The following is a 120000-nucleotide window of genomic DNA, read 5'->3' on the forward strand; positions in this document are numbered from 1 at the left end:
GAGAGAGAGAGAGAGAGAGAGAGAGAGAGAGAGAGATAAAGTGGTGCGTGGGTGGGGTGCGGAGAAGGAAAGGGGTGAAGAGAGGGAGGAAGGGGTGATGGGAGTACATTTGGGTGTGGTGGCGGGATGTGGCAGGGTGTGGTGGAGGAGTAGAAGGAAGAAGGGGTGTGGGAAGTACAATTGGGTGTGGTGGGGAGTGGTGTGGTGGGGTGTGGTGTGGTGTGGTGTGGTGTGGTGTGGTAGCGGGGTGTGGTAGTACTGGCGGAGGAGGAGGAGGAGGAGGAGGAGGAGAAGGAAATATGCATACGTACACACACGTATAGACAATAGACAATAGATAGACCCAGATAAACAGACAGACAGACAGACAGACAGACAGACAGGAAGGCAGACAGGCAGACATAAATAAGATACATTGCTATAATAGTTGCAGACAGACGCACCCAGAGAGAGAGAGAGAGAGAGAGAGAGAGAGAGAGAGAGAGAGAGAGAGAGAGAGAGAGAGAGAGAGAATACAACGAATTGATAAAAAAAAAATTAAATAAAACGAAGATAGGAAGGGAAAATAAAGCCAGACATACATACATACATACAGACAGACAGACAGACACTCAGACAGACAGACAGTTTACAGCACCTCATAATGAAAACTGGAATATATATGTCTGTCTGTCTGTCTGTTTGTCTGTAATGCCCAACAGAACCTAGATGACACACACACACACACACACACACACACACACACACACACACACGATCATTCCACTCGCCATGCACAAACCTACACCAAGAAAGGGAGTGGATGGAGGGAGGAGGGAGGAGTGGAGGAGTGAGAGAAGACAGGTGGAAGCAACACTGAACAAAATCAATTCAAGCTGGCGCCGACTGACTGACTGCTTGTGACCAGGTAGCCTTCTCCTCCTCCTCCTCCTCCTCCTCCTCCTCCTATTGTCTGTTACTATATTCACTTTTCCTCCCACCCATAGACGTTTGACTCCTCCTCCACTTCCTCCTCCTCTTCTCCTCCTTCCTTCTTCTTCCTCCTTTTCCTCCTCCTCCTCCTCTTCCTCCATTTTTCCTATTGAAGTCTATATGCTCCTCCAATCACCTCCACACATCTTCTTCTCCTCCTCCTCCTCCTCCTCCTCCTCCTCCTCCGCCTCCTGCTCCACACCAGACATCACCACCACCACCACCACCAATACCACGCCCTGCCAACGACAACCACCTACTTTTTTTTCTTCCACTTCCTCCTCCTCCTCCTCCTCCTCCTCCTCCTCCTCCTCCTCCTCCTCCTCCTCCTCTCCACTACTAAACACGCACACGCACACCACCACTACCACCTCCTACATTCAACCACTTATTCCTCCACTACGCCTACACCTCCACCATCTCTACCTTTTCCTCTCACCACCACCACCACCACCACCACCACCCACAACGAATATTTTCCTTGCTTTCTTTCTTCACCACCATCACCACCACCACTACGCCCCCCTCTCTCCGCCCCCCTCCCCCAGCCATGCAGCGCTACGGACAAGGCCACTGCAGAACTTACTACTTAGCACATGCACCACCACCACCACCACCGCCGCCGCGTCCACCACCACCACCACCACAGTTACTGCCAATATTACTACTACACTACCGTTACCACCACTACAGTTACTACTGCAACCACCAATGCTGCCACCACTACTGCCACTACTACTGCATTATCTACCACCACCATCCTTCCTATTGATGCTACTGCGGATATATCACTGCTACTACTACTACTACTACTACTACTACATAACTCACCATCATTGTCCTTTAAATTAATACTACTGCAGCCACTTGTATACCACTGCTACTGCTGCTGCTACTACTACTACTACTACTACTACTACTACTACTACTACTACTACTACTACTACTACTACTACTACTATTACTACTACTACTACTACTACTACTACTACTACTACGTCAGTCAAAGAATATGGACCCTTGTCGGCGTTATAAGTTGAAGATAACAACAAGAACAACAACAACAGTAATAATAATAATAATAATAATAATAATAATAATAATAATAATAATAATAATAATAATAATAATAATAATGCATGGATTAACATTAACAAACTGCTTTCAATCATCACTATATCATAAAACACACTAATCTATTCTCGCTTGTCATTGTGTTTCTTTTGTCTCCCCGTCCATTTTCTAACATACAAAGCCACCTACTGTAACTAAGCCATCACTAACCTACCCTATATAGATTCATTTCTTCTCCTTTCCTTCAACACTCACTGCTAAGTTATCTGCCATCAATCTATTCTATTTCTCCTGCATTGTTTCTGTGTTCTCTCTATCATACAACATCACGTACTAAGCTGTCATTTTTTTCTATTCTTCTTTATTTTTTTTCCACCCGTTTCTTTCCACAACACTCACTGCTAAGCTGTCTGTTACTAATCTATTCTATTTTTTCGCTGTCCTCTTTTTTTTTTTTTCTCTCTCTACCATACAACACTACCTACTAAGCTGTCATTTTATCTATCCTACTTTATTTTTCCACTCGTTTCCTTCCTCAACACTCACTGCTAAGCTATCTGTCGCTAATCTATTCTATTTTTCGCTGTCTTTTTTCTCTCTCGCTCCCTCTCTATTTTTCTAAGGAAGTGCGTGACTCGTTGAAATGTCATCGCGGGAGGACTGACCCTCCCCTCCTACTATGCTGCCTGCTATCACTATTAGGCTATTAACTCTATATTCTTAAAAACATTCCATGACTCATACCCCTACAGACACTCTCTCTCTCTCTCTCTCTCTCTCTCTCTCTCTCTCTGACGGGTATATATATAGGTACATAACTTCATCTACAATAGCTTTAAAAGGAGAACCATAAAAGATAATAGCAAAAAAAGTTCAGAAAAAAACTAATAACTTCATAAAAAAAAACAACTTTTTAAAAACCCAAATAACTTCAGAACAAAATTAACAACTTCGAAAATACAAAAGAAAAATACCTCACAAAAACACAACTTTAAGAAGAAATACAAGTTCAATAACAAAAGAAACAAAGAAAGAAAGAAAGAAAAGAAATATTAGCGTAAAAAAAAAAAAACAGCTTAAAAAAAACTCAAATAACTTCAGAAAAAAATGAACTTCGAAAATGCAAAACTACAAAAGAAAAAATAACCTCACAAAAACACAACTTTAAGAAGAAATACAATACAACTTCACAAAATAGTCAAATAACTTTAGAACACGCAAAGTAATGTCAGGAAATTACAGACGACGCCAAGAATTATAAAAAAGGGATACATTTTGCAATTTCCATCCAGTTTAAAGATTGGAGAGTTGTACCAAAGTGTAATCAAAGAGTTAACGCGCTGCACGTCACCCTTCCCTTCCTTCACACACACATGATCCACGCCGCGCACACTCCATAGACTTAACATCACCACTCTTGGTAATACCTGCAAGCGAACAATATATATTAGTTTCCCTTATAAAATTTCGTTTTCTGTAACATACTACTTACTTTAAGGATAACAAAAATAGAATAAGTGACATGTATCTTAAGTATAAGTAAAATAGAACGAGTTATTTTTATGTAAGAGGGGAGAGCCGGCCAAGAGCAACAAAAAAAAAAAAAAAAAAAAAAAATAGGCCCACTTAGTTGCCAGCTCCCTTGCAGGTCTGATAGAGTTAGCCAAAAGACAGGGACAAAATTAATGTCTTGAAACCTCCCTCTTAAATGAAGTCAAGTTACAGGAAGTTGGAAATACAGAAACAGGCAAGGGGAGGCGGTGGCGTAGTGGATAAGGTGGTGAGCGTGGGATCGGGCAGACGTCCACGCGTAGGTTGGAATCCCACCACGTACAGCCTTAAACACTTTGCCATTTGTCGAGTGGTTTAAAGTTACCTTCATGTCACCATGATACCCAGGTTCTAGGTGGTTATACCCAAGATGAGCTTGGGTGGTGATATGGGCCCAAATATGGGTACCACCATAAATAAAATTGTCTGCGCCACTAATGGGCGGAAGCTGAACAGCGCTTCCCATACACTCTTCAAGTGTGCCTACAGGCGCTATAGGCCTTAACATAAAAAAAAAGAATTTTCTAAAATTACGTAAGTGTTTGCAAGAATATAAGAAAATGAGGGAAGCTGCAAGAATCTGTCATGCCTACACGTATCTTCAAAGCTACTTAATTCCACCTATCATTCCCATCAATTAATCTATCTAATCTTTTAACCCTTTCAGTGCTACGACGCATTTTCAAATTCATTTTGCTCACTATTTAGTGATTTTATACACCTTCAGAAACATTGGGATTAGAATAGTGAAGACTGTGGCCATTAATCTTTTGACCTCCATACATCCTTGCTGATGTCAATCAAAATGGTCTAATCACTCCCAAAACTCATAGTAAAAATGCGTCCCAGTACTTGAAGGGATTAAAGCTCCCTATTGACAGCATTAACAACAACATGATTACTGAGTCCATTCCATTCATCAACCAAGCTGTAAGAGAATCACTTCCTTCCCATTTCTTTCCCAAACCTGAATTTCCCAAGTTTGAACCCATTATTTCTGGTTCTATCCTGATCCTAAGAAGTTTGTACAAGTGAATAGGTATCCTCGTCGCAGTCTCGCCTGTCTCGCCTCGCCTTGCTATCTCCACCAGTCCACCACACTTAGCCATATTTATCCTTCTGCATCTAATGCATCCCTCCTCACAGCACCGTCCACAACCTTCACCACGCCCACCAGTCACCACACACCCATGCCTAGGCACAAAAACACAGCCAAACTAATCACTTTTCACATTAAGATTCATAATGTAAACACTTATTTCACTGCCCTGGCTGCCATATGTAATCTACAAACCACGCTTAAAATATATGCTCATCTTTCTATCTAAATCCTCGTGTATCTTCGCCATCTTTCCTCGTAGCACCGCCTACGCCCACCAGTACACGCGCCAGGCATCCCACGCCCACTTCAAGGCACCAGAAGACATCCAAATCACACTGTTTTCGCGATAAAGCACAAAATACATACACTTTTTCCGCATTCTCTCCATTATGTGCAGCCTCCGGGCTTGACCACCAGCCACTACTCCGTGACCGCGCTGGTGTTGCTTCACGGTTGTTAAGATGCCTTGGAGCTGATTGGCTGGTGATGATGTGATGCTAAAGGGCGCCTGTTTGAACTGGGAAAAGGTGTATTTGTTGTTTATTTTCACGTTTTTATTATCATCATTATCTCTACTCTTGATTGATTGATTCACTTATTTACTGATTTATTTTTTATCTGTTCGGTTATTTAGATATTTTGACGTTATTACACACACACACACATCACCACTTCTTACCTACATCCTTCTCTCTCTCTCTGCGTTACCAAAATTAGAGAGAGAGAGAGAGAGAGAGAGAGAGAGAGACTAGGTAAATGTTTCTTATTCATCACATGTATTATTAATATTACCATAACTGAAGGATCAATCATATTTCACGTCATTTTTTTATAGTTTTTAATAATTCAAAGAACTGTATAAAATAGTATGATCTGTAGAACATTGGTAACTTATCACATGTCCAGCACTGACTTGTTCTGGTGGACTGGTTGATATGGTTGACTCACTCACTCACTCACTCAAGCACCACCTGACTGACTGACTTCCCAACTAAACTGACTGATTCAACAAATAACCGTTCGGCTGACTGACTGACTGGCTGAGTGTGAAGCGTGTATTCGGAAACACTTTCTCTCACCACGACTGTTTTCAGAGGCCAAAGACATGGTTAACCGAGACCTCAAGACTGTTTCTCCTCTTAATAATGTAGAAGTCATGTTATTCTGATAATTATACTGAGAATTCTCGTCCGTCTGACCGCTTGGTACTCCAGTCGTTAACAAACCTACTGGGAGACACAATATGAGTGAGCGAATGCGGGGGGATGTGTTTCCTTATCGCTAGACATAAGAGGAGACACTCAGGGCCGCGGTGAGCACTAAAGCAATGGTCATGAATCTGGTGACTGGTGAGTTATGGCAATGTACTGACTAAGAACGTGTACTATATTGTATCATTAATTGAGCGTGTTCATCTGTGTAAATAGAGGATACTGTACAATATGAAAAATAAATGGTTTCTCTCATGAGTTTGAAGTTATTCTCATTTTTGCCTATTTTTCTATTCAAGGTTTGTGAGAATAAGTCCTTTGAGCATTACAGGGCGCGATATGATCCCATTGTTGTGATGCCTTCAGTCAGTCAGTCAGTCAATCAATCAATCATAAGTAATTACTCAAGTCTAAACACGCTTCTCTTCAACACACTGTCTATTGTATAAAAATTCATATCCCCTTGAGCTGAGATAGTTTACCACACATTTTCTCGCACCAAAACTACTCCCAAAGGCCACAGAGATGATTATTTGTGACACTTTTTTCTACTAAATCCTTAATAACAACTCACCAAAATAAATAGAAAAAGAAAGGCTGAAAAATAAAAATAATTTCCAATAGCACATACCACACAATCAATTAAGAAACACTCCTAGAATACCTTGATAGCTTCTACACTCAATCTGTTAATTTTGCTACTAGAATCATGAAAACAACCCTAAGAAACTGTACAAAACTGGAAAACTTTGCCTCTCATCTGTAGCTAAAACGTATATGAATCCAGGGCATTCTGAGTCGTCTCCCTCAAGTCTTTTCACACTCCCACTTGCTAACTCTGTATACTCGGGTCATATCCATCTGTGTAAAGAGTGCTTCACATAGGTAGAGAGGGGTTCTGCTCATACTACTTTGATGAATAGGATAAAAACAAGAGCATTTTATCAGCTTCTCTCCTCTGACTATCTTCAACAATCTCTCTCTATCTTATCTTGCCATTTTCTACCACTATTTTTGTGTCATGGTCCACCTTACTCTCTGCACGTCTTACTTTCCTTGCCACCTCTCCCTTCATTACCGTAGTTCAAGTTGGTTCTACTAGTCTACCTATCTTTAGTATTTCAGTTCTCTTTAAAAAAATAGATTCTTTACTTCTTTCAATCCATATCAGATTCATATAATGCATATAAAATTAGTCATTACTCCAGACAACCATCTTAATGTTTTTCAATTCCTTCTTTACGGAAAGCTCACCCTTATAGTTATCACGTACTCAAAAAAAGGTTAAATCACAAGACAATTATGAACACACATAATACAAAAACATGTGCACCATTATATCCAGCATCACTTCAATAGTCAATAAATCACACGAGGAAGAAGATATGATATGGTACAATATAGGTTTTGTCCATCATCAACTCTGTCACAAATAGAAGAAAAATCAATCAATAAATAAAATAAGGAAAACAACACACAGCCATATTGGAAAACCAAATCACCACTAAAACTCTTTGCTGAATTGAGGGATTAAATGAACTGCACAAGTGATGCAAAACCTTACTACCTAAAGTAATGTAATCTGATTTTATTTAACCCCTTCAGTACCATGACGCGTTTCCATATTCACTTTGCTTACTATTCAGTGATTTTATACAGCTTCAGAAACTTATGTGAGGATTAAAATAGTGAGGACTCTGGCCATTAACCTTTTGACCTCCACAGACAGTTCATAATGTAAATAATGTCTAATTGTACCCAAATTTATGATAAAAAAAGTGTCCCAGTACCAAAGGAATTAAATATAACCCAAAGAAGAAAAGTGTATGACTACCACAGCACAGATATAAAAAGTTACACCCACCATCACAACCACTTGCTTTGGCTACACTACCCACAAATATACAAATCCAAAGTGAAAAACACCTTAATAACAACTTGGCAATGTATATGTACTAATCAGGTTATCACAAGAAGACATATGACTCTCCTCCTCCTCCTCCTCTACCACCTCCTTCTCCACCTCCTTCTCCTTCTCCTCATTCTCCTGAAGTACTAATGACAAATTGTACAAAATATTCTACTATACTCTGCGATGCAACTTATTGAGGCACCGGTACTGATTCCCTCTCCCACTTTGACCCCCGGCAGGCCCCCAAGTGTCCCCTGGTCCCAAGAAGCAGCACCCGACATGCCCGTGCAGTGAAGCATCCCTTAAGCTCTTGTGGCACTGCAGTCATCACAGCTCTGCTGCGCCATGCTTGCCGGTCTGAGTGTGGAATGCATCAGTGAAAAGATAAAGACAGACAGACATAAAGGTAAGCAGGGATGGACAGACCGGACAGGCAGAAGACATGGAAGGACAGAGAAATGTATGAAAATATACAGAATTATTAGTAATGACCACACTGAAAATCTAATTGACTTTGCTGTGTGGTGGTGATTGCCAAACACACACACACACACACACACACACACACACACACACACACACACACACACACACACACACACACACAGGTGAAGGCTCTGCAACATCCCACCAAACAAGTCCTCAGACGACCCACAGCACGACCACTACAGGCCAAGGTCATGCAAAGGGTGGGCATCAGGCGTCCTGGAAGGGTGACGGTAGTAGTGGTGGCGGCGGCGGGACGAGGCAGCAAACTGAGGCTGAGGCATCACCCGGAGGTGTCCCTCAGCATCAGGCAAGTCCTAGGTGTCCTGAGGCGCAGGTGGCGGCTCGCGGCAGTAGCAGAACTTCCTGAGGTGGTCCAGGTCTTTCATAACGCAGTGTGCCTGGTCACCGTACTTGTTGGTGCGGCTCACATCGTCCATCTGAAACAGTACAGCATCTCCCTCAGGAATAGGCTACACCAACACGGGACACACAGCAACAAGAGGTGCTACACACAAATTGAACCCAAAAACAAAGACCACAGAAGTGTATCTCAGGCTTTGTACAGCTTGATAAATAAAGGTGAGAGCCAAACACACCTTGACAGAGAAGGTGTCCAGCTTGATGGAGTAAGTGAGGGAGGCCTCAAAGCGGGCCAGACCCGGGGAGGTGGTCACAGTCACCTGGTACACCACCTCACTCACCGACGTCTCATCTGTCAAGTCTGGCATGAACCCATCCACATCCCTGTTCTTCTTGAACTTTAGGAGGCCTGGTGGTGGGAGAGGAGGGCTCAGTGATGGGGGAGGAGCTGCTGACAAACTCCTTGCAAACTTCATAATTGATAGATTCAAGATTGTGGGAAGCTCTAAACAGAGTAACACAGAAGGTACATTATGTTACACAACTTGTGAACCAGACCACATAGCCAGGCTGACACACTAACCCTTGGTGGGAAGCAGCTTGCCGGCCCAAAGGAGTTGACTGAGGGTGAGCTGTTGGCAGATGGAGCGGTGTGGGGCAGTATAAGTGTTGATGTAATGGACCAGAGCCTGAGCTGCCCGCTGCACCATGTCCTCCTCCACACTGATGGGCTCCCACTTGAGGCAGGCACACCAGTGAGGCTCCACAAAGGCATCAGCACACGTCCTTGATGCAGGGATCTGTAGTGAAGGCCACCAGCTTAACACAAAGAGCTTGTCACCACCAGGCACCTCATGAGTCATTGCTCAACTCTCCTCTGTGTGTGTGTGTGTGTGTGTGTGTGTGTGTGTGTGTGTGTGTGTGTGTGTGTGTGTGTGTGTGTGTGTGTGTGTGTGTGTGTGTGTGTGTGTGTGTGTGTGTGTGTGTGTGTGTGTGTGTGTGTGATGGGCACCCACCTGACTAAAGAGGGAGATGCCACGGTCCCCAACTTGGCCCAGTCTTGCCCCGGGGAAGTGCAACAAGTCCTCCATGGTTGGGTGGATGTCAAACGGCGTTGTGAGACGGTGAATGTTCATCCTGACAGGTAGAGAAGAGCATCAGGAAGGAACTCAATAGTCACTAAAATTCTGTCTGTAACCTCTTATGCAACAGAGAGAGGAGGCAAAGGAGGCAGTACCTGACATTATCAGCAGCAGAGGGGTGAGCAGTCTTGAAGGAATCGGGCAGCACGAGGGACATGAACGGCAGACGCTCCTCCTGCTTCCCCTGAAGGGTGCTACGGATGCTGGTGAACCTGGGCAAAGAAAAATAGTAAAAAATTATCAAATAAACACATACAAGACTAGACAACGAAAAAGGAAAACAGTATGCAAAAGTGAGAGATGAAAGGCAACCAGTTCGTTCCCTTCCCTGCTCACCTGTGGCCATGGTCGCTCATCAGCACCAGCATAGTGTTGTTGAGGTGGCCTTCATCCCTGAGCGAGGTGAGCAGCGCCAGCAGGTCGTTGTCAGCCACAGAGACAAGGTTGATGTCGTCATGGCTCAGCTCAGAGTGGAAGGTGAAGGCAAACTTGGGACGGTCCTTGTGTACGTTCATGAAGTTGTGGATGTAGTCAAAGAGAACCTGAAACAGAAAGAGTGTGTGTGAAGAGTTAACTGGGTGTGTTTGTCACAGAAGACTTGAAAGGAAGAGTGCACAGAGAATCCGAAGGAGAAAGAGTGTGGGGTTAACTGTGTGTGTGTGTGTGTGTAATTCACCTCCTCCTCCTCCTCGGTCGCCTGCTGGTCACCCAGCCAGTCTTCCCCATTACGGAGCGAGTTCAGAGCTCATAGACCGATCTTCGGGTAGGACTGAGACCACATCAAGCGAGGCCACAACCCCTCGAGTTACATCCCGTACCTATTTACTGCTAGGTGAACAGGGGCTACACATTAAGAGGCTTGCCCATTTGCCTCGCTGCTTGTGTGTGTGTGTGTGTGTGTGTGTGTGTGTGTGTGTGTGTGTGTGTGTGTGTGTGTGTGTGTGTGTGTGTGTGTGTGTGTGTGTGTGTGTGTGTGTGTGTGTGTGGGTGCGCGCACGCGCGCGCGTGACAAAACGAACCTGAAAGAGAAAGGAAGACAGCGTGGATTTTAATGGGTGCATTTGTGCTAGGGGAGACCTGAGAAATAGAGGGAGGGAGATTATAGGAAGAAAAAGGGAAAAAGGAAAAAAAAGGAAAGAGAAATGAACTTAGAAAAACTAGAAGAGAGAGAGAGGAGAGAGAGAGAGAGAGAGAGAGAGAGAGAGAGAGAGAGAGAGAGAGAGAGAGAGAGAGAGAGAGAGAGAGAGAGAGAGAGAGAGAGAGAGAGAGAGAGAGAGAGAGAGAGAGAGAGAGAGAGAGAGAGAGAGAGAGAGAGAGAGAGCATCTACCTTATGGCGTGGAGTGTTCCTGAGACAGAGACGCGGGTGTTTCCTGTACAGTGGCTGGATGGATAGATAGAAGGGCCTCATGTAGTGGTGTGTGGGCGGCGCGTCGAACCCTTGCAGGCGGTACTGGAAGGTGCCAATGTTGGGGGCGTCCTCGCAGTACACTGAAACACATTGCCATCATCACCAGCAGCACTAAACACTGGGAAATTCACCTGAAGGGTTATAGAAGACATGAGAGGCTGCCATTCGAGTGTGAACCCCGTCAGTTGACTTGAAATACGTCCATGTAAGTCGGCTCCTCAACCTCTTCAGTACCAGGACGCGTTTTCATAGTCATTCTGGTTAGTATTTAATGTTATACAGCTTCAGAAACTTATGCTGGGATTCAAATAGTAAAGACTCTGGCCATTAATCTTTTGACCTCCACAGACCCTTCCTAATGCAAATAAATTCGTTTAATCATACCCAAAAAATCACGGTAAAATTGCTTCTCAGTATTGAAGGGTTAAGTAATCACCAAAAAGGTCTTATAGCTGGTTTTTGGTGAGTGTTGTGCCTTAATGATCTCTCTCTCTCTCTCTCTCTCTCTCTCTCTCACACACACACACACACACACACACACACACACACCGCGTAGTGTAGTGGTTAGCACGCTCGACTCACACTCGAGAGGGTCCGGGTTCGAGTCCCGGAGGCGGCGAGGCAAATGGGCAAGCCTCTTAATGTGTGGGGTGTGTTCACCTAGCAGTAAATAGGTAGGGGATGTAACTCGAGGGGTTGTGGCCTCGCTTTCCCGGTGTGTAGAGTGTGTTGTGGTCTCAGTCCTACCCGAAGATCGGTCTATGAGCTCTGAGCTCGCTCTGTAATGGGGAAGACTGGCTGGGCGACCAGCAGACGACCGAGGTGAATTACACACACACACACACACACACACACACACACACACACACACACACATACTCACTGGTCACATATCCATTCTTGCTGAACTCGTTCCACACAAAGGGGTAGACATTGACGAACTGCGCCTTGTTGCCCATCCTCTTGCGTGTCTCCGGTAACTCCAGCTCTGTCTTGCCTGCACAGAGAGAGAGAGAGAGAGAGAGAGAGAGAGAGAGAGAGAGAGAGAGAGAGAGTGTGTGAGAGAGAGAGAGAGAGAGAGAGAGAGAGAGAGAGAGAGAGAGAGAGAGAGAGAGAGAGAGAGAGAGAGAGAGAGAGAGAGAGAGAGAGAGAGAGAGAGAGAGAGAGAGAGAGAGAGAGAGAGAGAGAGAGAGAGAGAGAGAGAGAGAGAGAGAGAGAGAGAGAGAGAGAGAGAGAGAGAGAGAGAGAGAGAGAGAGAGAGAGAGAGAGAGAGAGAGAGAGAGAGAGAGAGAGAGAGAGAGAGAGAGAGAGAGAGAGAGAGAGAGAGAGAGAGAGAGAGAGAGAGAGAGAGAGAGAGAGAGAGAGAGAGAGAGAGAGAGAGAGAGAGAGAGAGAGAGAGAGAGAGAGAGAGAGAGAGAGAGAGAGAGAGAGAGAGAGAGAGAGAGAGAGAGAGAGAGAGAGAGAGAGAGAGAGAGAGAGAGAGAGAGAGAGAGAGAGAGAGAGAGAGAGAGAGAGAGAGAGAGAGAGAGAGAGAGAGAGAGAGAGAGAGAGAGAGAGAGAGAGAGAGAGAGAGAGAGAGAGAGAGAGAGAGAGAGAGAGAGAGAGAGAGAGAGAGAGAGAGAGAGAGAGAGAGAGAGAGAGAGAGAGAGAGAGAGAGAGAGAGAGAGAGAGAGAGAGAGAGAGAGAGAGAGAGAGAGAGAGAGAGAGAGAGAGAGAGAGAGAGAGAGAGAGAGAGAGAGAGAGAGAGAGAGAGAGAGAGAGAGAGAGAGAGAGAGAGAGAGAGAGAGAGAGAGAGAGAGAGAGAGAGAGAGAGAGAGAGAGAGAGAGAGAGAGAGAGAGAGAGAGAGAGAGAGAGAGAGAGAGAGAGAGAGAGAGAGAGAGAGAGAGAGAGAGAGAGAGAGAGAGAGAGAGAGAGAGAGAGAGAGAGAGAGAGAGAGAGAGAGAGAGAGAGAGAGAGAGAGAGAGAGAGAGAGAGAGAGAGAGAGAGAGAGAGAGAGAGAGAGAGAGAGAGAGAGAGAGAGAGAGAGAGAGAGAGAGAGAGAGAGAGAGAGAGAGAGAGAGAGAGAGAGAGAGAGAGAGAGAGAGAGAGAGAGAGAGAGAGTGTTAGTGACTATTTTACTGCCCACACTTAATTATAAATATTTTTTATGCAGGATGGGCAACTGGCCAAGGGCAATAAAATGGGGAAAAAAATAAAGGCCAACAGGTACACTAAACGTAATCTTACATCTGGAAAATGAAAATAAAAACAATCATGACCAGTAACTAGTACAAACATTACAAAAAAAATTAATGAAAATAAATCAATAATAAACAAATATGCGTCCTCTAACACAAGCCTTTATCATATCTCACGCAGTTTTTCCCTCACAGAATTACATACTGATATCTGTTTCACTTCTTCGCTTTCTCCTATCACAAACTCCCCTTGTTCAGAAACGCTTTGCTCTCTCACCACGACTATTTTCCAAGGCCACAGAGATGATTAGCGGGGTTTTCAAGAGTGTTTCTCCATGTAATAGTGTATAAATCTCGTTACTCTGCTTCTAGAACCGCAAAAACACCTTAAGAAACTCGTGTACATTTAAATAAAGCCTTTTGAAATAGTGGAGGTGAAGCACAGAAGCGTTTGAGAATACGAGCCTAAAGGAACAAGGAACAAGGATAAAGGAACCACTCTCTCCAACAGTCTCCTCACCAATGACTCACCCGTAAGAATGGGAAGAAGCTGCTGAGGCGTCCCATCCCCCACAATATTATACCCTTGCAACACATAGGCGCCGAGTTCCTTGGTCAAAAATGCGTAAGTCTTGGGCAGCGTTCTGATGAAGGTGTTGCGTGACAAGGAGTCGAATCCAATCATGAGATAATTAAGGCCAACCGAGTCTTTTGGCACCTTGTCCCATCCTGTGTTTGCCTTGATCTTCTCGTCCTGCCTGATGCCGGCCACTACGTTAGTCCACCTACAGGGAGACAAAAGAGGATAGTAGCTGTGGTGATGCATGAAAGGAGGACGCTGAACGGGGAAACGAGATTAAAATATATGGGGAAGAAAGGCCAACAGGAAGGCAACAGAAAGGAAAGAGTAGAGGTCATAAATACGAAAGATAGGAAGGAAGGTGTGAAATGTATAAAAGGAAGGAAAGAAATATGCGAAAAGAGAAAAGAAAGGAAAGAAAGCTGTGAAAAGAAAGAAAATGGAGGAATGAATGGAAAGGAGAATATAGGAGAAAGGACAGCAAATAAAAGAGGACATCAGAAAAGTGCAGAAAGAAAGAAAGAAAACATGAGAAAAAAGAAAATGGAGGGATAGAATAGAAAGTAAAGTATAGGTGAAGGCAGAAGGATAATAGGTAGAAGAGGACATCCAAAAGGCCAATAAATACAACAAAGGAATATGAAACAGAAGCGTATACTTAGTGACTCTGCCTGAAATAAACAAAACTATCAGTACTAAAGCCACAAACATTGCTAAGGAGACAGTGCAGCTTCCACACACTCAGTGAAGCAACAGGGCACTCACGTCTTGCCATCCTGGGCAGAGCAGAGGACGGTGTAGAAGTCAGTGTTGGTGAAGGTGTAGGTGTCGTGGGTGGTGGATGTGGCGCCTCGCTTCACCCTGTTGTCTCCATCTCGCAGCACCTCTGGAATCACAGACGTAACTTTCCTTAGCCCCTTTAGCACTAAGACGCGTTTTTACCTTGATTTTAGGTATGATTAGACGTTTTTATTTGCATTAGGAATGGCCAATGGAGGTCAAAAGGTTAGTGGCCAAAGTCAGTACTATTCTAATCCCAACATATGTTTCTGATGCTATATAAAATCACCAAATAGTAACCAAAATGAATATGGAAATGCGCCATGGCACTGAAAGGGTTGACTCCTTCAGTGCAATGACACGTTTTTATATATATTCTGGTTACTATTTGGTGATTCTATACAGCTTCAGAAACTTATGTGGGGATAAAAAAAAATAAATAATGAAGACTGTGGCCACTAATCTTCTGACCTCCATAGACCTTTCGTAATGTAAATAAAGTCGTCTAATCGTAGGCAACCCAAAACTCATGGTAAAAAATAAATACATAAATAAATAAATAAATAAATAAATAAATAAAGCGTGCCAGTACTGAAGGAGTTAATTAAGGTCTTACCACGCGGCCAGTGAGCAAATGTGATATAGTATCAATTTTCACCCTGTCCAATCTCCCACTTTTTCTCCCTGGATTAACACACGTCCCAGCGCTAATCTCTGACACATATTTGGAAACACTTCCGCGCCACACCCTCACTATTTTCAAAGGAGTGTAGTTGAAGTGATAAGGGTTAATAAGGGTGTTTCTGTAACTCTAGTGACATGTTAACAAGTTTTCTGTATTAGCAACAGGAATAATACTCTTTAGAATTCGGCTAATCGTCTCTGTATAGTCTTTCAAAATAGTCGCAGTGAAAGAGGGAAGCGTTTCTATGTCGTGAGGCTGATGTGCGTCGTGAGGCTCAGCGTGGGGCAAACGGACCAGAGGGCACAGGCGAGAATGAGGTCACAAGTACGGTGCCCGAGGTGCCCGGGCAATCATGAACCCAAACAACCCGTGACTAATGATCGAACGAACCCAAACATCAATGTGTATACTGGAAGGTCAAATGTGACTAATAGACTTAGATAAGAAGGCCAAAACACGGAGTCCACGGAGTTGCAGTGAGAACAAGGAAAGTACTGTGTAAACATAGAAACTCTAAGTGCTAGAAGGGAATAAAATGACTTTAATTACATGCTAGGTTAAGAGGTAACTGATGACGAACCAATATAGCCCCTAAGCAACAGGTCAATTGAGTGTAAACAAAGAAAGTAGTTCGACAGTAGGGGATAATGTAAGAAATGAGCAGTAGAGGACTTTGTTAACACCAACGTCATGTGATTCACGCCAGGATATAAGGCCAGGCAGCGGTAGGAGCCAGCAGATAACAAGCTTCCTGCAACTTTAGCAGAACTAAGAAATTTTGTGTGTAGACATCATGAAGCCCTGGGCCTTCCTCTGCCTCGCCTTATTCGTGAGTAGTAACTTTGAGAATTTATCCTAGAGATGTAGAGTCTCGTGTTTTGTATACTGTGAAGTTTTAAAACGATTGTGGTGACGCTTCGCATGTAGTGTTACACGGAAGAGTACACGGTAGAGAAATGACAATGTTCTGTGAAAGTATTTAAAGAGAATCTCAGAAAAAGTATAGATATTTTTTAATTGAATGATATGTTTCAGAAATGGGAATTTGTGTCGTTGATATGTGGCCGTGTTACTTGACTTTATTTTTATGCATGGTAGCTGGACTTGTTTACTTTTATGTTTTATTTGGTATGTAATAAGTATAAGTTATATAGAGCTGCGTTTTGTGAGTACCCCACAGTCTTGTCACTTGGTTAACCTGATTTAAGGAGTTTACAGAGATTCACACAAGGTAAGCAGCTCAATGTGGTAATCCGCAGAGGCGGTTACGACATCTACATAATGGCGCAATCTGTCAACACCTGCACTGCCATGTATGTATGTATCTCTCCTCCTTCCTGCCGTCTCGATTTCATGTTCCTTTATTTCGCCACAGTAAACATTGACATATGTCATCTTAAGGCTAGTTCCTATTGAGTAGTCTGTCTATTCTAAAATGGCTCGTGGATTCCAAACATATTGTAGCTTATTGATAACGTAATTGATTTGATGTGAATAATACTTGTTACGCACTTATTACATGGACAGCTCGCGGTTTTCCTCAAGATCTGACAACCACGCATTCCCTGGGACACCAATCAAACTGACACCCAGAAGCCACTTTAGAGTAGACAGACTATAGTTATTCCCTCTTGATCCAGATGAATTGTAAAGAGCATGACCTATAAGTACACTACATACCCTGCTCACTAGATCACTATTCACTATCCTCAGTCATTTTCGTCCGTTTTGTATCTTCTCTCCCTTTCTTATCTCTTATAACCACCCCTCGTCTCGTTTTTATGTGCTTTTCCTTAATAAATTGTTAAATTAGATCATTCAAAAAAATAATTCGGGGATCTTTCTTCTAAGAGAGCCGCTGTGGTACAGTGGAACCATGCGTGCTTTGGGGTCCGAGGGGTCTCCAAGCGCACGGATTCGAATCCTGTCCACGGTCCGAGTGTAGGTTGGGCTTCCTCACTCGGGGCAACGGTTTCCTAGAGGGTGGGTTTTCAGATAGGAGGTACCACAAAACGTATCCCCTTTAGCCCAGAAATTCCCGTGAAAAGTCCACATGGTATAAAAAAAAAAAAAAAAAAGAGGCAGGAGTGATGGAGCATCCTGTCTCAGCACTACCATCAAGCATCATAGAGGGAGTTCAGTCTAGTCTCTCTCTCTCTCTCTCTCTCTCTCTCTCTCTCTCTCTCTCTCTGCATCGTGACTGTATTCTGTAATCAAGTGTATTTTCTGTGTATCATCTCTTTCTACACCACTAAAAGAAGGTGAAATAAGTGCCTGTTGTGTTCCTAAACTTCCACATTAAAAACTAGAGCAAATAATCACCTACTCTCTTCCACGCTACCAATTTCATCATCATCATCGTCATCGTCATCGTCGTCGGAGAATCTTTCTTCACCATCTTCCTTCACCACGGTGCCTCAACCCAAGGAAACAAACGCAGAATATGCAACTGTACACAAGTGGTCTGCAGTGAACACATCCACAGCAGTCACTTCTACTCAAAATGTAGCAACAACTATCAGAATATGTGTGTGTGTGTGTGTGTGTGTGTGTGTGTGTGTGTGTGTGTGTGTGTGTTTGTTCATTAGGTTTATTGCGATCTGCTGAACAATGGCAACAACAATCAGAACAAATGTACATTGAAGGAGCTTTTTTGCGTGTGTGGGGGATGTGGGCGAGAGAGAGAGAGAGAGAGAGAGAGAGAGAGAGAGAGAGAGAGAGAGAGAGAGAGAAACGATTGGTAAATAGAATGAGACTGAGAATGAAAATACATGGAAGGAAACATAAGTACGAAGAAAATGGATGGAGGAAAAAATAACCAAGAAGAGGAGGGCTGGAAAAGATAATCTACTTATCTCTCATTACATCTTCTCTCCCTCTAATTCCTCCCTCACTCCTCATGTACTTGCTGCTTACTTTCATTCTTTCTCCTTTATCCCCATCCACTCATCCTCCTCCTCCACTCTTCCTGCATTTCCTTCCCCAGCGCTTTCCTTTCCTTCTTCCTCTTCTTCTTACTTTTCCCCCCTTCCTCTTTCGTCTCGTGTCAAACTTCCCTCCCTGTCACCTTCCCTCTCCCTTATCTATTAGAGATAAGGAACAAAAAAAAAAAGAGAGAGAGAGAGAGAGAGAGAGAAACAGCGTGGTAATAAGCTACGATACACAAAGTTACAGAAAGAGACAACGTGAACAGAAGACTAAACTCACCAGAGAAGGCACACTCAATATCACCATGCTTTTTCTTGGCCTCCTTGGTGATGCTGGCCACCGACCCCCGCACCACCACCCACTCCGCCTCCTCCTTGCACAGTATCGGGTCAACGTGGTGGAAGAATTTGTAGATCTCCGGGTTCTCCAGCTCCAGATTTGGGTGTTGACAGGCAAGGTGTGCTGGACTGTGGATGGAAAGAGGATAGGGTAACGGGATGCAATGGTGACACACGACAGAGCAGCAAAGAAATGTGGGTAAGAGAAGAACAGAAAGGAAAGGATCAAGGAGGACTGACGGATTAAAAGATCACTGACAAAACTCACATGACACTTGTATAAACATCAATGTGTAAATAGATAATACACTCATTGTCTTATCTACACTCCAAACAACACAAACATCTTGACCAAAAGCAACAAAACACATACTACTCTCTCTCTCTCTCTCTCTCTCTCTCTCTCTCTCTCTCTCAAACAGTTACCTAGGCATGTCATCTGATCCGGATAACACATTACGTTCCATCATTTTCCTGCGATCCACCGGGTAAGCCAAGCAGTGGTTATGCAGGTGGGCAGGAGGCAGGTGGACAAGTCAGGGTTGGAAGTAAACACAGGGAAGGTTATACAGGCGGCCATGCAGTGAGTGATGATGAGAATAGGTCACTGTAATTCTAAGCAACTAAAGGATACCATAGCATACAGAACAACTACAATCACACATGCATGCCATAAACAATTGCAAACTACACATACAGTTTGCACGTGTATATGGTGTTGTTGTGACATGATATCGAAAAGAAATTAAATACGTAAGGAAGAAGACAGCAAGAATGAAGAGATGAAGATGGCAGTAAGGAGAATAATAAATGAAGAAACACGAGGCACGAAAGCAGGTACCAAGATTACAAGACGCTATCACTAATCTGAGAGATAAGAAGTCCCGTGACCACCGAGGAGAACAAGAGGCGGTGAAACATGACAAGACAAACACAGCCGGAGACGAGCAGTACATTACAAGAAGCTTCTGGAACCTTCTCCCCATATCTGGTAGTAATAAGAGGTCGCTGGAAGCAAAATGATATGGACGAGAAGTCAAGTAACGCGTGTATATTAGGAGGTGAGAGAGAGAGAGAGAGAGAGAGAGAGAGAGAGAGAGAGAGAGAGAGAGAGAGAGAGAGAGAGAGAGAGAGAGAGAGAGAGAGACAGAGAGAGAACGCCGAGAGAGAGACGACAGCGAGAGAGAGCTGTCAGACCAGAGGGTCAAAATGGGCGCACCGCCTATCTCAAGACCAGTAAGTGTAGCCAGACAGTTGTAATGCAGTCACAGAAAATGTTGGTGTCATATTTTGATAAAGGAAAAATGGTTATGTGTAGGTTGTGTAGGGTGTTGTTTTTATTGGAAGGTAAATTGTAGGGTGTGTTAGGATGTATCTTATCTTTGAATTTAAATTGCGTGATTTGAGTTGGATAACGGAAATATTGTGAAGAAATCTGGAACATTAGAAGAAGTTTAAGTGAAGAGAGAAATGTTGTTATCAATGAAGTTATTGTGTGTGTAATGAATTTGAGTTCAAGATATAATGTGGCAGAATCTGAGGCATTTGAAGGTGGACCTTGCGTGAAGAGAGTGATTAAAATTTAGTGGTTTTCGTGGTTTTCTTTGTCGTCGTAAGGGTCGTAAAGTGTAAATGTTTGTAAATAACATAATTAAGTAAAGTTTATAAAAAAAACTCAGAGGCGTTCCCTTGAACCCACAAAGCAGTCTTTAAGATTAGGGACGCAACAAGATCGTGCAACTTGCAGACACGACAGTGTTATTTATGTTATACTCTACGATTCAAGTTAGGAGTGTTTTAAAATGTCTTAGTGACTCTGAAAGGCTCTAGAAGAAATGATCAGCAGGTTCTTCAAGGTTGTTTCAATGATTACGGTGAAGTTTTTTTTAACAAGCATTCAGTATTACCAATTGTCAAACACCCAGGATATCGTAACTAACAACCTGTATGTGCCCTGAAAATAGTCTTCTTGAGAGAGAGAGAGAGAGAGAGAGAGAGAGAGAGAGAGAGAGAGAGAGAGAGAGAGAGAGTGTGTGTGTGTGTGTGTGTGTGTGTGTGTGTGTGTGTGTGTGTGTGTGTGTGTGTGTGTGTGTGTGTGTGTGTGTGTGTGTGTGTGTGTGTGTTTACTGTGAGAATGCTGTCCACACATGCAGCCCGCCCGTGTCCCTGATTATCCACAGCTTTCAGTCTACACCTGGGGAACACACGTGGCCCAACACAGCACGGACAGATGTCACTGTAAACTGCCCTCACAGATGTGACTTTTAACGTAGCGGGAGCGAGATTTCCAGATATCGCTCCCGCTGCGGTAATCATCACACTTATGCGAGTGATTTACAATGACACCTGCAAGCACTGTTGTTGTTATTTTCGAAGTATACCATTTGTCATTACTTCTTCCCCACTCCTGCTGTGGTAGTGACAGTGATTTGCGACCTGCAGGCATTGCTGTTCTTTTCGAAGCGTATCAGTCATCATTACTTTTTCCTCTCCCGCTGTGTTAGTGACTGAATGATTAGTGACTTACAAGCACAATTCTTATTCTTTTTCGAAGCGTACCAGTCATCATCTCTTCTTCCTCACTCTTCCAGGCACTGTGTTATTCTTTTTGAAGTGTACCAGTCATCATTAATTCTTCCTCACTCTTCCAGGCACTGTTGTTATTCTTTTTGAAGTGTACCAGTCATCATTAATTCTTCCTCACTCTTCCAGGCACTGTTGTTATTCTTTTTGAAGTGTACCAGTCATCATTAATTCTTCCTCACTCCCGCTGTGGAACCGAGTAATTTACGAACTGCAGGGACTGTTGTTATTCTTTCCGAAGCCTCCTCCCTGCTGTAGCAATGACAGAGTGATTTACGACAACACCTGCAGGCATAATAGTTGAACCATCTTTTCCTGTTCTTGTTATCGAAGACTGCGTGGGTAGGTGACGTACTATAACACATGTACACAGAGTTCCAACACTTGTTCCCTTCATTGTCTCGCTTCCCACAGGTATGCAGCCATGAATCAACAAAGGCCAAGGCAGGGCGTAGTGCTATGTGTACTTAACGGTAAAGAAAACCTGGGTCATCTCTCTCTCTCTCTCTCTCTCTCTCTCTCTCTCTCTCTCTCTCTCTCTCTCTCTTAATTCAAACTGACCATATTTTTGCTTTGCCTCTTTACGAGAGAGAGAGAGAGAGAGAGAGAGAGAGAGAGAGAGAGAGAGAGAGAGAGAGAGAGAGAGAGAGAGAGAGAGAGAGAGAGAGAGAGAGAGAGAGACCCAGGTTTTCTTTACCGTTAAGTTGCCCATAAAGTTTTTACTTGCAAAGGGCTGTTTGTCTTATGAAATTCATTTGTTATCACAATCTGTACACAAATGGCAAAAATAATAAAGTGTTTAAATGTTTAAGTGTTTAATTGAGAGAGAGAGAGAGAGAGAGAGAGAGAGAGAGAGAGAGAGAGAGAGAGAGAGAGAGAGAGAGAGAGAGAGAAAGCACTTATGGATAGGCTGGGATTGGAACAGTTGTAAGGCAAAATTGTCGTCTCACAATACCTCAGCTCTGATTAATCCATTTCATTCTAACTCGTAATAAGCGTTGAAGAGAAGTGAAGGTATTAGAACAGCATCCATTAGTACAAGAAACCACATCCCCGCCCATCCCCGCACCACTATCACCGTGCTACAGTGACGAAGCTGAATAGATTATCACGTCAAGGGAACACAACTGACAAGCATATCAAGCATACATCATGTGAAGGAATGATCTAAATATATACCGAGCCAAGAGTTCAACAGCATATGCATCAAGTTTAGCCAAGTTACACTAATGAAAGTTTAGCCGCTTCAGTATCAGGACGCGTTTACATATTCATTTTGCTTACTATTTGGTGATTTTATACAGCTTCAGAAACTTATGTGGGGATTAGAATAGTGTAGATTCTGGCTATTAATCTTCTGGCCACCACAGACCCTTCCTAGTGTCAATAAGATCGTCTAATCACACACAAATCTCAAGGTAGAAATGTGTCCCACTACTGAAGGGATTAAAAGAGGTTAGCACGTCACGAGGTATATCACTGAACAATGCAAAGACATCCTGCATATGAAAGGAAAGAGTTGTTTAAATGAATAACGGGCTGAAAGAGGAATAGTATACACCGCAGGGATGGCTTTACAGGGCAGGGTTAAGACACATTTTCCCATCGGTCATTAACTCCCCTGACGCGATGACAGCCCATCAATCAAGTATCATAAAGGCATGGCTAGGGAAAAATACAATGCGACTGGGGAAAATACAAAATATATACCACCTTCATTACTCAACTGTCCATATAACTAACACAAGACACACAATTACAAGGAACAGCAAGACTCAGCAAAACGCAATATACGTGGCATTTCTTTTTCAAGGGTTATACATCAGAGGGTACACGAAAGAAAAAATAGTAAATAAACAGCATTTTTTTCATCCTTCATGCCGCCTGAAGTGATTAAGAGTCCTCGATTATGGTTCAGATAAGAGGGCCTGAGATAATGAGACTGACAAGAAAGGACACTAAATGAAGAGTAAGTATGTAAGTTTACACGACTTTCAATCACATATCCTAACCCTGAGACTGAGAAGAAAGAACACTAAAAGAAGAGTGAGTACGGAAAGTTACACTACGACGTTTAACCACATCACATAATCCTAAGACTGAGAAAATAGGAACACTAAAAGAAATGTAAATATGGATGTTTACTCGACAACTCTCAATCACACAACGTAACCCTGAGACTGAGAAGAAAGACACACTAAAAGAAAAGTAGGTATGGATGCTTACTCGACAATTTTCAATCACGCAACATAATCCTGAGACTGAGAAGAAAGAAACACTAAAAGAAGAGTAAGTATGGAACCTTACTCGGCAACACTCAACCACATAACATGCACTGAAACGTGCATAACAAGCAACAACCGGATCTCGTATCTTGAAACAGTTGCCTCATAAGAACTATTTCTAAAGACCACGGAGATATGCTAACACCTAGCCAGTAATGTACACAAGTCGTAAAGAAAACGAATAAAATAATTACCTTCATCGACAAACTATCTGACTATAGATTTAAAGATATGATCCTCACTCTGTATAACTCAATGGTGCGTCCTGTTTTGAAATATTGCGTTCAAACATGCTGCCTTTATTACCAGAAACACGTGAATAAATTAAAACCAATTCAGCGTAGAGTGCCAATTTATACCAGATTATACGAGCAGTGATCTAAGGAATTAAGATTATCCCTATAACTCAGAGAGAGAGAGAGAGAGAGAGAGAGAGAGAGAGAGAGAGAGAGAGACGGGACGTATTGCCTGAAAAGTTTACTAACCCACATACTAAAGCGGACGAGCCGAAGGTGGAACAGTCCCTTTAGAAAACATGCATTTAACGGAAACAATTTTGAAGACAGTCTGCGCTACCAAACAAGGACACGTTATAATAAAATAGTAGCAGTAGAAGAAGAAGAAGAAGAAGAAGAAGAAGAAGAAGAAAAGTAGTAGTAGTAGTAGTAGTAGTAGTAGTAGTAGTAGCAGTAGTAGTAGTAGTAGTAGTAGTAGTAGTAGTAGTAGTAGTAGTAGTAGTATCAGACGAATAAAAAATAAATGAAAATCAAATGTCAAACAGTTGCAAAGTATCAAAAGAAAAGAGCGAGGGAGAGAAAAAAAACACAAAAAGGAAACACAAAACTGATCAAAAACTAAAGAACAACAAATAAGTAAGCAAATATATTAAAAAAGTAAATAAAATCAACAAAGAGTCTATAAGTTCGAGAAGATAGCCGTTATCTCTCATCAACACACTGTACCTGTGCACCGATAACACCACCACCCTACCATAAGCACATCAACCTGAGAGCAGCGCCTATCAAACAATGCGTCCCGTTCACCAGACAATACAACTTCACCAAGCTGGCCCTCGACTGAAATCACCGCTGTCCTCGAGTACTTATTAGCAGAGAGGTAATTTAAGGACCAACAATGACAAAAATAACCAACAAACACCTACGAGGGCCTAATTAAATCTCCATGGTCCTAAAAAGCCTAAAGCATTGAAGAACACAGACTGAACTTTATAGTACACCGAAAATGTCACCTTTGCTGTGTTCCTGTGAGACGCAAGGCAAGAATTAACATCGTATGCAAAAGTTACAGCATCTTTAAAACAGTAATCGTGTGAAGTGCTGCAAGGGATCGGGAGGAGGTAGGGAAAGGGAAGAGGAGGTAGGGAAAAGGGAAGAGGAGGAGGAGGAGGAGGAGGAGGAGGAGGAGGAGGAGGAGGAGGAGGAGGAGGAGATGGAGGCGGCTTTAGTGTTCTATCCATCACCGGTCCAGGAGAGGTCCAGATGTTTTTTTGTTTGTTTTTTCCTCATTCCTCTCCTTTTTTTTCTTTTTCCTCTCTCCTTTCCTCCTTTCTTTCCTTCCTTTTTCTTCTCTGTTTTTTTCTTTTCTTTCATACAGCTTACAATCTTTTCTTTACCTTTATTTATTTCATTTTATTTTCCTCTCCTTTTCTTTCCTCTCCTCTCGTCTCCTCTCCTGATCGAGTACTTTTATTCACAATGCATCTACATAATACAAGGGTGTGAAAAGGACATCAGCCAAAGGCCAGTCTCACCACGTATACTACAAAAGGACAGGGCAAACACAAGGGAAATATAACAAGATGTGGAAACGTTAATTATTTACGAACAGGACAGACAAATGTGTTATTTTGGTGATGGAGAGGAGATTTACGTAAGTTAGCTCTTATCTTTAACATCCGTATTATTATCTCCTTTATAATGGTACCAAGTAGCCAATCTGTCAATCAGTCAATTGGTCACATTTCACCACAGAGCTAAATGAGAGAACGCTTTCACGACGGCAGGGTGACATACGGATCATTTTATTCTTTCCACATGCATTAATCTCCTCTACGTATACAATTTCTCTCAATCATACCATCCCATCCTCCTCCCTGACACAACGTGGATGAAATTACTATTTATTATCACTCTTGAGATGAGAGAGGAGTGGAGTAACTTGCACTAGAATAATACAAGGAGGAAATGAGATATAGTACTTTGTTCTTTCTTGATTAGACACGAGTGATCTCTCTCTCTCTCTCTCTCTCTCTCTCTCTCTGAAAAGTAAAAGCACTGTAATCTCGTTATTTGATTTAAAGAATATACATGGCGGACACCAATCATTCAATAAAATTTAGATTACTCAGAGAGAGAGAGAGAGAGAGAGAGAGAGAGAGAGAGAGAGAGAGAGAGAGAGAGAGAGAGTACAACAGTACTATTGCACTATACGGTGTTTGCTCTACAGGACGGTGTCGTGTGTGTAGTGTACGTCAGTGATGGACACATAGGGTGCATTGTGCATCCAAGCTGCGCATATAAATAAATAAATAAATAAATAAATAAATATATATATATATATATATATATATATATATATATATATATATATATATATATATATATTCTTTCTTTAAAGTGTACCTGGAAAAATGTGAAACATGGAGCATAGCCAGTGCGTTACGACCGCACGGTAAAAAGGAACATTTTTTTTTTTTATCATGAAACTAAATAAAGACATTATCGTCCTAAGCGTGAGACGAGGACACATGTATTCTTATAAGGCTCCGTGGAAGGGAACGTTGAACACTGCAACTGGTACGCCTCTTCTCAATCGTATCGAATATTTTAAATATGTTCTATTGGAAGTTGTGTGAGGTTTTCATGATTCAAGTTGTAGTTCAACGCGGATTTTCCACTATCAATGGGGTAAACACCCATGACTATCTGACCAAAGCGATTTTATCATCTAACATACCGTATACATCATGCCGAGCGCATTACTTCATCTAAAGCATTTCTTATTGCTTGTAATACCCACCAGTGAAAAAGGCTACAATGAATAGTACAATTTATCATTACATTTCTACATTGCATCAACATTTTTTTTTTCAGGGAAACACAAATAATGATTGATGACAACTAAGATAAAAAAAAAAAAATTTCCTTTCCTCGCCGGTGCACAACAGCCTATTCCGTCAGGAACATTGCCACTGTACCACTTTTCTGCCACGAGAGACTGGCGTGACTCACCTGAGGTACACCCTGTCATGTACGTCAACCTGGGTGTGAAGGGCTATCAGGTGGTACACGCCAAAGGTCGCCACTCCGAACAGCACAAAGCAGGCCGCTAGCCGCCGCCCCCTCAGCCGCACAGACATCTTCCTCGGGGCGCCGCACGCAACACTCAGCAACACTCTGAAACTCCCCTCACTTAGCACGCTTTCCCTTTCCTCTCACTCCCCATGATATAACAAGTCACGGCTTCTGTATGATGCGTCAACAAACTCCATTTATTATTCTTATACAAAACTTTTAACTCACCTATTCAAAATGGAAAGATCAACCTTCCCGCGGTTTTTAGGGGCAGACACACCACTGACCTAACCACTCTGCCTCACAACACATCAAGCATCCCCCTTCTGCTGTCTTTATACCACTCCTGACAGCCCGCGTGTTGCTTAGCGGAGACAATCTTCGTCACCGCCAGCAGGGGCTTCCTTTCAGAGTGTGAGGTGTTTAGATAACAGAGTGCAGGTTGCGTGGCATCCACCAAGAGTGTCTGATAAGAGGAACAACGCCGCCACTGAATCAAAGGAAGCGGGAGGAGCGGCGTCGCGTTAGCCCCGTGGTGATCAATACCAGACTGGCGCTGCGACTACGACTACGAGGCTCCCACATCCCACACTGCGTGAGGCTCCACTCAGCTCAGCCAGCGCTGCTTCGTATCCCGCTGAGATGATGCACCTTGCTTTTATTCACACACATACACACCAACATAAAAAATAAATAAATAAATAATAACAAGTGACATGAAGGACACAAACAAACACATGCACACACTTATACGGTGACAGATTTGAGAATAGCAGTGTAACTAGGTCAGTAAATTTACATAATTTTCATAGCATTTGAGATAACTAGAATTAACTGGGCCTGCAGATTCTTTTCCCTCATATTCTGACTTTAACATCAGAAAGTTCACTTATTCCTTCAGGATGTCACAGACACTTCATGCAGCAGCCAGGGCAAGTAATCTGATAAATTTATCAGAGTTTGGGGAGGAGAGCGAGGAACACTTGAACAGTGTTATAAAAAGGCAGTTTCCTCCCTTTATTCGAACAAGGAATCTTAAGTTTTTTTTAAGCTTCCTTGTTTCAAACCAACCTCTCTGTGTGGGTGAGTACATAACAGAATTCAAGACCACCTTCTTCACTACTCAGACAAATGAGAAATAACAGAAATAACAATCGAGTAATCTATCTTACGTACTGTGGATGTCATGGCCATGATTATCCAGATGGCATTGCAGTGCAGCTGGTTGATCAACGCGCTCCAAGGAACCAGGGGCTAGTGAACTACAGCAACCGCCGTCTGAACCACAGTACTCGAGTAGAATGTCTATAAGTTCTCGCAAGGCATTTGCCTTCTTGACGTTGTAGTGTCAAGTCGACAGCGAACAGGAATGTGGTAGGTGGCTGTCAGGTCGTCGCTATCCCTAGCGCGGAAACAAGTCACGGGACAAACTTCCTTGCGTCTGATCGAGTCTCCAGCATACTGGTAAAATAAACCTTTGATTCGATACTGTTCACAGCAAACTTCCAAGTTCAAAGTAGCAAATGATCATACGATTTTGCCTTGCGTGACATGTGACCCTCCCATCGACGTCTGTCCCTCCTGTAACATGCTACACTAGAAAGATACGAATATTAAATAATTAATTTATTCATATAACTAAAAATACAATTACATGTCCAAAAATTAATTGCAAGAATCTGTTTTTATTTCAATGTGACACAAGGAATTAAATTTCCAAAACCACTATCATGGGAATATCCTAATAAGAATAACAACTTGAGAGCAAAGTTTGGCTAAGAAGACACACAGGCCACAGTGACACCACCTTCTTTCCCATTCCACCTTATAAGATAATGCAAGAACAAATAATGAACACAAAAATCATGACAAAAAAAAATTATACAGATGTTCTTGTGACAGAGGATTCACAGCACTCATCTTACAGGACACTACCTGACATATTCAAGTGATGGTGGTGGTGGTGCCTCTGCTGCCATAAGCTAATATCACATTTTGGCCAACCTTCATCTCATGTACATCACCAAACAAAGTACAAGATTCTCATAAAATTCTCTCCATCTCTAGAAAAATGTTTGTATACATAAACACAATGAGTTTCTGTACAAAAATAAAATACACCGTTCCTAACACAAAATTAATTAGTATATGCAGATACTCAGAAATATGAATTATGGAACACATTACAAACAGCTTGTATATGAGCCTAATCATTATTTCAGGAGACACAAACATACATGTAATTATAATAGGGAAACAATACTTTAAAGTCTGAAGCACAAACCCATTGACAAAATTATCCACATGAACACAACAAAAGTAACATTTTGCTGTATCATTTTTCTGCTCCCAGGTAAAGGTGGCTACTTTTCATCTATCTGAATACTTAGTACTATTGTAAACCCTTCATGGTAGATTGGCTCCTACTAACCCTCCCCCCACCCAACTCTGCTCTCACTCACATTCCTAAGGCAAAAAGACAGTCCCTCAAACCTTGTCTTTGAAATATGTACACCACACTCACCGTAGGTATGCCACTCACCCACAAACACTCAAACAAAACACCTCAGATCACTATACAAGTTGAATCAACATAAAAAGTATGGAAAATTATTTCAGATATACAAGCACATATACATACACACCAAACTGACCTCCCTTTCAGGAGTGGAGGCCAATGCAAGACATCGTGCCTTGTTTCACTGTAGGAATAAAAACACAGAGTAAGGATCCCCAGTCCCCTCAGTATATATCCTATCCCTTTAGTCCCCTCTCATGACATACAGGGAATATGCTGTTAGTAATCTCCCTACACAACTACAAGAGTGTGCAACCAGATTGTCCTCCTTCCATAGCATATTTGACCTTAGGTTCACTCCATGCTTCCAGTCACAGTTCTCCTTGAGTTCACATAAAAAAATACAAAACCTCTACACAATACTTTTTTATACATTTCTTTTCTACAAGTTCCTAGCCAATTTCCATGACATGAACACTTTCCAAAACTATATAGTACTACTACTGTACTATAATACAAGACTCGAGCCATGGCAAGCGAGGCTACCGTACAACTGAGTGACACACACAAGGCTCCCATGCTGCAAGAGTACTTTCCATTCAGTATTCTCAAAGTCCTTCCTTACACTCAGCTCCAGTATTCTCCTCACTAAAGCAAGGTGGATGCAAATAATTAATCCCCCTCCTCATTTAATGCCATTATCATGACATGCCCACAAGCTATTCTTCCTCCCTTACAACAGAAACTAGGAGATAACTCAATTATTCACAATCTGAATATCACCTTCGTTTACAATACAAAAAAAATTTACAAAATATAATTCTAATACATTAAAAGTTGATCATAAATACAACTTAAATAAATCACAATGTGAAATCTTTCTAATATGACATCAGTTTTTTGCACAATGCATAGATTCAGTTAAAAATACTGCACAGAATCCCCGATCAAGGCTGATTACTCCAGCATGAACAGCTTTCCTTTCACGTCCACATCCTCCACTTCCAACAAGAGTAAATTACCATAAAAATAGATACCTTTAGTATTTCCTCTGAGATTAATACCATGCCCTCCTGCTGCTTCCTCTGACAGGTGTAAGAACAACACTGCTAAGATGGCCAGAACTCAACAATAAATGGTTTCCATGCCCCTACATCAGTGGTTCCCAACCTGTGGTACTGGTATGTGAAGACCTTGCAGGTGGTATATGAGGACTTTTAGGATCATATGCAATTTTTAGTTAAATTAAATTCATTCATTTCTCAGAAAAATTATTATTGCCTTACACAAGATAATCTGGTATTGGTCACTTGGTGAAAAAGAAACAGATGCATCCCTCACATTAAACAAGTATGTTCCTTGTTATTAGTTCATTGTTTTACTTGTGAATAAACTGATATTTACTGGAACTGAGTTTTCTGGAACCAGGTGGTATGCAGTGACTCTACAGGAAAAGGTTGGGAACCACTGACCTACATCCTACGGTGGCTGAAACCTTTAGAACAGCAGTCTGAAGCCAGCAGTACCTTCCCCACTGACACAAGCAAACAGGTCAGAAGACAGGTGTAGCACCATCAGTCGTTAACTATTAAAAGGGCAAACTATCATTGACTTGTATTTTAGAATATTGCAAGAAAGAAAATTCATATTCAGGATATGAAATGGTGCAGCAGCAGTATGTACATGACTGATCACATGAAGATCACACAAGACTTATAGGAGAAAATACATTTGCAACTTTTCATGGCAACATTCCTTATATAAAGATTTTAAGAAAGAAAAAGAAATAATTAGAGTTGGTGTACGCAATGAAATAAAAATTACAAAGCAGCACCTACGTCAAAACAAAATCATTACTCCCAGGACGGACTATCTCCGATCTTACGCTAAAGGTTGCAAGGTTACAAGAAATTAAGAAAAATTAATCTGTACTATGTAATGCAAGATGAGTGTGTTTAACAGGAGTGGTATATCAATAAAGGTGAAGAAATCAAATGTGACTTGAGATGGTCAAGTAGATGGTTCAAAGATGTTTTGGCCAAAGATATTGTAGAAAATTGTATGACTGATGACTATGAGAATATACATGAGCATTGTAGATACTGCAGATGCAAAACAATGACATCACTCAAAGAGAAATGGGATGGCAGAAGGTGAGAGTTAGGGTGGTGTGAAGTGAATGAGAGGGTACACAGGGACAACAATGAGTGGAGCCTCTCCAGCCATGGTCATCTACTTGGAGAAGTCTTAGGAACAGGTGGTCCTAATAACAAATGGATTGAGAGACAGACTGACAGAGATAGATTGACAAAAGATTCATAGTGAGATGGTAGATATGAAGGGACTGAGAGAGAGAGAGAGACTGACAGAAAGACAAACGGACAGACTACAAAACTGTTCCTAAGCACATTAACCACACAGCTACAAAGACTGCATGATGCACACACCCTCAGTGAGCCTGCACTCTCTGCCTTCAGTGCCACTCCTTTACTCAACTTATACATTACTTGGGGTTTGAAATAACTAACTTCCAAAGTAAATATAATTCCTACATATATCAACAACTTAAAATTAACCTGCAAAATCAAAGAAACAACTTCACAAGCCATATCATGTGCCACTTTCACACAAAACTATTGACAGCAACATATTGAAATTTCAATAAAATGAATAAATAACCAATGATTGAGTTTAGTTATTAGAATTTTTCTATGGCAGAATTAGGGTTCATAATATGTATATGTACACAGTAAAATGCATCATATTTACATTTTTGTTTATAACATGTGCAGCAGCACACAACACAGGCACACACATACACACAAGAATTCTGTCATTTCTTCAGCTCTCACACACACACACACACACACACACACACACACATGAACATACACACACAGCACCAAACAAGATAGCTAATATCATCTTATATTTGTATATGGTGAAGAAATACTTATGTACATTGTTCTGCTTCATCCCTGTCTATGTATACCCTCACCAATCTTGCAAGTCACCTCCCTATGAGGTGACCAAGTGGTTCACAGCCATCAGCAGCATTTTGACCTTTTTGTTGTTGGGGTGAGTCATGAGGTACATGTTCATATTGCGCTGGAAGCCTTGCAACACAGAGCGCATGTGTTCCCGTGTCACTGGGTGGGAGGAGTCCAGGTTCATGATGGCCTCCTCCAGATACCTAAAGGCAAGGATGAGGTGACAGGTAAGTGGTAAAGCAACACTTAGGGTGCAGGATAGAAGCTGTGTCTAGATTAACTTACTGCATTATGATTTAGAAGACATTAATTATTTTTGCCAGTGTATGCCTTCCCTCATTAAAGGAATAAGCATACGTAGGAAGGAATTCAGTCTGTTCTTAATCCTTTTCAGTCACTTCTGACAACACAGAGGCATAACAGACATACACTCTATGTCATGTGTCTAAGGGATGGCTACCTACATGACTTCAAGCCAGGCTAATAACATAAAAGTAATGCAAACCACACCTGTAGTGACAGAATCATGACAAACCTACTTGCAAAACTTAATTAATAACCAATGATAATGGAAGTTATAGTAAGAATCAATATTGTAATCCTAGAGGAGACTTACTTGAGTTTGAGGTCAGTGAAGACAGTGAGGTCATAAGAGAGTTGGTTGACAAGAGAGAGGAGCACATCCTGACTCAGAGGACATGGCGTCATGTTGAATACCTGCTGCGGGTTGACACGTTCACAGACAAACATGACAAGACTCAGATCCGAGGCAGAGAGGGCCTGAAATAGAGAAAACAAGGCTCTGGTTGCTACTGTCCACACATTTCACTTCTGAATGCCCCAGTCCTTTTCTTAACTTCAAATATATTCCCTTTTTTTACATTTCTCTTTTCTGATCCTACATTTACCATCCTTAACTCTCCTACCTCATACCATTCTCCTTTCTCTACTCTACACCATTCTGTTCCTGTGTGTTCCTCCTCCTTACCTGCTTGAAGGCAGTGTTGAACTGTCCCTGGGAGATAAGTCCCTGCACCTGCTGCTGAGCCACCTTTGGGTTGTGGGCGTGAGGCGTGGGGGCTGGAGTGTGGGCACGGCTACAGGCATCCAGGCTGGCCTGGTGTTCTTGCAGGATGTGGGTCACTTCCTCTCGTACCAGCCCTCGTATCCTCTCAGTTAGGGTGTCAGACAACCTAGGGGATTGGACAGCAGCTATTGATTTCTATGGGGAAAATAGTTTTGGTTTTAAAGCATTTCAGATTTTGAATGGCATTCATTCAAGAACCAAGGTTTCACTGTGTAATTACATACATCAGCAATACCATTGATTTAATTTCAAGAAGCATCTCAATAAACATCTGGTTACAAGGTTCAAAGAACAAAAGAGGATGAGAGGGACTGACGTGTTTTGCTGAGACACAAGCTTGTTGACATTGTCTTGTAGAGACTTGGAGTGGGAGGAAAGAGTGCTGCACGCTGAAGTCAGGGACTGTGACACCTTCCCCATGTTCTCCTGTACTGCTGTCCGGCCGCCCTGCACCTCATTCTCTAGGTTCTGTAGATCTGTGGCAAAATATTTTTCAATATAATAAATTTTCAAGGAAAACTCACTTCTTTTGAAGATTTTGAATGATCTTTCCACATAAGTATGTAAGAGCTTCACAAATATGGTAAATCTAAGACCGATAGTTATAAATACAGCACTGAATCTTATGTACATATATTCTTGTAAGCATTTTCTCAAACTCACACTCTCTAGTGCCTCGGCTGAAGTTTTCATTGACTTGTGCAAAGATCTGCTGTGTGAGAGCATTAAGGCCAGGCAGTAGCAGCTTGTTGTAAGCATCACGGCAGGAGCTCTGCACAGTCGATGCCACAGCCGTCCCCACAGAGCCCACGATGCCATCAATGAAAGACTAGAGGGAGACAGATTGAGGCTCAGATCACTCAAAATAAAAAAAATTAAACTTGAAAATGCAAAAGTACAATAAAGAATGAAACTATTCGTCACTACAATACAAATCAGAAGATGAGAGAACTTTTAGCTAAGAACCAATATTCAAGAGTTTTTAATGAATTTCTGTACTTACACAAAGTTCACCAGTAGTATTTTGAATCACTCATACTTAAACTAATCTATATATCAATACTTTTCATCATACTCATTTTCAGTTAAATCAGAAGAGAACAGACCTACCCTTGAGTGAATGACTTTAGTGAGGCTATCCAGAACCTGCCCTTCACTGTTCTTGGTGAGTGAATGCACCTCCTGTGTGAGATGAGAGCTGAGGGGCTCCAAGCTCTTCACCACACCTGGGGAAGAGGAAAGTAATTAGTGAGTCAGGGAGAGCAGAAAAGAAGGGGATATTGTGCTTCAGTTATCTGTGAATCAAATGAAGTAAGAGATGCTTGTAAGATCACGCAAAAAATGATTACATAAAAGCAGTAATGACAATGTGCACATGAAGATAGTAATGATGCAATATTGGTCAGGGCAATAATGAATAACAAAAATGCTATTGTAATGCTAATAATGACAGAGGGATGACAAAATAAACATCATCACCAGCCATCAGTCACCTGCTCCTCTCCACCCTCAGTATCTCACCTGGAAGCACCACTGTCCTCAGCTCATTCCTCAGTGTGCCCTCCACCACAGGCCGCAGTGCAGCAGCCAGTGCCCGGGGAAGCTCCATCTGAATCTGTGACTGAGCTGACTTCACTTCCTCCACCCTGACCAAAGAGAGATCCAGTCTGCCAATTACCTTGCATTCATAATTGATGGAACACCATGCTGTGATGTACTAATCCTGTGTGTCAATCACCTGTCTCTGATCCAACAGAATACAATGTGTGAAGGGAATTCTCTTAAACTGGGAGAAATCTTTGCAAGTACCTTTGTCTACCAGCCAAAAAAATTCACACCTAACCATCACTATATTACTGAGACAACAAATGACATCCTATCAAGAAATCATATTGAGAAACTTGAGATTTGAGAAAACAGACATTGCAATGAAGACAATTCCTGACTTACTGCTTGGTCAGTTGCGTCAGGTGATGGAGTGTCTTATCCATCTTGGAGGCGAGGGAGCGCACCTGGGAGACAGCTACCTGGCCCTGCTCTCGGCTAATGCTCACACAGCCCATCATTAGAGTGCGAAGTTGAGCCACATCATCAGGCGTCACACTGCAAACACATTGTGAAATCAAATTCAAAGACAAAAAATAATGGCACTCTACTCCAATACTTCACATCACACTCTGATACAATGTAACTCTACTACAATATTACAAAAAACATACTACAAACAGGAAAGTATGGTGTAAAGTATATAGTCTAATTTTTCTTTCTAAAACAACTGCAGATCAAATACAGAAACACAAAACAGAGAAGTATAAAAGTTTGAGTGCATGACAAATGGACAGCTTTTCTCTGGCAGCCTGTACAGGGTTTAAGACTCACGATGGTGTCACAGGACCATTGAGTTGGTCAGCAGCTGGGGAGCCTGATGGGTGGCCTACAGAATTGAAGCCTTTTTCATTCTTGATCTGCGCTGAGTTGCTGTAGAAGGGAACGTTACTTGCAAGAGAACAAAGCTTACAACTCAAATCAACTGGCTCATACTGTTTACTGAAGAACTCAATGTAATGCACCACACAAAGGCAGGGTGGGAAAGGCTTACCTCTGGTGTGTCATGGCAGCAGGGGAAGTTGAAGTTTCTGGGCTGACAGTTCCAGCTTTGATCTCCGCTTCTAGCTGGGCACACGTCAGCTGTGTGGGGAGACCACGCACTGACGCAAACCTGCCAGGATGATCAAGGCTTGGTGAGCTTAATGTAGTAGTAATATCACTACTCTGATGCATGTAATCCCAACTCCTATTCTTCTATTCAACATATCTTTTCATAACAATTCCATAATATGAGTCATTTGAAATTTGCCCAGTGTACTCACAGATCCAGTGGCTGTGTAGGGGCTTTGGGGAGATCCACCTCATGACTATGCATTCCTGCCTGCTTCTGAGTCAGCTGAGCCAGGGTGTTGAGAGGTTGTGGCACCGAGGAGCCTGTCTGAGGGAGAGATGAGGGCAGGCTCTGTGGCAGGGATGAGGGAGGCACCTGTGGTAAGGATGATGGTGGTGGCCGTGGCAGCGAGGAAGGAGAGGACTGCTGCCCGGATGTTGGTGTCTTTGAGGGTAAGGGAGGAGACTGCTCTGGTAAGGGCAGTGGAGGTTGGGGAAGGGAGGATGGGGGCTGTGTTGGTGGCTGTGGGAGGGATGTAGGAGGTTTTGGTTTGACTATGACTGATGCAGGTGGCTGAGGCAAGGATGTCGGGGGCTTGACAATGGAGGAGGAAAGAGGCTGAGGCAAGGCTTGGTGGTCTGGTGGTGGTGGTGGTGGTGGATGGCTATGGGAGGAGGGAGGTTGCCGGTGTGCTTCAGGCTCATCTTCCTCCTCTTCTCCTTCTTCCTCCTCCTCCTCCTCCTCTTCATCATCATCATCTCCTTCCTCTTCGTCTTCTGCCATACCAGCCTCATCCCTGGCTCTTGGGTCCTCGTCATCCTCATCTGCAAACTCCTCACTCTTCCCTGAGCGACATAATTCAACTTTAATAATCATAGTTTAAAAAGAAACCTCATACACTTGACAAAATATATCATGTCCCTGAATACTGAGATATGACAAGACTATGACATCACCACTTACACAGAACAGTTTTCCATGATAGCAGAAGAATATTAGATACTGTTTTTTAATGTGTGAAGTCAGCTGGGTAAGGAAACACAATCTAAACTCTCTCAAACTACAAATTAAAACCAGGAAGTGAAAAAGGATCCAATGGGGAAGCCTAACCATTCTGGGAGTGCAGGATCTGTTGTACTTCCAGGGATGGGGAGGAGGTGGTGCTGGCACCTGTGCGACCCACACCCCCACTACTTGGCACCACTACCTCAGCAGTGGCAATGGGGACTTCATGATCCTGGTGAGTCACACTTGATTAGACACTTGAATACTGATAACAGGTTCAGACTATCAAATCAACAGGTTCACATAGCTTTTCTTAATTTAATTCTCATCTGGCTACAACTGTTCAATAGTCCTGAGGAACAGAGGGATTGATTAAATTTTTAAAAAGAGGCAGGACACCACAACACCAGTCATATGGGGCATGAACAAAGGGAAGACAGCAATTGAATAAGTCAGGAGATTATGACAAGTACAATTAATACTACCTGCAGAGGGACAGGATGAGGGGTAGTGGAGGGAGGGGGGAGAGCAGTTGCTGGAGGGGTAGTGGAGGAGCCGGCCACCACAGAACCAAGGATCTTGAGGCTGCTGCTGCTCTCTGAGTCGCTGCTCTGCATGAGGGTTCCTGATCCACACCGCAGCAGCAGAGACAGAGCGGCATTCTCAAAGTCTGGTGCGTACGGCACATCAAACTTGTTGGGTGTGACCTGGTACATAGGGGACATTGAGATAAGATAAAGAAAGATAGTGTCTATGATGGGAAGAAAAGTAACCATCTATACTTAGGTATCAGGTCTGCATCCCACATAAAGGACAAGGAGTAGACAGAATAGGAAAAATACATGACAGATAAGAAAAGGATTAAAATGGATAGTGTATGATCTTAACTTGAGAAGAAAATTAAAACTATGACATAATAACAAACCAACAAACAAGACAGGACAAAAAAGCTCACCTTGCTAGACACAGAGCCTTCCTCATTGTCCTCCTCAGGAAGGTCTGAATCCTCCGGCCGTCTAGGAGAGCTGAAGGAGTCTGGTGTGAGCAGGTTCATGGGAGGCTGTGGGCAATAGGGGGGACACATTTACGTATGAATAAGCAACATGCCCTTCCCCACATACATGGCAGCCACAAGTCAAGCAGGAACCATTGAAATAACAAAGTAGTGGGCAAATAAACTAATAAACTCCTCACACATTCAAACTCATGCAGTTCAGGGCAATACAGCATTCATATTCATGTTGTAATTAGATCACTGAATATCTTTTCATTTAACTAAACACACATAAGAAACACAAGTAACTGACATGCCATGACTGCAAGATAACAACATAATTAAGCTGATAAAAACAGGAGGTATACTTTCATCTCACACAAAAGACCCAAAAAAAACAAAGCAACACAAAACTAAACAAATCCTTCTCAAATGCACAGAAACACATGAAATCCTAAAAGCTCAGAAGACAAACCTGGGTGGATGCCGGAGTGTTGTGCTGAGAGGAGAGACTGGAGCTCTGAGGGGAGGTGAGGGCATCTGGAGGAGGTGGAGGGGGAGGTGGCTGCTCTTCCTCCCTGTCCTCCCTCTCCCTACTTACATTTGTGTCCACCTCAGATGTGCTCAGGCTTAAGTCTGTCAAGCCATCACGCACGTCTGGAAACACAACACAAAAATAACACTACCATCACCAACACCAAAACTTCCTTCAAATTTGTACATATATTTAAGATGCAAGTAATCAGATTTGAAGGACAAATGATAGAAATACCTATCTTGCACCTCTCTCTCTTCTTTTCTTGTCCTATCATAGGAAGGATATGACATTAGATATAAATGGAAATATATCAGGAGACAAAATTTTATCTGAGCATCCTTTCAGTGGTGTCCAAGGGAAAGAACAGCAATCAATATCACAAGTTCTTAGAGTATCAAGGTATGACTCAAACTAATTATGAGCCAAGACTAAGCTACTCAAACCTAGCAATGAAAAAAAAAAAAAAAAAAAAAAAAAAAAAATCTCAAGCAAGGAATATCACTGGACTTGGAGGGAAAGACTAAGTAAATAACAACAGAAGGCTGATAATTTCCCTCTGCTGCCTACCACTCACTTATAGAGTCCCGGGACACACTAAGGTCATGGTGGTGTGTGGGAGGCCCAGTGAGGGGGATGTCTGGCTTGAATCTGAGGGTAGCTTCCTGCAGGGACACAGTGTTGATGAGGACACACCGCAGCACCACGCCATCCACCATGTCCAGGCTCTCCATGTCCTCCTCATCTGCAGAAAAGGAGCTTTTTTATCTTATTTGTGATTTTAGGTATGATGTTTAATGATTAAATTACTTGCTGAGGCTCAGAGCAAGTGTAAATTAGCAATGGTGTAGTGGATAAGGTGGTGAGCGTGGGATCAGGCGGACATCTACGCATAGGTTCGAATCCCACCACATACCACTTTGAAGCTTTGCCATTTGTCAAGTGGTTTAAAGTTACCTACATGTCACCATGATACCCAGGTTCTAGGTGCTTATACCAAAGATGCACTTGAGTGGTGATATGGGCCTTAATATGGGTACCACTATAAATAAAATTGCCTGTGCCACTAATGGGCAGAAGCTGAACAGCGCTTCCCACACATACTCTTAAAGTAAACCTATAGGCGATATAGGCCACAACATAAATAAATAAATAAATAAATAAATAAAAATAATATATACCCAATAATATGCAGTAAGGAAGCAACATAAGTGAAAGACCAGAGGACTTGAAAAACTGATAGTTTCTGAAATGTGTACATCAAGAATAAAACAGCTAATCAGAGGATGAATAGTTTACAAAAGGCTGCCATGTTGTGCCTACTCACCATGAGCATTTTGAGCAGCATCATGCATGTGGTCGTGCTTCCACAGCTTGTAAGGCTTCCAGGCAGCATCCGTGATGGAGAGGAACAGTGCTGGGTACTGCACTGGCAGCTCCGACACCGACACCAGCTGTGCACTGCCCCCCACCCCTCCACCACCACTGCTCTTCCCTACACAGCAATTCCCTCCACCAATACCTCCACTAATACTATTTCCCCCTCCTCCCCCTCCCCCTCCTCCACCACTGTTTTCATCCTGGTACACCACCACTACATACATCACCTGAAATGGGAGATGTCACTTTCAGTCATTTCAAAAAGATAACATCAGAAATTTCCCTTGCAAAAACAATAAGTCTATCTACATACTACACCTGCAATAAATACTATGTAAATATGTAAAAAATATACAAAGTAAGATATTGAACGACCACAAGCAGGTGAACATATTACACCTCGCCACCTACCCTGCGGTGAATGTCCGAGAGCAGCAGGAAGTTGGCTGAGGGATCCATGGTGGCTTTGAATATCAGGGGCGTCTGTGGCGGGTCCTGCAGTGCCGGCACAAAGCGCAGCGTCTGGTGGCACTGCCATGACTCACAGGACCACACGCGCAGCTCTGAATTGTTGCAGGCGCCCGTGACAGCATACTTCCAGAACTGTACACTGCAGCAGCCAAGAAAGAGATTGTGTATATAGTAAAATCTATATCATTTTTCTATCATTTGATAGATAAAATAAGACTTTTCCTACTATGAGCATTAATCCCCTCACTGTAATCATGACCAAGCATCTAATATTCTTTTAGGACACTGCATTGCAACATTACAAGCAAAAAAAAAAAAAAAAACAAAGGAGTGCTTGCAGTAGCCACAGTGATCCTCAAGACCCATAAAAGCTCTGGAATATTGGATAAAAATAAATGAGAATAAGGCACATTTCCATTAAGATGACAATGAGGTCAGATCTTGAGGGTAAATAGCAGGCATGAAGGCAAACCTACTCAGGACTGTGATGCTTGTGATCATCCAGGAAGAACAGTGCTGAGAGGGGCTTCCCATCATGAGGATTCCACTGGTGCAGGCAGCGCGGTGATTTCTCTTCATCAGCCATGTACACCTGTACCAGAAAAAAAATGCTTCTCACTACTCATACCTAATCTAAAGTGTCATGTACTACTTTTAATCAAAAGATGAAAAAATCACTAACACTTCCTCTTCTGTCCTGCACTGTAGTTTGGAAGTCCACACTGTATTATAGCTGCCCCCACTTGTCACATTATGAAATAGTGGGAGGGGAAAAAACAATAAAAAGTTTGAATTCATCAGCTTTTTCTTCTCTTTGTGCTTTTCTAAGTTGCCACCACACATTAATCTCACCTGGAAGAACTTGACATAGCCGTCAAGAGCAGCAGTGGCCAATGCTGTGCCATCTGGACTGAAGGCAGCATCAGTGATTGGGGCCGAGTGCTGCTCCATCAGCTGGTAACCTGAGGCGACTTGCTCACGCCGCAGCTGCCCCCCCCCGTGCTCCCGCAGCACCACGCTGATGTTCCAGATCTCAGCCTGTGGGGACGTGAGAACATATCAGTGATGCCAGTCTTCAGAGGATGTCTGACAACCAAATACATTTTAATCATTACCAGACACACTAATGCATCCATGCCTTTCATTCTCTGCTAGTCAAGTATATCAAACACCACAGCAAACATTATCACCGGACCTGTTACAGTAATTGACTTCTGACACAAAGGCTACGTCTCTCCTTTCCGTGTCCCCTGAATGGCTTCATGGGTGCCTCCTAAACAACAATCTAACCAAACAAGCCACATTCCTACTCTTCCATTAGAAGAATTCCAGACAAATGCAACAAAATAGGACATCTCTGGAATAAGTAACAGAGCAAAGAAGAGTGACCTACACAAGGGCCATGAGTCAGCACTAAGAGGTGAGCTGGCTCATCCCCCTCCTCTCCCCCAGCCTGTTCATCAGGGATGTATGGGCACCAGATCACACGGTGGTGGTCACTGGCCTCATTGCTGTTGCTGGCCACCTCCACCAGGATCTCAGTGCTGAGGGAAACACACAAGGAAAGGTCAAGTTTTAAAAACCAACAAAAAATAATATCCAATATTTTCTTCTGATACTGCAAATTGGATATATTGAAATCCCATTACTAGCAGGGATGTAATATTCTACTGCTGAAGTAAGTTTTTAAAGATTCCACAATCAGATAAACTACCTTACAAACTTACTTGAGTGAAGTGCCACTGGAAGTGTCTGTGACCTCACATACATAAAGTGTCCCAAACTGGTCAGTAAAGGCCAGGATGATGCGGTTGGTAATGTGGGCAAAGGCAAGGTCTCGCACCATCCCTCTGATGTTCCTGACGAGGCCACGGTCCCCGGTCTTGTTGTTGATGATGCGCACCATGCCGCTGGTCTTCTGGGGAGCTGCAGGCCAGGAGAAGGTGGGTGTGTTAATGACTACTCATGAAGCACTGGGGGACTTAGGGTGGAGATGAATGGGAAATACAGTCCTATGTGCAGAGAATATGACCATCAACAAAAGCCTTACCACAAACACAATTCATATAAAATAGTTTACCTGCTACTCTTGAAGAAACTTTACTCATCAGGAATTGCAATATCAAGAAGCGCAATGCCACAACAACCTGTTTCAGATGCAAATTAATCATAGTTCATAGTGTAGACAATAAATTCTACTGCTTCATTTCCAATAAATAGAAATCATAAAGAATAAGAATAAGAAGATGAAGAGAAAAAGAAAAGATAAAGAAAATACATGTAAATAATCAAAAAGAAAGGTAAAAGGGAGTATGAGGCAGCCCTGCTGCTTTCACTCACCCCTGATGGCATAGGCCACATAGTTGCCTGAGGAATGCTGGGCCACCAGGCTGCCAGACAGGTAGTGGTGGTCCCAGGAGTAATTGCTGATGTTGCGGGTGGTGATTGCCGAGGAACCGGAGGTGTGGTTTGTGGCGCCCACTTCCACCTGCACCTCAGACCCCACCACCACACTGCTCCACCTCTCCTCACTGGCACCGAATGAACTGCATGACACACAGACATACAGACAGGCAGTAAGTCATCATAACCATTACTGCTGTTGTCGTTTGTCATCATTAAAACCCTCCCATCATCTAGTCCCTGTTTTTAAAGTACTATGGTCTACCCTTTGAAATCCAGTCCTCAGATCTTACAAAATTGGACATTCAATAGATTATAACCAGTTCTCAGGACTTCTGAATGAAAACAACATAAGTACAGTAAGAGTGAAAGTGAAATGTTATTTGATTAATGATCACCACCAACTAATAAAATGTTGAGCAGGCTTCAGTTTGTGTGTGTAGCATCTGGTGGTGGTGTACTCACATGGTCTGGGTGGTTTGGTTGTTGCTCAGGATAGCCTGGCGGCATCCAACACTTTCCTCATATCCAGCTGACTCCATCTGGCCACCAAGAATGACACTGCAGAAAATGGTGAAGGTAAAATTACAGTGTGTGTGTGTGTGTGTGTGTGTGTGTGTGTGTGTGTGTGTGTGTGTGTGTGTGTGTGTGTGTGTGTGTGTGTGTGTGAAATACATTGCAAGTGGAGGTGAGGTAGTGGGATAGTTGGGCAGGACTAGGCAATCCAGGCAGGACCAGCTAAAGTTCTCACACTCTTCCCTTCCCCTCCCCCCACTGTAGTACCTATACTCAGTACTAACAGTAATAAACTGTTTTCATTAGCCTGGCAATACGGAAAAAAAAAAAAAAATGACCCGCCTTCCCATAGACACACACTGGCACACACCACGTAGTGTAGTGGTTAACAGGCTCGACTCACAATCAAGAGGAGCCGGGTTCGAGTCCCAGGAAGCAGTGAGGGAAATGGGCAAGCCTCTTAATGTGTAGCCCCTGTTCACCTAGCAGTAAATAGGTACGGGATGTAACTCGAGGGGATTGTGGTCTCGCTTTCCCAGTGTGTTGTGTGTGATGTGGTCTCAAGTCCTACCCGAAGATTAGTCACTACAAGCTCTGAGCTCTTTCCGTAGGGGAAAGGCTGGCTGGGTAACCAGCAGACGACTGTGGTGAATAACACACACCACGCCCACTTGCACTACATGAGGTAAAAACTGAGGATGTAACAGTACTGGGAATGATGTAAGTGAATTTCAGTTGATAAGGCAGAAAAAGGTAAATATAATTGCTACTGAAAACAAATGGTAAAAAATGCTAACTCTTACAATACCACAACATGAATTTGAATTGATTCTGGATGCTGACCATTACAAGACTACCTGTTGTATTTACATATTTGTAGTTTTGCAGGGCCAGGGCATTACGCGTGTGGCCCCGTCTCCATATCTGCATTTGTCCAGCTTTTCTTTAAAGCTATGCAAACTGCTGACACTACATCTCTATTCAGGCTATTCCATGCCGCTATTACAAGATTGCCTGTTGTGACTAATAGGCCATGAGTGAAGTCTAATTACTCATCTGCCAATACTTCTATCTACTTCCTCCTTTCTGATTAACAGTTTGAGACATTATTAACTAGGAATATTTCCTCCTAGACCTAAAAATCATCAGCCGTGTGGAAACCAAGAGTATTTTCAGTAAGACAACTAAGTGGAGGTGAAGTTTGTGAGAAGTTGGAATATTGTGTCTGTGAATGGTACAGAAGAACATTTACTGAAAAGCAAGTATCATATGAGCACCAATACCAAATCCTGAAGGTCAAAGAGGCAAAAATAACAATAACAGGATGGAAGTAACATAGATCACACTAATAACAATTGCACGAGTGAGGCACAGGGGTGAGGGGGGGGGCCATATAAGGGAGGTACAAATTAGTATACACATGGCCACTCTGCTCAGCTGACCACTCTCTCCTCACCACACACACCACACTCCACCCAACGCAATCCCTACACTGCCTTCACTACAAGCTTCAGGAAAGTACTTGCCACATAACCTGACGAAACGCAAACCTTACCCCGACATGCCCTCCTTACACCTCTCATTTGCCGCTATTCCACTGTACCAGTCCCCGTAATGACCCTTGCTATGTGTTCCCTGCGCCGTGTAGTGTTTGGTGGTACCTTGGTTATGACGGAAAATGGCGAGGGAGACGAGGAAATGCCAGTGTTCAGGGTGTGTTTTCAAACGGTAGACAAGTTGTCACCGCGAGCCGCTATCGTGCGAAATACTAGAGCTGCGAAAACACTGACCACTTCCTCTTCTGCGCATGTGCATCCAAAACCCCGAGTTATTTCGTATTTCGTAGACTGAATGAACAAAATAAACAAAATGGACAATATGTGTAAATGATAGAGCGTAGATGTGATAACCTACAAGCGATATATAGCGGAACAGGTTAAAAGAAGAGAAGTATGTAGAACAGACGAATATATTGAACTTGTGAAATTATTAACTGCAAATATTATCATTATCATTATTAGTATCATTATTGTCTCTCCCAATCTTCTATTCTTAAGTTTTTGCCTCCTATAATTTCTTGTGAGGGTATCATCTTACATCTCAAAGTATCCTAACTTGCCTCATAATTCAACTAAATTTAATCCAAAAATCATAGAGGTAACATCACTATGGAAGTATGAACAGTTAAACACACATATTCTCAATCCAACCCAATAATATTTTTAATGAAGATTACTCTCCGTAACAACAGCAGGGACCGTCTTCACCTCCGAAGCTCCGTCACTCTCGTGCTCTGAGTGATGTCTAGTTTTTATCTAGCATTATTTTGCTTAGATTGCTTGGATATACATTTTTTTTTTTTCATTCCATCATCTCTCTGGTCTGTTTGTCATTTTTATCTCACTTAATCCCATATTTTTACCTAGATCTTTGTAGAGTTATTCTAGTTTTATTTCTTATATCTACTTCATATGAATCAAAACCACCATCAGGCACTGTACTAGTAGGTCATTGTTGTGGAGCTCTCAGTATACATGACCCTTAACTACCTATCTAACAGTTGAAGACTACGGAGACAAAAATTTTGCCGATTATTTGATATTCCGCGCGAGTCCAAATCGGGAATCTACCTTCCGGGCACCGGCACGCTTTAATAGTGCCATTGACCCTTGCCAAGTGTTGATGTATGCTGTAGCCTACATATACGTGCTCTATGAAGCCACCTCGCCCCTTATAGGTTAGGTTATAGCTAGGCAAATTATGCAGTGGAAATGACCTTTAATTGTAAAACAGTCCCCATCTCCGTTATATATATATATATATATATATATATATATATATATATATATATATATATATATATATATATATATATATATATATAAAATGCAACCTATTCTGTAGGGTAATTGCCCCAACCTTCTTTTTTTTTCTCCCTCTCTAAGATCAATTTGTGGAGACAACCTATATTCTGGCTCACAGCTATGTTCATGTGTTCAAAATTGCCCACAGCTGTGTTTGTGACACCACCATCACTGTCTAATCCTAACTCCCCCAAATGTTCATTGCTGCATGTGTAATAAAATTATTAGTAGTCTTTCCTACTCACTTTATACATAAATTGCATTACAAATACTGTACTTACAATGTGGAAAATTATAACACACACACACACACACACACACACACAATAAAAGCTCTTAACTCAGTAGACTATACATGTTTGTTTTTTCTCCTTCAAAATTGCATCCTTGTGTAACACTCAATGCTTTTCAGCCAAACAATCTTCAGGTTCAGAACTCCAGCCTCTTATCTGAAAGTAAAACAACATACAATGTACCAACAATATCCTACATATATTCATTGAATTAAGTACAAGTCACACTCAAACCAATAACACTTTCATTAATTTGTCAATAAATTCTGCTATACAATGCAACCTGATGTATTAACAGTTTTTCTTCTATTTTTTTCACAGATGGGACACACACACACACACACACACACACACACACACACACACACACACACACACACACACACAGTTTAGAGAAATCAAAGAAAACGTAACTCAAATCAATTCTGCCTTTTGTGAAAATATAAAAAGAAATTTAAAAAAAAATGTCAAATGAAAGATACAAGTGACATTCATTCATACTCTCTTCAACATTTCCACACACACAGCAGGAGAGAAGAGAGAAACAGAGGTAAGCACTCATGACTAACACAAGACTTGAGCCACTACACCACTCACCATTTTCCTCTGCTTTCTGGACGTTGTTTTCCCTGGCCAGGCTGGCAAGGAAGGAGTCAAACAGCACCATACACTCCTTCATTGATGTCTTCTTGTACTCCTCCATGTTTTCACTCTTCTCTCCATCATAAGCATTTATCTCATCCAATAATTGACTGAAAAACACCAAAGATTAATGACTGGTTATTTACAGTGTTACTCTTACTCAATTCAATTTCCTGTTTTCAATGATAAAAGATTACAGACCACATTCTCAAACATTCAGTGGTTTCATTGCCATCAAATTCCAACAACCCCTAGTTTCAGGAGTGTTTTTATCATTCAAGTGATAGTTTAACAAAAATTCACACTAGTAAAAAAAAAAAAAAAAAAAAAAAAAAAAAAAATGCCTGACTAAATCTCTCTGGCCTTAGAAAACAGTCCTATTGAGAGCACAATACATCTAAAACTGAGAGGAAAGCAATAGCAGTGACCTTGAGTGCAGCATGTTACTTGATTTCTAGCACTGGAGAAGAAAGAAGCAACTGTGAGGAGCAGCGGCTTACCTGACAAGAGGCACATTCATGGGATTAAACTCATCAGCTTTCTGGGGGTTGAAGCAGACACACACCCGGCCTGTCTTGGGGTGGATGGAGAAGGGTGACTTGAGCAGATGGTTGAGGCCTTTAGTCACATTGATGTCCAGACGAGGGTAAGTGTATTGCAGGATGATCTCTGTCAGTAGGTTCTTCTTCAGGCTCTTCTTGTCACCCTGAGAAAGGAGGGAAGGTGAGGGGTGAGAGATGAAAGGTGAGAGGAAGAGAGATGAAAGAGAGAAGGGGGGAACTACTTGTGCATGGGAAGTGAATAAATGTTAGCTCTTCCCGTGGTTATACTCTTCCTTACCTTGTTGATGGCCTTGGTGACTTCACTCTGAATGATGTTCCACCGCTGGGAGGAGTTGCTACACTGCGGCATGAGTTTGTCCAGTGTGTCCTGAAGCCCCTGGTCTGGGATATGTTTGAGGAACTTCTTCCACCTCTCTGGGGTGCCCAACATGTCCTGGTCCTCCAGCACCACCTCAGTGAAGTATTTCTTGGCAATGGTCTCTGCTCGCCTAGAAGTTTGAGGGTCAACTCTGAACTAGGTTTCTTCTCATTTTACCTCATGTTTACTACATTTCCAGTGTCAGTAACAAAAAAGTGATCTTGATTAAATATGATGCAGACTATGCAATTGATATTTCTTAGATGACTTGGTAATACTCAATGGAAAGGTGTAATGTGACAAGAGGTTTCCAAGTTTCACTATTGAGCTCAGAAGATAACAGGATTTTCCCACGTCAACAGAACTGGAGGAACAAAACTGAAGGAACTTGGTTCTTCATAAGTGATCCAGAGGAAATACAGAAATAAGCCCCTAACCCTCTCTAATTACAATATAAATAAAACTAAGAGAAACTTTCTCAACATCAGCAAAAGGAAGACACTTATTTCTTTAACCAATCAACAAAAATAATAAACACAGGACTCACTTAATAGAGGGATGCAGCTTAAAAGGGAGAGTGACTTTCTTGTTAGTGTCGTCCCCACCCTTCACCACCTGCAGGTACTCGGCCACTGCTGAACGTGCCGCCTGGGACAACATCCGGGCACTGGCATCACACACCCAGCAGTGGATCCCTCGCCGTCCAGAGTACACCCACAGGATGTGCTTGAACCCATAGTCCTCTACAGGAAGTTTAGGATGTAATGGATTAAAAAGGATGGCAGAACAGCTGGCAGTGTTGGTTGTGCTGTGTGTAATCTACAGCTTTGTTTTTTGCTCCAATTATGTGTGAATGACAGTCTTTAAACCTGACAGTTCTCTGCTCCTGTGAAGGCACAGCAGAACACTTACGTCTCAAGGCCAAGTCCAGCACTTTGACTGCAATGGTCATGTACTTCCAACACTTGTTGCAGATTTCTGCTCCAGAACAACATATGCGAATCTGTGTGTGAAGTAATGAGACACATAATAACATTAATTTGTGGAAGACCTTATCTAGATAACAAAGCAACAAAAATTTTGTATGATAACTTATGTTTACAAGAATGACATGGAGTTGAACAAAGTTAACTATGTCACCTCATCATAGTCCGTCATGTCAATATCAAACACCAACTCCTTGGATCTCGGACTGAAGACTGTCACCGTCTTGTGATCCTTTGGCCTGTGAGGAAGACAAAAGCCAAACTTGTAAACCCTTCCCTTCCTTAAATAAACAATACAAAATGTGCAGCAGCATATTGTGTTGGGATGAATGAGAGATGACTTTACATCACTGACTGATTTCTGCTGAGATGAGATCAATATCTTTAAGTCGCAGCAAGGAAGACCTGGGAAGCCTTGACACAGGGCCAGCCACTGAGATGGTGAGTTCCTGCACTGAGCAACAAGGAGCCATGAGGAACACACCTGAAGTTGTAGATGGCACCAATGTCAATCTTGTGTGGACATCTCTTCTTGATTTCAGCCTCCATGTCTTCCTGGTCCTTGAAGGAGAGGAACCGCACGTACACATCGTCAGCCAGCGTGAAGCAGAACTCCCGTTTCTGGAAACACTGCTTCAGGTCTGTGAGCAAGTGGTAAATGGCTGTATTGGTATTCCTTCACTCCAAAATCTAAAATTTGAATTAGGGAGGGTTTGAGGAGGCAGTGTTGACTCGTACATCAAAGAATAGCTCGGACAAATCATCTCAGTGTGCTGACATCCACGTCCTGAATCCCACATACACACCTTTCGTCTACTTCCAGGCATTTACGGCGAGTGCCACGCGTGTGCATGTGTTCATGAATCAACACAACACAAGTAAACAACACAAGTCTTGCCTTCCGACACACAAACACACACTCACCCTGCCCATATGACAGCCACCTGAAGTACTGGTTGTATGGGAATATCCTCTTATAGTACATGGCCACATAGTCTGGGAACATGTCACATTCATATCCCTCGGAAGGCGGCATGTTTGCGTCTCAAAACTGCTGTGGCCAGCCACCCGCCACCTTAAGTTGGTCTGCAATTTGGCGCGAAACTGTTGACATTTCACCACAATGAAAAATGAAATTCTAAATAACTGTTAATCAAAAACATAAAAACAAAATCTTGATAATCTTATATGTTATAATTATTGGTAACTAAAGAAAAAAGTCATTTCTTTATACTAGCCTATTACGATAAGAAGCAGCTAAATGAGCACTTACTTCCTTCATTAGCATAAAAAATATGTGAAATATTTATTATCGAGGAAAAAATGTATCCGTGATTGAAATGCAGATAAAATATGAATAGTTTTAAAAACGAACCATCGAGAGTGGTCAATGTTTTGGTGCGGCGTGAGGAGAGACATTCGGCTCGGTGTCAACAAACAAACCCTTGTAACTCTGCCAGACAGGGAAGGAAAGCCAAACAAACACCGACTGTGAACAGTGGGCGTCCCGTGCTGACCCCCGCGGGCCGCCAGGATGCCGGTGTCCCTTGATGACCTGATGAAGCTGCGGGTGGTGGACCTGAAGGCAAAGCTCGCCACCTTCAACCTGCCTACCCACGGTAAGTGCCGCCACTGCTGCTGTTGCTGCCGCCGCTGAACTTAGTCTGAATAGTTGATGATCAGGGGCGCTAGACTACACACAATACGAGGTACGCCGCTCTGTTTACTGTTATCGGCTTTTAACCCTAACAAACTTAGGGAGGGTGTAGGCAGTATTTCTGAAGCACTTAAGTTAATCTTTGAAAGATCACTTAGGTTTGCTGGGATACCACAGGACTGGAAGTTAGCTAATGTTACTCCAATATTTAAAAAAGGTAGGAAGGATGATGCGAATAATTATAGACCGATCAGTTTAACTAGTATAGTATGTAAGATCCTAGAGAAAATCATTAAGGGTAGTATTTGGGAGCATTTAAATGAAAATAGATTAATTAGAGATACCCAACATGGCTTTAGATCAGGGAGGTCCTGTCTTACAAATTTGCTCGATATCTTAGAATATATTACCAAGGAGTTAGATGATGGAAATAGCATAGATGTTATATATCTAGATTTTAGCAAGGCGTTTGATAAGGTACCGCATAGGAGGCTAGTGTACAAATTGAGACTACATGGGATAGGGGTAGGTTAGTTGATTGGATTAGTGAATGGCTTTCTGATAGGAAACAGAGAGTAGTATTAAATGGGGCAATGTCTGAGTGGAAGGAAGTGGTTAGTGGGGTACCCCAAGGATCAGTGCTAGGACCTCTTCTTTTCTTGGTGTACATTAACGATTTAGATATAGGAATTAGTAGCAAAGTATCAAAGTTTGCAGATGATACTAAGATAGCATGTGCAGTACAGGGTGAAAAGGACAATTACAGAATACAACGAGACCTGGACAGGCTGATAGCATGGGCAGACAGGTGGCAGATGGAGTTTAATTCTAAAAGTGTCAGGTTATGCATTTAGGTAAAGACAACACAAACTTTAACTATGAGATGGAGGGATGTTGGCTAGAGGCAGTAGAGGAAGGAAAGGATTTAGGAGTAGTGATAGACAGGACTATGAAATTTTCAAAGCAATGTTTAGAAGCAAGAAATAGGGCAAATAGGATCCTGGGTTTTATAAATAGAAATGTTAGTTATAAAAGTAAGGAAGTGGTGCGTAGCTTATATAATTCCTATGTTAGGCCCCATTTAGAGTATTGCATACAGGCCTGGTCACCCCACTATAGGCAGGATATCAACATGTTAGAAGCAGTTCAGAGAAGAGCAACTAGGATGATACCAGCATTAAAGCGCCTGGAGTATAGAGATAGATTAAAGGAATTAAACATGTTTTCATTTGAGAGGAGATGTATAAGAGGGATATGATAGAGTTATTTAAAATGTTCTCAGATACAAACTACATAGATGTGAGATCTTTCTTTACCTTAGAGGAGGGAAGTAGGACTAGAAATCATGGCAGGAAGATTAGAAAGCAAGGCTGCAGGTTAGATATAAGAAAATATTTCTTTAGTCATAGGGTGGTAGACTTCTGGAATGCATTGCCAGAGACGGTTGTAAATAGCACTAGTTTGACAATGTTTAAAAACAGATTAGATAAGCACTTAAATTTATTAGATTTATAATTATGTATAGCGCTGCATGATAGTTTTTATAAGAAATTTACTATAGTTAAACAAGACATGATCCCATGTATGGGGATCACAGATTGTAGAGGAATTCGCTGCAGGACTTAGCCCTGTTAATGGGCCAAATATTTAGAATTAGTATATAATGTATTGTGTACTTGTAAGTGTATTTTTAAGTACTGATGACGAGGTCGCTGTGCGACTGATACAGGATAACCTAGATGGGCCCTGGTGGCCCTTTGTTATCCTATTATTTATGTTATGTTATGTTATGTTAAACTTGAGTAGCTGGTGGTGAGGCAGGGTTTTTTGGGAAGGGTACTATTTAATTGTCCGGGGGTTGCATTCTTAAACAACAGAATCTATCACCATGACTTATTTTGTTTACCGGTATATTACTATAATTTTTTAAAGTTTACTTCAACCACCACTGCCACCATGGCATTGTTTGGAGAACTTACTAATGATCTGTAAGTGTGGGGCGGAATGTCAGTGTGTCAGTTCTGATGTTCATCCTTCCCCCGCAGGCCTGAAGAGTGAGCTGGTGGACCGCCTCTTCCAGCACCTCGCCTCACTTGGGGAAACCACCGGGCCGGCACGACTAGAGGAGCCCGCTGACAGCTCAGGTGAGGGGGACAATTCTCTCTGAGGAGTTTGCTATATAAATTTACACACATTAACCAGAAAATACACGCTAAGTGCACAATTCACAATGCTATACCATGACAACAACAAGTAACAAGGTACTTATGATCTTCTTACAGACCTTCTTGACGATGGCCCACCTGGTGTGGACCCTGAAGGGCCAGACACAGGGAGTGGGGAGCAGGACCAGGGCAAGCCTGAGGACATGGGATCACAGGAGGGCGAGGACCCAAGCCAGCCAGGTGGACCAGAAGGAATCATGCGACAGAGGGAACAGGAAGAGGTGAGGTCAATGCTGTAATCTATCAGCCAGTCCTGTCCTGTTGTTGTGGATGTGAGGATTACCTTGTTATTGCCTCCTGCCTCGTTATGTCCTTTGTGTATCTTGTTCTTGCTTCTTTTGATATATTTTAGATGAAATGTTTCCTGTGTTAGGGATGAGTTAATCCTCAGCCTCATATTATCAGTCACAATTAGAGTTTTTAGAAATGATTCATACATGTGAATTAGTCACAGCTCACCCTTTGCTTGAAGAGTTAATCAGCCAGTGTAGGGGTGGTGGGATGCTGGCAGTGGTAACAACAGCCATGCTTTGCCCCACAGCAGATGATGAACCGTCAGCGGCAGATGGAGGAGGACCAGTTAATGCAGCACAAGGTACGGGAACAGCAGCGTCTCCTGGAGCAACAGCAGCAACAGAAACAGCAGGAGGATCTGTACCGACTGCAGCAGGCGGCATTTATGGAACGGCAGCGGGAGGAGCAGGAGAAACAGGTGCACCTCATGAGGATGCAGCAGGAGGCCCTCATGCAGGATGATGAGCAGATGGCTGTGAGTGTTGAGTTATCTTCACTGTTGCCAATGTTATGTACTTATATTACATTCTTTTTAGTAAGATATTTTGTTGAAAGTTCATCCAAGGTCATTTGCTCATTTTCTTTGCTTTGTGTAAATGTTCAGTAGTTGTCCTTTACTCTGGGACAGTATCTTATGATCAGATTTATGATACAGGAATTGGTTGGTTAACTTTGCTGTAATATCATGCCACTTATTCACTTACTTCTCAATGTGGCATCTAGAACTACTTCACGAGTCTTGTGATTCATTCTTGTAACAGATACCTGGGCAGGGAGGGCCTCCACCTCCTCCCCCACCACCAGGAGTCTCAACACCTACACCACACACCACAGGGCCATCATCAGGGCCTGGCAGTGTAGGCACAGTGCCAGTCTTGGGACCACCAGGAGTCAAGGCTTCTGTTGTGGTGCCACCCTCACCCACCTTCACCCCACAGCCACAGGGTCCCATGGCTGTTGGGGGTCCACCAGCAGGTTTCTCGGGCCCTAGCCCTGTGGGAAGTGCTGGGCTGCTAGGGCCAGGGCCAGGGTCTTCCCCAAAGCCTAACCCACCCCAGCAGCAGCCTCCACTACGCCCCCCACTCCTGCAGCCTGGCAGCACCCGTCCACCCCCACCCATGACTGCCCAGCGACCTCCCACATCCCTGCAAAGCACACCTCCAAGGCCTCCAGTAAGTCTCCTTTATGGTATCACTTTATTCATGTTGCATTCTTCATTCCAAGTCAACTGTTACTAATCACTGTTCCCACAGGGGGCTGGCCTCTTGGGAGCAGCTCCCTCAGGCATGGGACCTCCTGGAGAGACCACAGAGAAGGCAGACAAGCCACCACCACTCATGTCACTGCAGGTGTCTGCCCCAAAGGAGGAGACACCCCGAGAAGTGAAGCTCCCCCAGGCATTGGAACAAGCCCTTGCATTCAAGACAGAGAGAGCCAAACAGGTGAGAGCACAAGTTGTCTTGATAGTGTATGACCATATAAAAACCTTTCAAGTGTAGGTTTTTGTATCTGTTAGTTACCAGTTTTTACTTTTCTTCTGCCGTGTATCACCTGTAGTGTTCATGTATGATATGTAATACATGTTTCTCCTGCACCTCCCTATATGCCATTACTTTCTCATAGGTTGGTGTGAATCCTGAGGATGTGGAGAAGGTGGAAAGGGAAGGTCTGGCCAGAATTGATGATGTTACCAAAGCAGCACCACCAGCACGCACCACCACCCCGCCAGCCAAGCCCCAGCCAGCCTATGTACCCCCTGCATATGAGGAAGAGGAAGAGGAGCCCTCAGAGGAGCCATCACAGAAAGCAAAGCAGGAGAAAAAGAAGAAGAAGAAGAAGAGGAGGAGAGGCCGCCACCGTTTTGAAGAGGAGCAAGATAAAACAAAGAAGGACAAGGAGTCACAGTCAGATAAGAGCGAGGGAGATGAGCCCATGGGAGGCGTGGAGATCGAGTACATCCAGGACACCATTGACCTGGACATCACCGACCCCAACTACCGCCACTTCACCAAAATCTTTGAGACGTTCCGCATTGCCGAGCCGGAGCCCAAGCTGGAGGAGGAGAAGGTGGTTCCCAAGACAGAAATACCACTCATGGACCTGAAGAAACTCGGCTCCAAGGTCCCCGGGATCCCGCTGGATGACGATGATGATGATGATGATCTTAAGAAGGATGATAGTGACAAGCCAAAGTTATCCAAGAGAAAACTGAAGCTACTGAAGCGAATGAGCATAGCCGAGTTGAAGCAAACAGTGAGCCGGCCAGATGTGGTGGAGATGCACGATGTGACGGCCAAGGACCCCAAGCTGCTGGTGCACCTCAAGGCCACACGCAACACTGTGCCTGTCCCCCGCCACTGGTGCTTCAAGAGAAAGTACCTCCAGGGCAAGAGGGGTATTGAAAAGCCACCCTTTGAGCTGCCAGACTTCATCAAGCGCACGGGAATCATGGAGATGCGTGCTGCCCTGCAGGAGAAGGAGGACCAGAAGACACTGAAGGCCAAAATGAGGGACAAGGTGAGGCCAAAGATGGGTAAGATTGACATTGATTACCAGAAGCTGCACGATGCATTCTTCAAGTGGCAGACCAAACCCAAGATGACCATCCATGGTGATCTCTACTATGAAGGAAAGGAGTTTGAGACCAAAATGAAGGACAAGAAGCCAGGAGAGATGAGTGACGACCTCAGGATTGCCCTGGGTATGCCCGTTGGTGCCAATGCCCACAAGGTTCCTCCTCCGTGGCTCATTGCTATGCAGCGTTATGGTCCACCACCATCCTACCCCAACCTCAAGATCCCAGGACTCAATGCTCCTATACCTGAGGGTTGTAGCTTTGGGTACCATGCAGGTGGCTGGGGCAAACCTCCCGTCGATAACATGGGCAAGCCAATCTATGGTGACGTGTTTGGCACCCAAGGGAAGGACTTTGACACACCCTTAACAGAGGAGGAAGTCGAGAGAACCCTGTGGGGAGAGCTTGAGAGCGAGAGTGAAGAGGAATCAGAGGAGGAGAGCGAGGCAGAGTCAGAAGAGGATGGCAGTGGCCTGGTGACTCCAGGGGAAACTGGTCTGGTCACTCCCTCAGGCATCAGTTCATTACCTGCTGGCTTGGAGACGCCAGACATGATTGAGCTCAGGAAGAAGCGCATGGAGACAGAGATGGAGGGAGGAGACACCCCTGCACTGTACACCATCTTGCCAGAGAAGCGAACCGAGACCATGGGACGTGCCATGATGGGATCAACACACACCTATGACATCAGTGCTGCGGCAGCAGCAGCCAGCACTGGAACCAGCAAGTCTGCTCCTCAGGGTGTAGAAGTGGCTCTGGACCCCTCTGAATTGGATCTGGTAGACACAGATGCCATGGCTGCCCGTTATGAGGCCACACTGAGGGAGCAGCAGAAGGGAGAAGAGGAGGACTTCTCTGACATGGTGGCAGAGCATGCGGCAAAGCAGCGCAACAAGAGGCGGAAGCAACAACAAGACCAGAGCAAGCCAGCTAAAAAATATAAAGACTTTAAGTTCTAAGTGTGGCTGATCAAGGTTACCATTAGTGCGAGGATGTAATTCTGTTTGTGTGTCATTGAGGGACTTGAGTGCAACCAATAATTGTTGTCAACGTGTCATGCAGTGTGTAGCCTACCATCATCATTCATACATCAAGTAATACACTTAAAACAGTGTTTCAGAGTCTTTCACTTAAGCACTAGCATTTGTCCTCTTATACAAGCCACACACCACTCAAAATATCTATGAAAATCAGAATAACCAGAATCCATTAATGGTTCAAATATGGCAGGTAAAATAATTCACATCAGTTGATAGAGATTTTTTTATATATACAAAAATATAAATATATTCTGAGGTAATCAACAATCAATGTTATATGAGGCATCTCATATAAGCATAAAAAGAAGAAGAAAACAAAAAACTTGTATTTCACTAAGATTATAATAAAAAGTATTAATGTCAAATCACTATCCAGCCTTTTGAGGAAGGAGTTACTTACATAATTACAATTATTTAATACCTTCTTCCTTTAAAATATTGAACACGTCTGTATTTCCTACAAGTAAAAAAAACTGACAGAAGAAGGAAAAAAAGGATCTGAAACTCCCTCATCTATCAAACAAAAACAATGAAATGTTTACTTAAACATCATTTATCTTAAGTTATCTAATTTTCATTATTACTTATGATCCTTTTCATTATTACTTATGATCCTTTTATGTGTCCATTTATTTCCTTCTTTGTTTAATATTGCTTCACAGATAAGAAGTAAACTGCACCACATCCAAGAAAGCATCAACCATCTTGCAAAATGTAGTATATGTAGTATTGTACTGCTAGAGGCTGCCATTTGAACTGTGCTGTAATCATACTGTATAAACCAGGCAGCCAACAAAGTAAACACATTCAAATCAATCAATCAACAATGCAAAAAAAAAAAAAAATGCAAGTCTGGTTTGTAGCCCATGAACTACACAATACTGATGGGATAGTAACAATTGAGAGACAGTGGAGAGCAGAGGAATAGACTCATGAGACACTGAGAGCCAGGAAGCTAGTGGTTGATGGATATAAAGTCCCTAAAGTAAGGAAAGGTAAGGAAGAGGTACAAAATCATTAAAAATATAAGTGGAAAGGTGCAACACAATATTTCATCATTGTCAACAAGTGCTATGAGTTATATTTCTATGTCATAGTTATACTTCAAAATCTACTAAAACTTGAAATATATTAAAAGGTAAATAGTTAAAGTATAAAATCACATTGTCACTCATAAGCTTCAAAGACTACTATTCATTACAGAAAACACTTCATTAACACACCAGTCTAATAATCACCACTAACTGAAAAACAAAAACAATATAAATAAAAACCAGACAAGGAATATGGATTAAACTAAAGACTAGGCATGTGAATTAAAGAGTGTTTCATTAAAACTACAATTAACTCCCATATCACAGAAAATAATACCAGACTCATCAATAAAACTTACTGAAAACCAAACACACCGATTGCTATCACTGCCAAGGTGTAGAGTGACCCTCACCTTGCTTCCCTCAGCCAACAATACCCTCATAGGAGAACCCCTGCCTCCATGGCCTCCTTCACCTTCCTCAGGTTTGGTTTCTTGATCCTCTGCAGAGAGAGAGAGAGAATTTTATTTTCTTTCCAAACAATAAATATCAACAGTCAATAGCTTTAGAATGTCTCTCCCACACTATAACTAATCCTGCACCACTATACTATTGAGAAAACTCTAGCCTGGTCAAACACTGAGGCATGGAAAGGCAAAATTGTGTGTGTATAGAGTTCTTTCTATCATTTTACCTACGTAATCAAAATAATCACCAGTCTTCCAATTTCATGCATTTCTCATTACTGGTTAAAGTTTTTCACAAGAGCAGCTTTAGAATGGCACTCCTACACCACCACCAATCCTGCAGCACTACCTTGGGAGTGCGTGAGGCCAGGTGGGTCAGGTTCACTACGGGCACAACAGAGGGGCGGCCATGAGCACACTGGAAGGGCAGCCGGCAGGAGCACAGGGAGGCGAGCAGGTTCCGGCATTCTTTTGTGGTCAATGTATCTCCAAACTTGATGGCTCCTGAAACAAATCCCACAACAGTCTGTGAGCCTCATCTGCTTCACTATTGGCATCAGGAATCCTTAACTATCATAATCAAGATAAAGAAGCAAGAAATATAGAATAAATCTGATCTTTAGCCATTATCAGATTGATTTAGCTTTTACCAACTAAACAAAAGAGGTTCCAAGATAGGGGGGATAAAACTAAAATTGTTATCACTTAAAAAGCATGTAAAAAAAGGTACCAAAGACCCCAAGCTCTATTAGTACTAGCCAAGTATTACCAATAAACTGCAGGAATCACTCACTGGAAGCTACATTCACAGATACAAAAGAAGAAACCAGATAATAGATATAGAGAGGTGAGATGCTATGAGATCACTCTCCTCCCATAAACCACAACTAAGTACAGTAAACACACACACACACACACACGCTCATACGTAAGTTTCTTTAGTCCTTTCTTGCTGTCATAACCCAGAAAAGTACAGCAAGAAAGGACTAAAGAAACTTACGTATGAGCGGAATGTAATGTATTCCAACATAAATGGAGTGATATCGGGGATTTTAGAACTCAACGATTACTTGAGGGACAAGAACCCAGATATTGTGGGTCTTACTGAAACAAAACTGAGAGAGGGAGAAGACCTGATGATGGTTGGAGAAGGGAAATATAATGTTTGGAAAAGAAATAGAGTAGGTAAGATGGGAGGAGGAGTGATGTTGCTGGTTAAAAAGATATAAAGGTGGATCAAGTGAAAGAAGGTATGGGAAAGGCAGAAGTGCTAAAGATCAGAGCAGAAACTAATGAAGGAAAAAGAGGCACTACATAGTGGTGTACGTACCACCTAAGACAAATGCATGGTCAGTACAGGAATATGAAGAAATGATAAGTGATACAGGAACATGTCTGGAAGAAATGTTGGGTGGCTGTGAACGAACTATAATGATGGGAGATTTTAATTGTAAAGAGGTGTGTTGGGAGGACTGGTCAATGGAAGGATCAGAGACAACATGGGAAATACACTATTGACACTGGCAATGGAAAATGTGTTAACTCAGTGGGTCAAAGAAGATACTAGGTTTGGAGGAGAGGGAGCATCGTCAAGACTGGACTTGGTCTTTAGTACAGAGCCAATGGTCATTGAGGAGATGAGGGTGGAGTGCCCTTTAGCAAAGAGTGATCATGCAGTTTTGGAGTTCAAGGTGATAGATGAAGAGAAATCTAGAAGAAATGAAGAATATAAAGTGGGAAGATGGAATTATGCCAAGACAGATTTTGGAAACCTAAAGAAATTCTTTCAAGAGACAAATTGGATGAAATTCAAGAGTGCTAAGGAGCAAATGAAAAGTGGAAGGAATTTATAAAAATATACAAAGAAGGTGAGAAAAATTTGTACCAATAAGACAACATAGAGAAGTTGGAAAGCAGGACTGGTTTAACGATAGATGTGAAAAGGCTAGAACAAGAAAAGAGGATGCATGGAAGAGGTGGAGAAGGAAAAGACGGATTAAGCAGTGGGAAAGTTACAAAAGAGCAAGAAATGAATATGTGTTGATTAGAAGAGAAGAAAGAAAGAAACAAGAAAAGGATATAATTGATAAATGTAAAGACCAACCAAGGCTTTTTACAGACATGTGAACAACAACATCAAAAATAGAGAAAGTATTGAAAGTTTAGAAGTAAATGGAGTATGCAGTGAAGATCCCAGGAAATGGCAGAGGCTATGAATGGATGCTTTCGGAAGGTATTCACAAAGGAGACTGCTTTTGACAAACCACTGGTAATGGAACAGAAAGGGATTATGAAGGAGTTTCAAGTAACTGTGGAGGAGATCAAGAACATGATGGGGAGTTTAGAAGTGAGAAAAGCTGTGGGACCTGATGGGGTATCAGGATGGATTTTAAGAGAATGCAGGGAGCAACTGGCAGAAAAAGTTTGTGAAGTAATTGATGCCTCATTAAGGGAAGGTGTAGTGCCCCAAGACTGGAAAAGAGCTAACATTGTCCCAATCTATAAATCAGGTAACAAGAGAGACCCATTGAACTATAGACCAGTGTCACTTACAAGTGTGGTAGCTAAGATGTGTGAGAGGGTGGTGAAGAATAGATGGACAGACTTCTTGGAGAAAAATGACATACTTTGTGAGTGTCAATTTGGTTTTAGAAAAGGGCGTTCATGCACGACAAACCTGATATGTTACTATTCGAGGGTGATAGATGTAATACAGGAAAGAGATGGTTGGGCTGATGGAATATATCTGGATTTAAAAAAGGCCTTTGATAAGGTACCACACCGGAGACTGATCTGGAAACTTGAAATGGTAGGAGGAGTGCATGGCAGTTTACTAAAATGGATGGAAGACTTTTTGGTAGGAAGAGAAATGAGAACAATAATTAAGGACAGACCATCAGAATGGGGATTGGTGGAGAGTGGAGTTCCACAGGGATCAGTGTTGGCACCAGTAATGTTCGCGGTCTACATAAATGACATGGTGGATGGGGTGTCCAGTTATGTGAGCCTATTTGCAGACGATGCAAAATTGTTAAGAAAAGTGAGATGTGACAAAGATTGCGAACTACTCCAGGAAGACTTGGACAGAATATGGAAATGGAGCTGTACATGGCAAATGGAGTTCAACACGACAAAATGCAAGAAAATAGAGTTTGGCAAGAGTGAAAGAAGAATCAGGAGTATGTACAAGATAGGAAATGAAGACATAAAACCAGTCATGAAGAAAAAGACCTTGGGGTGACAATTACCAATGACCTATCGCCAGAGAGACATATAAACAAAATAATTGGAGAAGTATTGAACTTATTGAGGAACATAAGAGTGGCGTTCGATATTTAGATGAAGAAATGATGAAGAAAATAATTACTGCAATGATAAGACCGAGGCTTGAATATGCAACAATACAGTGGGCTCGAACTTAAAGAAACACATAAGGAAACTAGAGAAAGTACAGAGGGCTGCAACGAAAATGGTGCCTGACTTAAGAGATTTGACTTATGAAGACAGACTGAAAAGAATGCAACTTCCGACCCTGGAAAACAGAAGAGAAAGGGGAGACCTGATAGCAATATACAGAGTGATGATTGGCATGGAAAAAATGGATAGGGAAGATCTGTGTATGTGGAATGAAAGAATGTCGAGAGGGCATGGGAAAAAACTAAAAATGGCCACTTATAGGAGAGATGTGAAAAAATATAGCTTCCCTCATAGAAGGGTGGAAGCATGGAATAGTTTAGACGTGGAAGTGGTCAACGCAAGGAATATTCATGATTTTAAGAAAAAGCTGGACATTAATAGATATGGAGACGGGACAACACGAGCATAGCTCTTTTCCCGTATGTTACAATTAGGTAAATACAATTAGGTAGGTAAATACACACACACACACCGAGTAGTGTAGTGGTTGCACACTCGAGAGGGTCCGGGTTCGAGTCCCGGAGACGGCGAGGCAAATGGGCAAGCCTCTTAATGTGTGGCCCCTGTTCACCTAGCAGTAAATAGGTACGGGATGTAACTCGAGGGGTTGTAGCCTCGCTTTCCCGGTGTGTGGAGTGTGTTGTGGTCTCAGTCCTACCCGAAGATTGGTCTATGAGCTCTGAGCTCAATCTGTAATGGGGAAGACTGGCTGGGTGACCAGCAGGCGACCGAGGAGGTGAATTATACACAAACACACACACAAACACACACACACACACACACACACACACACACACACACACACACACACACACACACACCCCTGCAAGCATTGGTGTTAAAGACATGGCTGATGGGGCGAGGGATGAGACCCAGCACACCCCCCGTCTGGTGCATGGTGTGGCACAGGTCCCGCACCACACTCTCCACAATGGCACCGGCAGTCTGGCATCGCTTCTGCCGCACCTCGTTGGCCTCCTTCGGCACCAGGCAGCTTGGGATGAGTTGGAACAGGACCTTTGAGGGACTGGCCTGAGGAGAAATGAGAAACACATAGGAAGTCAATCATAAACTACACCTTTTCTACATATGGTGCTGTGACACTGTAATGCTTGGACTTTCAGCCTGAAGAGTAGTGAGGTGATAGATAGAAGGTATATTGGTTTTGCTTCAGAACATATACAGACCAATTTTCCGACAATCCTCCCTCTCACAAGTGAAGTGTAAACAAAACTTGTCCAGGAGCTCAATCTTCACAATATTTAATCAGCACATCAAACTTTCATTAATATTCAAATCATCCTTCACTCATCTCATTATATTTTCAACTGAACATGCATGAAAAGTAAGACAATGCTGAAAATGAGTCTCGAGGGAGTAAGCTGACAGCCGCAACCTGCAACCCGTCCTCACCCGTGTGAAGTAGAGTCCCCGCTGGTTGAACTTGTGTGCATAAGCTTGCATCAGCCGCACCTCATCCTCTGGCAGCTCCAGCTCCAGTGGGGGAATGACGGCAGTCTTGCTCAGCACGGTCTCCCCCGAGTCCAATTTCTCACAGTTCTCCTGGATGATTGTCTCCAGACGCACTCGCTCATGGACAGCATGTTGGTCAAACAAAACCACTATCTGGCTGGCCGGGCCGGGAGGTCCTTCAGGGTTTTGGTACGTCAGGCTGCAGGCAATGAACTTCTCATCCAGCTGTCCCAATACCTGTTTTAAAAGGAAAATACCTGAGCATTTAGTGGTAACTACAATTCTTGTTAAGTGGGAAGCCAGCAACAAATGAAAGTAAAACAACCTACACAATGAGGCATAAAACATCCTACCTTGCAGGAGTGAAGCATCTCCTGGGAGAACCTGTACGGGTGGATCATGTTGTACACCCTCACCCCTGAGCTGCCCCTTGGGCCCGTTCCCTCAGGCCCAGAGCTCAACACCTCTGCTTCCATGGCAAAGTCTGGTGGCTCCCACATCTGGCAGATCTGAGCCACTATGGAAGACTGTTCAGACTTCTCAGGGGAAGCTTCTGGTTTTTCTGTCCACTTCACAAAATCATTATCAGTTTCACAGTCCTCCATGAGAGACTCCAAGGCCTCCTGCACCCCCTGAGTCACACCTGAGGGAGTGGTCGTCATCTCTCCAGGCCCAGCACTGGTACAGCCCGGATTGGAGTTTGCACTCCCACCACTGCCTGCCTCACCTGCACTCTCCCTCTTCCTCATTTCTAATGTTTTTTTCCATGACATGAGCTCTGTGAAGCCATGGCTGAGGGTGAAGCTGTCCCTGTTCCTCTGAGCCCTGCCTCTAGGGATGAACCCAGGCTCATGAGTCATGGGCACCTTGGGAAGTTTGGCACCAAGTGGCTGGCTGCAGGTCCACACTGGGCCATCCTTTATTTCAGGAGGCTCGTAAGAGGAGTTACCAGTCTGAAGATCTACATATACTGTCCTCCCTTCCTTGTCCACAGCCTTCTGCCACCTGCTGGATGGAGGGAGCCTCTGTGTCTCACAAGGTGTTACCTCTGTCTGCTGTGATGTGCCTTCATGTGAGGATTTCAGGTCTTGGCAGGAGTTGAAGTCATTACTAAGCACTGGATATTCAGATTTGCTAAATTCTTCACAAGAGTCAGAATCCTTATGAACCTCTGGATTCTCAAAAGATTTAGCATCTTCACTCATCACACCCAATGACTGCACTGAAGATGATGAATCAATGGATATTTTTTGGATTGCATAGCTGGAGTTGTCTGATTCATGTATTTTTTCTAGCAAGGAATGTGTCATGTCTACATCACAATCTGCTTCCTTGGATACTTCTACTCTTCCTTCATGACTCTCTTTTCTGTTTCCCATCTGAATAACTTTGACTTGAAAAGTATTGTTACATGCAGACATCTCCTTCTGTGGCTCAGAATTTGACGAAGAGTGGTAAGTGAAGGGCGGGCCAAGAGAAAGTGATGAACTACCAAGCAGAATGTTTGTGCCAGAAGACACTTCACCACTTCCCTGTTCAGGCAAAGTCAGCTGTGAGAAGTGCAGGGATTCTGAGAAGGGATTTGGGGAGGTTTGAGAAGTTTGCCCACAGTCTTTGTCTACCTCAGAGACTTTTCCTTCCTGAGATGAAGGCAAAGGTTGAGTGTCAGTTGGTAAGGGTTCTGGTGGTAGTGGTGGTTGTGGTGGTGGTTTGCACACACTCACTGAGCTGTTTCTCATGTTTATCTGTGAAAGCAATGGTTCTGTATCTGTGAGTGGCCCTTCACTAAGCATACTAGGAGATTCCAGTAATTTAGAATCTGATGTTTGGTCAGGAGTTTCCTTTTGTATTGTTTCTTCATATTCTATACTGACAGCCTTTGCATTTCCCCTGGCACCCTGCATCTGCTGGGAGCATGCAGGCACCCAGGATTCATCATCACTCAAACTCAACCTTTGTATTCCTGGCTCAATACTTGAAGGAGTGAAACCTTGGGATGGCTGAAGGTGACAAACACTCTCCTGCTCCTCCTGCCTCTCTCTATAAGCTTCCTGTTGAGTCATTGGCTTGCTCACCTCAAAAGCCTGTGTGATGGGTGCACTGTAGGAAACTGTACTGGAATCTAAACTATTTTGTGAAACTCTGAATTGAGTTCCTCCTTTCTCTACTGACTCAGTTAAACAATCTTTGTCATAAACTGGTAATGTCCTTTCATTACATAAATTAGACTTAATCGATATTTCACAAAGAGTGCTAGTCTGGTGAGATGTGTCAATATCTGTCACCAATTCATTTACTATCCTTGGAGCTTCACTATCCACAAATGTGTTAGGAACTTGACTCCTGTGTCCTGAAGTATTCATAGTTCCAGAACCAGAACACTTCTGAGCAGGCTTCACAACTGTACAAGTGTCACCCAGGCTGTGAGGAGGTCCTGCAGGACCACCTTGTGGATGTGCTAAGCTCTTCTCAAAGCCCACAAATGGAGGAATCTTTAGTGGAGTGTTGGGGGCACTGGGCTTCCCTGGGCTGCCGTCAGAATCCTCTGGTGACGAGGCATAATTCATTGCAATATTAAACAAGGAACTAGTTTTTTTGGGTGTTGTGGTGTGCTGGTTCAAAGTGCTGAGTCTGCTGTCACTGCTACCACCACACCCGCCACTAACACTCAGACCACTCCCACTTGTACCACAGACATCACTTCCACCACTAAAATCCACATTACTCATTACATTCTCACAACTCCTATCCACACCATTCCTATCACTTCCTGCCTCTGAGGAAACACCAATAGGATTACAATATATTTTCTCAGCCCTTTTTCTCTCAGTGTCCCCTGCACTGCTATTAAGAAGCACATCTACTGAAGGCCCACTCTCTCTGCAGGACCGTATGTGAGACAGACAAGTATCAACTTCTTGGAATGTTTTAGTAATCACAGGATCAAACTTGAAGCCTGTATCAAGGCACTCCTCACTGCCCTTGCCTTGTGTACCTTCATCATGCATATTGAGTTTGGGACATTGAATTGGCTCTATATCACTATTTTTCGCTGCTTTAATGCTCACAGTATTTTTCCTTCCACTCAATATCTTTTCTCTGGCTACAAGATATGTTTCCTGTATGTTCTGAGCTGGTTTAGTCTTGTTGTAACCAAATCTCTGAAGGGACTGTAGAGCACTAGACCTATTCTGGTGATTCCTCAACTTTTCACTCAGAGATTTACTCAAGGACAGATTTTTTCCGTGCCTTGACTCACGTAGGGAAGCTCGCGTCACTCTCTTATCAACATGTTCCTCATGGCCCACATCATTTGGTTTCCTTTTTTCAGCCTTAAAATCACATTCCCTCTGGCTCTCAGGGTCTGCTGAAGACTGCTGGCAGGCTTCAAGGATGACAATTTCTTTTTCTGCAGGAGGAGAGGGAGAGGAGGCACAAAGGGACTTAAGTGGAGGAGGAGAGGTTGGGGTGCCTCTCACATATTCCTCTGGAGTATGACAACCTTCCAATGCCTCCTTCTGCTGCTCTCTCATATGAAAGTTCATAAATTCCTGCAGTGTGCTCAAAGTGCCTGTGTCAGTCTTTGTTTTGTCAGCGTTCCTCTCCACATCCTCATCTCTCCTCTCCTCCTTGGTGCTGCTTTCGGTGAGAGCTAGAGCTTGCTCCATATCACTCTCTGTGTTCTTGTCCCTTTCATTGATCTCCTCGATTACCTTCTTAAACTCTTCCAAAACACTCCTCACCCCCTCCCTTCTTTTTGCTGAAATGTAAACAGTTTCATCACCTTCACTGGTTTCTGAGATGTGTGTGCTTTCAGAGTTACTCTTATCAGTGACAGGTAATTCCTCAAGCTCTGGGAGAGAATGGGAAACACTGAACTTTCCCTTTCCCTGACTCTTGCTTGGGGATGCCTGAGGAGTTGCTGCTGTGGCCTCAACACACCTTGAAACATCACCTTGACTGTTCTTATGGTGTTCTTTGATATGTCTCTCTTCATCTTCATCTTCACTATGGTCTTCACAATACTTCCTCCTCATTTTATTCTTCACTGCACCCAATGTGGATTCATCATCTTTCTGGTTTGTATCAGAATTATTTTTTCTTTTGTCATTGCAGTCTTTTTCTGCTTCCTTGTTGTTATTATGAGGTTCATCACTATCATAGTTCACTTCTTTGTCCTCCTCAGACACCTGGGAATTCCTCCTGATCCTCTTGACCATCGCTGAGTGGACAGCCAGCAAGTTGTCTTGAGTGTTCAGTGTTTTCCCATATTTTTGTTTTACTGGTCTTGTTTCTTCATCATCATTACTTCCTTCACAACTCCTCTTGAGACTAAACACCTGAAGACGGGACTGGCTACTCTGGGACAAACTCAGTTTTTCTTCCTCCTCCTCTTCTTCCCCTTCCTCCTGGTCCTTCCCTGATAACCGGTACCTCTCATCCAGGGAAATCATTAGATTCTCTTCACTGGCAAACTGCAGAACCAGCTCCTCAATGCAGAGCAAAAGCCGATTCCAATCCTTGAACTGCACCAAAGTTTTGGACGGGTCTAAACAGATGTCATACTCATTGTAAGGACATTCAATGTCCAGCACAAACATTCCATACAACCTCATACCTTTTGGGGGACTGGAGGGTGTCTTGTTAGGACCCACATTGCTGGGCACCACACTGCTGGGGTGGAGTCTGGCACTGATGATGGAGCTGCGAGCCAACAAATTATTGAGCATTCTGTGAATCTTTGTCTTAAGAACGACCCTCTTATTGATGAACACAAACTGGAGTGCCTTGGTGAGGTGGGGTTGTGTGCCAATGTAGCCTGACACAGTGAAGGGGCCAAGGGAGTGGTGCACCTCAGCCATGCTCTGTGCCCGCTCCACCCCAAACAGCTGCAGGAAGGTTGCCAGGATGCCACTTGACTTCTTGGTCTGGATGACCATAGAGTTGGTGCGATCATTCCTCAGACTGAAGGCCACTTTTGGATGCATCAAAGCAAAACTCTCCACTCGCATCCTGATGCTCTCAACATCAATGGCTTCCTTGACGAGTTTCTGGCGCACGGGCATGTTGTGCATGAACTCCTGGATGGTGATTGTTGTCCCAACGCTTGGCCTGTTGATCTTGGCGGTGGACACCGACCTCTCCTTCCCAAACGTGAACAGTTTGGTGAGGGTGCGGGGGCTGCCTTGGGGGCGGGTGGTGATGTCAACGATGGCTGACAAATTGATGATGCTGGCCAGAGCCTCTCCCCGGAAGCCATAGTGACATAAGTTGCTGCTGAGGTCCTTTAAGGAGTGACACTTGCTTGTAGCATGCCTGGGGATATTAATGAATAATTAACCATTTAATCAAACAAATTCATAGATGAAATTTCTGTTTCCATGGAAATTAACTCACCTTTTCCCCAGGTACTTGAGGTCAGTCTGTGGCACACCCTCCCCATTGTCCACCACTTGGATCCTGAAGATGGACAGGTCCACCCTGATGGCCACACAGGTGGCACCAGCATCCAGGCTGTTCAGGACCTGCAGCAATGGAAGGCTCACACTGAGGTCAGTGATGAATGGCAATAAACACTGCTTGCCACCACCTGCCAAATCTTCTGTTCTTCTGGAATTCTCATCACCTGATAAAAACTTGTACACAAACTCACACAACATACAAAATACTAAAAATCTCACTACAAACACACACACTAAGTAGTCAAGCCAAGCATCCCTTACCAGCTCCTCCACACACTGGGCCACAGATGCGATGGCAACGCCTGATCTCAACTGGCACCGCACCTCATCCGGCAGGGGAAGGATCTTGCCCGCCATGCTCTGCAATGAAGCACAGGTGAAGAGTCACTGGTCTGTAAGCAACAATGAGAGAGAGAGAGAGAGAGAGAGAGAGAGAGAGAGAGAGAGAGAGAGAGAGTACAAGTATCTACAAACTGTCAATAGTATAGAGCCATAAGGTGGTAAAGAATCACACAATCACAATGTCAGCCTGTCACCTCATGGAAATTATGATGTAAAAGTACAGAAGAGGACCTCCTCGGAAAACCTCGGGACATTCCCCTAATTATTTGGGATAGAAAATGCATAGAATAATATGTAATTTTAAATGAGAAGTACCACAGTGATGCCAAATAGTTTCCATTCTTGTAAGGTAACATACGAGAGATTCTGCAGGCACCGGGATATTCACTTAATTACTATGGCCTTACAAAAGCCGTCCCTACATTAAAAAAAAACATCACAGACATGTTGTACAGTAAGTACTCTTATCACCTTGCATGGTTGTTTCAATGATCAGAAAGGAGGTGCTAGTCTTGACTTTTTCCCGCTTGGGTAATTATTTGATGCATCATTAAAAAGGGAATAGGGCAAATCAAAGCATAATTTTCAGTAAATCACACTTTCCTTCCTGCTTACCTGCTCACGCCTCGCCTCGCCGTGTACACTTCGGTTCATAAACACAATTTCGGAAGAAGAAGAAGAAAAAAAAAAAAAAAAAAAACATTACGGTTATTGTTTATAGAAAATGGCCAGCCAGGTGTTGCGGAACCTCAAGTTCCAACTTTGCGACTCTGCATTTGCTGCACCATGAAGTCGCGATGTCTGAAGTCGCAAAGAACAGCTGATCGCCGATCGGTCCGATTTCGATGGAGGCGCGCCAGGTGGTCGTTGTACAGGTGAGATGTTAAAGGCTCTTGTCGCCTGATTAGATGATCAATGTGGATGAATGTGCAATATCTTATAGGGATGGGAGGGATTTACTTGCTGACGTGTATGAAGTATTGAATATTACTAACTGACAAGAGAGAGAGAGAGTGTGTGTGTGTGTGTGTGTGTGTGTGTGTGTGTGTGTGTGTGCCTGACATTTCACATGACATGCCTTTCACAAAACAAGGTGTCAGTATCAAAGAAACGTTAAATCTGAAGGAGGAATAACGTGGCTCCATGAGGGGTGCTGGTAGGCAGGACAGGCCAGTATGTGTGTACACTGTAATTCCTTTTCTTTCATCTAGCTATATAGAAAGTATAAAAGGTTGATATCCCAGCCAAAGAAAGCACGATCATCAGTTGTCCATATTAACATATATGACACATCATCAGTAGTCTTATGATCATTTATATAGTGAATATTTGAAACCTCTGAATATGTCGACGTTTTTAACCAGAGGGGAAGAGCCGCTGACCTTTTAATATTTGATTCTCTTTAATATGCTAAACAAATTTGTGGTCACACATTTTTCATTAAGGCTTTACAAAATTTTTGGTCATTTATGAAGTTGTCATAATTTTCAAATAAGATAAACTGTAATTAGTTTCCATGTTCATTAACTGTCTTAGGCCTTGATATTATATAGATGATAAAAACTGTTCAAATTAATGTTTTTTTAAATGAGTGATGAAAAGCTCTACCCCTGATGGGAAGACAGGAACATCTCCAACATGTATTAAATTTCCCTTCTAATGTAGAGTGATGCTGCTGACTCTGACTCTGACATACCTGTTAAGAGACTCCTCAGGAGGATGAAGAACAGGAAACATGTGGAGGTCAAGTATGAGCTGAAGGATGAGGCCAGCACCTTGCCAGCCAGCGAGGAGCACCAGGCCACAGCATCAGTACAGGTAAAACTGTGCTCCCTGCTTGCTGCTCATCATTGCCTGCGCCACTAATGGGTAGAAGCTGAACAGCGCTTCCCATACACTCTTCAAGTGTGCCTACAGGTGCTATAGGCCTTACTGAAAAAAAAAAAAAAAAAAAATCAATCAAGTGTTCTGTTGTGCTATATCTCTGAATAGTTTATATCCAAATAATAAGTAACTCTCCATAAAGCTTTTGCTGCAAAATAAAAACTCATGTTTCAGAGCAATGGTGGCAGTGATGGGGGTGGAGATGGAGGTAGTGGATGGGAGCCACCCCTTTGGAAGCAGGTCTTAGAGAACCTCCAGACCATGAGGGCAGCAAGGGATGCCCCGGTGGATAGCATGGGAGCCGAGCAGTGCATGGATCAAGGTGTCAAGCCAAAGGTAGGAATTTTCTCTCACACTTATGACTGTTTCTGCTGTGTTGTGTTTTGGAATGAGGAAGGAGTTGAGTCAGGTACCTGTTTCTTTAGTATCATACATACATATATATCCCAATATCTCTCTTGTCTCCTCTGCTGTGAGTGTAGGCTTGTTTTTTCAAGCACTCCAAATAATTGAGGCCTCACATACCAGTGGTTTGCCTGGTGAAGCACCTTTGTACTGTCTGCAGTCTTCCTGTCTAGGTATATCACTTTTTCAGGATGTTGGTAATCTTCTCTATGGTGCTACTTTCCCATACCCTCTTGATAACTGTGAAGAAGCTATCCAATATATCATTCGGGTCACCGTCTTGGAGAAGTGCTTGTGTTGTGTTGCTCAAGCTTGAGTTTACAGCATTCCAATTTATGTTGTAAATTAATAAATTAAACCTGGAGAACTGGTTACTTCTCTCAAGAATGGCTTCCCTAAAACACATCTCATTTCACCTTGATGAGGAAAACAGTTACTACTCACCATGAATGTTTCACAGGTGTACCGCTTCCAAGTGCTCATTTCCCTCATGCTGAGCAGCCAGACCAAGGACCAGGTGACCCATGCTGCCATGACCAAGCTGCGGCAGCACGGCCTCACCCCTGACAATCTCCTTGCCACCCCTGATGCCACTCTGGGTGAACTCATATACCCTGTTGGTTTCTGGAAGGTGTGTCATGTTGCAGTGTTACCATTTGCCAGATTTTTTTTTTTTTTTTTTTTTTTACATTACAAGGGCACTGGCCAAGGGCAAACAAAGTGTTGGAAAAAAAAAAATCCCGCTGGTTGCCAGGCCCTGTTAAGAAGAAAGGAGAAAGAGAAAAACAAAAAATCTAAAAGGAGGGTCCAGTTAACGTAAGAGGTGTCTTGACACTCCTCTTTTGAAAGAGTTTAAGTCATAGGCAGGTGGAAATACAGACACAGGTAGAGAGTTCCAGAGTTTACCAGTGTAGGGAATGAAGGAGTGAAGATACTGGTTAACTCTTGCATTAGGAAGATGGACAGAATAGGGATGAGAAGAAGTAGAGAGTCTTGTGCAGCGAGGCCGCAGGAGGGGAAGGCATGCAGTTAGCAAGTTCAGAAGAGCAGACAGCATGAAAACAGCGGTAGAAGACAGATAAAGATGCAACATTGCGGCGGTGACTTAAAGAATCAAGACAGTCAGTTAGAGGAGAAGAGTTGATAAGACGAAAAGCTTTAGATTCCACCTTGTTTAGTAAAGCTGTGTGTGGATCCCCCAGACATGAGAGCCATACTCCATACACGGGCGGATAAGGCCCTTGTACAGAGCAAGCAGCTGGGAGGGAGAGAAAATGGACGAAGACGCCATAGGACACCTAACTTCTTGGAAGCTGATTTAGCAAGAGTAGAGATGTGAAATTTCCAGTTTAGATTTTTAGTGAAGGATAGACCGAGTGTGTTTAATGTAGAGGAGAGGGAAGTTGAGTGTTATTGAAGAAGAGAGGATAGTTGTCTGGAAGGTTATGTCGAGTAGATAGTTGTAGAAATTGAGTTTTTGAGGCATTGAACAAAACCAGGTTTTCTCTGCCCCAATCAGAAACAAGTGAAAGATCAGAAGTTAGGCGTCCTATAGCATCTCGCCTTGAGTCATTTAATTGTTGTTGGGTTGGGCGTCTGTTGAACGCTGTTGAATAATGCAGGGTGGTATCATCAGCATAGGAGTGGATAGGGCATTGAGTCAGATTTAGGAGATCATTGATGAATAATAGAAAGAGAGTGGGTGATAGGACAGAACCCTGTGGAACACCACTGTTGATAGTTTTAGGGAAGAACAGTGACCGTCTACTACAGCAGCAATAGAACGATCGGAAAGGAAACTGGAGATGAAGGTACAGAGAGAAGGATAGAATCCGTAGGAGGGTAGTTTAGAAATTAAAGATTTGTGCCAGACTCTATCGAAGGCTTTCGATATGTCAAGGCCGACAGCAAAGGTTTCACCGAAGTCCCTAAAGAGGATGACCAAGATTCAGTTAGGAAAGTAAGAAGATCACCAGTAGATCTGCCTTTACGGAAACCATACTGGCAATCAGAGAGAAGGTTGTGAGCTGATAGATGCCTCATTATCTTCCTATTAAGGATAGACTCAAAGGCTTTAGAAAGGCAGGAAATCAAAGCTATAGGGCGGTAGTTAGAAGGATTGGAGTGGTCACCTTTTTAGGGACAGGTTGAATGTGAGCAAACTTCCAGCAAGAAGGATAAATAGAAGTAGAGAGACACAGATGAAAGAGTTTGACCAGGCAGTGAGCGAGTTCGGAAGCACAGTTTTGAGAACAACAGGAGGGACTCCATCCGGACCGTAAGCCTTCCGAGAATCAAGGCCAGAGAGGGCCAGGAAAACGTCTTTATAAAGAATTTTAATTTTAGGGATGAAGTAGTCAGAGGGTGGAGGAGTAGGAGGAATATGCCCAGAATCATCCAAAGTTGAGTTGGTAGCAAAGGTTTGAGCGAAGAGTTCAGCTTTAGAAAAGAAGAGACAGCTGTAGAGCCATCTGGATGAAGTAAAGGAGGGAAAGACGAAGAAGTAAAGTTGTTAGAGATATTATTGGCTAGATGCCAGAAATCTCGAGAGGAGTTAGAATTGGAAAGACTTTGACATTTTCTATTGATGAAAGAGTTTTAGTAAGTTGGAGAATAGATTTGGCATGATTACGGGCAGAAATATATAGGGCATGAGTTTCAGCAGTTGGATGGCTACGGAACCGTTTGTGAGCCGCCTCTCTATCATTGACAGCACGAGAACAAGCAGAGTTAAACCAAGGCTTTTTAGCTTTAGGGTTAGAGAAAGTATGAGGAATGTATAGCTCCATGCCAGAGATAATCACCTCTGTTATGCGCTCGGCACAAAGAGAAGGATCTCTGACATGAAAACAATAATCATCCCAAGGAAATCAGAATAGTACTGCCTTAGTTCCTCCCACTTAGCAGAGTTAAAATGCCAGAAGCACCTCCGCTTAGGCGGGTCCTGAGGCTGCACTGGAGTGATAGAACTGGTAACGGAAATTAGATTGTGGTCGGAGGAGCCCAACGGAGAGGAAAGTTTAACAGAGTAAGCAGAAGGGTTGGAGGTTAGGAAAAGATCAAGAATGTTGGGCGTGTCTCCAAGGCGGTCAGGAATACGGGTAGGGAACTTCACTAGCTGCTCTAGGTCATGAAGGATAGCAAAGTTGAAGGTTTGTTCACCAGGTTGGTCAGTGAAAGAAGATGAAAGCCAAAGCTGGTGGTGAACATTGAAATCCCTAAAATGGAGATCTCAGCAAAAGGAAAGTGAGATAAGATGTGCTCCACCTTGGAAGTCAAATAGTCAAAGAATTTTACATAGTCAGAGGAATTAGGTGAGAGGTATACAGCACAGATGAATTTAGTTAGAGAGTGACATTGAAGTCTTAGCCAGATGGTAGAAAATTCTGAAGATTCAAGATTGTGGGCACGAGAGCAAGTGGTGTCGTTACGCACGTATGCGCAACATCCAGCTTTGGATTGAAAATGAGGATAGAGCAAGTAGGAGGGAACAGAAAAGGGGCTGCTGTCAGTAGTCACAGACAACTGTGTTTCGGTTAGGAAGAGAAGATGAGGTTTAGTAGAGGAGAGGTGGTGTTCCACAGATTGAAAATTAGAACGAAGGCCACGAATGTTGCAGAAATTGATAGTGAAAGTATTAGATGAAGTGTCAAGACACCCAAGGTCGACAGCAGAGGGCAGTCCGACCTGGGGACATTTATGGTCCCTCCCAGAGGGGGACTCCGAGGCAGGGCGTGGTGAAGCCATTATTAAATTTTGATTTGAAGAGAGTGTAAAAGTGTAAGGTGTTGTAGTGTAGTGTAGGAAGTAGTAGAAGTTGTCTTTAGAGGGCAGGCTGCAGCTGCTCAATTGTATAAATGAGACCACAAAGGGAACCGGGAAGAGAGGACACGGGGAATCACTCAGTCTGCAGCACTGCCTACATCCCCGTAAGTACCTCTCCTGGAGTATTCCACCGGGCGGCAGGTGGAATTTTCCTAGACCTTACATATGTTTCACAGTAATGTCAGAAGGAAATTAAGAAAACCTTTCTTCCTTAACTAATAATGATCTTTGTGAATTTTCAGAAAAAGGTTGTTTATATTAAAAAGACTTGTGAAATCCTGAAAAGGGATTATGAAGGAGACATCCCATCCACAGTGAAGGAAATGTGTCAGCTTCCGGGGGTGGGGCCCAAGATGGCCCACCTGTGTATGGACATTGGCTGGGGCAAGCTGACTGGCATTGGTAAGTACAGAGAGTGATGGAATAGTAATGGACCTGCAATATGTATTGTAATGCATCCATGGATACACACTATATGATAGCAAGCAAGATGCATCACTAAAAAACAGCACATTACTTGTGATGGCGGTGCAGGTGTGGACACTCATGTTCACCGCATCAGCAACAGACTGGGATGGACACAGTGCCCCACCAAGACTCCCGAGGAAACCCGCCTGGCCTTGGAGGCCTGGATGCCCAAGGAGCTGTGGAGCAACACCAACCTCCTGATGGTTGGGTTTGGCCAGCAGGTGTGTCTTCCTGTTGGCCCCAAGTGTGGTGAGTGCCTCAACAAGGCTCTGTGTCCCTATGGCAGAAATGCTCCTCTCACATCCCCAAAGAAAGGCTCTCCTAGGAAATCACAGAAGAGAAAAGGGCAAGAATAAGTTCATCATCACATCTTGGTATTCTCAGCACTGCAGATGTGCTTCAACATCAAGACAATGGTCATGATGTTGATGTACTCCTTAAACTGCAATTGTGAAGGCAGCCATGCTCACAAACTCATCCCAAACAGCTTCATTATGTGACATAAAGAGATATTGTACATATGTTGCATCTTTTACAGAATTTACAAGTAGAATTACACCTTTTTTTTTTTTTTTTTTTATTATTCTAGAGATGAAAATAAAGATGTATTACAATGCTTTTGATACAAGAATTCTCTTATTCTTATATTATGTACTATTTGATATTTTTTACATGCTTTTCTTTTTTTTTTTCCTTTCTTCATTAGTTAGTATCCTAAGTTAGACATTTCACAGCTACTACTGGTAAGTAAGGTAGTGATTTCACAGCTACTACTGGTAAGTAAGGTAGTGATTTTCAAATGTATAATGAAAGGCAGTCTCAGAGTCTGGCCATTACCTTCAGTATTAAGTCCAACCAAAGGAACTCAGGGATCATGACTCTTTTTAACAATGATGTATCTTGTCATAGAATGAGGAATGAAAAGCAAATTTAATGCACTTTAAAGTGAACTTAAATATGTTTGTACTTTTTAAATTAAAAAGTTGAATTTCTGGATTTTTTTTTTTTTTTTTTTTTTTTTTCCCTCCATGGAATGTGGTAGTACATACTGTACTGCATGACTTGGGAACACTTTAAACCAGTCAACTGAACCTCAAGGATATCATACTTTTTTTTCATGTAGAGTTTATTCCAAGCATACATTTGCATATCTATGTCATAATCAGCTGAAACTAGATTTAACCTCAATCATTATCTAGTTAAGCTAAATCAATCAGTACTTAAAAAAAAAAAAAGCATAAGGTACTCGTGCACTGGATATAAATCTATAATTATCACAGCAAGTTACTACACCTTGTTTGTTATCTTACTTAAAACTAGAGTAATGTACTTCCAGCCTCCAGCAGCTTCTCTCGGCTGCACCAAGACTGACGAAACAAGGGAAACCACAAACAGAAAGGCACGTGAGGTTAACACTTTCTATAATCTGCCTTTTCATCTTTCATGTTGAATTATATTAGCTTCACTCCTCAAATAAAGATATGAAATCTATGAAACTTGATAAATGGGATGGAAATGAGAATATATGTATTTTCTTTTTCTAAAAACCTATGTAGCATAATCTTGAAGCCAAGACAATATGCATGGTCATTTTTATTAAGAATCAAATTTTTAAAAGAAAACCACATTTACTTAGCCAGAAGAGACAATATATGATTTACCATTACAATGAAAGTAAACATTTATTTCCAACACTTAACACTTGAGAGATGTGATTTGTTTGGCAGAGGGAAACAGGTGAACATACTAGAATTTCAAACATATTGGAATTTTACTTTACAGCCAATAATTCAATTGTATTTTTTTAAACAAGATACAGTGTGCATTATCAGTAAATTTTAAAACTAATCTAATACTAGAAGGTACAAATTAATTGATTCAGCAATACTGACTATTGAAGGTACACTGGTACTAGAATATCCCATCCAGAAAAGTAAATGGCTATGGGTAAAGCTAAACACAGGATACTGACATAAAGTAACATTAATTGCATGGATAAAGGTGTATACCAGACATTCACTAGAAGCATGAGATTCAAGGTCACACAGCATGAGCAGAGACTGTGTGATTGGGACACAGGCTGACTCAGGCCACCACACACCAACCCTCATGGTCACTACAACGCCTCCACAACACTTGCCGACTCTTGGCAGTGAAGTATAACCAAGAGATGGAATAAATGGATAATGCTTTCTGCTTGACATCACACAGTGTAATGTATATTTAAAGATGCCTAATCAAACTGAACTTCCTTAAATTCAACATGTCAATCCATTACAAATCAATGGGTATCCTACCAACAAGGATGCCTGGCAGCCACCCACATTAACCCTCTCATACACAACATATTTGCCAAAGCAAGTAAGCAGGACAGACTAGCGTGTAAGCAAACTAGTCACCACTTATTTCACATATATACACTAAGTCTCAAATACCAAAGAGCTGCCTACAGATACTCATTTCATCTGAAGGCCTTGCATAGCTGGGCATGATAATGAGAAAAATTATGATAACCAATCAAGTGATTACAACAGCCTTAAAATTGATACTGATATGAATTTATCATCCAATAATTGATAAATCCAAAATTTTGATAATAGCAATAATGATACTGACATTTTAAGTAAAAAGTAATATATATATTATCACAATAATACCCATCTATGTTGCCCTACACCTTCCTCAGTGAACTCAGAGGTAGCATAGCTGGAAAGCTTCAGTAAATAACATTGCAACATCTATCCCTTAATATTCTTACTTCAGCTCTTTTCTTGTACATTTGAAAGAATTCTGGCATTGGTCACACAATATTGCCACATTAACTAAATTCCATATTTATATATTGATGAATATTTTTTGCTTTAGTTTTAGTACTTATCAAATGTTAACTAAAATTTACTGGTCATATGCATGCTAAAACACATTCCTGTAGTCAGGAAATAGCTCACAGATGCACACACTAGGAAGACAATGTTCCTGTTAAACTAACTCGGGTTTGCGCTGCAGAAGAAAAACTTGCTACCTTACTGGAGCATGGAAGAGTTAAAGGTGTGGATACCAGCCATCAGGAATCACAGAGGGTACATTTTTTGACTGTTGTGAGGAACAAAGGATATCACATCCTCCTTCCCACAGATGCCAAGCAGAATACTTGTGCATGTGTACTACCCGAGGACAGCATTGGTGCATGGCTCATGCGATCACAGTCACGTAGATGGAATGTTTGTTCATTGTAATATAATACATCTCTCACAGCATAACAGTACTATACTAACTTACATTAAAAATCTAATGCATAAACCTTCAGAGTAACATATACTATCTATTTCAATAAATATAAACTTTTTTTCTTTTTTTTCCTAACCATCTAAGATACAGACTTCCACCTCATTAAAAATACCTACACATGAATTACACTGCATACTAGGCATATTTACTTTCTTTCCTTTAAACGTATTTACTAGCATAAGTATTGCTTTTCTAGTAAATGTCTGAAAACATTACCATCATTAAATCATAAAGAATTCTATACATTTCTAATTATATATGTGACCAATTATGACTTTTGATTCAACAACACTTTGATTAAATAAATTAAAAGGCATAAATTACCCATATATGTTTTGTCTAAGCTGAATGTATTGGTGTATCAATGAAGAGGTAGCTTAGCCCTAACTGAGCATTACATCATTGCAGACTGAATGAGTACAAATAATGTGAATGAATTTTGAAGAGAAGCACATCATAGCATTCATTATTTAAAAGATTAAAAGTAAGCAAAATAATGAACAAAATACAGACAATAACTCCAGTTCCATGATATTTTCATAAACAATATATACATACAGCTGCCTGTATTCCATGTCATACCTAATAGGGAAACAAAGACAAAAAAAATTTATGACACGAGAAAATGTCAGTTTTTTGTATGAGCACAACTTTCTTCTATTCCTACAATTTTCTACCTCATGCACTGCTACTTGCTAAGGTGGATGGGTGGCACTTGCCTGGCATAAACCCTGATACAGGCAGAGCACAGAGGTAGCACCTGAGGGCAGAGAGGCAAGGACAGGCAGCAATACCACCATTGCCACCACAACAACTCAACACTTGCCTCTGTTCCTACAGGTCCTCAGTGTCTCCTGCAGACCATCACAAGACAACCCTGACTTTGGACCTACACAATCTGTTTGAGACTTGAGCATGCTGATCCATTAAATACTAAATCATAACTTTTGACACCCTTTCGTTCCCTCATGCAGTCAAGCAGCAACATACGTAAAATTTACTCAGAAACTTACATCTGTGGGAATAGGACGGTAATAATATCTTCTGCCAATAGAATACAACTTTACATATCTGCAATTTTCACTAAAAACAATTGGTATATAAATTTATAGAAAAAAAAAGTTTGGAAGACAAACAAGTAGTGCAGACCAAAATCTTTACACAAACACTGCACTTTATGCTAAAACATGCACACAAAATGTTTAAAATTTGTCCTGGAAGCTTTACGTCTCATGAAATACATTAATGCGTCATTTTTGGTTAAATTGATCGATATATACACACCACAAAACAATCTCATATTACACACACTTTGAATAAGGTTTTCCCATATATATATATATATATATATATATATATATATATATATATATATATATATATATATATATATATATATATAAACTACAGCTAAAAGTGACTGTTAAAAGTTGCATTAATTTATTCCCATTTATAAAAGAAAGTTCATGGTAAATAAAGTCCATAAGTACAGATAATTTCCTACAAAAAAATAAACAAGACGAGATTCACAGAACATACATGAGATGAGGAAAAACCAGTCACCAATCCTCATTACCAATTGTGAACCCAATTATACAGATTACATTCAGTATTCCTTTGGCAACTTTTGAGAAGCTGTTCCCCAACATCTGACGCCTGACTACACAGGAGGAACAGTGATGAACTTTGGGATTTTGGTTTTGACAAGAGAGGATTCCCACACCACCAGGATTCCACTCTCAGTGATGCCACACAGGTGGAGATTGTCCTGACTGTACTGCAACCTGTAAGCAAAGGTATTTACTTGTTAATTCTTCAATTCCATTCAATAGCTATGTATCTTTCTCTATTTCTTCCTTTCATATGTAACCACACAGCTGCTTGCCATCCTACTTACGAAGCAATTGGCTGCCTTGCCCTGTCAGTCTTCAGCTCCCTCACTGCTCGCAAGTCCCACACACTCCACAGTCTGTAGGATGATGTTAATAAATATACATAAAGCAGACTTCCATGTCTAGTCCAATACATCAATTCTGACACATAATCTAGACTAAGACCAAGAGAATTCCAAAACTAGAGATAAAGGAAAGTTTTACAGAAAAAACACTTACCTGATGACACCATCAGCCATGCTGGTGGCAATGACATTAATTGCTGTGCCTTCAGGTGATGAAGTGAAGGCAAGGGCAGTGATAGGAGCAGGTGTAACAGCAGAGTCCACCAGCGCCCCGTTGATGGTGTAGAGGCGCAGCACTGAAGCCATGGAACCCAAGGGAGTGACAGAGGCCCAGTCCCCAAGAGTCTCACTCATGGCAAGCAGGGAGACTTCCACACCACTCCACCCAATACTCCGCACATAGGACAGTCTAGGGATAGGAGAGACAAACACATACCGTTTAAGATTCCACGAAAGAAAATAATTAGTATGCCATAGCTCAAAATCTCACTTTCTGTAAATGACAAATAGGTAAGTATAAACTATTGTTATATGAGAAGGTGACTAACCCACCTGTTAGCATCCCAGAGGACACACATGCCATCTTTACCACCAGAAATGCAGATGTTGAAAGCATTGGAGAGGTACATGGTTGTGATGGGAGCAGTGTGTGCCAGGAGGAGGGTGGGGGGCAAGGACACCATCAGCTCCTCCCCAACATGGCTAGCGCTCACCAGGTACACCAGGATCTGACCGGACGCCAAGCCAATCCACACCTGGTTGGTGCCACACACACACCATGTCACCTGAGGAAGGGAGCACAACATTTTACAACCAGATCTCAATTTTTGGAAGATTCTCTCTCTCTCTCTCTCTCTCTCTCTCTCTCTCTCTCTTATATTGGAGAAAGAAAGAAGATATCTTTAACCTGCTCATTGGGAGGCACGGATATAAGCGGCTGCGGTGTGTTGTCTTTGAGGCGGCGGCAGCGGATAATGCCGTCCTGGTGGTGTGATGACAGGATGTACGCTCCAGAGGTGCCTGTACAACAAAGTTCATCTCACAAACAGGTTGTGAACTAATCTTTATCTGCTTTGTTTTGAGAAGGCAAGGAGTGTGGGTGAGTGTGTGAGTGAATGTGTGGTACCTTATCTTAGATGTTTCTATGAAGTGTCACAACCATTACTTCACTCTCCACTAGTCAGTACAGGAAGGTGGCCACTGAAGTACAGCTCATACCTTTGCTGAGACCAATGTTAAGGAGGTGAGTGCGAGGTGGCATCAGGAGCAGCTCAGTGTGGGACAGGCAGGCCAGGCAGGTGGCAGGCGTCTTCAGGGTCTGCACCAGGGCCAGGATGGGGCGCTCATCAGCAGGGGACCCAGCATAGGTGCCCCACCGCAGACCTCGCACCTCATGGAGCACTTCAGGGGCCTGTTGGAGAAGGAGAGAGAGAGAGAGAGAGAGAGAGAGAGAGAGAGAGAGAGAGAGAGAGAGAGAGAGAGAGAGAGAGAGAGAGAGAGAGAGAGAGAGAGAGAGAGAGAGAGAGAGAGAGAGAGAGAGAGAGAGAGAGAGAGAGAGAGAGAGAGAGAGAGAGAGAGAGAGCAGTTTTTCTGTGATTTGTTTCCCTGAGTCACTGTATAAACTGTTTCCTAATTGAGTATTAGTTTTCTATTTATTTTGGGAAGGGCACCAGCAAGGGTGACAAAAATTGCAATAAAAAAAAGACCCACTGAGGTGTTGGGCCCTACAGAGATGAAAGAGTCAAACAAAGTAAGCAACAATAAAGAATAAGGAAGGACTGTACAGTGAGGACAAAGGGGACTGGCCTGAGGGTTCTGTATGGGGCCAGCATGGCTGGCTGGAGGGTGAGGGTTGGTGAAAAGCTGCTGGGGAGTCTGGCCATAAGTCTTGATCATGGCCTTCCGTGCCTCACGACTGATCTCATCCCCGCCGTCTTCCACATCATAGCCAAAGTAGGTCTGAAAGGGAAAATTTACAATGATGCTAAATTAAGGGTAAAAGAAAAACAAAAATCTACTTTACAATGGTTGTTTTGATTAAAAAATCAACATTTATCTGATTTGTTACACAGAGAATAAGGAACAAAGAGGTACTGTACCGCAGGATGGAAAACATTGATGGCCTCCACGGCTGCCTTGCCGGTCTGTTTGTAGCCAAACACCAGGTCAATCCAGTGATGCAGGTTGTGAGTAACAAGAGGGGACTCTAGCGCTGCTCGGTGCACCAGCACAAACCTAGCAAAGGGAAATGACCGTTTAAAGCAGCATTTTGACTTACAGCAGGGCAGTCAGGATATTGTTGGTATATTATCATAAACAGTGGATATGATTACTGTATGTATTGCATTATGCTTCAGGAATATGCAGAAAGATTTTGTTGCAAACAGAAGCCCAACAAAAAGCAACTACATGTGTATATGAAAAATCTAAGTTTTCATCTATGCTGATAACACTGCCACAAGTTTGAAATATGAGTTCAGTTGCATGCTTCCAACCTACAGCTAAACAGAAAAAAAAAATTCTGAATAAACGAACTAAGCACAACCCTTGTGAAGTAGTGAGGCCTAAGCCACACATTCCCCAAAGTAAATGATTTGTAAGGTTGTGAAAATTTTAGTACACTTCAAAACATGACATTTCAAACAAAATTTGTTACAAAAAGACAAAAATATAAAATGGAAAACTATATACAGGAATGAACTTATCTTATCCTTATGTGGGCTCAAAAGTGAGTGACACTGTGAGTGCTTAAAACTAATCAATATCAATATGAAATTTAATGTTATCCACTGTAACTGATATTTGGATGAGACAAAGTGACTTGAATATCATTACAACAACTTATTTCCACAGCCATATACAAGATGAAACACTACAAATAAATGTTACACACTTCAAAAGGATAAGTTTTCAGTGTTGTCTATCTTATCATGTATTTTAAGTTTTAAAGTCCAAAGAAAATGAGCAAGAGGAACACAGTGAAAATTACATATTTCTGAAGGAAATCACTTATTACTATGGCATGAAGTCATATAAATTGAAAGAAATCAACTATCTCCTCCTTGTTATAAAAAACAACAACTATGATTATGAAATGAAAACTGGATGAATGTGAGAGAAGAAGCTATCATCCCATACACTGTGTAAATTGAACACCTTTAGCCCTCACACACACACACACACACACACACACACACACACACACACACACACACACACACACACACACACACACACACACACACACACACACACACACACACACCTTTTTATTCAGTGCAAGCTCTTTCAGAATTACTCAACATCCCTCTTGATCCCTTTGGAGCTCAGACATGTAAGGACAAAGAACTGAAGATGGTGTGTGGAATCAGGAAAGAGACTGTCTGTGACTGTAAGGTGTGGGAGACTCATGAGCTGTCCAACCTCATAACAGAAAATAATGTTGATAAATACCCTTGGAAGAAATCCTTTAGAGAAACTATAATGCAGGACGTATAGATTATCAGACTGAATGAGTGACTAACAGAAAGACAGACCTGTGTTGAGTAGTAAGCATAATGCCAAGGCCCCAGGGAGCCAATGGTGGGTGGGGACACCTACCTGCGAGGGTCATCACCACTCCAGGGAGGGAGCTGAACGTGGTGGACTCGCTCACCACTCTGACGCACACCCATGTTGAACCCTGTGGTACAAAAACACACAAATATAAAGCCTGGAGTATGATTAAGTATGGTTAAGTTGTGACATATTTCTCTAATGTTTCATATGCATTATTCTTTTGCTATATTCACCTGATGATTCAAATTAAAATGTGCACACACACACACACACACACACACACACACACACACACACACACACACACACACACACACACACACACACACACACACACACACACACACACACACACACACACACACACACACACACCTTCTGAGTTAAGGAATACTTCAGGAAGGAAAAAGAATTCAGGGATGAGCTCCTTAAAATCAGTGGTGGAGTCTGAGGAGGCAAGACGCCACGTGGTCTGCATAGAATGGAAGGTTCGGTCTGGGATGTCAAAATTACCATCTGGAAACATAAAATTATATCCACTTACATTCATCAGCATGTAAAAGTCCTTTGTGAGATATGTACCAGAAAACATGAAAGACAAAAAGGTGCATCTTGTACAGCACCAATACAGTAACTTATAGCTTCAAATAGTACAAATTGTGAATTGAAGCCTAGTACCATGATGGGACAACAGAGTGTGCCACAACTCACCCTGGTAGCGGAGGAACAGCTGGGTGAAGGGGGGCAAGCGCACCAGGAAGTGAAGCACAATGCCAGAGTTGCTGTAGTGAGAGCCATAGTGGTACGGCCCGTCCCCAGGACCCTGGCTGATCTGAGAGGTGATCTGTGGACCAGTGCAAGGATAACACAATGTACCAGTTTAGTATAAAATGGGACAAGCAAATCTTTATTTCAAAAACATCCTTCCTTCTTGGGTCAAATGCTATTAAGACCTATGGAGCAACTGCTATTTACTATATTCCACCTGTTCATGTTTCAAACATGTCCTCACCTCATAATTATTGATGTAATGTTGTTCCTTGACTTGATGCTGCACTGCAATGGGCCTCTTCAGATTTCTGTAAAAAAGTAGACATTGCACATACTGGTACTTGTTACACTTCTACTAAAGATCATCCTTTATGGCTTTGGGTCTTGCAAACAAGTACTCATATCTTAAGGAGACTTTCATATACCCTATGGTTGGTAACAAATGACTTATCACATTGCTCAAACTGGTACCTCCATTTTTATGTCATACTAGTGAAAGCTATCCTATGAATTCCTTGAAGAGCTTCATCACAACAAACATGTATCAGTGGGAAATGGTTAAGACAAATGACAAGTAATACCTGAAGCTGGATGGGTCATTCAGGCTCAAAATGTCAGCTGTGTAGTTGGAGAGGACAAACGGGAACACTGGGTACTGCATGAGGTCATTGAAGGAGCGACCAGCCAGCTTGTTCAGTTGTGTCAGGTATTCAAAGTTGGTAATGTGTCCTTTACAATGTTAAATTCATTAGTATGAATACTTCTATGATGCAATAAAGATATGTCACTTCTATACATACAGTATGCATATCACATCATAGAAACTCCTCAAAGAGTAAAAAGGTGTTTTGCTACAGCCCTTTATAAGCACAAAGACAAAAAGGTCACAGGCACACTAACCTTCCCGCCACTGAGCAGTGACCTCAGGAAGAGTGGCCTTGCTCAGCAGGTTGGGCATGTCCGACATACTCAGCACTCCAATAATCTGCAGCAGAAGAAATAAAGTTAGATGATAAAAGAATATTCTTTTTTTATTTTAACCAAAACATATTACTAGTCCAATGGCTTGACCATTCACTTGGCTCAACTCCTTCCCTTACTTCACCACCACTGCCCCGGACACTCAATACTGCTCCCTCAGCTAGCCCCACCACCACCACCACCACCACCACCACCACCACCCTTCACAAACCTCACCTGGTTGCGGTGCTGGGTGTCGGTGAAGGCCAGGAGGACTGAGTGGCCACTGGTGAGGAACAGTTCCAAGGCACAGTCCTGTAGTTGGTAGCGACGGATGTGTATCTCCCGCACAGTATCTAGCGGCCAGGTGACGGACACCACCTCGCTGCACGTGCCACTCTGATTCACAAGCACACACACTTTACTGGTCACAAATACTGCTGAGTTGAAACTTTAAAACAATATAAAGGAGGAAGGTACACCAATATACCTGTGACCTGTGAGCATCATGACATGCAACTAACAGTGATTCTTACAAACTTCCTGAAAGTCACTTCATGTATTCATAGCCACTTGGAATCATACGTTCTTCAGTTGTCATTGTCATTTCATAATAAATTTGCTTGAATTCACTGATACGATTTCCACTGCAAATTAAAACAAAGCAGCATCTCTCACCTGGTTCATGTCAATGGTCACCTGCTCCCCCACAAAGTACATGGCAGTGCGGCTAACCAGGATCTCTCCACACTGCTCCATGCCGGGCGACACCACCGAGGCACTGCTCATGTGGATGATGCGCTCACTCACGTTCAGCCGCTCGATCATCACCGCCATCTCAGACTCCGTTGCTGACCCCTGGAGGACACTCTCAAGGGGGGATGGCTGACTCTCTATCTCTGCAATTGAAGATTTTTACTGGTGATTTTTACGATATCATTCCTATCAATTTTTATTAGTTTTAGTGTTCTTGATGTGCAAGGAAACTATAAATGCTTATGATTCATTCTATTGTGTTGGTAATGTCTCTTAATTTTTCTATGTAGTTATCACTACTGCAAGGGTTTCATGAATTACAAAAGTTCAAAATGTGTTTTTTAATAAAACAAGGTAAAAAAGTGCTCTTAGTAACTATTGTTAACTGACAAAATTATGATGTAAGCTCACCAATCTTCTGGCGGTATTCTGGCACAAGGTAGCGGCTCTGGATGAGGAGGCGTCCTCTGCAAAGCCTCTTCCGGATCCTAAGTGGCCCCTCTGTCTGGTCTAGTTGCCAAGACCTACACAAGAAGCAAAACACATCTATCACATATCAGTCAAAAGAAAATCTGTCTTATAGTCTGGCAATCATAACATCTACCTCCATCAACAATATAATGACAAACAGGTAAGAGAAACCACTGCCTTCCTTCAATGAATGGCAGAGACAGATCACTAATATCCTCCCTGCTACAGCAAGGCAGAAAACACAATTAGCTTTATAGCCAAACTGAACCTTGGTCAACATCTCCTTCCTATTACTTCATCAACAAATCAAAATGAACAGGTGAAGAGCAGCTGACCTTGGGTAGGAATGTTGGAAGTGCCAGGTAGCTCGCTCATGTGTCAGGGTCTCCAGCAGGTCCCTCCAGCGGTGGGTGAGGTGCACATGGTGGCACTGGGTGTGCTTGATGCCACCCAACACCAACTTGCGCTCCACATTCTGCCGGTCCACCACGCTGCGGGTGAGGCGGCTGCACTCCTGGGCCACTGCCTCGTACACCTGAGTGTTCTTGGTCATCAACCTGTGGATCACAAATGATACTTTCATTCTCAAGCAAGTATAGCGCAAGTCTGGAATAGATGATGCTAGTCTAGATGAAATGATCAGTTTGGTTCACTTGTAGTGTCACTGCCTAAAGTTCCCCCCCATATCTCATCTTTCCACTGTCATCAGACTCTAAAACTATGATAGAAAGTCCATTTACTTTCTATTCCACAGGTATACTCCATGGCAAGGCATAAAGGAAGGGTGGCACCCAGACTTACCTCTCATCCTGTTTGGTGCAGCGATCCACCACAAGGATGGCAATCTTGGCAGACTCGTCCTGCCACTGCTTCTTCTCCTCCGTCACAACGCTCCACTCCTTCATGGCGCCGTGTGGCGGGAATGTCTACACAGTAAAATGTATCACTTTTCAACATATTCCCTGAGTTAGTTGTACATGGTCATCTAATATTTGGGCAGCTGAAAACATATTTGATTTATGTCTATATATGACTGATCAGACACACAAAGGGTAACACTGGAGTCACTGCACACATTCCTGAACCTTGAGAGTTTCCTCCACCAAGTCTTACCCTCAACACAACTAACCTCAGGAGGAGGAAGGACTTGTATTGAGCATTCCTCCATCATCTGCAGGAGTGACTCACAGCAGCGAGTTGCCGGAGCGTCCAGTCGGCTTTCATTTTGGTAGCGAAGTTCATGTATGAAGATTCCCACTTTGTACATGAGCTAGTAAGTAAAACAATCATAAACGTAAGACCATCTGAAGGCAAATCCTAGGTCAAATGTTACTATGTGTCCTTTATCTATTACAGGCTTCATGTAGTGGAGTGGTCCTTATCAAGGGACTGACAGGATGAAGCCACAAATGATATGTGTATCCCCTTTGAGGGATTACCAGCTTAGTATATAGATATATGGAGAAATTATTTAAAGATACTGTGTGTGTAGTGATAGTTATTCCAATGAGTACAGCACAAAATATAAAAGATTCAACATTTTATATAATTGACTTGACCTAGTTCTCTATTCATGAAAACTAAATCTCTGCCAAGTTTCTTCCAATCTTTGAAGGATATGTAATGTTCAGTATCAATCTAAACCAAAGCCCTTCTCTAAACCAGAGGTAATAAGCTTCCCTCCAAGCCTACCTGTGGGTTTGCCTTGGCAGTACAGTTGATGATGGCATGTAGTCTGGGGTGCTTGGAGAGGACCTGTGCTGCCCTGACACGGGTCTGCAGATGAGTGCGTGGTGAGGTGACCAGTGCCAGCAGGTGGTTGAGATGGAGACGAAGCGTATCCTGGCAGCCCCACAACACACGCTCCCACCCACACCTCTCACTGTTGCCTGTTCAACACAATTTCATTTCTAGATGAGCAAACTTTCTAAATTCAAGTTCAGCAAAGGTTACTGAGCCCTGAAGCATGAAAGGAAGATTCCATGAGACAAAGTAAAATTTGATATCCCCAATTTAGTGACAACTTTCAGAACAGTAACAGGGGGAGGTAGAAAGTTGGACCTTTGCGCTGGGTGATGGCGGCCGCAGCAGACAGTAGCAACTCCAGTAGGAAGAGGCTGAAGTTCTCAGAGGCAGAAGCTGAAGGCAGGGCACATGCCACAGACTCCACTGATGACCAGGCTGTTGGACACCACAAAGAGAATCATTACTACATCTCTTCATTGTATACTTGTGACTTTTCCACTCCTAGCACTTTCTTATAATAAATCACCTATTATATATTCAAAGATAAATAAAGCCAACTGTCTTTTCTTACTTCCATTTTATTTTCTCACCTGACATGAACAGGAAGTCTGTAGCTTTCTGTATGAGAACCTTGAACCTGTCAACCAACTCTGAGTGAGCCAACACTTTGTCATCCTTCTTGGAGCCCTCTGAGCCCAGTGCTGGGGAGCTGCGGCTCTGGCTCAGGAATAACTGGTCTGATATGTTGTGCAAGCTGGAGATAACAAGTCATAGTTAGAAGTCTGTTAACATAAACATGCCACATTGCTGACAATGGTACACAAATACATAATATAAAGACAGATAATAATGGTAATGGTAGACAGATGGATGAATAATGCTGATAATAACCTATAGATATTTGCAATAGTAGATCAATAAAGCTTATAATTTTTCCCATTCCTTTCTACTCTGCTGCATCCTAATACTCTTTTAAACTAACCAGATTTACACACCATTCTAACAGAGCCATCATTACTCAACAAGGATTTATGCAACAAGATAACAAGGACAGCATTGGAAACACAGCCCCAATAGCTGGCCTGACCCACCTCTTGGTGAAGGGAATGGTAGTGTAGTTAGCCAGCACAGAGCCCACCCCTGAGTCACTCTCCTCCCGTGGAGTGCCGGGGGATGCCAGCTTCATGTTATGCAGGCTGCTGGATCCCGTCATGCTGGTCTTCTCCACTGTGGATGGCAAAGGGTGAGTGGTGAGTGGCTGTGAGGAGAAAGCCCATGTAAGTGAGGAAGAGCAAGGAGTGGTGAGAGAGAGAATGAACTGAAGCCACGGTTAGTGAGTGTGAAAAAGGAGAATGTAAGTGAGGAAAAGCAAGGAATGGAGAGAGAGAGAGAGAGAGAGAGAATAAGTTGAAACTCTAAGTGGTGGGAGTGAGAACACAGCAGATCACACACTCACACTTGAAGGGTCCAGCAGCAGCAGCAGCAGCATCACAGGTGAGGGCATGCTGGTGGGTTGATGCCGTGGCTTGGATGCGAGAGAGTGCCACCTGTAGCAGGGCTGCCTCAGTCCCCTGCAAATGGCCTACACAGCTAGCCTGACCTCCACACACAGCTGACTCGCCTCGGCACAGAAGGTTGAGATGGTGCAGCACCTCCAGGCTCAGCTGTTCATGCCAGGATATATGTACTTAGGGAATGGCATATAAGAACAAGATGAACAGGATGAATGGAAACAAAACCAAGGAGAAATGAGATCAGTCACTCACTCACTCATTGAATATCTTTATCTATTTACTGTCAGCAAAACCCAAAAACTGTAAAAAAGAATTCCAGCATTCAAACTCTCACCAGGAAGTTTTTGTGTTGTGTAGAAGCCACAAGACAGTTCACAATCCAGGAGAGAATCTCAGTGATGTCTGACACCACAACCTCACACTCACTCTCTCCAGTGAGGTCGCTCACCCCAACCCCCTCAGTGTGCAGGGAGCTCTTCAGGGTGCACAGGAGAGAGTCAACAAAGTACGCCTTGTGGATCAATGGAATAATGAGCTCCGTGTTCTGTGTTGGGGAAAATAAGAATTGAAGCTAAGCGTAATAACAATGACAGACTATAATCAACACTTATTAGTCAAGTAAGATAGTCAGAAATGAGCATCAGTGAATAACAGAAAACTGAGAGCTGTACAGAAATATACACTCTAAAACTTGAATACAGAAGACCAGTGCTGGATAGATGCTTCCTTGAACTCACCTTATGCAGCAGATCCAGCAGGACCATGAGTGTGTTGTGGCAGAGAGCAATGTCCTGGGCTGAGTTAGGTAGCAGAGCAAGAAGAGGAATGAACAACACCACCTGTAAATTCAAAGATACATGAACCATAAGCAAATTAATCTGTCTTAAACAATCCACAAAAAAAAAAAAAAAAAAAAAAAAAAAAAAAAAATCAGTGTCGCTAATTCATCATTCAATTCCCACACTGAGCCCACATTATGATCCCCTGTAGAGACAAACATCTGCATACAAAGTATCCACGACACATTTTTTTTCTCTCACCTTATTTTGAAGGGCAAGGGAGGGATCACAGTCCACAGCATAGTCCTCAAAGGTGAAAGAGCGGCCCAAAGCGAGGGAGAATGCTGCCATCATCAGCTGGGGGGAGATGGACGTAGCATGTTTGTGCAGCTGCTGGCCCATGATGAGAGGAACATTCTGACGTAGGTGTAGAACACTGTCCTCTGGAGAACATCTGTCCATCATGGTGGTGAACAGCTGTGAGCAAGGAAATGGTTAGTGTTTAGACATGAGGCAAACCTTTTCACACTGGAAAACATGTAACACAGCACACCAACTTTCCTTCTTTAAATCCTCACTCTAATAATGATGTTATCTCTTCTCTAATCTTATTCTCGGCCATAGTGCTTTACTGCACTCGTGTGGTTTACCTTGAGGACAGCCTGCCTGATGACAGGATGAGGGTGGTTGGCCATGATGAGGGTCTGGTCCATGTGCATGGCCTCACCAAGCAGTGTGCGGGCAGTGGTGTCAGAGGCGCAATGCAATACCTCCTCCAGAGTCTCCAGAAGACCCACCACCACTCGTGTCAGGCAGGACAAGTTGGCAGTGGCAGTGCTTTCCTCCTCATCACCACTGTCCTCCTCCTCTGTTTCTCCAGGATCCTCTGCCCACTTTGTTATCCTGGGCAGTGCATTGCTTTCCTCTGCCAGTTCAGTGGCGGGGCACTGCTCATCTTCACTGTGGCTGGTCCCTTGGTCATTTTCTATTTCATCGTCTTCAGTGGCAGACAAGATCTCTGGGGTGTCTCTCTCACTCTTCCTCTCAGGACTCCTGCTAGTGTGCTCCTCACCCTTGCTAGGGGACACAACTACATGTGGAATGATGGGTCTCCGCTGAAGTGCTGCATTGTCCACCTGATCCTCACTATTGAACACTGAAGAATCCTTTTTGTCAGTGCTGCTGCTGTGCCCCTCCCCAGAACTATCCTCATCCTCTGAGGTGTAGTAAGCACTCCTGGCAATTGAACCTTCCCTCCTGAGCTTCCTGATCTCTGCTTGCTGCTGCTGCCGTATTCTCTTCAGCTGCATCAGTGGGTCGCTGTTCTCTATGACCTGCCACTCACCAGCCTGAGGACAAACACTCATGTTCTGTTTAAAGTCACAGAAGTCCTTACTCACAGAAGACAAAATAACACATCACATAAGTCATAATATAAACACACTTTCACTTACTTTCCAGATAAGCATGTTTAATGAACACATGATAAATTAATTGCATATATGATTTAATAAAGTTTCCCTATCATTTCTCCAGCGAACAGAGATAAAGTAATAGCGATGGCGAAGAGTTATTCCTTACCTGGAACTGCTGCAACATTTGTGGTTTCTCGGGGCGATCCATGAGTTCTGCTGCCAAGTCCACACCCACAGCCACAGCAGAGCCTGCAGAGAAAAGCAACACAATCTATGAAGTAAATGAGAAAAGAAGAAAAGATATAGAAAAGAAAAAAGAAATGAGAAAACAGAGAGAAAGAAATTAAGAGAAAATAAAATAAAACATACCATTTCTCTTGCTGGAGGATGTGAGGTTAACAGGAATGTGAGGGAGGTAGTAGGCAGTGTGGCGCTCTGTGGCAGCATACGTGAGGTGAGCCGGATGGACCAGCAGCAGGAATCCATACACTGCTGCCACATCCCTCACCCTTACTGACGGGGACCCAAGCCCAAACGAGGTGAGGCCTGGGAAATGAAAAAACAGGATATCACTTTGAGATTATGCATTGCTGGTGTTTTACTAGTGCAGTGAAGGACAAGATACAAGTTTGTGAATGTGATCAATGACATAATTGCATTTATGCCTCACTTAAGTTACTTTCCTCTATGAGAGATGTTCACCAGGAGGAAAACACGGATGCAATGAAAAGACCAATAGAGCATAACACAACTGGATGCATCAGCTCTGTGTACTGACCAAGAGGGTTCACATTCACAGGTAGGCCAGCACCTGATGTTCTTGAGGAAAACCCAGAGGAGTATGACTCTTGGACAGCAAGTGCCAAGGCAGCCACAGATGGAGCATTCCTCCAGGGAGGTGATGAAGATGCCCCCACCAAGCCTGCCACCACCACCACCACCAGACTGGCCGAGCAGATGCTGTCCAAGGAGCCGGTTGTCAGCTCCAGCTCCTGTGGCAGAGAAGAGGAATGGGACAAGATAGCATCATGTCACATAACACACAAACAAGGCAACAATAATCCAATGCTAGGCTCTCAATATAAGACAGGTGGCAATAATGACAAATAATGATGGTATGATGAATGAAATTAATAATGGGGAAGGTGACAAAATTACTGGGCTTCAATCTCACCTTGCACATGAAGAGTATTTTATCCAGTGCATCTATATCCCTGAGCTGAGCTATGTTGAAGTCTCTATAAGGCTGGTTCTCCGCCAGCAACACCTTCAGGACGGACAGGATGATGCCAATGACAGTCATCCGCTCTCCTTTCTCATTCACACAATACCTGGAAAGCAACAAGGTATAACTATTTGCCCGAGCTGGTTGAGTCTAAATCAATGTAAACTAACAGAAAGAAGAGCATTTGTTTGGCATGTGTGTCACTTTCAATCTCTCTGAATCACTGACACTATCATGCAGAGCTACACATCAGTTACTGGATGAGGATATCAGAATAGTTTGCATTGTTCTGTATCTCCAGCAAAACATCTACTGAAAAAGCATTTACTGTATTCTCCACAGAAAATAATCTAAGACACAAGAAAGATAACATTTTGCTCACTTGGTGGATTGGTCTTTGGAGAAGTTTTCCAAAAAGGTTCTCCAGTTGGTGAGGATGGAGCCGAGGAGGGCGCGGTCTGTCAGCAGGGCAGGGACATGACCACCCACTGTGTACACGTCTCGGCAGGCAATGTACTGCACCACACTGGGTGAGGTGCAGCCATCCAGCAGTGCCTGTAATCACCAGTATACTTGTTATAGAAGTGCCAAGGTTATTATTACTTTTCTTTTGCTACTTGTTGAAAGTTATACTTGCAACTCTTCTAAGCAGAGTGGTTTGCTTACCTTCATCACCTGCACTCCTGGACAAGAGAGTGGTGAGCGCAGGATGCGGAACACCAGGGAGCTGCCTCGCAGGCCTTCGTACTGAGCTGCTAGTTGTGGGGAGGAGTGGATGCAGTGAGTGAGCAGACGCAGGGCAGCAGCCTGCTCACGCTCATCACTCTCCAGTTCCACGAGCTGGTAATGAATCAAATTTTACTTAAATATAAAATTGAATCCTAATGGTGTTCAGCATTTATCACCAAAGTATCAGTGAATATTCATGGCAATGTAGTAAATGTAACCTTGACACTGAACTGAAAACAAAATTACAGCAAATATTCTTTCTTAAAGTCAATACCACAAAGCATTACAATGCATACAAAAGTTCACAAACTAAAATGTTTCGATACAAAGATGAAGAAACTCACTCGTGCAAACAGAAAGACAATGTGGGCTATACCACCCATGTGCAGCAGTGCCAGATCTGGGCCACGGTGCTGCAGGGGCGTCACCTCTCCAAACAAAACAGCAGGCTGGCAGCTGCACAGTGGGTAATGGTTGCCTGTGTCTGAAACATAGACAATGGGTCAATTCCTTTCAATCCATCCCAAGCAGCACCTTCAAAAGATGTGTTTTGTATCACAACTCTTGAGTGTGACAAAACTAGTAAGCATACCTTCACTAGTCAAGATGCAAAGCTACACACCTTGGAGTGAGGGAATGTGTGGCTTGTAACAGAGGTAGTCAGAGGGATGCTGGGTTGTGTGGAGCACCAAGATGGACTCCTGGGCCGGCCTCACTACCGCCTCCATGTGCCCATAGAGCACGGAGAGGTCCATTCCTGCCGAGAGTAACTTTGGGGTGACAAAGGGCGGCATGACCACCCTCTCATCTTTGTCTGTAAGGGGAATGAGGCTGGTGGTGTCCTTCCCAAGGGCAATAAGGTACAGACATGACTCCCTGCTAAGGATGGGTTCCCGGAAGAGGAAGGTGTTGCCCATGAGCAGCTGGAAGTGGTGGCTGCCAGGAAGGGTGTCCCTCTTTGGCTTGCTAAACCCATGAGCTTCAAATTCATCTACTATGTGACATGACGGCTGCATCTCCTGGAAATATAGCCATCATTTTGTTCATTTTCTAATATCATTCTACTGCACCTCAATATCATCAGTAAAAAAATGACAAGTGTGTGATCAAGAATATTAAAGTTTGAGAAAAAAGTCTACTCAATGGCAAATTCAATGGAAAGCATTAGAGAAAAGAACCAGCACACAAAAACAGTGAAAATATATTTGATTATAATATGATCATGAACACAAAAGGAGCAGTGAATGTTTACCTCACAGAAGAAGTCAGTGTGGCCCAGCAGGAGGTAAGAGGGGGAGCTCTTCTTGATGGATCCCACGGCCGGCACCAACACACTCACCAGATGACAGGTCAGCGAATCCACAAAGATGGTTATCTGCAATCAAGGAACGAAATCAAATAAAAAGCTGCTTTACCCAGTGTTTTTACAACCAAATTCTAATCTAAACACTACTGATAATAACGACAGCACTGAGTTAAGCTGCTAGCAAGACACACCTTGAGATTGCCACCTCTTCTGACATTGATAGTAGGGATGCAGAGTGCCAGGTGATGCCAAGCTCCATCACACAGCCCGGCCCTCATCACAACACCCTGGCTCAGCTGGGAGCTCTCACGGTCCACCTCCCGGGACACACACACTTGTAGAATGTCTGACGAGGTAAACATGAAAGGAATACCATGATTATTTGTCCCTTAAAGTATTATCATGACAAATGTGAAGTTAAAAGTAAGAAAAAGAATACAGTTGTTATAAAATAATGGTTTGGAAAAGAAGACACAGGCATCACTGATGCTTAAGATGAAATACTGACAAAAAGAATCTACCAGACTTTGTAGAATCATGGAAAAAAAAAAAATTACACTGCAACACACACACACACACACACAAGCACTTCACCTTTTGCAGGATCCAGCCAAAGGGAGAACATGAGGTGCTGTGTGCCAACAGACAGCACATGAAGCTTGTTGGAGTTGAGGTCGCTACTCACTGAGGCAGTGGATGTCGCTCCTCCTGCAGATATAAACAATCCATTTCCATTCAAACTAGATCAAAAAAAAAAAAAAAAAAAAAATCTCTTCACTTAACACAAATGGTAAGTAACAGGCTGGATGTGACTAAGGCAACACTCACGGGAGAAGCTACACCTTGCTGCTCCTGGGTCGAAGAAAGCCTCAGACCGGCAACTCATCACCAGGCTGGACTGTGACGAGTACTGCTGCTTTGTCTCCAACCCAGACCTGAGGACATAGAATGCTATGGAAATGTGTACTGACTGACTGTTTCCTTTAACCCTTTAATGGCCATGGGCAACAGTTCACAGCAATAGAAGCACAATACACAATCTACACAAGTACATCAAGAAAGAAGATGGATGGAGTCATAGAGGCTGATAATGAATGATCAACTATACATGAGGAGTGGCTTAGATGCGACCTTGAAATACAACACACAAGACGCACGGCTGCCTCACCTGTCCCGCACACAGAGCCAGGTGGTACAGGCCAGGCCAGAGTTGTACGGAGACCAGTCCAAGGAGCGAGGCACTGGACATGCCACACAGCAAATGGAGACGCATGACAGTATTCCTGCAAACCAACACATCATCACCATAGTCATCACCATTACTTAATTTGTTCAATCCTTTCATGCAGCAGGAAGTTCTAAAAATGTTCTCAATGAGTATTCTGTGTGCTACACATCACTTGAAGTGTCTTTTTTATGAGTTTTACAAAGGTACTGTTGTAATTGTAATATGTCCATCAGATCTCAAACAAAGAATTATTGAAATCAGCATTCATCTCAGATTATGTACAGACACCTGAGTCACCGGCTGAACCTGACAAACTATCTAACAGTTGGCCTACAGTATGAAGCATCAGCATTGCCAATTCATTACTTAGTATGCTGAATATACCTAAGCAGAGATTCTCTACTATCTACAGGAAGTGATGGGCAGAGCAGAGCTGGCCCACCACCATCACCGGGCCACACACTAACCATGCCGGCAGTGACTCTCATGCAGCCTGGTGATGGCCTCCACCATGGGGGAAGCCGGTGCCCGAATGTTGACAAATGACGCTAGACTCTCTGAGAGGGAGTTGTGTGAGGCAGTGAAGGTGGGCGAGGCAGAGGAAGTGGTGACCACATGGCAGGGATACTGGAGGGCACACTGGGGCTCACTGCCACTCCCCTCCAGCACTCGGGACAATGCACGCAGAAGGATTTCCTAGTGATGGCAAAAAATAGGACACATCAAGATGATAAAGTAAAAAAAGGAAACAATTACCTGATATTTCTATATGAGCTACAGAAATAATGCAATAAATGAGTGACACTATTAATAGCTGTTGGTTTGACTGCTGGAACATCAAGTAAATAAAAAATAATCACATCTTTTTTTACACATTTCTTTGCTGTTGGATAATCTCACTAATATACAAAATTAAAAAACAAAACCTGTCACTGATAAACTAATGAATGAGACAGAGAGAAGTTGAGAATCTGGAAGAAAATAAACTAGTGAACAAGACAGAGAAAAGCCGAGTGTCTGTGGGAAGATGTACTCACAAGGGGAGCTGAGGAGGACTTGAACAGGGTGAAGAACTGTGAGAGCTCTGTAGGGGCAAGACACCACCGACCCACCTCAGCCCACACCCCCACCACAGTGCCCACCACATCTGAAACAACCACAGTGACTTATGAGGCATCCTATAATAAGCTAAACTGACTGTATGAGAGAGAGAGAGAGAGAGAGAGAGAGAGAGAGAGAGAGAGAGAGAGAAATGTCTGTGGTCAACCAACATACCACTTCTTTCCTTCTTCCTCCTCCTCTTCCTCCTTTCCTCACTTCCTTCCTTTATTAACTATATTTACTGCTCTCTCTCTCTCTCTCTCTCTCTCTCTCTCTCTCCATAAACTTGCTTCACTCCCCTTCCCCCTCTCTCTTTCCTTTTCCATCCTCCCTTTTTTTTTTTTTTCCTGCAACGGTGAAGATAATAAAATGCTGAAGACCGATCCACTAACAGTCCTCTTGGCTAACCACACACACACACACACACAGGAGCTGGGTTGGTTCATAGACGGTTCGCGCGCACACACACACTTGAGGTTCAGTGAAGTAAAGGTACAACGTCTTCAACACGATTTTATTGCACACTTACGTATCTAGTAATGATTGAACAATGTTACTATCTTTTGAGAGAGAGAGAGAGAGAGAGAGAGAGAGAGAGAGAGAGAGATACATACATACATACATCAACATTAAAACGAAATATAAAAGAAGTGAAAACGGAATGAAATAATTAGATGTAATATATAAACTATTAAATAACAGTAATCATCAATGGAAAAAAAAAAAAAGCCACAAAAAACGTACTGAGCAACCGTGTCTAAGCTATGGGTCTAATTTATAAAACAGTGTACAATGTATAGAATAGTGTTACCCTGCATGATTACTGACGACGACATAACCTTTGAAAACTTGTCACCAGGTTTTCCACGCGCCGGCATCCCCACGTGCCGCTCCAACACCAGCCAACATCTTGACGCAGCCTTACAAAAACTCCTGGCGATACCACTACGCCTAACTCCCTGACTCTCGCCACCTAGCCCTTCACAATGCCGGAAAAAATAACAAATGAATTAAAATAAATAGTGTAACTGACTGAGGTAATATGGGTGGAGCAGAGAATCACTGAAAACACTAGGTAGAGGCAGCCAGCCATCACAATGGCAACCCAACACCGCTCCCTTGAAGTTCTCTTCATTAAAATGTCACCACGCTGCTGTGCAGTTCTCTCACCACAGGCCACGGCGCACACTACTGTGTCCAAACACTGAACTGCTTCATCATCTTGCAAATAACCGAGGTGCATAAACACGCCAATATACGCATAACACTACAGTCCGTTTATCGCGTCGTGTCTCAATGTGTTACATGTCAGGCGTGTTCGGGAAGCTGCGTGGTGCGGAGTGGTGAGTGACGGCGTCAGTGCTCCATGAGTGGTGCATAGGGATCGTGCCAGCGGTGCAGGGCGGCGGTGAGGGTAGTCATGGGGTCGTGGTGAGGGCGGTACAGGGCCCGGCCTGGATTAGTCACGAATTGCACGATGCGTTGTGCTGCCTCCATCACCAGCAGCACCACCGCCGCCACCATCACCATCATGTACACTCCCCAGGACTTGCTTGAAGTAGGCGCCAGGCCTGACGGAACAGGCGTTCCTACGCGCCGCTTGTCCTGCCTCTCCGCCGGCTTCCCCTTGGGCCTGACTCTTCCCGGAAATTTCACTTTCCGCCGGTGACCGACGCTCGGAATGCCGCCAGGCTTTTTGGCAGGTCCACGCTGGTCTTCGAGGCCCACGGCACCTGTCTTGCCTTGTACCTCCAGCTTGGTCTTGGTGCTCTTAGTGCCGCCTCTGTCTCCTCTGTCTCTCTGCACAACAGTCACCACCTTGCTCGCCTGCTTCACTTCCTCGTCTCCCACCTCGGCCTGCTTCCCTGGGGCAGGCTTCTTCTCTGAGCGGGGAGTTTCGGGCTGGCCTGTGTCAGCCACCCTATCGTAGTCACCGTGGTGGTTCATCATGGCGGCCACCAGGTGCAGGTCGTGCTGACGCCGGAAATAGTGGTCTAGTTTGGCACAGAAGCCAGGGCTGATGAAGGCACATCGCACCATCAAGAGCGTCTGTGTGAGGGCCTGGGCGCCGTCCGCGCTCAGGATATTCCAGTCCAGCAGACGGTCGCCCCACCGCTCGGCGCCGTACAGCATGCCGGACATCAACCCGGCGGCGTTGGTTTCCAGTGGCTGCGCTCCTTTCGGCACGAGGCTGACGCGGTGAGAGGATAGCGTGAGGGGGTCCAGAATGTCCACCGCCTCGCTACTCAGTCCCACCTCATCCACCTCGTACCCTATGGGCATTAGTCGCGGCCCCGTGCGACGCTCTTCAGCCGCTACACTCACGCTGGTCTTTGGAGACATCGTGCTGCGCGGCGCCACCCGAGGCCGGTCAAAGGAGCCCCTGGCCTTGCCGAAGTGATGCGGAGTGTCCCAAGACTGCGGGGAAAGTGCATGGAATACATGGCGGTGCCGAGCGGGGAAGGGAAGAGAGTCGGGGCTGCGTCGCCACAACCGCTGCTGGGCGGAAGGAGCCCGCAGGAAGGAACGCCACGCAGGTGGCGGGGCGGGAGTCACTGTCTGTGTCCTAATGCTGTCAAACACCGTTGTGGTGGCCGAGGTGGTAGTGGTGGTGGTGGTAGTGGTGGTAGTGATGGCGGTGCGTGAGGACAACGAGGAAGACGAGGACGCCACTGCCAGGTTGATGGAGACGACCGTGAAGAAGAACTGGACGAGGAAGGTGAACACGACTACACTTGCCATGAGGGAGGGCACGTCAAGGGGCACGTCAGGGAATAACAGTCGCGGCGTCAGCCAGGAGGTCACGTTCCTCGCCGCCACCGCCGCCGCCGCTAGGACGCCCTGAGTGTCACCGCTAAGGTGGGAGTGGTGCCACGCCTCGCTCATCGTGATGGACCGCTGAAGGACGCGTATCGGCCTTGCACGACCATCCTGAGGCGCGGCGGCAGACACCGGGGAGCGCCGCACACTGCCCTCACCAGGACACCGACACCATCACCAGGATACCACCCTGCCTCTGGTGCTGTCTGTCACGACTCAGCATAAGTCCTTCAAGTTTCAATTGCTGGATGGCCTTTTTGCCCTTGCACTTGGCCTTGCCCTGCCTTGCCTTGCCTTGCCTTGCCTTGCTCAACTTGCCGAAGGAATGGTTTGCGCGTCTTGTTTCTTGGTCAGAGATCAGTTTATCCTTAACTTGTTGGCTGAGGTGAGGAGTGTCTTGCCTTGTAGACTGTACAGATGCATACAACTACTCTTCATTACCTTGTTGCTTCAGTACGTACTAGACTTCTTAATTGCTGTGTTCTCGTTCCGTGTAACTCTTCGTCCTGCTGTTTAAATATGCCTCTTAACTTTCCAACATTCACTGCTTCCCTGCCGTCTGTTCTCGCCCTGCAGTTATGCCAGGGTTTCCTCGCCTCGAAATTCCCAATCAGACTCCCAGCGGTTCTCTACCAGGCGGGAGCTCTTCAAGATGGTGCCAACCTCGGGGGAAGGTACAGCGCGGGTGGCGGGCGTGATGTTTGCTATGCGGAGTCCAGTGTGTGTTTGAGTGCGTGGCTGTGCTGTGTGGGCGGGTGTGGTCTGGCAGTGTTATGTTGTGGGGTGATCCGCTCTGCGTCCCCTCCCTATCCCTCTCTCTCTCCCTTGCATCTCTCCCCTCCCTGTTCAACACCGACACATCTCTCACCATAAGTACTGTACATATCTCCTCCCTCCAATGCTAACGCCGGTAATCTCTTCCCATTCTTTTTACTTGCAGGCGAACTTTTTTAATCCTAAACTTCATCTTTTATACAACAACAACAACAACATTTCGTCTTACATGACTTATTTCTTTTTTCTTAAGTTTACACACACACACACACACACACACACACACACACACACACACACACACTAGAGAAAGTATATGTATATAGTAAGGTGGTTTTAAGTAAAAGATCCGCTAAACGGTGGTGGTGGTGGTGGAGGAGGAGGAGGAGGAGGAGGAGGAGGAGGAGGAAAAGAAGAGGCTCAGTAAATGGTCAGCAGGAACCATATAATTTCCTCTCTCTCTCTCTCTCTCTCTCTCTCTCTCTCTCTCTCTCTCTCTCTCTCTCTCTCTCTACTACCGTTTCCTTCCCACTCATCTAGACACTGCCCACCTGACGCAAAACACACACACACACACACACACACACACACACACACACACACACACACACACTGGCTTCACAAGCCAGAGGACCGGGGTTCGATTCCCCGGCCGGGTGGAGATATTTGGGTGTGTCTCCTTTCACGTGTAGTCCCTGTTCACCTAGCAGTGAGTAGGTACGGGATGTAAATCGAGGAGTTGTGACCTTGTTGTCCCGGTGTGTGGTGTGTGCCTGGTCTCAGGCCTATCCGAAGATCGGAAATAATGAGCTCTGAGCTCGTTCCGTAGGGCAACGTCTGGCTGTCTCGTCAGAGACTGCAGCAGATCAAACAGTGAAACACACACACACAGAGCAGCAACTTTCCAAGTTCTATGAAGGCAGCGAGAAAGGGGGTGGGTGGGTACGGGTGCCCAGGAAGGACACGTATTGTATCGTATGGTATCAAGGTAAAAAAAAAAAATACCTTGGTATGATAAGTCCAAGCCAGCCACTGAGTTGAGGCTAAGGTAATGTTATGTGCTGCTCCTTCGCGCCACGCTCGGCAGCCGTCCCCAAGTCGTCCCCAGCGACCTGTGTCCTCAGGCAGCTTCCGTTTGGTACAGTCTACGACAGACATCACACCTGAGTACTGTGATAATGACTCGGACCAGTACGTGCGCCACCTGTTTACCTTGTACCCTCCCTTAACTCCCTCCCGCAGGCCGCCAAGCCGTATCATCGCAGTGCGCCGCCACGCAAGGTACAGTAATTAATGCGCGGCACCAGAATAATCCACACGAAAGAGTAAGCATCGTGAGAAACCCGCGGGTAATAGCGTGACACCCAGGACGCCGCAGCCAGCCCGTCTCCCGTCTCCCCGCCGCCGTTTGTCAGGAGCAGTGGTTGGGCCGCAGCGCCGCCCACAGGCCAGCCCACAGCATTACAACTCTTTAATCATGCGTTTATCCTTCCTTCCTTCCTCCTACCACAGTTCCTTCCCCTCACTCTGTCCTAGAGGCACACTAATAAGCAATGGTAAAGGTGCAGTCTTACTCTCTCATCAATAACAACCACACAACACACGGAGGAAGACACTATTGAAGAACACATGATAGAAAAAAAAAAAAAAAATTGGGCAGTACAAAGACGAAAAAGTTCGGGAAAAGCAGCAAACACAGGCAGTGAGAAAGTCAGTACAATCTGTGCCGATATTAAAGGTTACACTTCCGAGTTCCGACGAACAACTGAACCAAGCCGGATTGATTTTACTAAAGACCTTCAAGCCTTGAGAACAATTAGCAAAAACGCCTCCCACCAGCTGCCGCGCTCTTGTTAACGACTGGAAAGTTTCTCCTTTTATTTCCTTCCTTTCTGTCCACACCGGCTTATTGCTCCTCATTTGCATTTTAGTGTATACAAATGGACGGCGTATTCATATAGCTGTGTCCTAACCCGATCATATTTTCAACAGGCTCTAGTAGAAGTCATTAGTTTTCAACGACTGTACTGGTAGCTAACAGCAGGAACACACACCCGCGACACTCCGACCAATCATCCTCTGTGGTCTTAGATAACAAATCTTAATGAAAAGCCGAGCATTTAGAAATATGGGCCAACTTTGAAGACTTCCTGGGTCACGAGGGATGGGACGCGACCCTCCGAGCAGACCAACACCGGACAGACGCCACCCGCAAATACACCAATAATAAGACACCGTAACTGGAAGACCGTGCACGCTCTCCTTCCCGCGCTGCTGGTGACACATTGCCGCATAATGACGCCTGCAGGCTCTGAAGCGGCACCCGAGGCATTTTGAACTTCCCCAGGGAAATAACAGTAAACTAATGCGTGTACTAACATATACCACGGGGAAATATATGGAGCAAAACACTTGGCTTAGAGAAATATGATACATTATAGAATTCACCATAAAGTGAATATTAAAACTGTCTTTCTTCAATTCCTACGAAAATTCCAGGTCAGTTTGTCCATACTGCATGATGCTTTTCTAAAACTATTTCCATGAAAGCGCAAGCTGGAAGGAACAGTGGGAGGACAGGAACCATCTGATGATTAAGAAAGTGATACTTTCAAGGGTGTTTTCCATGAGTCATGAGACAACTTAACGACTTCTGAATCACCAGAAGTACTGCAGGTACAAACGAAAATTCAGAATAATTCTTCTGGCCTGCACTCCTTCCCACAAGCACATAACTCTCTTTTCTTGTGTGTCCAGTTAGCCAATCATTCCTTCCCGCCTCTGTACCACAAGGCACCCACCTGCTTCTCTCACCACCACCACCCAGCATCACCCACCGGTCATTCACAAGACATGAATGACCAATAACGGGTGCCTTCCGCTGCCTACTCCTCCCTTCGTCCCCTGAGGCTGTTGGACACATGACATCGTATACCACTCGCCTCACCCAGCCTCTCTTGTAGCCGCCAGCCCACCATCCTGTGATGCGAGGCGCGGCAAAGCTTAGCTCCTCTTGTCATCGCATTCTCAAACGATTCCTTAATTCACCCTGCCAGTTTTCAGGACTATGGCCACACAGCTTTATCTCACACATAGTTATAAGAAATTGAGTAAACCAAAGGATGGGCTACGGAGAGAGAGAGAGAGAGAGAGAGAGAGAGAGAGAGAGAGAGAGAGAGAGAGAGAGAGAGAGACGTAAAACTGTTCAAATATCTAATTTCCGGGGAAGGGAAGGCAGAGGGAACGTGTCTCTCTCTCTCTCTCTCTCTCTCTCTCTCTCTCTCTCTCTCTCTCTCTGCCTGTCAAACACAAATTGATGTGTGGGAGACCACGGCCAGTTAAGTTGATGATGGATGGTGGTGGTGGTGGTGATGATGGTCCTGGTCTTCCTCCTCCTCCTCCTCCTCCTCCTCCTAACCTCAGCCATAGACAGTCGCAGGAGGAGGAAGAAGCGGCACTTTATTTAATGGCAATGTCTCACGGTATGTAGCGCGCGCGCACACACACACGCACGCACACACACACACACACACACACACACACACACACACACACACACACACACACACACACACACACACGAAAGAAGTCATTGCATATTGTATCTCTTCCCCATTCTCTAACAGAAAGTAAAACTCAATAATGACAAAATAACAACACATAATCGTAAAAGAATAATATGATTAAAAAGAACAAAGTTAAAATACTAAGAAAAATACAAAGGTAAACATTTACACAATATTAAGTGGGTATGCTGAGAGAGTATTGAGGGATGGCTTTAGTTGGGAAATACATAAGGACTCCAATATTCTTAAACTGTTTCTATTACAGGTGGCGAGGATACGAAAATGATTGGGATTGGGTTGAACCTTACAAGAGGGGCAGTGGTCCCGTATCGCGGAAAACGGGGCTTTGTGTAGCGGGCGCCCTGTTCTGGCAGACTGACCTAAATGCTCACTGACTCGGTTTATAAGTGAGCGCAAGGTGCTACCCACATACCCAGCTTGGCAGCTGGGACAAGTAAAACAATAAACAGCCGACGAGCGTGAAATACAATAACACTGTATTCGTTGATGATGACAATGATGATGGTGATAATTGTACTGCAAGATCTGGGTGTGTGTGGAGTGGCAGAGAGAGAGAGAGAGAGAGAGAGAGAGAGAGAGAGAGAGAGAGAGAGAGAGAGAGAGAGAGAGAGAGAGAGAGAGAGAGAGAGAGAGAGAGAGAGAGAGAGAGAGAGAGAGAGAGAGAGTGCAACAAACAACAAAAGAAAGATATAATGACTTAGAAGTGAGTTAGCACAAGATTACTGTTCACTGTGGATTATAATACAATGCCACTCCACACTCACCAACAGTGAGTGTACACCCTGGGCAACACAAACTGAGCTGACAGGAGTACTTACCCTCATAGGTGGGGTCATTGGCACAGATGAGGTCACTGAAGCCATCCAGAAGGCGAGAGAGTAGCCCCAGGGCATGGAGTCGCCGGCAGATGGTGGCTGAGGAGCGACACAGCAGCAGGAGGGCATGGACACATTGTGTGATGGAGGCACTGTGGATTGCCTCACTCTCGCAGCACAGGCCAACCACAGGGGAGCTGGCTGAACCCTGCTGCCCCTCTGCTGGAGACCTACTTGTCCTAGAGTGGTGGTGGGCTTCACTGTCTGCCCTCTGAGGTCTGCTGTCTGCCTCACCTTCAGGTACAGAGTTTTGCAATGACTCCTTAGTGATTACTGTCTCCCTGCTACCCTCCAGTTTGTGGTCTGCCAGCCACACATGGTCCTCCCAGTCAGATGTCTGCTCCCCAAGGCTGGAGGTTGCTTCCTCATCAGAGTTGAGGGTGTGGTAGATAGAGGAGGTTGAGGAAACACTATCTGCCGTAGAACTGTTCTGACCTGGTGACCGTTTCCTTCTACCCTTTGTGGCATTTGTGACAGCATTTCTCTTGGTTCCTAATGCTGCTGCCTCTCTGCCATTCCTGTGGGCTCTCCACCTCCCTGATGCACCCCTAACACCGCTGGAATGTTCTCCGTTCTCGGGGTAACCCGCAATCCATCTGTCAGCTTCAGGCTGGTCTTCAAACAAGTGTTGGTCTTCACACTCAGCATTGGTCCCTGATGGTGCTTGGTCCCTAGATTCCTGCTGGTCCCTGGGTTCTGTTGGGGCATCTTGGTGACTATCACGTCGCACTGCTGTCTCCTGCTTCACCTCTTCCCGGGACTCCAGGTACTTCTCATGGTGGTTGATGATGAGGTCAAGTGCCAAGAGGACAAGCTCAGGGCACTCCAAGTCATCTTCCTCACTTAAAAACCTGCCAGGACAAGGTAAACAAAAAAAAGAATTATGTATTACAAGTTACTAGTTATTTTATATTACATACAGATGAAAAGGATTACACAATGTCTGCCTTTACAAAACAATCACCTGAGAGAGAAAGAATGAGACACTCCAGACTTACCTAGAGGATGAGGGAGAAGTGTTAGCCAGCTGTTCTGTGTCAGCCTCGTACCCGTCCATCTCAGCTGCCTGGCTGTCCACACCTTCCCCAGCTGGTCCGGGTTCCTCCTCCATCAACTCCACTGCATGCTGTCACAGAGAGAGAAGCAAGTCACTTTTACCAAGTATCACTTACTATAGCAATTAATCAATTCTTGTTTATCCATTTATCATAATTTTTATATCATATGGCAGTACTGACCTGTGGAGGGTGTGGCAGGGTGTAGGTCAGGCTGGGGGAGCTGGAGAAGACACAGCACTGGAGCATGACAGACACCAGGTGCTTCACATCCGCACAGGTGCTGGGGGAGTAGTGCAGCAGAGGCGACCGCAGCTCATTCAGGAGAGTCTCCACGTGCAGGCCTGGCAGCAGGAAAGACAGACAGTGACTGACACTTGCTGTGAACTGTACTCAATACTCAGTTTAAAGGTAAAAGTAATTCAGGTAAGATGTCAAAACAGGAATGCAAGTGTATCTCAAGCATTCTTAGCACACTGTCCACTCACCTGCATAGGGGTAGGTTACAATGATGAAGGTGAGGAGTGACTGCATGAGGGAGAAGGTCACCGGCAGCTGTCCCACCACAACACTGGACATGCCCAATGTGCCTGCACCACACAGTAACACCACAACATTACAATTCACAAGTTCATGTTTTGTTTGAAAATATATGAATTAAAAGTGACAGTAATTCATAAGAGACAGAAGTAATAAGAGCAATTAACAAAGAACAACAGAAAAATTATGAAATAAAAAGCAATATGAAGAGCAATTACTAAATAAATGCCTAACCACACATGCAATAGACCAAGTGAACAAAACCAAAAACTGCACAACACCAGCTCTCCCAACACTAACCTGAGGAGGAGCGGGCAAGATCCTGCGTGATGTTGACCAGCATGGGGGCAGCCAGGGAGCGCACGGCAGACCCCGCCAAGAACACCTGGAACTCTGTGCTTGTCTGCAACACCTCCATCACTGCCGCCCACAGCTCCCCCAGCCCTATGTACTTCTCAATCAGAGTGTCGGCATCGACTGGCTGCAACACACACACACACACACACACACAAGTGTCATTACAAACTTTTATCACAAGGTCTTTTTCTATTACTTGAGAATGAATTAAGCAAATGTGTAAAGACAATGAGCACAATCTCGTATGGTACACAATGTCATCACAAGATCAAAAGGTACATGGTATTGATTTTTCTATACAAATAATACATCACTGCTTACCTTCCAGCCACTTTCTTGTGAATGCCGTGAAGTGACAGCCGGAGATCCCCGAAGCTGTGACAACTTGTCTTTCACCTTCCCCAAACCATCAGCTGCCTCTTGCTTCCCTCTAGGTAAGGAGTAATGGCTGGAGGGCTGGATGGTCCCTTCGTTGCCGCGCTCTGAAGGGAAGGACTCGCTCGCGGAAGAACTCTCATTGGCATGTCCTTGAAGGGTTATGCTCTCCTCAGCATCCAGTTGACCATTCTCTCTTATCAACACTTCATCACCAACACGCTGCTCTGCTTCTGGCTCACAGCTGATGCTCTCCTCGTTTGTTTCTTCCATCTCGTCTCCTGAAGTCTTCCCTCGCTCCTCATTCCCCTGGTGACCTGAGACTGCCTTGTTGATGTGCTGACCTCCAAGATCTTTGTCATTTTCTTCATATCTTACATTCTCTGTCTCTCCTTGCATTTGCTCTTCCTCTGAGCTTTCTGAATCATCACCAATCGCTTCACCAAATTCTGTACTCTCTATCAAGTTCTCAGCTTTTCTACTTGACACACTGTCTTCCTTGGAGTCCCTTTTAGAATTACAACTAGCTACCACATTCCCACGGATTGTTATATTGTCACTATCACAATCTGTTTTATTTTTGTCATGTCTGGCCACATCACTGTGCTCTCCACTAGTATCTGTGCTTTGCTGTGTGCGAATGAAAAACCTCTGGCGAACTTCCTCAGCTTTCATGCCAAAGTAGGCAGACCAGAATTCATCTTGTTCAATAACTTCCCACTCAAACAGTTTGGCAAAGGTCAATTCACTTTCCTCATTCATTTCCCCCATGACTAGCAGACTTGGCCTCATCTTCAGCTCCTTCTTCACAGTATTACACAACAAAAGAAAAGTCTCATGTTTTATGCCCTGAATTTCCTTACACTCGGCAATGAGTCCCGGCCCATATGCATTCAGGAACTCCATTAGTTTTCCATCACCTGACTCTGCCAATGTCAGTCGGAGACACTTTATGAGATTGAGTAATATTTCCTTTTCATGACCTTCTCTACTGATATACTTCATTATGCCCTCATCACATATCTGTGTCAGTGCTGGGACAACCAAGTGGTCACACAATGCCAGCTTGACATCTGTGTTACTCTGACAGACAAGTCTCACTATATGATTGATTATCTTGGAACTGATGTCTGTACTTTCAAGGAGTTTTATGTAAACACTGAGGCCTTCCCAAAAAACAGCATATTGTAAATGTGTGTCTGCTCTGTCTCTGTCATGAGCCTGAAACTGGTGGTATGGACTCTTGCTTTTAGTGACAAAACTCGACATGAACGACTCATCTGAAGCGTAATCATTAGACAGCATGTTAATTGCAAGGTCTGACTGCTTCAACTTCTGACAAAAGTTGCACTTGACTGGCTCAGTGACAGCCAGGCCACTCAGGTCACGCCACACTATGTTTTCTATGAACAGGGTGACAAAAGTAACAACATGTGGTATCCTCTCTGGAAGATCTTCAAGCAGTCTATTCAACACTCCTCTTGAGTTCATGCAGCAGCACAAGCCACACTTTGACAGAGATTTTATTGCACAAGTAGAAAGTTCAGCTTCTTTACTGCCTGCAAAGCAGTCCAGTAAAATGTCGGAAAAGTTTGAAATCATGCATCTTCCAGGATGTATCATCTTGATGTTCTCTGCATTGATCCCAAACACTCGAGAATGGTGGTTCTGAACAGTTCGGTATTCACAAAACCTGTGACTTTTCTTATCACACTTCTCTGAGTGGTAAATGTCCTCCCTCCAAAACTTCATGTACATCACTAAATGACTAATGGAATCCAAAATCTCAGCTCTTTTGTTAAGTGATAATGACTTACTATACAACACAACTTTCTTAATGATTTCAGCTCCATTATTTTGCAGAAACACAATATGAAGATGCAAACACTCCAGAACCTCCTTCCACTCCAGCTTGAGGCAAGTGCAGCTTTGAAGTAAGAAGAGGAGGCCAATGATGATCTCAAGGGCCAGACTTTCTTTACTTGCATCAAACTGACTGCTTCTTGAATCATTACTAATACTAGCTGCACTGTCACTCTGAGCATCACTGTTTATGGCAGTATCAAATCTGAGATCCAGTAAAACACACACTAATTTCAATAGCTTTGGTATAATTCCAAGTTCAGTCACATTGTGCAATGATTCACTACATTTCAGAAACCTTTGAACTGAGGAGAACACAAGTTTCAGCATCCATGAGAGAAGAAGTTGTATATCTCTTGAATTCTCTTTCTTCTGCTTCATTTCAGACACCATGGAAGTGAAGGTGTCAAGGGAAAATTGCAAGATGTCATGTGTTGCCAAAAGAGGAGAAGAAAGATGCTTCTGCTCTGCCTCATGCATTGCCAATTGTATTTGAATGGATATGATGCACTGCAGGAGTTCAACCATTGACAGAGATGAAATGCTTTCACTGATGAAAACCTTGTCCTTCTGGGAAACAACACTTCCAATAGAGTCAGTGTCAGGGCGCCTCTCGTCGTCGCTATAGACAACCCGGGTGAAGTAATCAAAGTCATTGGGATTCATGGTGAACTTGACGAGAGCCTTCCCCAGGCGGCTCCTCTTAGGGTTCTCTTCCCCTTCAGAATCTGACTGCACGTATGAGACAGACATGGAGTATTTTTTTCTCCTCTTCTTTCCTGATTTCTTCAAGCTCTGGCAGCTGGAGACACTGCTGCTCTTTGACACTGATGACTGCATCCAGGGCTGGGGAGTTGAGAGGCTGCTGCTTCTTCCACCAGAGTTGCTGCGGGAGTTTGCCAAGTGTATGACAGGGGCAAATATGTCCTCCAGGCTGAGGTTGACAGAGGGCACAAACCTGAATGATGGCTGACTCTTGGTGCTCTTCTCTGCCTCACGATCATTAGGGTCCTTCCTTTCACTGAGCAGTGGTGCTTCTCCATCTCTCTCTATCCTGTCCGAACCTCGCTTAGCTGAACTGTCTAGTGAAGAGTTCTTGAGCATAAATGTAAATATAAAGGCCAGAACGTGACTGATTTCTCTCCCTCCAGTCAAACCCTGAAATGCAAAAAAAAAAAAGAATAAATAAATAAAAATAAAATAATAATAATAATAATAATAATAATAATAATAATAATAATAATAACAATAACCATTATAATTTTCATTATAATATTTGGTGACAAAAATCAATATTTAATTAATATACAAAAAGAGTAAGTAGTATGTACTTAAAAACATATCAGCCAAATCTGTTTGAATATGAAATCCTTTTAGACTCAACCTAAGCTCTGTTTTCCTCAATCCTGAACCTTCTGATCCAATGATATCCTATTGGTTGTAAGCCTTAATAAGGAGACTGTCAGCAGGTCAGAGGACACTTAACACTTAAGTAATATGGTAATGAGAGCAAAAGATTGATCAACCTCTGTCCAGGATGACACACTTACCACCACACCCAGCTGGTCCAGAGCCACCAGGATCTTGGCACCACAGCCTTTTTGGAGGTAGTGAGTGAGGGTAGCAGCATTCTGAGCCTCCTTCCCCTGGCCAGAGTCATTCCCACTGTTGCTTGCCTCCTGGTTCTCATCAGCTTGTGTTTTGGGGGACTGTGGCACCTCTCCCTGTCCCTCACAACGCACAGGCAGGGACTCGTCTCTCTCTGCTTCTGGGGCATCATCTCCCTCTTGTTCTGCCTCGCTGGACTTGTCTTGTGAGGCTGAATGTGGAATGGTATCTGCAGCTGCCTGTTTTACTGATTCTGGTGTTTGGTCACCACAGTCCTGAGGAGGCTGAGTTGTGCCCTCACTGGTGGTCTTGCTTTCTTCTTCGTGGTCTGTGCCAGAGTCATTGTCATTCTCAATAGGTGTTCCATTTGAACTCTGTGCTTCCTTGTTTGTGCCTTTCATCTGCAGATGTGAAGCTCCTGAGATAGTCGATTCCTCACCTGCATTCTCTCTTCCTTCCTTTTCTGAGTTGCACCTCCATGGCTTACTGTCCCTGTCCTGGCTTGGCTGTGCCTCTGGTGAATGCTCCTGTGTGTCACCAACATGGTCTGAGTCGGGAAGCAGGTGTTCCTGAACCAGGTGAGGGAGATGAGAGGGGAAAGTGAACCGATGGCTCCTGGCAGCAGTGACAGTGCTGGTGACCCGTGGCCGGCAGCCCCGTGACCCATCACTGGCCCGAGAGGTGTCACTGACAATGGAGCCAACGGACCGTGATGTGGCGCTGGATGATGCATCGCTGTCATAACTCACAGATCCCAGACAGATATGCTCTATGTCAGCCAGGAACTGTCCACCCAAGAGGCTTACCACACTGCCTAAGTCACTGAAAATTTAACACACACACCATAACAAATTAATAGACTGGAAAATGATCAAATTATCCAAGCAATGCAAAAGGACTGTGATTTCAGGATGGAAAATCAAAACAAATAGATAAATGCAAGGGAGCAACACCAAATGAGAAATATAAATCAAGGATAATTTCGAAGAGCTTGCCTTCAGAAGCATTCCAAGTAGCCTTACCTAAAATGTAGGAGGTTAGAGAGGGGAGCTTCACTCCGGGAAGAGGACAACAGGAGACCAAGGAAGTCATCAAGTTGGTTTCGGCGTTCCTAACAAGACACAGAATATTCAATCACAGCATACATGCACAAACAATTCAATCCAAAGCAGTGACACCCCAAGAAATAAACCTCATAAATCATTTTACGTATAAGATGAAGAATTAAAAAAAAAAACAAGTGCATTAGTCACCCACAGAAAACTTACCACCACATGTCCTGGTTCAGTCTGGGCAAAGCAGGACCAGGCCTCCTGCAGCCTTTGGTCACTCATCCTTCCATCATATCTCTGGCCTGAAAAAAGTATGCTAAGTTTCCATCCTTCTGTATATTACAATAACACAGTTAACAGTGATGTATCTTCAGTAACTTATTAGTGATGCATCTCTACTAATTTTAAACAATTTATGGAATTAATAAAATGAAGAGAAACAAGTAACATGAGACTTTAACAAACAAAAAGCACATGACTTCCCAAAGCATCACATGACAGGCAGATCTTTATAAACACAGAACCTGACTTAACAAATAATAATAATAATAATAATAATAATAATAATAATAATAATAATAATAATAATAATAATAACAATAATAATGCTATCTTTCATATGAAGACCTAATCCCTACTTCTGTTACTGTACTTTAAAGAAACAGAAATGATAACAATAATCCCTAACAATGTCCACACCCATGTAAGTCTTGCCTATTCATGCTATACCTGGTTTCAGCCACATTTATGCAAGTCAATTACAAATTCAAACCTCCACCTTAGTAGTCTTTCTTTTCAACACCACCAGTTTGAGAAGAATGGAGGAAAGTGAGGTGGAGCCAGTCAAGCATTGCAACACAACATGCAATACAACCTTCAGCACAGCCATTACCTGCGGGATACTGGGTGCCATTTAAACTGTACTACACTCACTTCACTGCATCACACAAAGTACTGTGGCACCCTTGACAAGTACATGATCTGAACTAATTCCGCACAGTTCCAGATCCCTGTGATACACTGGCTGATGCACGTCACAGCGTCACTTTCCCCTTAAGAGTAATCTGGGACCTGTACGCACCCAAGAAAATGGCAGCTCTGGTATGGCCGCGACACACCACACACAAGGTGAAAGAGGAACGTGTAGCCTAATCCCCAGCTCAAGCCAGCAGTCAGGCACACTCACTCCTCCAACTATGCCAGAAAATATAAAAATCTGCAAGTCACAGTGGATGTTACCAAGACTCAGAGGGATTTGTAATACGAAGATGCCCTACCTTAAGATAATAGGATCTTTGAAGTCTTGTGTAATGCGTAGGTATGTTAAATAGGCAATCCTTGGCTTATCAGGTTTAAAATGTAGTTCATTGGTCACGAACAACCATGCGGTCAGAAATTACTGATAAAAGCAGGAAACTAATAAATCCAAGAAAAGTATAAAGAGATAAACTAAATAATTACTTTGAAACATTTAAAATTTTTCTTTGACAAATAGAAACCTTCAAAAAATAATCTGCTAATATACCACTAGCAGGAAAAAAGTAAAACCAAACAATAATGAGAAAACTGAACCATTAATTAGCATCATCTTAAATCTTCTTTGATGCATAAAAAAGACAATCACTTAATCCTTCAGAAATAAACCCACAAGCATCATCAGTGACATTAAAAAACAAGAATGCATTGTCATCCTTCACACTGCCATTGTTACCACCACCACTGCCACCACTGATGCCTGGCCCCCTTATACAATAGTCTGCAATGGTTACCCAGGACTATCATAGCTGGTTTATATATAGCCCCTTCATTTATACCACACACATTCTTGCTCTCTCTCTCTCTCTCTCTCTCTCTCTCTCTCTCTCTCTTCATCCCAAGACTACAAGGTAACATATGGAAGGATAGGAGGAGACTGTCTATCTGCCTTGCCCTATCAAAACTTGCCCCTCGGACTTATTAGCTGAGAATCAAGCACACTAACCATTACACTACAAAATTGGTAACCTTAAATAATATCATTCTAAAACAGAGTATATAATTCAACATATACTCATATTATAATGATTTTCCCACCAATAAAAGCCTCAGACACACCTAAACATGTGGTTCATGTGGTTACAAAATTGCATGGCAGTATCAAGAGGCAGAACATGATCTCACCAGACATCAACTTTTCTTTTCAACTCAGTGGTATCAATTTACATGATGACGTTCATTGTGGAAAAAATAGATGAATAAATGGTCGTCATCAACACACACCTGTTGACTCGTGCTCTGCCTCTGGCAACACCTCACACTCTACATCAACCCCAAGGCAAGTATGGACACCTCTAACATATATATAAATAATTGCCACATGATGTACTACACTGGCAATACAAACACTGACACACATAGCACATCAATGACAAACTATACACACTCTAACATCTTGCATTACATCCCACTGTTATGCAATGAGAAGACACCGTTTACTGTAATGAGCAAAGCAACAAAGAATTCACTATAAAAATTCACTAAACTCGAACCACACACACACACACACCTAACTACCACATATGACGCAAGACGAGGTCACTACACTGCACACACCAACACAGGCACTCACCAAGATGCCAGCAGCCCACCACATCAATAACAACATACTACCACCACACAACACAAACTACCTCAACACTGTACCAGAGCAGAACAGCTGGCTCAACACAACACGACACGCACATCAAGCAAGTCAAAATAACAAACTCCCAAGAGAACGAAACGCCGGGTATTGAGGGAGCTTACAAGAAGGAAGACAAGAGGGACAGATGTAGGAAAGCCAGCCACTCACTCACAGCCCGTCAGGTGATCTCTGTACTGTAACTCGAGCCAGGCCAGGTAACGCGAGTCCCAACCACGCGCGCCGCACCACCACACCTTGGCAGGACTGTGAGGGGCAGCACACAAACAGCGGCCAGCCCTCAGTGCCTCACACGCACCTTTAACGCCACTTGTCAAGCTTTGTTGTCATTGCCGCAGGTCTGCCATCCGCCTCGGGCCACAAGACTGCCAACCCACACACTATGATACCTCGGGATTAATCATGGGAAAAGTTTATGTATGGAATAACGATAAAGGGTTGCTTATACTTTATTCGGCGTCAGACAGATGGGAAAGTTAAGGGAGTTGAGTTTTAGTCCAAAAGAAGTGACATTGCAAGCGTGCGAGAGGTGATTAATTGTTTGCGCTTTATGTAAGTAGAATATAAGGATAAGTTAGATATATAGAGCAGAAACTAACGTTTGAATATAACATATCCAACGCAAACTATGATATAACCGAGACAGGGAACTAGAGATTCAAATTAGCACAAAGAAAAATGCGAGAGAGAGAAAAATCATCGCTCTTTCTCAGTTAGAGAAAAAACAAAGAACGAAAATGCAAAAATGCACGGTTTAACTACCATTAACTCACGCAGACCATAAAATAACTTGAATGGGAAACTGCAAGGAGTAAAATCTTCAGTTCCATAAAACGATATTGCAATGCAGAGGTGTTTGAAGGCTGTGCGGGGAAACATCGCTAGCAACACGCCGAATTACGCACACGCGATAGGTTAATTATACTGCTCGAGTGGTTTGGCTTCTCTTCTAATTGAGAACGCTGCTGAGAGGGTTAGAGGAGTCAGAGTGTTGATCTGAAGTATTGTAAAGATATTTTATCATGTAAATATGTGTGTCTTCAGGATGATAATCATTGAGGATGACACATATATACGTGTTTCGGCGGATTGCTACTCGTCATCCCAGCCGGCCCTTGTCTTGCGGTGAATCAACAAATGGTATTAGTGAATATACTAATTGACAAAAAAGAAGTCTGTCTATAGCTAACTGATAACAAGCATTACAGGGCAGTTAGTAGTTACAGTCTACAAAGTCAAAGATTTGTCTAAAACTTTGCATGACCACAACTGCATGGCTCTGTTGACCTGTACAGTTGAGCGACAGCACAATAAACATACTGATTTCCTATAGCTGACTAAAAATAAGTAAGAACAGTTCTCACGTAGGTTTGAACACATGTAAAATATTAATTGAGACTGGTGCTGCGTAGTAAATAAGTTACGACGCATCTCAACCTACCTAGTAATTCTGATTCACATAAGAAATCACACACACAACACAGACAATACACACACCTGCCTTCCTTGACACTCTTACACTTACACAAAGGCCTGGGTTTCAAGACCCAACTCTAGTAGGGCTCCTACAAGCCCATCCAGCCATCGTGCTGGTAAAAATAAAACAACAACAACAACATAAGAAATAATTTGCTCCTTTTACTTTCTTTGGTCACTAGGAATAGACTTACTACTCCATAATGTTCAGCTGTGATATTAGCGCGGCCTACCATACAGACACATGCGCTTGTGTGGTATGCAGGTGTGTGGCATCCCTTTCGCTTCCCCATTCATGCTCACGTAATGTCTGTCTTGAGGGGCGTGAATTTCTAGGTCTTCTTAAGTCGCACATCCCGCCCTATTTTCAGAATATACAAAAATTATCCATTCTTCATTCAAGCCTTACAAGATATTTTTATGCAAATATTTGACTTTGTTACATCAAGCACACTTTAAAAACACCCAAAATGAACCTAAAAACACACTTACAGTACCCAAAACACTCAAAACTCAAAATATGCCCCCCAAAATACACCAAAATGCATCAAAACTTTTTAAAGAACGACAAGATTACAACGGAGACTTAGCTAAATATTGTGACTTAATTTGGTTCCTCCTCTTCCACTTCCCTTTCTTCTCTCCTTTTCCTCCTCCTTTATCTCTCCATTATCTTTCTGCGGCTTATACATACACACCTGAGTGGAAAACAAATCAAAACACTTTAAAAATACTAGATATTACGCAAAATATTGGGGAATAAGTTGTGAAGTTAACTCTTGCCATAGGGCTTATCACACTGAGTCCCCCGTCATGTCATGTTGTATAATCGGTCACGTGATGATAATTTACGCTATATGCAATACACTATAGTACAGATTGGGGAGAGGGGGAGACACAATGGAGGGACGGTAGTAGAACAGAGGAAAAAAAGTCTGACAAGTCATACATACCAACTAACTTAGAGATGCAACTTTTAATGTGCACTCCTAAATGTGCATGTACAGAAACTGACTCTCTTCAACTAAACTCGACTTAGCCATACATCATTAGAAAGGTCTGCTTCTGACAAAGACCTCTAAAATTTGCTCCTCCTCTCCTTCCTATATACACACCCTCCTCTAACTTCCACCTGACAAGCTCCTCACCTCTTCCACTCCAGTGTGCCTACTGTGGTAATGTCCCTATCCTGTGGCTCACTGCTCACCTACGACAATCTTACAAAACTCTGCAGGCGGCTCCATCCTTGGCTAAACAGCTATATAGCTAGGTATTGTATCTCCTGGAAAGACAAAGGTGTGACTTCATCATTGTTTTATTTTGTCAACATATTACAGGTTCATAAAAATGTATAAAACATATCCAGAACAAACTCTAAATTATCTACACGTCAAGGAAAAATAATAACATATATATATATAAAAAAAAAAAAAAAAAACATTAATTATAACTGTTGAAGGCTCTTCAGACCTTCTTGGTAAAACTAAGGGGAATATTGCAGATCCTCATACAAGGCCTACTTGAGAGGCACCTGCACCACAAGGGAACTTAAGCATACTGATCAGATTGGACACGTCATTAACCTTGCTGTAGATGTCATCTCAGTGCCCAAACACCTGCTATAAATATGGAGCATAGTGCACCATGTACTAAAGTCATCTCTGAAATAATAGCACTATGTAAACTGGGAATGGCAATGACTGTTTGAGTGGTCTCTTCTTGGACAGTTTGTTGTGAACCTGTTTAGTGAAGCAATACAGACTTTCCTGGTGTTTTGAGACAGGAGGAAACAAAGGTGGTGCAAACAGTCTGCCCAGGGCACTCCACTCATCACTTCATTATCTATTACGGTAGTCATTACTCTTAATACTAAACCAAGCCAATAGGTGATGGCAGTTTAAGTATTCTTACGCAATTTTAACTTCATCAGATAAGGAATACACCAGAAATACTAAAAGAACTACTGAAGTGCTTTCATTAAAATTTGCAAGGGGATAAAATTACAAAAACAGGCTGAGGTTTACCAACAACAATGACAACCCACGTCTCTGAATCTTTACTTTAAAAATAAATGAGATGAAATAATAAATAAATAATAATAATAATAATAATAATAATAATAATAATAATAATAGTAATAATCAATGATAATAATAATAATAATAATAATAATAATAATAATGACAATGATAAAAGGCAAAGCAAGTAGTACAAGAATTTATAGCTCAAGAAATTTCTTTATATTTTAATCAACTAAGTGTGAGAATCAACAAAAATAATCAATAAATAATAAGAATATTTTTCTATGAGAAAAAAAAAATTCATTCTTCTGTCCTGGCAATCCTATCAATGGATCTGAGAGGAGTGATGGTCAGTGCTGCAGAGTGCACAGTGAGTGGAGCAACTCCC

General features: G+C 43.3%; 7 protein-coding genes across 14 annotated transcripts; 2 read left to right on the top strand and 5 right to left on the bottom strand.

The window, feature by feature from the left end:
* Positions 1–5520: 5520 nt before the first annotated feature.
* LOC123509632 lies at positions 5521–28263 on the bottom strand. 2 transcript variants are annotated; one of them, XM_045264067.1, is made up of 15 exons: positions 28070–28262; positions 27122–27530; positions 26831–26995; positions 19138–19185; positions 18653–18840; positions 14746–14866; positions 13932–14185; positions 12106–12219; positions 11142–11302; positions 10150–10355; positions 9909–10025; positions 9688–9808; positions 9255–9471; positions 8908–9080; positions 5521–8748 (listed from the first exon to the last, which is right to left on the bottom strand). In XM_045264067.1, the coding sequence occupies exons 3-15, from the start codon at positions 26956–26958 to the stop codon at positions 8626–8628; spliced, it is 1971 nt and encodes a 656-aa protein (XP_045120002.1). In that variant the 5' UTR covers positions 26959–26995; positions 27122–27530; positions 28070–28262; the 3' UTR covers positions 5521–8625. The 2 variants fall into 2 exon arrangements, with proteins under 2 accessions (XP_045120002.1, XP_045120003.1); XM_045264068.1 differs by lacking the exon at positions 19138–19185 and having other exon boundaries at positions 28070–28263.
* A 243-nt stretch (positions 28264–28506) lies between these two features.
* Positions 28507–45230, bottom strand: LOC123509631 (enhancer of mRNA-decapping protein 4-like). Of its 4 annotated transcripts, none has more exons than XM_045264064.1 (25): positions 45113–45230; positions 43401–43496; positions 42873–43078; positions 42260–42458; positions 41926–42076; positions 41385–41570; positions 41009–41124; positions 40473–40671; positions 40009–40288; positions 39259–39426; positions 38622–38803; positions 38108–38212; positions 37638–37859; positions 37258–37384; positions 36359–36992; positions 36088–36207; positions 35868–35966; positions 35439–35591; positions 35010–35134; positions 34599–34714; positions 34152–34317; positions 33805–33964; positions 33390–33594; positions 33018–33181; positions 28507–32604 (listed from the first exon to the last, which is right to left on the bottom strand). In XM_045264064.1, the coding sequence occupies exons 2-25, from the start codon at positions 43475–43477 to the stop codon at positions 32430–32432; spliced, it is 4335 nt and encodes a 1444-aa protein (XP_045119999.1). In that variant the 5' UTR covers positions 43478–43496; positions 45113–45230; the 3' UTR covers positions 28507–32429. The 4 variants fall into 4 exon arrangements, with proteins under 4 accessions (XP_045119999.1, XP_045119998.1, XP_045120001.1 ...); XM_045264063.1 differs by having other exon boundaries at positions 35010–35155; XM_045264066.1 differs by lacking the exon at positions 35868–35966.
* A 1313-nt stretch (positions 45231–46543) lies between these two features.
* Positions 46544–50255, bottom strand: LOC123509764 (DNA primase small subunit-like). The gene is made up of 9 exons (XM_045264285.1): positions 50082–50255; positions 49642–49798; positions 49312–49396; positions 49084–49174; positions 48719–48914; positions 48091–48301; positions 47751–47956; positions 47206–47360; positions 46544–46764 (listed from the first exon to the last, which is right to left on the bottom strand). The coding sequence occupies exons 1-9, from the start codon at positions 50191–50193 to the stop codon at positions 46745–46747; spliced, it is 1233 nt and encodes a 410-aa protein (XP_045120220.1). The 5' UTR covers positions 50194–50255; the 3' UTR covers positions 46544–46744.
* Positions 50256–50538: 283 nt separating this feature from the next.
* On the top strand, positions 50539–57313 carry LOC123509853 (splicing factor 3B subunit 2-like). Of its 2 annotated transcripts, none has more exons than XM_045264434.1 (7): positions 50539–50776; positions 52860–52958; positions 53097–53260; positions 53581–53808; positions 54095–54505; positions 54587–54775; positions 54957–57313. In XM_045264434.1, exons 1-7 carry the CDS (start codon positions 50692–50694, stop codon positions 56865–56867), a joined length of 3087 nt encoding a protein of 1028 aa, XP_045120369.1. In that variant the 5' UTR covers positions 50539–50691; the 3' UTR covers positions 56868–57313. The 2 variants fall into 2 exon arrangements, with proteins under 2 accessions (XP_045120369.1, XP_045120370.1); XM_045264435.1 differs by having other exon boundaries at positions 53584–53808.
* LOC123509852 lies at positions 57157–69934 on the bottom strand. The gene is made up of 8 exons (XM_045264433.1): positions 69759–69934; positions 69063–69161; positions 68737–68864; positions 63693–68655; positions 63280–63576; positions 62688–62898; positions 58799–58953; positions 57157–58484 (listed from the first exon to the last, which is right to left on the bottom strand). The coding sequence occupies exons 1-8, from the start codon at positions 69795–69797 to the stop codon at positions 58422–58424; spliced, it is 5955 nt and encodes a 1984-aa protein (XP_045120368.1). The 5' UTR covers positions 69798–69934; the 3' UTR covers positions 57157–58421.
* LOC123509855 (endonuclease III-like protein 1) lies at positions 69868–76721 on the top strand. Its single transcript, XM_045264436.1, has 6 exons — positions 69868–70018; positions 70809–70961; positions 71202–71363; positions 71893–72063; positions 75500–75659; positions 75792–76721. Exons 1-6 carry the CDS (start codon positions 69989–69991, stop codon positions 76079–76081), a joined length of 966 nt encoding a protein of 321 aa, XP_045120371.1. The 5' UTR covers positions 69868–69988; the 3' UTR covers positions 76082–76721.
* Positions 76722–77333: 612 nt separating this feature from the next.
* LOC123509851 (lysosomal-trafficking regulator-like) lies at positions 77334–116506 on the bottom strand. Of its 3 annotated transcripts, none has more exons than XM_045264431.1 (54): positions 116266–116506; positions 113652–113737; positions 113406–113494; positions 112326–113205; positions 108859–111933; positions 108481–108661; positions 108129–108230; positions 107824–107984; positions 107584–107711; positions 106529–107436; positions 98466–98575; positions 97896–98124; positions 97369–97483; positions 97029–97135; positions 96795–96908; positions 96392–96546; positions 96147–96269; positions 95517–95913; positions 95239–95378; positions 94832–95005; positions 94548–94720; positions 94115–94271; positions 93719–93932; positions 93310–93486; positions 93107–93189; positions 92176–92874; positions 91787–92002; positions 91484–91585; positions 91081–91290; positions 90689–90896; positions 90324–90459; positions 89823–89986; positions 89548–89667; positions 89179–89375; positions 88616–88756; positions 88288–88412; positions 87822–88043; positions 87427–87539; positions 86938–87158; positions 86497–86658; positions 86200–86284; positions 85881–86028; positions 85541–85607; positions 85240–85372; positions 84904–85044; positions 84571–84652; positions 83070–83205; positions 82777–82929; positions 82189–82381; positions 81878–81990; positions 81523–81755; positions 81125–81379; positions 80911–80982; positions 77334–80797 (listed from the first exon to the last, which is right to left on the bottom strand). In XM_045264431.1, exons 2-54 carry the CDS (start codon positions 113715–113717, stop codon positions 80674–80676), a joined length of 13029 nt encoding a protein of 4342 aa, XP_045120366.1. In that variant the 5' UTR covers positions 113718–113737; positions 116266–116506; the 3' UTR covers positions 77334–80673. The 3 variants fall into 3 exon arrangements, with proteins under 3 accessions (XP_045120366.1, XP_045120365.1, XP_045120367.1); XM_045264430.1 differs by having other exon boundaries at positions 116270–116505; XM_045264432.1 differs by having other exon boundaries at positions 116414–116485.
* Positions 116507–120000: the final 3494 nt, after the last annotated feature.

The sequence above is a fragment of the Portunus trituberculatus genome, chromosome 27 (genome assembly GCF_017591435.1).
Source record: "Portunus trituberculatus isolate SZX2019 chromosome 27, ASM1759143v1, whole genome shotgun sequence".
NCBI lineage: Eukaryota > Metazoa > Arthropoda > Malacostraca > Decapoda > Portunidae > Portunus > Portunus trituberculatus.

Coding starts and splice junctions, on each gene's coding strand:
- LOC123509632 (XM_045264067.1), bottom strand. CDS start 26,958: ATGTCTGTGCGGCTGAGGGGGCGGCGGCTAGCGGCCTGCTTTGTGCTG. Junction 18,841..19,137: donor GGATCAGATGACATGCCTAG/GTAACTGTTTGA, acceptor TTCCATCCACAG/TCCAGCACACCTTGCCTGTC. Junction 14,867..18,652: donor TATTGAGTGTGCCTTCTCTG/GTGAGTTTAGTC, acceptor CTGTGATTCCAG/AGGTGCTGCGAGATGGAGAC.
- LOC123509631 (XM_045264063.1), bottom strand. CDS start 43,477: ATGGAGTCAGCTGGATATGAGGAAAGTGTTGGATGCCGCCAGGCTATC. Junction 43,079..43,400: donor AACCAAACCACCCAGACCAT/GTGAGTACACCA, acceptor TGTGTCATGCAG/TTCATTCGGTGCCAGTGAGG. Junction 38,213..38,621: donor ACACTCCGGCATCCACCCAG/GTTTGTCTTCTG, acceptor TATTGCCCACAG/CCTCCCATGAACCTGCTCAC.
- LOC123509764 (XM_045264285.1), bottom strand. CDS start 50,193: ATGCCGCCTTCCGAGGGATATGAATGTGACATGTTCCCAGACTATGTG. Junction 49,175..49,311: donor ACATGACGGACTATGATGAG/GTGACATAGTTA, acceptor CTTCACACACAG/ATTCGCATATGTTGTTCTGG. Junction 48,302..48,718: donor AAGCTGCATCCCTCTATTAA/GTGAGTCCTGTG, acceptor TCAAACTTCTAG/GCGAGCAGAGACCATTGCCA.
- LOC123509853 (XM_045264434.1), top strand. CDS start 50,692: ATGCCGGTGTCCCTTGATGACCTGATGAAGCTGCGGGTGGTGGACCTG. Junction 50,777..52,859: donor CTTCAACCTGCCTACCCACG/GTAAGTGCCGCC, acceptor CTTCCCCCGCAG/GCCTGAAGAGTGAGCTGGTG. Junction 54,776..54,956: donor AGACAGAGAGAGCCAAACAG/GTGAGAGCACAA, acceptor ACTTTCTCATAG/GTTGGTGTGAATCCTGAGGA.
- LOC123509852 (XM_045264433.1), bottom strand. CDS start 69,797: ATGAACCGAAGTGTACACGGCGAGGCGAGGCGTGAGCAG. Junction 69,162..69,758: donor GCGAGGCGAGGCGTGAGCAG/GTAAGCAGGAAG, acceptor GCTTCATTGCAG/AGCATGGCGGGCAAGATCCT. Junction 58,954..62,687: donor TAACACCAATGCTTGCAGGG/GTGTGTGTGTGT, acceptor GATTTGTTTCAG/GAGCCATCAAGTTTGGAGAT.
- LOC123509855 (XM_045264436.1), top strand. CDS start 69,989: ATGGAGGCGCGCCAGGTGGTCGTTGTACAG. Junction 70,962..71,201: donor AGGCCACAGCATCAGTACAG/GTAAAACTGTGC, acceptor CTCATGTTTCAG/AGCAATGGTGGCAGTGATGG. Junction 75,660..75,791: donor GGGCAAGCTGACTGGCATTG/GTAAGTACAGAG, acceptor ATGGCGGTGCAG/GTGTGGACACTCATGTTCAC.
- LOC123509851 (XM_045264431.1), bottom strand. CDS start 113,717: ATGAGTGACCAAAGGCTGCAGGAGGCCTGGTCCTGCTTTGCCCAGACT. Junction 95,379..95,516: donor ACACATTCCCTCACTCCAAG/GTGTGTAGCTTT, acceptor TCTATGTTTCAG/ACACAGGCAACCATTACCCA. Junction 93,190..93,309: donor ATCCTCCAGCAAGAGAAATG/GTATGTTTTATT, acceptor TTTTCTCTGCAG/GCTCTGCTGTGGCTGTGGGT.